The following is a 144,179-nucleotide window of genomic DNA, read 5'->3' as shown; positions in this document are numbered from 1 at the left end:
GCCAGAAGAGCCTGGTGGGCTACAGTCCTCGGAGTCACAAAGAGTTGGACATGACTGAGCTACTTTAACTTATAAAAATATAACCATCCAAGACTAATAAACATCAACTAATGGAACAGATTAGAATACTGACCTAAACACAAGTATAAATAAAAATTTAGCTAATGATAAAAGGTGGTATTTAGAGTCTGTGAGGCAGAAATGTTGCAGCAACAGGCTAGCCATTTGGCAAAAATAGCTGGATTCCTAATCCACTCCTCCCACCCAAATAACTGTCAAAGAGACCAAAAATGAAAATAATTGCAAATGGCACAAGGACTGTTTTGGGGGTGATGGAAATATTCTGAAATCAGATCATAGCAGATTATGACTGTGTAACTCTGAATTCACTAAATGTTACTGAATTGTACACTTCGGGCTTCCCTGGTGGCTCAGCTGGTAAAGAATCTGCCTGCAATGTGGGAGACCTGGGTTCGATCCCTGGGTTGGGAAGATCCCCTGGAGAAGGAAATGGTTACCCACTCCAGTATTCTGGTCTAGAGAATTCCATGGACTATATAGTCCATGGGGTCACAAAGAGTCAGACACAACTGAGCGACCTTCACTTCACTTCACTTCACTTCAGTGGGTGAACTTGGTAGTATGAAGGCAACACAAATTTCAAACTGTATGTGTGGATAAAGGCACTGGACAAAATCAAAAGAAAAAGGCAAACTATGAAAAAAATGTGAATATGTATGACACAGGGCTAATTTCTTTTGTGCAGTCAATAACAAAACCAACTCAGTAAAACAACAATACAAATAATTCTTGCATCCACCCTGTCTCCACCCATGATAAATTATCACTATATTATCACCAATTCATAACAAGTTTTACCAATCTGATAGCCCGCAAAATCTTTTTTTCTCCTAATACAGCATTGAACAAAAACAGCAAAATTACTATTCTAGGTTCAATTCCATGGTGTTTTTAGTCATCTCTGCAGTCAGTCTATAGCTGGGACAAACATAATTGACTTTCGGACTATTTCAAGTCCTGTGTGTGAGCAAAATGTACTTGACAAGTGAGTCATAGAAAAAGAGGAGGTCATATGACCAGAAAAGCACAAAAAAGGTTGACTGGTCAGATGCTTGTCCAAACAAAACGGACTTCTTTTGTGGATTCCTGTTTTGTCTCTAATCTATCCCCAAGGGGCCATTTCATGTATAACAGGTTGTATCACCCAGTTCTCCAGCAAAAGTTGGTATTAGATGACTCTGACTGTGCAGAGACAGCATGATCCCACGTGGTTTCCTCCCTCTGGGATTTTCACTTTCTGTACAATATCCTCTCAAATTTATAGACAGTGGCATAGCATCATTAAGTAATTCCAAAAGCACCAACTGAGGGCTTCCCACGTATAAATCAGTCACGTAAAAGGATCTGCAATGTTCTATTTCCATTGCCGAGAAATGGATTCCAAAAGTATTCCCAAATTATTTATAAGAAACCTTTGTCTCAGTAAATCTTGCTTTCATCATTGTCCACTGGCAGCTACTCATGCTGCACTAGCCTTGTTCAACTGGCAGCCACAAGTGTTGCAAAGGTGAAGAATAGAGAGGAAACATTTTTTAATTCTGTGTAACCGTCCAGCTGCACTTCCACACAGTTTGTTCAGAATGCTTCTGGGCGAAGTATAATAAATACACTGTTCTCTTATGTTTCCAGATATGCTCCCCAAAAGGATAGCTCTACAAATACCTTAGAACATCAGTGTGGGTCATGACACGTCAGCATTACCCAAGAGCATGCAAGAAATGCAGAATCTCAGGCCCTATCCCTGCTCTGCTCAACCAGAATCTGCATTTTAACAAGATCCCAGGTGACTCATATGTCCATTCACATTTCAGAAGCACTGCCTCAAAACATCCCATTCCTTTTCTCCTGGACAATTTCTGCTTCAAAGGCAAACTTCTCACCTAACACTGTTTGGGGTCTTCTAATTTAGATATACTGCCTTGAAATTAATCATTATATGTAGAAGGCCACCAGGAAAACATCACCTGGAAGATTTCTTTGAATAGACAAGCAAATGTGTGTTCCTCTCCATTGAGCTAACCCAAGAAATTTTGATGATAAAATAAATCTATTTCACAGGAACAATCTAGACTTTTGGAGTTTTTCTTAAAGTTCCAATCCTACCTACTTTACTATAACCATCAGTACTCTGAACAAACATTGGCAACATCAAATCATTACTAGACACAGTTGTTTCTGACCATGGAAAGATAATTTCTTAGCTAAGTTTAAAGACTCTATGGTCAGCACCAAAGAACTGATGCTTTGGAATTGTGGTGTTGGAGAAGACTGTTGAGAGTCCCTTGGACAGCAAGGAGATCAAATCAATCAATCCTAAAGGAAATCAACCCTCACTATTCATTGGAAGGACTGATGCTGAAGCTGAAACTGCAATACTTTGGCCACCTGATGCAAAGAGCCTACTCATGGGAAAAGACCCTGATGCTGGGAAAGACTGAGGGCCAGAGGAGAAAGGGATGACAGGATGAGATGGTCGGATGGCATCACCGATTCAATGGACATGAGTTTGCGCAAACCCCAGGAGATAGTGAAGGACAGGGAAGCCTGGCGTGCTGCAGTCCATGGGGTCACAAAGAGTCGGACACGACTCAGTAACTAAGCAACCACCACAACCTTATCAAAACCATCACCATTCATGCTTCAACACCTTCAAGTAAACAGTCAAGCTAAGCCCTAAGCATGGTGCAGACGTCTAAGGAAGATCCTCAGGAGCAGACTGTTGGAGCCGATTCTCCAAAAACCTTCCAGGTGATGTTTCCTCCAGGTGGCCAGGTTTCTCTCCACTCAACTCTCACTCCATGTACAATCGGTGTCATTTCTACCAAAATACTAAAAGGGCACTTTAGTCTGTATTCCCCTAGATTAAATCCTTCTCTACTTGAATTGCAGATTTGTAAAATTATTGTGTATGCTATCCTGTCATCAACCCTTCATTCAATTCCTTAAATAGTATTGTTTTTATTTAAAAACAAAAGGTAACACATTCAGAAAAACTAACTTTGTTGAAGTAGAAATCTGAAAGAAGAAAAATTACTGGGTTTTGCTTGCTTTGGACACCAGAATTTGGGCTCTGAAATACAGGTAGGCTATATTCAGTTCAGTGACTGAATAACAACAGTGTGTATAACACTACCTACATGGATTATCTGACTTGCTCTTCACAGAGCCAACAAAAGCTTACCTGGAACACCCTGAACCCATGGTTTCTAAAGGCTGATCCATAGAATAGTTCTGGGCTGGCTCATAAGAATCACCAGGGAAACATTTTCAAAGTATAGATCATAAGACCTGATCATCTGGATTCAGATTTCTTAGATTAAGGATAAGATTTGAAATGGGCATTTTTTTACAAACTTCCAGATGACCCTGATGCACTAGAGTTGAGTACATTTATAAGAATTCTGGATTCTGATATCCAATTTTCACTGTTCTACATTTATTACATGGTAATCCCTGCTTATTTAACTTATATGCAGAGTACATCATGAGAAACGCTGGGCTGGAAGAAGCACAAGCTGGAATCAAGATTGCTGGGAGAAATATCAATAACCTCAGATATGCAGATGACACCACCCTTATGGCAGAGAGTGAAGAGGAACTAAAAAGCCTCTTGATGAAAGTGAAAGAGGAGAGTGAAAAAGTTGACTTAAAGCTCAAGATTCAGAAAACTAAGATCACGGCATCTGGTCCCATCACTTCATGGCAAATAGATGGGGAAACAGTGGTAACAGTGTCAGACTTTATTTTTTTGGATTCCAAAATCACTGCAGATGGTGATTGCAGCCATGAAATTAAAAGATGCTTACTCCTTGGAAGCAAAGTTATGACCAACCTAGACAGCATATTAAAAAGCAGAGACATTACTTTGCCAACAAAGGTCCATCTAGTCAAGGCTATGGTTTTTCCAGTGGTCATGTATGGATGTGAGAGTTGGACTATAAAAAAAGCTGAGCACCGAAGAATTGATGCTTTTGAATTGTGGTGTTGGAGAAGACTCTTGAGAGTCCTTTGGACTGCAAGGAGATCCAACCAGTCCATCCTAAAGGAGATCAGTCCTGGGTGTTCATTGAAAGGACTGATGTTGAAGTTGAAACTCCAATACTTTGGCCACCTCATGCAAAGAGTTGACTCATTGGAAAAGACCCTGATGCTGGGAGGGATTGGGGGCAGGAGGAGAAAGGGGCGACAGAGGATGAGACGGCTGGATGGCATCACTGACTCGATGGACATGAATTTGAGTAAACTCTGGGAGTTGGTGATGGACAGGGAGGCCCGGCGTGCTGTGATTCCTCGGGTCGCAAAGAGTCAGACATGACTGAGCGACTGAAATGAACTGAACTGAACTGAATAACCACTACCATGGCATTTCCATAATGTATTCAACAGAACACGCTTTCTGTCAGATATAAACAATCAATATCTAAATAAGGCTTTATATTTAAAAAGTTTGAGAAACACTGGGTTTAAATAAAGTTAGACTGCTTTTTTACTTCACACAACTCTACAGTGTATTATACATCTCCACCTGGGAGGATATGATAGGAAGTATCTCCTAATTTATTTGATCATGGAATCCTCTTTTTGGTGTGTCCTATCTAAACAGAACTGGTACTCTGTAGCACACAGGAAACTACCTTAACCAGAGTGATGAGGAAATAGTATCTGGGATGCAGCCCCCTAGATCCTCTCCTATGAGCCCAGGTGTTCCTGTCCCTTCTCCCCTCTTTCTCTACAGCATTGCGCTGTCTCCTTTCCCCAGAGCCCCTTGTGTCTGACCACAGATAGCCCTCATTGTTGTTCCACGGACTTGTTCATGTTGAGGATTAAATCCACACCATTGATTAGCATGAAAGTCTCTCTCCCTTCTAGTCAGCTTTGCAGTACTGCTGTGGCCATGATGGTTAGAGCTCAAGGCACGTGTGTGTGTCTGTCTGTCTGTCTCTGTCCCTCTTTCTGTGTGTGTGTTTCTGTTTCTCTGTGTGTGTCTCTCTCTCACTGGAGGGCACATTCTTTCTTCAGGTATCAGCATTCTTGCTGAAAGAGTAGTTGGAAAGCTACTCCATTTGAGCTTCTCCATTACAATTCTTGCTCGACACCATTAACACCCTCAAACAACCACAGGATATTAGTTTCCCTTCTTCGTGGCAAATGTTGTATGGGTAAAGCTAAAACAGCACTACAAATGCAAGAACCTGTTCCCCATCAGCCACTCTGAAGTCCTAGGAGGATGCAAGGAGACTTTTTTAGAATATGGTATTCTTCACCATTACAATAGGACTCAGCCAATGTCCAAGTCAGAAATAAATTTCACATGGATTTTACAAGTTCTAGTCCTTTCCCAATTCTACTCCCTTCCTATCACCATGGCAATTCATGAGACAGAGAGAGATTAGAGAGGTTTCTGATCCTATCTTGATCAGAGGTCCTTATATTACTTTGATGATGAAAACAGGTGGACACTATACACGAAAAATGTATATTCCTTGCATTTCCTAATCCTAATACTCCACAAGTATCTAATGTAAAGAATCAGAAGAGAAGGAAAAAAAAAAATAAAGCAACACCCAGCAAAACCATCATGCAAGTATACAGTCACTCAAAACCAAGTTGCCCTGGGGAGGGAAGGTCAGATAATAAGAGAGAGAGGAAATTTGAGAGCTTTTTACCCCTCAATGCCATTTTAATATCAGACCTCGTTTTGATGATTATTAGTGCTCTATGTGATTGATTCATAATTACATATAAAGAGAGTACAAGCCTGGCCTAAAATCAAGGTCTGTAAAGTCTGGGTCACCTCAGAGTGACAGTGAATACTGACCCATGTGGCATCACCATGGTGACCACACTTCAAACTGTTCTTCCAAGGGTGACTTGACAAGGATAATAACAGTGCCATTAACAAAACTCCTCTGGGGCAAATGGAATTTATGACTTAGTTGTAACTGCTGAGGACAGATGAAACCCTAAGGAGAAGACAGGAATTGATCTTCTCCAGCCTTTACAAGTGCTTATTATCCCTAGGTCTTCACATTTCTCCAAAGTGGAACTCATTGCCAGGTAATAGTGATTAGCCATTGGAACTGGAGGTGCTTTTATGATTAAATATTTCTGAATTTCTGTTCCTTTGAATTCCTATATGTTGCAATATTTTGGAAGTGGGTGTGCCAGAGAACTTTAACAATAGTGAGGACTGTTCGCTAAAGTCCTATATATATTTCTCATTTTTTAAAATTGTTCTTTAATCCAACATTGGAATAACCAAAGACCAACCTGTCTGTTCCACGCGGTAAATGGTCATGAAGAAGTGAGATCCATGTTGTCTGGAACATTCAGTAAGCTGATGGCAAACACAAGTTAGGCCAAGAAGTTTGGTAGCATTATTGAATGAACTCAGTCAAATTCATGGAGGAACATATATGTCATTTAGCTACAAACAAATCGATAAAACTTTAAAAATATAGGCCCTGCCCCCAGCACTGTGTATAGATAACTACAGTATACTGGAGAGATGATGCACTTCTCGATTTCTGGGTGTGGATGCCATGTGAATGCACCAGTCAGCTCCCCTGTTGGCATGAGCACAGTGGATCAACAGCCCCAGCTGCACCCCTCCCCTCGGAATCCACCACCATGTCTGCACCAAGGTCATGCTTTCTTTCCCCTGGGCCCTCCCGAGTCTTGGTTGCACGTGGCAGAGGTCCTAGTGTAGGTCCATCTCGTAGGAAATGAAACTGCTCTGATGGGTGACAGGCTGGAGAACTCTTCATTGATTTGGTTGGCACACTCTTAGACACATAATGAACTCAGAGACTTTTCTGTCAAATTCTCCTCCTTTTCCCTGTCCTTCAAAAGTGTCTTAACTGCCTCACAGTCTGAAGAATTCCCCACCTACTCCAGCTTTCTCCCTTTTATCTTTAATATACATTTCCCCCCAAAAAAATCTCCTGCAAATCTGAACCCATTCTGGTGACTGCTTGTCAGAGAATTCAAAGTGTTGCAGAGAATTTACATGAACTAGTCAACATCTGAATAATTATTTTAACACCTTGAAAGTCTCTTTTTGCATATAATCTTTATTGGATCCATGGAACTATTTGTGAAGTTTTCTTGAGATCTTTCATGAATACAGAATTTCTTCTTCCTTAAATGAGTAATAATACTCTACCAGTGTCTGTGACCACACGCAGACATTAAGAATAAGCTGTTGGATTGTGAGCGACTATATAACAAGGATGTATCCTGCCTGAGGACAGTCTTTGGATTAAACCCTCTGGCTAATTCTGCTATCTTAAAACATAAATTATGGGAGAAGGTCTGATCTTTACAAGGATGTATCCTGCCTGAGGACAATCTTTGGATTAAACCTTCTGGCCAACTCTGTTATCTTAAAATGTAAATTATGGGAGTAGGTCTGGTGAGGTCTTTACAACCTCCAGATATAACTCCATTGCTAACACTAGCAAAGGGGTACTCTTTTGCCTCCTTCTGATGCCTGTGCCAGAAGCTTTCTCTATCTCCTTTATACTTTAATAAAACTTTATTACACACACACACACACACAAAAGAATAAGCTGTTGTTATTCAACAAATATTCATTTCAGTAAACACTGAGTCACTTCCATGCACCCACTGACACAGAGCCTGTGCTTGACCAAACTTTAGTTAGGCTTCCAAACACTTCTCGAAGCCTCATCTGTGTACTCCTTGTAAAATTCCATTTTAACAAGAACTCTACTAAGTCATTTTAACAAGAACACCCCACCCACCCAATATTTGACAAAGTTCCTCATCATCTACCAACCACCAGATGGTATCTGATCACCCCGGCCTATCTTCCATAAGACTCCTGTTATACAGGTGTAGCCAGAATTCCACCTTGCGCTTGATATTTTCCTTAGGGATTTTCATCCACTGACCTCCATCCTAAATTCCCACTTGCCCATGCTCTATTCAGAACTGAGACCAATCTCTGTTCCTACTGCAAAATTTTATCAATGTGGCCCCTATATTTGTCACAACAAAACTAAATAAAATCTGCCTTACCATCTTTAACAAAAGCCATGAATAATTTCTTTTCACTGTCTTTAACACCATCTCTGTGCTGGACTCTCTTGGCAATACAGCAGTGAGCAAGATGGAATTGGTACTTGCCCTAAAGGACTCACAGTAAATAAATAAATAAATAAATAAATGTTTATATGTATGTGTGTGTGTTTGTATATATATATATATGTGTATATATATATATTCTCAAATTTTAAAGTTCTAACTGGGATAAGAGATACTCATGAAAAGATTAAGGTGTTATGATATTAAAAAAAAAGTGTCATGGTATTAAAGAAGAGTCTAGGGAACCTACCTTTGAGAAATGACTTACAGAAGGCTTCTGTAAGACCTTACACTGAAGTTTGGTTCTGAAGGATAAGCGGACATCATCTGGCTAAGGGTAGTTGAGTTAGTATTGGGGGCAGAGTGGTGCCATTAAGTAGATAAGGAAGGAGGAAAAATCCTTAGGCAGGAAGCAACTGGAAGCATCCAGAGAACTAAAAAAGAACCAGTGAGCTTGGGAAGAAGAAAGTAAACAAAAGGAAAGTACCTGATAAGGGTGGAGAAAGGCAGATGCCGTGACAGTGCTTCTTAGCCAGAGGAGTTTCCAAGATTCACTTATATTTCCCTTCAAAATAATGATGAAAAACTACGTACCATTCACCAGGTGTTAATTCACACCTACGTTATTTCATTTTAAGTTTGCATGGTTGCTGTAATAGGGTAGTCAGGTGTGTGTGTGTGTATATATATATATAATATATATATATTATATATATATATGTATATAATTTTAGCAAGAAATTGAGGCCAGAATACCTCAAATACTGGAGAATGAAATGGCAACCCACTCCAGTATTCTTGCCTGGGAAATCCCATGGACAGAGGAGACTGGCAGGCTACAGTCCATGAGGAGGTCACAAGAATCAGGCATGACTTAGCAACTAAACCACCACCATCACACATCAAATATAGACTTCTTCATCTTCTATATCTCCACACAATGTATGTAATGAACTTTATCATTTAGAATAATGATGCAGAATTTCTACAAGATCTTAAATTATCAAACATTTCACCATATTCACTTAAAGTGAATATAAACTTCAATTGAGAATTTCAGTAAAGATTGTAATAAAACAGAGTTTCTGGATAAGAAAAATTTACATGGCTGCAAAGGATTTGATTTTTGATATGTTGTAAAGTTGACATTTTAAAATAATGGAGTAATTAATATATCAAAAATATATAAATACCAAAGCTATTAATACCCAAATACTATGGATTGAAATATATATATATATATGAACAAGTTGATCATTAACACTTGTTGATATTGTAGAAATGTTGTATCATTCTTTATTCTCCTTGAACTTGTGTTCCCATTCCAGCTTTCCCACAGAATATCTTCTGTAAAACATTTTCATTCTTGAAAATCTTTTCCTGATTCAGTTTCATCTTTCCAGAATATTTCCTCCTAGACTGAATCCTGATTATAATTATTACTAATATAGAGTTTAACAAAAGCAATATAATATAGATTTTAAACATAAAAGAAAGAATTTAGAAATTCTTTCATTAATGGAGTACATGAGAATTTTATCTCGATACATGTTTTAGTGGATGAATATTACTTATTGCTACAATGAGACTGGGTTCAGTAACAATTATAAAGTGTTTTTTGTGAGGTCTGAGAATCTTTGTTCACATGTATAAATAGATGGAATTAGAGCAAAATTTGTCATAGAAATGTCATTCATCTCTGAACATCTTTTACTTTATATTCCAAAACCACACAATGGCACATCTTCAAATATTACTTTTATGATCCACGAGTTAACAACTCAATTAGACATTCCTCAATTTTGTTGAAAGCAAAGAAACAGAAATCATCCTGAATTGTGAAGAGATTTGTTACCTATCATTAGAGACATCAGAAAGTTTTTTCTAAGACTGATCAAATAATTAACTATATCTCTTAAGCTTTCATTTAACATCATTTCCTATAGCCTAAGAACAAGTTGGGAAAACTACGACATTGTTAATTATATTCAATATTGTTAATATATATTGCTTTTGTTAAACTTTCAATAAATTGACTTAAGTCTTCAGCTTGCATATTTTTAAGAAAGGCATTAACAAAAGCATATCAAGAATACTCATCACATAACCTAATTATCAAAACTATTTCTCATTGTCAAACCAATAACCAATAAGCACCTGACTCTATTTTTCATTTCATAAAACTCTGCCTTCTGAATTTTAATTGTTGGTGTATAGGTAAACAAATCCTGCAGTTCTGCCTGAGTTTGTCATCTGGATATGAGAGGGGTATGGACAGCCTCTGCTCTAGGAGCAAGGCTAGATGTGAATCTTAATTTTTGAACAGGTATCATATTTATTGTACTATGTAAGTATAAAGACATTTACTGAGAACTTATAGAAATAGGCATTTACAATAAAATATTTACATTATTATTGACATGTTATATTCAACTAGGAATGCTTAATGATTAGGTTGATGGCATAGTTACAGAGTATGATCAAATAGAAAATCTTTTTAGATTCAATTCTTTAAAGTGGGAAAGGACAAAGGATGAAATGGATGAAATATTTATCATCTGCTACACGAAAAAGGCTGCAGTCGATTCCTGTGTGGTGATCAAGAACAGGGAGAATTTTTCATCACCTCAGTTCAATTTAATTCAGTCATAAAACATAGTTAGTTCTCACCCAGCACTGCACCAATATTGCATACAGAATAAGCTATGGTCCATGTCCTAGCAGAACTTACATTTTTACTGACTGGACAATATATATCCTTACCAATTTGAAATTTAAAAGCCAAAATAATGGTACAGAATACATGCTATCCTCCAAAAGACAAAAGGAGTAACTATGACCCTGTATAGTTAGGACAGGCTTCGGGGACCTTGATCTGTGCCTTGAATGTTCAATGGAAAGTCAGCATTCCAGGCAGAGGGGAATATTAAAAAAAAAAAAAAGACTTGGAGATAGTTCAATGATCAGTGAAGAAAGCAAATAGGCTGGTATGGTGGCTTTTGATTGGGAAACAATGTAAGTGGCTTACAAGGAGTCTGAAGTGAACCCATAAAGATGGGCTTGATTGTATAGGCAGTGGAGAGCCATAGGAGCTTGCTGTAGCGAGGAACACAAAATACCTTCTGTTCTGCAGATGAGGCTGTACAAGTGGAGAAATCAAAGACAGCTAAGAATGTACTGCAGTAAGTCAGGCCTCTGGAGGTGATAGCAATAGTTACGGGTGATGGATCCAAAGGGCACCGAATTGTAACAATTTCCAGTCCCAGCTCTGCAGAGCTGGCTTAACGATCTTGGACAAGACACTTAATCTCTGGACCTTTGTTTAATAAAGTATCTTTGAAGGTGACAGCAAGCCAAGAAAAATGGACCAAACAGATAGAGGTCTATGACCTTCCTGTCTACCCTTGCTTCAACCAAATCAGACTCAGCAGTAGCAACAGTGAGAGTGGTAATTTGGGGGCTTCTAGGTATCATTCACACAAAAGGTTCTGTTACTTAAATAAGTCTTGAAAAAACTGGACTACAGAAATTTTCTTCTAAGACATAAAAATCTGTGATTCTCTGAAGGATTTTTTTTATTTTTTTTATTTTTATTTTTTTTAAATATTATTTTATTAGTTGGAGGCCAATCACTTCACAACATTTTAGTGGGTTTTGTCATACATTGACATGAATCAGCCATAGAGTTACACGTATTCCCCATCCCGATCCCCCCTCCCACCTCCCTCTCCACCCGATTCCTCTGGGTCCTCCCAGTGCACCAGGCCCGAGCACTTGACTCATGCATCCCACCTGGGCTGGTGGTCTGTTTCACCATAGATAATATACATGCTGTTCTTTCAAAACATCCCACCCTCACGTTCTCCCCCAGAGTTCAAAAGTCTGTTCTGTACTTCTGTGTCTCTTTTTCTGTTTTGCATATAGGGTTATCGCTACCATCTATCTAAATTCCATATATATGTGTTAGTATACTGTAATGTTCTTTATCTTTCTGGCTTACTTCACTCTGTATAATGGGCTCCAGTTTCATCCATCTCATTAGAACTGATTCAAATGAATTCTTTTTAACGGCTGAGTAATATTCCATGGTGTATATGTACCACAGCTTCCTTATCCATTCATCTGCTGATGGGCATCTAGGTTGCTTCCATGTCCTGGCTATTATAAACAGTGCTGCGATGAACATTGGGGTGCACGTGTCTCTTTCAGATCTGGATTCCTCAGTGTGTATGCCCAGAAGTGGGATTGCTGGGTCATATGGCAGTTCTATTTCCAGTTTTTTAAGAAATCTCCACACTGTTTTCCATAGTGGCTGTACTAGTTTGCATTCCCACCAACAGTGTAAGAGGGTTCCCTTTTCTCCACACCCTCTCCAGCATTTATTGCTTGTAGACTTTTGGATAGCAGCCATCCTGACTGGCGTGTAATGGTACCTCATTGTGGTTTTGATTTGCATTTCTCTGATAATGAGTGATGTGGAGCATCTTTTCATGTGTTTGTTAGCCATCTGTATGTCTTCTTTGGAGAAATGTCTGTTTAGTTCTTTGGCCCATTTTTTGATTGGGTCGTTTATTTTTCTGGAATTGAGCTGCAGGAGTTGCTTGTATATTTTTGAGATTAATCCTTTGTCTGTTTCCTCATTTGCTATTATTTTCTCCCAATCTGAGGGCTGTCTTTTCACCTTACTTATAGTTTCCTTTGTTGTGCAAAAGCTTTTAATTTTCATTAGGTCCCATTTGTTTATTTTTGCTTTTATTTCCAATATTCTGGGAGGTGGGTCATAGAAGATCTTGCTGTGATTTATGTCAGAGAGTGTTTTGCCTATGTTCTCCTCTAGGAGTTTTATAGTTTCTGGTCTTACATTTAGATCTTTAATCCATTTTGAGTTTATTTTTGTGTATGGTGTTAGGAAGTGTTCTAGTTTCATTCTTTTACAAGTGGTTGACCAGTTTTCCCAGCACCACTTGTTAAAGAGATTGTCTTTTTTCCATTGTATATCCTTGCCTCCTTTGTCAAAGATAAGGTGTCCATAGGTTCGTGGATTTATCTCTGGGCTTTCTATTCTGTTCCATTGATCTATATTTCTGTCTTTGAGGATTTTCTTTTTAAAAGAGGAAACTTACAACTATATTTAATATCTTATAATAAACTATAATGGAAAAGAATCTGAAAAGAGCATATTTATAGTCATATACATATTAAATATATGAATCACTTTGCTCTACACCTGAAATTAACACAACACCGTAAATCAACTATACTTAAAATACAAAGAAGACGACTTGGTAGGACATGGTAACCAATTACATAGAGAAGGAAAGTATAAAAGATCTCAAAGAAGATCTAATAACTGGATGATATTAAGTAATAATGATCAAAAGGAGCAAGAGTAGATTCCTGGGAGAAAACATCAGTTTTGCCTAGAGCTTGAAGGAATAAACTAATATAAAAATAGGTGTTTTCCCTTCAAATATGTTACATCTCAAAGTAGACCTTTCTCTATAATATTCAACATTCAAAAAGAGAAAACTTATATTCTAAGCATACTTTAATATACTAGATATGATGCATTTTATTATTAATTAAAAATCAATACAATCTCCAATTAAAGATAAATTTTCTTTAATGTGTATTGAGGCAAAAAACTTTTGCTTCAGTAATATAGGTATTTGCAGTAAACCTTTCAGGCTTAAATTATTGGCTTGTTTCCCACATTTAAACAAACTCACAATCTCACAAAGTATTTTTCTCTCAAGATAATTCTGTTAACAAAAAAGGAATATTAATTTGACATATCTTTTTTGAAATGTTGCCTTTGCCCTGGGTTTTCATATTATATTCTAGAAGGTATAATATAGTCAAAAATGCTTTGAACAAGTGGAACTATAATCCTTCTATATGTAAAGTCAGCATATATTTTAATTTTCTTTCATAATCAACAGTATCACATGCAACTGGGAACAAAAGCTGCAGGGAACAAAGTGTAATGGGTCGTGATGACTGATTTAGAACAGCTTGAACCTCCTTACAGCCTACAAGAAGGCTATGTGAGCTGAATTCAGAAGTGCTGAAAATGGATTTTACTGCAAGCTACACAGGTTTGGGGGCAAATATGCTTTTTTTCAAATTTTTTTTATCACTTATAACTATAGAAAGATTCTCAAGCAAAAGGATCATATCATGCCAATGAAAAGATGTTTTACTCCCTCACATCCTTCCATCTTATGTATTTTTTTCTTAACAGAAAGCACACACATAATTGCACACAGAATGATTTCTAAACCAACATGTTTTGTTCCAATTGCTCACCATTAATGCAATAAATTGTGCATTTTCTGTCATTTTACTATGTGCTGTTGTTCTTGAGTCTTGTGAAGGGAATTATTACTGTTATAGCAAATAAATTAGATTTCAATGTTTTGAGGCAAAAGAGAGGTCAAAGAGTGATTTTGATTCATTGTCTCCCTCTTCTAAATGTATCATACTTATATTTGAAATAACTGTATTAAGCACAGAAAGGAGGAAAGAAGGAAAATGTACCACATTTCCATCCTATTCCAGCTTTCAATATCCTCAAGGGATACTGCCCTTGTCCTACATCCTGGGAAGTAATTCCCACTGAGTTCAGGGTCATTATGTTCAGATTAAACTCTTCAAGGTACACTCAGCTTCAGCTTAATGAACAGAAGCCTCCCACGTCCTGGGAAATCATGTCTTTTCGGTGAGACTGGATGACATCCTTCAACTCCCCACTGAGGGATTACACGAATATGTATATGGAGAAGACTAAGGACCAAGGAGATGTGACATTTGGTAATGCTGTTCTGCCACTAAGCTGATCCCTCCCCCAGCCTATATCGCCTGCCTAGGAACCTGGCATGCTCGAACGGAATCTTTCATCAGGAGAGAATGCCACTGTAAAAAGCTATTTGGTTGTTTGAGAATCACGACACACAGAGATTTTCACAAACATTTGTTCATTATTTTTTTCCTAGGAAAACAACAGAAAACTCTCTTAATTAATCTCATGTCTACCAATCCTGCCTTTCCAGGCAGAATCCTCATACTCCCATTTTTTTCCCGTGTCGTGACTCTCTAAACTATTTCTTATAGGAAGACTCAAGCAAACATTTAATGGTGCAGAACAAGCAAGGCAGCTCTCTCTGCAGTGTACCCATCACAATGAGAGTGTGCTCTCCATGACTCAGAATGAATCAGATGGAGAGGGAAAAATAACAGCACAAAACTGCAGCTTAAGAAATAAAGGGCAACCTGTGATCTTAAGAAAGAAGACTGCACTGCCGATCACAGTTACCCAAGAACTAGTTGCCCAGCTTTCGACATTCTTCAAAGAACAGGTAGAACGTACGGCAGGTTTCTCTTCCAGAGGAAATCAAAACTTCCTGTTGTTTAAACACACTCTGGAAAAATCAATCATTTATCTCTGTTCTCCCCAACGATGTTGTATCAAGAGCAGAGGTACATGTCAAAAACCTGTTCTTTACATTTGTATTTTTTATTGCCTCAATGTTCTGTCCTTTGTACTAGAAGTTTATTAGGTATACACAGACAGATACACACACTCAAACACAAAATGCATATGTGTGTTGTATATGTGTGTGTGTGTGTATTTGCATTTCAAAATATTGGAAATGGTAAGTTCTTCAGGTTTTACACCTACTTTCCTTTTCATTATTTCTAATCAAAACACAGGAAGTTCTTCACCAGGAACAGCCAGCAAATTTGCTTACATATAATAGCACCTAGTCTGCACTCATTCATACCTACTCTCTTTCTACTAGTTACTGGAATCTTCCTTCCTTCCATACTCTCTTAGGGGCTTTAATTTGCATTTCCTTCATGACTAAAGATGTGAAGCATCTTTTCATGCGCTTTCCTGCCATCCTTGTTGACGTAACTGTTCAAATCCCTTTCTCGTTTTCAAAAGTGAATTATTTGCTTTCTTCCTGTTGAGTTTAAACATTTTTAAATATATTCTGGATAGAAATAGCCAAGCAATTGAATAATTTTCAAGTAATTTTTCCATGCTATGACATAATTTTCATTCTCTTAACGGTGCCTTTCCAAAGAGCAAGTATTTTTAATTTTGATGAAGTCCAATACACTGATTTTTTTCTTTTATGGGCCATACTTTTTGTGTTATGTTTAAGAACTCTTTGCCTATGCTTAGATAATGAAGACTTTCTTCTGTATTTTCCTCCAAAAGTTTTATAACTTGACACTGAAATCTACAGTAAGTTTTGAGTTAATTTTTGTATGAGGTACACTACACTCCCTTTTCAGTTGCTCAGGCCAAAAATTTTGAAGCTACCTCTAACTTCTCTTTATCTCTTATACCGACTTCAAAACCATTAGTTAGTTCTACTATTCTCCCTCCTCACCAGTTCCACATCTACAACTCTGTCCCCACCCACTTTTACCTCATCTGGATTTCTACATACGCCTCTTAATTAATCTCTGTTTTCTGACCTTGTCTTGTACAGTTTATCCTCAATACAGCAGAAAAGTAACCTTGTAAAGCCTCTAGTACCTCCCATTTCTACACAATCTGTTCCTCCCTTTCCTTTTCTGACCACATACCTTAGGCCTTTACACTGCCCCCTGACAGGCTTCCTTGTGCTTTTTTGACCATGCCAAGCATCCTCTGGTCCCTTGACTGAAACATTCCTCCACCAGGTAGCTACATGGCTAATTCCCTCACCTCTTGTAAGACTGCTCATACATCATCTTTCCCATAAGACTTAAAATTTCCACCTGCTCCTTGTCACCTACCAGCATTCTCAATCACCCTCACCTTGCTCTATTTTTTATTTTCCATACCACTTATCATCTCCTGATGCATTTACTAAGACACCTATTGATTATATCTACTGTCTTACTGTTTGCCACCAGCCCTGCAAGAAAATAACCTCCATGAAAGCAGAGCTCCTTGTTTTGTCTACCAACACTTCCCATGCACACAGAAGTGCCTGGCAGTAACAAGGATTCAGTAAATCTTTTTTTGAATGATAGCATCTCAAATTAAATTAGTGATTCTCAAAGTATGATCTACCAGCTCTTAGAGATTCCCAGATCCTTTCAAGGGAACTACAAGGTCAAAACTATTTACATAATAATCCTAACCGGATATTTGCTGTTTTCACTGTATTGACATTTGCACTAACGATGCAAAAGCCATGAGGGTTAAGCTGCCCTTGCCTTAGCACCAATCAAGGCAGGGCACCGAACTGTTCTAGCAGTTGCTGTGTAATTTATTGCCATGCAGTCAGAGTTTAAAAAAGCTACCTTTACTTAAGAATGCCCTGGGAGGGGGGATCGGAATGGGGAATACGTGTAACTCTATGGCTGATTCATGTCAATGTATGACAAAACCCACTGAAATGTTGTGAAGTAATTAGCCTCCAACTAATTAAAAAAAAAAATTAAAAAAAGAAAAGAAAAAAAATAAAATAAAAATTTTAAAAAATTAAAAAAAGAATGCCCTGTGAAAAGCACTGAAGGTTGTTAGTTCTCAAGCCTAGAGTACATTTCTTTTTAATATTCTATGTTACAAAATGGAAAGTACTCATAAAGCACTTCTGTTGTATACCACAGTACAACAGTTGGCTAGAGGAAAAAAATACTTGTATGACTATTTAAGCTCCAAGTTGAACTACACACCTTTTTTTCAAGGAATTCCATATCATCTTGAAAAGACACTGACAAAGTATGGTTATTCATATTTGGGCACTGATGGACATTTTCACTTTGCCTTCTAGTCACTTTAAGGAAAACAACACAGCATTTGCTGCCAATCACAAACTCAGATCATAGGAAAAGCTAGAGAATTCCAGATAGACATCTATTTCTGCTTCATTGACTATGCTAAAGCCTTCGACTGTGTAGATCAAAACAAACTGTGGAAAATTCTTAAAGCGATGGGAATAGCAGACCACCTGACCTACCTTCTACAAAACCCATATGCAGGTCAAAAGCAACAGTTAGAACCAGACAAGGAACAACGGACTAGTTCCAAATTGGGAAAGGAGTACGTCAAGGCTTTATATTGTCACCCAGCTTATTTAACTTATATGCAGAGTACATCATGCGAAATGGATTGTGGGGAGAAATATCAACAACCTCAGATTTGCAGATGACACCACCCTTATGGCAGAAACCAAAGAGGAATTAAAGAGCCTCTTGATAAAGATGAAACAGAGAGTAAAAATACTGGCTTAAAACTCAACATTGAAAAAACGAAGATCATAGCATCTGGTCCCATCATTTCATGGCAAATAGATAGGGAAACAATGGAAACAGTGACAAATTTTATTTTCTTGGGTTCCAAAATCACTGCAGGTGATCACTGGAGCCATGAAATTAAAAGATGCTTGCTCGTTGGAAGAAAAGCTATGACAAACCTAGACAGCATATTAAAAAGTAGAGACATCATTTTGCTGACAAAGTTCCATATAGTCAAAGCTATGGTTTTTCCAGTTCTCATGTATGGATGTGAGAGCTGGACAATAAGAAAGGCTGAGTGATGAAGAACTGATACCTTCAAAATGTGGTGTTGGAGATGACACTTGAGAGTCCCTTGGACTGCAAGGAGATCAAACCAGTCCATCCTAAAGGAAATCAGTCCTAAATGTTCATTGGAAGGACTGATGCTGAAGCTGAAACTCCAATACTCTGGTCACATGATGCAAAGAATTTACTCACTGGAGAAGACCCTGATGTTAGGAAAGATTGAAGGCAGGAGGAAAAGTGGACGACAGAGGATGAGATGGTTGGATGGCATCACTGACTCAATGGACATGAGTCTGAGCAAACTAAGGGAGATGGTGAAGGACAGGGAAGCCTGGCACACTGCAGTCCATGGGTTTGCAAAGAATCGGACATGACTGAGCAACTGAATAACAACAATCTTTGAAAATAAATTAGAATATTGGAAACTCATATTCTGCACCATGAGCTTGTCAGGTTCCCAATACTTCGATTTTTTCTTATTTTACTTCTCAAATGGTAAATCTAAATATATGTAACACACATAAGCAAAAGCTCTTTGGTTTCTTCGATAATTTTTAAGAGGGTAGTTCAGTTCAGTTCATTGCTCAGTCGTGTCCGACTCTTTGCGACTCCATGAATCACAGCACGCCAGGCCTCCCTGTCCATCACCAACTCCCGGAATTTACCCAAACTCATGACCATCGAGTCGGTGATACCATCCAGCCATCTCATCCTCTGTCGCCCCCTTCTCCTCCTGCCCCCAATCCCTCCCAGAATCAGGGTCTTTTCCAGTGAGTCAACTCTTCGCATGAGGTGACCAAAGTACTGGAGTTTCAGCTTCAGAATCAGTCCTTCCAGTGAACAACCAAGACTGATCTCCTTTAGGATGGACTGGTTGGATCTCCTTGCAGTCCAAGGGACTCTCAAGAGTCTTCTCCAACACCACAGTTCAAAAGCATCAATTTTTCAGTGCTCAGCTTTCTTCACAGTCCAACTCTCACATCCATACATGACCACTGGAAAAACCATAGCCTTGACCAGACGGACCTTTGTTGGCAAAGTAATGTCTCTGCTTTTTAATATGCGATCTAGGTTGGTCATAACTTTCCTTCCAAGGAGTAAGCGTCTTTTAATTTCATGGCTGCAGTCACCATCCACAGTGATTTTGGGTCCTAAAAACAAGTTTGAGAATTGATAATTTGTCCCAATTATTGTGTTACCGTCCTTGTGCTATACAACTCTAACTACTCCCAAGAGTATGTGACACAACAGAATACACCCAACCCTTGCATTTTCACACTAGGACCCACTGGCACTCTAAATCATTCATTTTTTGTACAACTAAGGGTTGTTTTTAAGGTAGGGCCTCTATAACTGAGATCATTGCTCAGTGGGAGGGAGAGGGGCTGGTGATCAGGAGAGACCAGGGATTTGCTCTAAGAATCACCAACCCCAAATGAACTTTTGAGGTTTCTAAGGCCAGACATTATTTGATACCTCATGATTTTTGGACAAATTCCCAAGGGAATTTTAGCAAGCACCATTTGATTTACTGTATAGAGTAAATATTGCAGATCAACAAGTGCTTTTCACGCTTGAAATTCACTTCAGACCCTAATTCCCTAGCCTTGGAAGTAAAGCTGCACATACAAAATAAAATAATAAAAGAATATATATATATACACATGTGTGTGTATATTTATATATATTTATATATATTCATTCTCCAACATTTGAAAACTAATTTGGAATTGGAGGCTAGGAGACAAAAATATCTGAATATCTGTCACCACTGGGCCCACTGAGTTCCCCTGGAAAAATAAGATGGAATCTAGATAAAGTTTAACCTCTTCTTTTGTGCTTAGACTAGTTCCACATACCTCTAGGGAGTCATATGCAGAGGCCTTAAGAGTTTCCGGTACAGAACTGCCACACCAACACCCCAAGTCCACACACACTGCGCTGAGGAGCTGCTCCCCGCACCTCAATACAACATGGCCGCGACCAGCACCTCAGTCGGAAGTACTGAGAGCAAAGCGCCTGCGCCGCGGGGTGAGCGCCACAGCCCTCTCCCCTGCCGCCGCCACAAGAGCTCCTCAGAGCAGCCCTGCGGAGGGCTTGTGTGGAGAGGGTGTGCTCAAGAGCCAAGCTCCTGCCTCTCCAATGCTAAAACTTTTCGTCGTTTCTGAACCGGACTCCATCTTGTCCTACTGGAGTGAGCGACACTGGGCAGGAGGATTCTTGTTGGACTTCGACTCAAAACAGTCAGTGACACATCCAGGAGTAATTTTCTTTTCTGAGTGCTTAGTCGCTCAGTCGTGTCTGACTCTTTGTGACTCACTGGACTGAAGCCCACCAGGCTCCTCTGACCATGGGGTTTTTCAGGCAAGAATACTGGTGTGGGTTGCCATTTCATTTTCCACGGGATTTTTCCTTCCCAGGGATCGAACCTGCATACCCCGTGTCTCCTGCATTGCAGGTGGATTCTTTACCGGCTGAGCCATCCAGTGAGTTAGCATAAATATTAACCATCCTTTCCTCTCAGGGGTGTTGTAATGGAAGAGCCATTGAAAGTATTTGTTATAAAAAGATGCTCTGACAAAAAGCTTCCCACTACATGAGACATAATTTCTGCTTATCTGTACTTATCTGCTTATCTGTTCCCACAGTTGAACATCATCTTATAAAGACAATATGAAGTTTTTGTAAATCTGATGCAAAGAACTGACTCATTGGAAAAGACCCTAATGCTGAGAAAGATTAAAGGTAGGAGGAGAAGGGGACAACAGAGGATGAGATGGTTGGATGGCATCACCGACTCAATGGAAATGAGTTTGAGCAAGCTCTGGGGAGTTGGTGATGGACAGGGAAGCCTGGCGTGCTGCTGCCCATGGGGTCACCAAGAGTCGGACATGACTAAGCGACTGAACTGAACTGAGTGTTTGACTTACAATATTTTTCAGAATTATTACTCTATAATTTTTAAAGTTGTCTGATTTGAGGGAGTGGAGTAAACTCATACTAAACAATCAATTTCCTCTTGTTTATCCTATCCTATCTGACTATTCAAGAGATAAGAAATTCAAACTGGCAGTAAACCATTACAAAAATGGAGACAAGGTTGAGTTAGACAATTCACTGGATAACTTATGTGAGAAATAAACCACGGGTAAGTAGAATGTAAGGGTTTCCCAGGTGGCACTAGTGGTAAAGCACCGACCTACCAGTGCAGGAAATGTAAGAGATGAGGGTTCGATCCCTGGTTGGGAAAATCCCCTGGAGGAGGGAGTGGAAACCTACTCCAGTTTTCTCACCTGGAGAATCCTATGGACAGAGGAGCCTGGTGGGCTATAGTCCATGTGGTCACAATGAGTGGGACACAGCTGAAACGACTTAGCATGCACACACACAGGTTGAATGTGAACCCATTGAACAGCAATTAAGTTTTTTTCTCCAGAAACACTATAGACTAATGTTTCCAGATGTTAGTATAGTTAAAGTCATAATTGTCTCTTAATTTGGTGAAAGGATTTCAATCCAAACTGGAACCAGAGTATCTGAAGCGGAAAATCTCATGCATGGACCCTCAGGAAAATGAAACTTAATAACAGGAATAACGATTTCCCCTAGAAGCCTGATTTATAGAGGAATGGAAACTTATTTTCTGACCGATAAACATTCACCAAGAGTCTCTCATCATACTCAAACCAATGGACTTACTGCTTGGACTTTGGCTGGATGACCTACTCTTTATATACCTTTTCCATAAATACAGTCTGCCCCAAATCCTCAACAGACATGCCTAAAGCTAGCTACAATTTGCATATCCTGAATTACAATTCCTCTTTTATTCCAGAATAAACTCTATGTCTGGCCATTTAAACTTGCCTCAGCTTACCTCTTTATTTAGTTTGACAATTTGTTCTCAAATGCAAGTCTTCACATCATAGCATTCTCCTGTGATGGTCTCCAGCTGGAGTGGACACTGTTGGTGGCCCACCCACACCTTCTTACCAGCGTCACTTCAGTGCATACAACCTGTTAAATTGATTAAGCAAGGAGGCCATTAGACTAAGGCTTTAATGCCTTGGCGGCCAGCATAGGCAAACCAAAACCTAAGTCTGTAACCATCTCAAGGTTATGAAATAGAAACCTACAGATGACAGATCACAAACAGCCAAAAATACTTTAAGCCATAGCCAATCAATAATGTCCTTAGCTTGCTTCTCTGCCTTTCTCCATAAAAGTCCGTCCTCCAGCTCCAGCTGGAGTGGTTAGAAAACCACTTGCAGTGTCATTGCCATATCAATTCTTTGATCAAACTCTTACTTTTAACAGGGCTCAGTTTATCTTTTAACATGACTTACTTCCACCTTACCAGGACCCCCATTTCCGTCCCTAAGGGCCTTCTCCCGCCACTTATGCACACAGTGCCCCACGTGGGCAAGTAGAAAGTACAGAGATGCTAGCATTCCATCAACTTCATCAGTAATGCTGGAGATTGCGGGGCCTCTGCTGGCATGGGCTCAGCCGTGGACTGAAATTCAGCTGCCCAGGGCAGGGATGGGGAGGTTAACCACCTCAATAAACACAGACTCTTTTGACTACCTTCAGCTCCTTCTCTCAAGCCCATGTGGCCCTACCTTCACCTGCCAATTAAACTGCAGTCAATCCTCCTTCAATATGAGGGGATGGTTTTAGGACCTCTGCAGATTCCAAAATCCACAGATGCTCAAGTCCTTATATAAAATGGCATAGTAGTTGCATATAACCTATGCACACCCTCCTGAGTACTTTCATTCATCTTTAGACTACTTATAGTATCTAATACAATGTAGGGGCTTCCCTTGTGGCTCAGCTGGTAAAGAATCTGCCTGCAATGCGGGAGACCTGGGTTCGATCCCTGGGTCAGGAAGATCCCCTCCAGGGAACTTCTCCAGAAGGGAAAAGCTACCCACACCAGTATTCTGGCCTGGAGAATTCCATGAACTGTATAGTCCGTGGGGTCACAAAGAGTCAGACACAACTGAGCAACTTTCATACAAAAACTAAACAAACTTTGGGGGTTTCCCTGGTGGCTCAGACGGTAAAGCATCTGCCTGCAATGCAGGAGGCCTGGGTTTGATCCCTAGGTCGGGAAGATCTCCTGGAGAAGGAAATGGCAACCCACTCCAGTATCCTTGCCTGGAAAATCCCATGGACGGAGGAACCTGGTGGGCTACAGTCCACAGGGTCACAAAGAGTCAGACACGACTGAGTGACTAACACACAATACAATGTAAATGGTATGTAAGTCATTGTTGACCTGCAGCAGATTCAGTTTTGCTCTTGGGAAGTATCTGAAATTTTTTTCAAATATTTTCCATCGGAATCCATGGATACAGAGGACAGACTGTACTTTTATTGAGTCCTTAAATCTCAGGATCTGCTTCGAATACAAGAGACAAGCAGAAAAAAATAAAATGCCAAGTTTTGAGTGAGTCAACCAGGTTTTTCCTACACTTTTAAGTACACAGAACATCCCCCCACATCTTTATGAGGTATAGTTAAGAAACAAGTATATAAGGTGTGTAATGTGATGATTTAATGTTTGTACACGCTGCAAGTTGATTACCACAATCAAGTTATTTAACACATTCATCACCTCACACAGTTACCGTGTGTGTATGTGTGTGTGTGTGTGTGTGTGTGGTGAGAACATGTAAGATCTACAGGTTCATCAAATTTCAAGTTTATAATACAGTATTATTAACTATTAGGGGCTCCCCAGGTGGCATGATGGGAAAGAATCTACCTGCCAATGCAGGAGATACAAGAGATGCAGGTTTGATCCCTGAGTTGGGAAGATTCCCTGGAGAAGGAAATGGTAACCCACTCCAGTATTCTTGCCTGAAAAATTTCATAGACAGAAGAGCCTGGAGGGCTACAATCCAAGGGGGTGCAAAGAATCGGACACAACTGAGCAACTGAGCACACACACATTATTAACTATAGTCACCATGTCACCATACTGTACATTAGGTTCCCAGAATTTACTCATCTTGTAACTGCAAAATTTTAAAGTACAGTAATGTACCCTGTCTCCAGAAGCTAGGCTTTTGCTATGTTTAATTAACTGGGAGACCTATAGGAACAAAATTGAGAAAACCTGTGATTATTAGCCCTTGACTCCTGAATGAAAGCATTTAGAGTCTCCCTTGGGCCCCTCTTCAAAACCAAAATGTCAAAGAATGTAAACTGAAGCTAGTGAAGGGGTCACCAAGTCTATCAGGTTCCCTGAATCAACACTCAATCTTCCTGAGTTGAAATGGATAGGTTAGAAGCAAATGGGTGTGGGAGAGTGGAGGACAGGTGGAAAGAGGAGGCAGACTCGCCGTTGAGAGTAGGGCCCTACATTTCTATGTTGCTCCCTCCTCTGATCTCCTTGGTCTCTATGAATTTTAACAAATTTCAAGGACAACATCCCTGGATGAACTGATGTGCATGGTTATCACCTGTAGGACATGTAGATTATATTCTATATGTTCTACTAAGATGGCAGGAAATCTAATATTACATTTTTGATTGAAGTATAGATGACTTATAATATTATATTAGTTTCAGATGTACTGGGCTTCCCCGGTGGCTCAGATGATAAAGAATCCACCTGTAATGCGGGAGACCTGGGTTTGATCCCTGGGTTGGGAAGATCTCCTGGAAGAGGGCATGACAACCCACTCCAGTATTCTTGCCTGGGGAATCCCTACAGATAGAGGTGTCTGGTGGGCTACAGTTCATGGGGTCGCAAAGAGTCAGACAAGACTAAGCGACTGAGAACATCAAGTGTCCTACATAGTGATTCAATACTTTCATAGATTATACTCCATTTAAAGTTATTATAAAATATTGGCTATATTCTTTGTGCTATGCAGTATATCCCTCTAGCTTTTTAAATTTTATACATAGTAATTTGTACCTCTTAATTTCCTCCTGGATCTGATCCCTCTCCCCAAGTTTTAAGTTTAAGAAGAGTATTATATCACTTGTTAAAAGAAAAAGGGCAACCCTTGAAGACATAAGCTTGAGGTGTTCAGAAAACTTACTCTAACACATTCTTCCCCCCAAAGTCATAGAAGATATTTATATTGTGCTCTAAGATCATATTCCCTCCATTTTTTTTTCATTTCCTCTTCTCAATTAAATATTTTTAAGCAAGTCAGTAAAGCCCCTGTGTTTCACATATAATATTAATTTAAGTGATGTTTGGCAAGTACTATTCTAAATGAGCAGTTTTAAAACAGAAGGTATTTTACTCACAGTTGCTCATAGATAATCAGTATATACAAACAAAAGCCTACAAATATTGTACCCCCGTCACAAATAATCACAGACTTTAAAATACCAATTTACCTTAATTGTCCAAGCAACTCATGAAAATTCATTATCGGGGAGAAATGAAATGAGCCAAGAGAACAATGTGTTCTTTGTCTTTTACTTCAATTATCTTTATATAATTCCTAATTTTGTGATGAGGCATTTTAGAATCTTGATTGCTTTCTTAAAACTTTGCTGATTCACTCAGTACATGCCAGAAATTCAGCTGAGTATTTAAGTACGCAGGAAAGAGAGGTTCCAGTAAATTAATTATAAATCTTAACTTGGAAAGATGGCAGTCTTCTATATCTTAATTTTGATTGTAATTACAAATGCATTGTGTGTTCACTCTGTCATGTCTAACTTTGTGCAACTCTGTGGACTATGGCCTGTCCTCTGTCCATGGGATTCTTCAGGCAAGAATACTGGAGTGGGTTGCCATTTCCTTTTCCAGGAGATCTTCACAAGCCAGGGGTAGAACTGACGTCTCCTGCATCTCCTGCATTGGCAGGTGGATTCTTTACCACTGAGTCACCTGGCAATTACATAGGTGTATATATTGGTCAAGTCATCAACCCGCATACTTAAGATATGGTAATTTTATTATAAATTATATATTAATTTTTTATTTAAAGAAAGAGTATTATTGAAAATGGATGAACAATATCTTTTTTACCAAAAAAAACCTTTTTTAATCTCAATGTCAGTGATTCCATTCTCTGACTACCACTTCTGCCCATTCCCTCTGTGTATTACCTACGTATTGATGCCAGCAGGCCTTCCAGCTTTTCATTCTCCCTCACCTACCTGTGTCCTCCTGTTCTCCCTTTATAGCACTAAGAGTCCATTGTCTATCTTTAGAATCATTCTCTTGAATCCCTCACCATTTTTGCCCTGCACTTCAACAGGTTAAACAGTATCCCACACTAAATTATTCTACCTGCTCCAGACCCACACCTACTCAGCTGAACATGGTTGGAAAGAAACCACACAACTAGGATGACTGAATTCATTTTAAATTCATGACGCTATGGTGGCCCATGGTACTACCAAATGGCCTTGGTTTATCCTCTGCCTCACTTTCTTCAGCAGTTATTTCTTATCTTCTCATAAATAATCCCAAACCAAGGCTTTCCCATAATAAAGAGGGATTCCGTAACTAGAAGAGAAAGGGGGTACTGGTCAAAAAAAAGCAAGTCTTCTATTTTGCTTTACTAAAAGACTGGTACTTTGCTAAATTACCCTTTGATATCAAATTTCCTATTATGAACATTAAAATTCCTAATTCGGAACATTAAAATTATTCCCCCCTTATTTTCTTTTTTTCAGGTAAATTTCTATTTATTCAACTCCTCCCAAATCTACACTAAAACGTCAGAAAAGAACATTTTTAAAGGACTCAAAACCACAAGGACAAAGAAAAAAAGGAACAATTACAGCATAATTTTGAAAAAAAGGGACAATTGCAGCATAATTGCAGCATAATAGATAAATGGGAAAGAATCTAAAGAAAGCTCAATCCTAAACCAGTAGTGGAAGAAGCCAAGAAGAAACTGAATAGATTTGCAGAATCTGCAAAGATTCTGGAATTGGCAACATTAGGTCCTCTATTTCCTTCTTATTTATAAAAAGCATTTTACTTATAAATATTAAAATGACTTCTTGTTAACTCCGTTTTTGTTGCTTTATCTCATTTGTTGGATCTTTATCAGTTCCAGATTATAATATTATATTGCATTATATTATGATATTGCAGTTTTTCTTTTTTCCTTTCTTGGTTTCACATAAAACTTCCCCTGGACTTACAAAGCAATAAAGTTTTTACAACTTTTCCCAAAATTTATGCCTAGGAAAAAAATGAAAGTGTTAGTTGTTCAGTCATGTCCAACTTTTTGCAACCCCATAAACTGTAGCCCACCAGGCTCCTCTGTCCTTGCGATTTCCCAGGCAAAAATATAGGAGTGGGTTGCCATGCCCTCCTCCAGGGGATCTTCCTAACTCAGGGATCGAACCCATGTCTCTTACATCTCCTGCATTAGCAGAGAGGTTCTTTACCACTAGCACCACCTGGCAAACCCCAAGAAAAAAAGAGTATGTTCTATCATTCCTTGTTTCTATCAGGATTTTTTAAGTGACAAACAACAGGGTCCACTTTGGAAGGTTTAAATGGAAAAAAACTAATTAAAGGCTGTATGTATCACATGGGCTTCCCAGGTGCCGCTAGTGGTAAAGAACCACCTGCAATGCAGGAGTCATAATGAGACATGGATTCGGAAGATCTCCTGGAAGAAGGCATGGAAACCCACTCCAGTATTCTTGCCTGGAGAATCGCATGGACAGAGGAGCCTGGCAGGCTACAGTCCATTGGGTTGCAAAGAGTGGGACATGACTGAAACAACTTAGCACTCATGCATGTGAGCACAGGTAGCTCACAGCAGCATCAAGAGGGTTTGGGAACCAAGTCTGGATGCCGAGCAGACAGGACTGATGCCCAGTTACTCTGCAGTGGCCACTGCAGCTCAGACACCCCTGGTACCACTGGTTGGTGCCTCCGCCTTGACTTGCACAGATGTTTTCCAACTCATGCTGGTGATGCTCAGTAGATGCCAGAAACTCTGCAGCAATGCCCCTATAGAATAGAACTCAATACTACTGTTGCCATACTTGCCAGATGACAATTTCCACAAGCCTCCTTTCTCCATTGCTCGCTGCTGATCAAAGTCATGTGCAAGGGCATCTGATTGTTGGAATCCAGGCCATATACACCAGTGCCCTTACAACAAAGGAACCTGGCAAAGTTAGTTTTCTACTTCAACCTGGGCAAGTGGAACTCATAAGACAGAACTGCCGGGAGCCAGCACACGAGATCCCACCCGTGACAAGGTCATGAGGAGAAGACCTGACAAGCAAGGCAGATCAGGACCTCAGGGATTTCAAAAATCTGCCCCAGCGCTCACCTTAAAGATAATCTCTGTCTTTCTGATGCTTGCTATATTAGACTACTCTCTAATTTCTGTGACACAGGTAGACGGCCTTCCCCGATCTCTCTCCAAACAGTGTCAACTTAGAACTTTAATCAATATGTCCCCTGGACGGCGGTATCCTATAAGATTATCCAGGATGAAAGGAGTGTTTCAATTTAGACCCCTTTGCTGGCATTCTAGACTGCTTGGCAAATGCGTACTAATGCACATGACTGCTCACAACACCTTAATCATAAACAGCATAAAGAACCTGATCACACAAAAGGGCCCTAATAGGCACAGAGCCCTTCGGGGGTGAGGAAGCCCTATTAGAGAACACAAAAATATTATTCTAAAAGTGGTTATAGTTAAAGATTTAGAAAAATAAGAGTTCAGAATTGTTAATTTTAATCAGGAATGTTAAACAGGGGCTGCCTCACCGGAGCTGCAGAGTCTTTGTGTGGTAAACCTTTTAGATAAATTTAACTGATAACTTCTGCAAAAGGACTGACCTTTGTGTTCATTAAAGAATAGATTACAGGAAACAGCTTTGCATTCACCTAGGTCATAAGATGTCAATAGGCCCCACGGCCAGAAGATAATGTACAAGACCGTCAAAAACAAAGAAGTATGCAGAAAACACCCTGGTTTCCTGAAGAACAAGTTGATGTAATGTTAAACTATCTTCCCCTTAGAAATGTACTAACTTAGGGTATAAAAGCTACGGTAAAAAGTAAAGATTTGCCAGACTCTGCCAGACTCTGCACCCCCTATCTGGTCTCTCTCTCTCTCTCTCTCTCTCTCTGGTCTCTCTCTCTCTCTCTCTCTCTCTCTCCCCCCCCCCCCCGCAGACTTGGCCCTATCAGGGCTGGTCTCACGTGTCCTCTCTCTGTCGCCAACGCCGTTCATCCTGAGGGTATCCCCTGGATCCTGCTGAGGCTGGACCCCGGCACAGGATGTTTTCAAAACATCAGAAGAATGTTCATAAGATGATAGGTAATCAGAAACGCCTTAAATAACAAATGTCCACAATAAGACCTAAAGGAGAGATTTCTCTCTGTTGGTGTGGCTTCCTATATTTTATAGTTGCAACAAGTACTCAGAAAACCAACCAAAATGTAGACGTGATAATAACTTGCCAAGCATTGCAGAGTGTCCTACTTCATGAAGGAATATGGTAGATACCAGAATAATCCAATTATCCTTTATCCCACTATATCCCAAATTCAGAGGCACTTCAGTTATAATCCCAACTTTAAGACAATAATACATGCATGGAAAATATTTTGCAAAAATCATTCATTTTGCACCAGAACCCAACCATTTTATAACTTAAAAAAAAAAAAAACAACTACTCTTGACAATCAGATTTATCTCTTAATTTTTGATAGGTAGCATAGTCCTGACAACTTGAATCCCAAATAATTGTGCCTTTAACAGCTATTCTCGTATTTAAAAAATCAATAATGGCAATGAATTTCAATATGATCATTTCTATTCCCTTATGTAACACAAACATTTGCTCTTGTTCGCTAGGATACATATTTATTAATTCTCTGTGTACCTGTTGGCAGCACAAATAGCAAACTTCCTTTTTTCACTTTTCCCTGTCAGCAGCTATCATATAAATCACACAGATCTTGGAAGCCCTGATTAAAATATAGAAAGGCGAGCTCATTTATCCCTTGTGTGTTATATTATTCTCAAATGTTTTCTCTAAAATCACTGCATCGTTTTTCCTCATACATTAACCCTGATGGCCACGCAGCCGTGGGTCATACTGCCACCTGGCGTGACTGGGACAAACTTCCTTCCCTTTTGCAGAAGCTACCCGGCCGGGACAGCTTTGCTGAGTCATGTCGCAGACCGAACTTCCTTCTGGAATTTGTTTACAAGGAGAGAGGTTTACATCAGTAGGCAGCACAAATCCTTTTATAGAGGAGGGGGAAACCGTACATATTCAGCATTTTTAATTCAGCAAGTGTTTATTTAGGCAAGGTAAGGTATTTATGCAGGTAAGGTCTGCGCTTAATCCCACAGGGGACAGAGAACGGAGGAAGGCACAAACTCTCTTCCAGAGGATTTAGAAACACACGGCAGGATACAGTATGAGTTAGCCATGCAAGGTGCACAAGCGGGGAAGAAATCACAAGAAATGATACAGAAACAAAAATGGACTTCTTAGAGAAGTGGTGTTTGGAACAGGCATTGAAGGAAATTTGGGTGTTTATGGGCTGTGACAGGAAACTGAGGAGAAAGAGGAAAAATACCTAATCAAAGTAACAAAACGATCAATTAAAAGCCCTTTTTATGTATTCATTTTTAAAAAAAGACTCACTTTACTTTTATTTTGACATTCTATCATACACAAAGTATAGAAGAGAAAATTTATAGTTTTCACAGTCACTTGTGATTCGAATTTTATTATTAGAAGAGTGAGTTATTTAAATAGAAATACTGAAAGATTTTGCTTTCCCTGAAAAGTAATTCTTAAATGACAGTGTTGGATAACAATACTTCCATTAAGTTTTCTTCAAATCTCTTTTACATCCAAAAAAAAAAAGACAAAAAGCTTCCCATACAAATGTTGCATAATTTTAAGACAAGATTATTTAAATTTTTTAAAAATTTAAATTATATGTTTATCATATTTATCATATTATATATTCACTGACCATAAATGAATTAATAGTTATTTACTTTTAAAGCTTTTTAAAAAAACAGTGCTTGAGGAAATGACTTCCCTGGAGGCCCAGTGGTTAGAATTCAGTGTTTTCACTGCTGGGGTCCAGGCTCAATCTCTGGTCAGGGAGTTAAGATCCCACAAATCCAGCTGCTGTGGGGGGTTGTATTGGGTGGGGGTGGGGAGGCCTGGAAGATGCTTGAGTAGTCAATGTTATTTGACTTAGAAATTCAGCATAACCATTTCATTCCTTCATTTACTTACATGGTAAAATTAATACTTTTATACTTCACACATTTCTTTCCACAGCTTCAACTGAATTTCAATTATTTGAATTATAGACTAGGCAGATCTATCATGATATTTAGCAATCTCGAATTTAAAATTTGATTTTATAGAACAGCATGTTCTTAACATTCTCCTTTTAGAATTCTGAGGTGTTTACATAAATTTTATAACTGTTCAGTGTCATAAAAATAAAAAATGACTTGAATTTTTACTAGAATAGTCTCTAAATACATGTCCACTAATCTTGAAAAAACTAATGATTTATGTAAGTTGAATAATAACTGCTGCTACTAAGTCCCTTCAGTCGTGTCCAACTCTGTGTGATCCCATAGATAGCAGCCCACCAGACTCCTCTGTCCCTGGGATTCTCCAGGCAAGAACACTGGAGTGGCTTGCCATTTCCTTCTCCATGAATAATAACTAAAGCAAAATGATTTTAAATATAAAATTCTATCAACCATAACTTTTAATATTTTATTTTATTATTTATTTTATTTATTTATTATTTATTTGGCTGCACTGGGTCTTCATTGCTGCCAACGGGCTTTCTCTGGTTTTAGCCCCAAGCAGGGGCAACTCTTTGCACGCATGGGCCTCTCATTGCAGTGGCTTTTCTCATTGCAGAGCACGGCTCTAGGCAAAGGGGCTTCAGTGGTTGTAGCACATGGGCTTCAGTAGTTGTGGCTCATGAGCTTAGTTGCTCAGCAGCATGTAGAATCTTCCCAGACCAGGGATCAAACCTCTTTCCCCTGCCCTGGCAGGCAGATTTTTATTCACTGTACCATCAGGGAAGTTCCTCAACTCATTACTTTTAAAATGAACTTTCCATTTTTATATTAGCAAAATTATATATATATATATATAATATATATATTATATATATATATAACACACACACCCATAATTTAAGGTATATGATAGAGCATGCTTTATATAATATTAGGATTACATATCTTACATATCTTAAATGGATAAAAATGACACTTGAAGAATATTATAAAACCTCAATTTTTAATATCATTTCTCTTCTAGGAAATAAACAATCTTTAATTGACCTGGTTTTACTCATTTGCTTTTTTTCTTATTAATAAAAATTCTAAAATGCAAATAGCATTCTAAAAAATAATTCTATACTTTAGAGATAAATATACAATACAATTTTGTAATATGTAATAGTGGTTAATATGGTATCAACATTTCCCCATATATAATCAAACTAAATTTTTAGTTCTTCTCCCATGGCTTAATTATGCAGAATTTTGTAACAATTAATAGCAAAATATACGTTAAATGGTCCAGCAAATTGCTTGATACCTAACAATTACTCAAGTACTTTTGGGGTTGAATATTCCAAAATGTAAGAATCTGCCCTTACTGTTTGAGTGGAGATTACATCTGTCATTAATGTAACATTGTACCATTTTGTAGTAAGTAAGAAGCTCACCTCAAACCTAAATTATCTACCCAAGAGTCATCTATACGTGGGTAGGACTGGAGGTGCTATGAGGTACACTATCAGTAGTATCAGAGTTAAAACTTAGGTAGCAGTGATGTGCGCTCTAGCCAGGAATGAGTACTCTGTCTCTTTTGGTCCATAGAACCCTCACAAGAATCTTTGAAAGTAAGTAATGCTATTGCCCCATTTTGTGGTTCAGACAACCAAGATACACAAAGGTTGAGTAACTTGCCCAAGGTCACACAGCTAGTAAGGGGAAGAGCTGGGTTTAAATCCAGGCACCTTGTCCTGGAGTCTTTGAGCCAAACTACTATTCTACTGAAAGAGGAGAGTGAAAAAGTTGGCTTAAAGCTCAACGTTCAGAAAACTAAGATCATGGCATCCGGTCCCATCACTTCACGGGAAATAGATGGGGAAACAGTGGAAACAGTGTCAGACTTTATTTTTTGGGGCTCCAAAATCACTGCAGATGGTGATTGCAGCCATGAAATTAAAAGATGCTTACTCCTAGGAAGGAAACTTATGACCAACTTAGACAGGATATTAAAAAGCAGAGACATTACTTTGCCAACAAAGGTCCGTCTGGTCAAGGCTATGGTTTTTCCAGTGGTCATGTATGGATGTGAGAGTTGGACTGTGAAGAAAGCTGAGTGCTGAAAAATTGATGCTTTTGAACTGTGGTGTCAGAGAAGACTCTTGAGAGTCCCTTGGGCTGCAAGGAGATCCAACCAATCCATCCTGAAGGAGATAAGTCCTGGGTGTTCATTGGCAGGACTGATGTTGAAGCTGAAACTGCAATACTTTGGCCACCTCATGCGAAGAGTTGACTCATTGGAAAAGACCCTGATGCTGAGAGGGATTGAGGGCAGGAGGAGAAGGGGACGACAGAGGATGAGATGGCTGGATGGCATCACCGACTCGATGGTCATGAGTTTGGGTAAATTCCGGGAGTTGGTGATGGACATGGAGGCCTGGCGTGCTGCGATTCATGGGGTCACAAAGAGTCGGACACGACTGAGCGACTGAACTGAACTGAACTATTCTAGAATAACAGGAGTGTTTCTAGAAAGGTCTTTGAAGAAGTGCTAAGGGAGTCCAGGCACAGAAAGAATTGCCAAGGACAAAAGGCCAAAGTGAAAGGAGAAGTGAAATTTGGAGTGTTGCCCATGATGCATTCTGTGCAAAGTTATACGAGGGTTCTAGGAAACGAAGTCTCAAATAGAACAACTTCAGGGATTTGAAAATCAGTCTGGGTAATGGTAGCTGCTATACCGGTAAACATCAAATTTCAGTAACTTATCACAGCAGTAATGTATTTTTTAATTGTGGTAAACCATACATAGCATGCAATTTACCATTTTAAATGTTTTAAAGTGTACAGAAAATATTGGGTTAGCCAAAAAGTTTGTTTGGATTTTTCCGTAACATCTCATGGAAAACTAGTCTTCTTGCTTATAGAAGAGTCCGAGGCGGATGTCCTTTTCCTTCCATCCTATACTCTGACATTGCCTGAGGTCTTAGAGCCAGCCAGAGGGAAAAAAGAGAAAAGAGGCACCCCTACTTCTTAAACTCCTTGACCTGACAATGATGTACATCACCTTCCGTTCACATTGTGGGCAACCAGTTCCAGAACTCCACTGAATACAAAGGTGGAGCAGGGAGTTCAGAAAAATTTTAAGTGCCAATGCAGAGACTTCTTGGCACTAATACTACACAGTGGAATTCTGGGAGGCAGATAGCCATCTCTTCCAAAGGCTCCTTCACTGAATTCTCTCCAGTCACAGGGCAACATCAGGAAGTACTACCTGGGAATCCAGGTAAAAAGCATTGGGCGATAGATACAAAAGGATCCTTGCCACTTTATGGGGACTTCCCTGGTGGTCCATGGCTAAGACTCTGAGCTCCCAATGCATGGGGACCAGGTTTGATCCTTTGTCGGGAAACTAGATCCTACAGGCCTGCCACAACTAAGAGTTTGCATGCCGCAACTGAAAAAAATCCGAAAGGACTCAATGAAGATGGAAAATCCTGAGTGCTGCAGCTAAGACTCGGTGCAGCCGAATAAGCTAATTAATAAATAATATTAAGGCTCCTTTCCACGTTAGCAGAGAACCTATCGTCTTTATCACATGAAAGCCACCATCTTTTTCCGCATCAACAGGCGGGCCCCTAGCAACTCTGCCCGCAACAGGGCCAGTGCATTCAGCAGAGACATTGGCAATTTTGAACGGCGCTGTTTTGCCCCCGTGTTGCAGAATGGCCAGCAGTGCCTCGGCAGGGGTCTGAGAGAGCAGAGCCGCCGCGGGGACAGGTGGGTGTGGGGGTGACGGCATGCTGGGCGGCAGCAGTGTCTCTGGGAAATGTGAGGTCTCAGCAGCAGGTCATTTGAGGACAGGGATGGTGGAGGCAGGGGGAGAAATCCTGAATGAGAAAGGAAGAAAACGGCAAAACCCTGACAGTACCTGACGGGAGGCTCTTTGTGACTCAGAGAAACCAGCTGAGAGGAAGGCTTTGTCATCAGGTTGGTGGGGACCAAACAAAAGAAATATTGTGGAGATCCTGGCTTTACTCCAAGGCTGCTGTGGGCTTGAAACTACAGTTCTGAAAAGCCATTTCTCAGAGAAAGGTCAACATGTGAGTGATGAGACGTGGGAAGTATCTGAACTTATCTGGGAGCCAAAGCTGTAGAACTAGTCTCCCCAGAAGCCAGTTCACAGCTTCTATCATGGCAGCTCTGAGGCAAGGGACAGACGTCTGGCTAAAAGTTCTTGGAAGGAAAAGTGGTGACACGAGCTGGCTTTCAGGATCACATATCTATCACAAACGGGATGAATTAAGACCTGGTGCAACTTAGAAGAGGTGGCGAAAAGCTGTACTTCAGAAGAGTGGATTTGCTGGGGGTTGGACGTGCCACAGGCAACTGAAAAGAGCAGAGGAAACTGGGGTGAAGAGAGAATGGAACCTCCAAGATTCAGAACACCAGAGATCTCCTAGGTGGGCAGCTATCAGAACTGGGGCTCCACAGTCTTTAGTCTGGAAAGGTATCTTTGGGACTCGGGAAGAAAATGAACTTCAACCTACAGAGAATCAGATACAAAGCTTGGAGTGTCCAGGGCAGAGCCATAGAAGTGTCTGACTGACAGGTTGGGGAAGGCTGAGACTTGTATCCAGAGAGCATGCGGCTCCCAGAGGGGGCAGGATAGGGTAAAGTGTGGCCCCAGGCCCGCAGCATCACGTCACCTGCAAACTCTTTTGAAATGTGAATTCTTACCTCCCTGCTCCCCGCCCCTTAGCCCACTTAATCAGAAAATCTGAGAGTTAAAGCCCAGCAAACTGTGTTTTAGGAAACCATTCAAGTGATTTTGATGCAGGCTAGGCATCTCACATGCCAGTAAAGTAATGCTCAAAATTCTCCAAGCCAGGCTTCAGCAATACGTGAACTATGAACTTCCAGATGTTCAAGCTGGTTTTAGAAAAGGCAGAGGAACCAGAGATCAAATTGCCAACATCTGCTGGATCATCTTAAAAAGCAAGAGTTCCAGAAAAATATCTATTTCTTCTTTATTGACTATGCCAAAGCCTTTGACTGTGTGGATCACAATAAACTCTGGAAAATTCTTAAAGGGATCGGAATACCAGACCACCTTACCTGCCTCTTGAGAAATCTGTATGCAGGTCAGGAAGCAACAGTTAGAACTGGACATGGAGCAACAGACTGGGTCCAAATAGGAAAAGGAGTACATCAAGGCTGTATATTGTCACCCTGCTTATTTAACTTATATGCAGAATACCTCATGAGAAACGCTGGGCTGGAAGAAGCACAAGCTGGAATCAAGATTGCTGGGAGAAATAGCAATAACCTCAGATATGACACCACATTTATGGCAGAAAGTGAAGAAGAACTAAGGAGCCTCTTGATGAAAGTGAAAGAGGAGAGTGAAAAAGTTGGCTTAAAGCTCAACATTCAGAAAACTAAGATCATGGCATCCGGTCCCATCACTTCATGGCAAATAGATGGGGAAACAGTGGAAACAGTGACAGACTTTATTTTTGGGGGCTCCAAAATCACTGCAGATGGTGACTGCAGCCATGAAATTAAAAGACGCTTACTCCTTGGAAGGAAAGTTATGACTAATCTAGACAGCATATTAAAAAGCAGAGACATTACTTTGCCAACAAAGGTCCGTCTAGTCAAGGCTATGGTTTTTCATGTGAGAGCTGGAATATAAAGAAAGGTGAGCACTGAAGAATTGATGCTTTTGAACTATGGTGTTGGAGAAGACTCTTGAGAGTCCCTTGGACTGCAAGGAGATCCAACCAGTCCATCCTAAAGGAGATAAGTCCTGGGTGTTCATTGGAAGGACTGATGTTGAAGCTGAAACTCCAATACTTTGGACACCTCACACGAAGAGCCGACTCATTGGAAAAGACCCTGATGCTGGGGGGGATTGGGGGCAGGAGGAGAAGGGGACAACAGAGGATGAGATGACATCATTGGATGGCATCACTGACTCAATGGACATGGGTTTGGGTGGACTCCGGGAGTTGGTGATAGACAGGAAGGCCTGGTGTGCTGCGATTCATGGGGTCACAAAGAGCTGGACGTGACTGAGCGACGGAACTGAACTGAACTGAGGGGATCTGAAAAAGGTGGAAGGCAAGAGGGATATATAATGAAAATTATTATCAGACTTAAGATAGACTCCCAATAATAAGCAATAAATAGAGCCTGTAATCCAGGAATCCCCTTCTGCTTTTACTCATCCTCCCACAGATTCTGAAATAGAAGACACATTAAGACACACACACAGTCTGTACACAGTCAGACTAGTATTTCAACTCAGGAAGTATTTTGTATGAGACCGGCACTCACAGATGCTCACAAGGGCTAGGAGCAGGGAAGCTCCAGGTAATATCCTAGAGCAGAAAATATTGATCTGTTTCATGCTAATTTCACCATGTCTTCTCTCCTGCCATCCCCCCATCAATTCCCCAGGCCTTCAGCAACATTTTTGTGTGATCTTCTTCCAAAAAAGTGGATCCTTACACCCACCATATCACCCTTTTTCTTTCTCATCAGCATTCAAGATAAGAACACAATAAAATTTTTGTCATTCGGTGTTATTTCTCCTCTTTATTACATCTACTAGTATTGCAAAAGTGTTTTCTACTTTTTTTTTTTTTTTTGGCTTTTGAACATTTCAGCCCTATTATGGACTCAAAATGGAGTTGATCTTGAAGTTAAAAAACAGTTTCATTTTTTTTGGTAGAAAAATGCATTTGAACTACAAACAATAAATTTGCAGTTGAACTTTAGAACATGTGCATAAATAGAGGTGGACTGATTGGCATGAACCGTCACATACAAACTGGAACAACAAGAATCTATTCACATGGTACTATCAAGGAGATGAAACGAAGTCTGGCAACAGTGTTCAAATCTGCTTTGAAATACTGGCTCTAGCTTCTCTCCCCTTCCCTTCATTAAAATTAAAATAAAAAAAAAAAAAGAGGGACAGGAAAGAAGGAAGGCAGGAGAGAGGGACAGAAGGAGAGTCATAATTTAGAACTGCATAGATTTTCAGAAGATCTAAATAGACATTCCTCCAAAGAAGACATACAGAAATCCAAGAGGAACATGAAGAGATGCTCAACATCACTGATTATTACAGAAACGCAAGTCAAAACTGCGAGGTATCCCCTCACACCAGTCAAAATGGCCATTATCAAAAAGTCTACAGATAATAAATGCAGGAGAGGGTGTGGAGAAAAGGGAATCCTTCTACACTGTTGGTGTGAATGTAAATTGGTGCAGTCACTATGGAAAATAATATTGAGGTTACTTAACTACCAAAATAGAACTACCATATAATCCAGCAATCCCACTCCTGGGTACATATCAGCAAAAGATGAAGACTTTAATTTGAAAAGATATAGCGGCACTATTTACAATAGCCAAGGCATGGAAACAGCCTAAGTGACCATTGACAGATGAATGGATAAAAAAGGTGTGGTAGATATAGATTAAAATGGAGTATTACTTACCATAAAAAAGAATGAAATCATTCCATTTGTAGCAACGTGGATGAACCTAGAGATTATCACACCAAGTGAAGCAGTCAGAGAAACACAAATGCTACATATCACTTATATCTGGAATCTAAAAAATAGTATAAATGGACTTATTTACAAAACAGAAACAGACTCACAGACACAGAAAACAACAAGATTATCAAAGGTGTTGGGGAGTGGAAATTAGTATGGGATTAACAGGTACGCACTACTGTATATAAAATAGGTAAACAATAAGAACCTACTGTATAGCACAGGGAGCTACATTCAATAACTTATAATAACCTATAATGGAAAATAATTTTACAAAGAATATATGTGTATAACCTTATCATTTGGCTGTTTACCTAAAACTCGCACAGTACTGTAAATCACCTGAAGGTGAAAGTGAAAGTCACTCAGTTGTATCTGACTCTTTGTGACCCCATGGACCATACAGTCCATGGAATTCTCCAGGCCAGAATACTGCAGTGGGTAAGTCGTTTCCTTCTCCAGGGGATCTTCCCAACCCAGGGATTGAACCCAGGTCTCCTGCATTATGCTCTAATAAAAAAATTGTGGATAAAAAAAAAAATTGCACAGATTCCTATCACTGAGCTGAATTACTCTCATCTGCAATCTACCCTCAGAAGCCCTAATGACTCAAGAATACAGCATCTGTATAGTACTCAAAATACTAGTGGGACTCAGTAATAATGCGCTCTGAAAAACTAATTAATCTACCTCTCGCAGCTAGTCCTAGATTGTTTTATCAGGAGAAAGAAATGCTAAGGATAAAGAAGTTTTTATTTGACTAGTGGATGCTAACAGAGAGATTCAAGGGCATGTCTTCATAATTAGGAAGAACAGAAGGCAGATAATGAGGTCTAAGAAACAAATTCCCTTCTGCCATTAAAAGGCCAGGGAATTCTGTGTCACAAAATACAACTATGGATTCCAGGAAATAAAGATATTCTGAATAAGGTCTTCAGTTCAGTTCAGTTCAGTTGCTCAGTCATGTTTGACTCTTTGCAACCCCATGAATCGCAGCACGCCAGGCCTCCATGTCCATCACCAACTCCTGGAGTTTACTCAAACTCAAGTTCATCGAGTCGCTGATGCCATCCAGCCATCTCATCCTCTGTTGTTCCCTTCTCCTCCTGCCCCCAATCCCTCCCAGCATCAGGGTCTTTTCCAATGAGTCAGCTCTTCGTGTGAGGTGTCCAAAGTATTGGAGTTCCAGCTTCAACATCAGTCCTTCCAATGAACACCCAGGACTTATCTCCTTGAGGATGGACTGGTTGAACCTCCTTGCAGTCCAAGGGACTTCTCAAGAGTCTTCTCCAACACCACAGTTCAAAAGCATCAATTTTTCGGCGCTCAGCTTTCTTCATAGTCCAACTCTCACTTCCATACATGACCACTGAAAAATCCATAGCCTTGACTAGATGGACCCTTGTTGGCAAAGTAATGTCTCTGCTTTTTAATATGCTATCTAGGTTGGTCATAACTTTCCTTCCAAGGAGTAAGCGTCTTTTAATTTCATGGCTGCAGTCACCATCTGCAGTGATTTTGGAGCCCCAAAAAATAAAGTCTGTCACTGTTTCTGCTGTTTCCCCATCTATTTCCCGTGAAGTGATGGGACCAGATGCCATGATCTTCGTTTTCTGAATGTTGAGTTTTAAGCCAACTTTTCCCACTCTCCTCTTTCACTTTCATCAAGAGGTTTTTTAGTTCCTCTTCACTTTCTGCCATAAGGGTGGTGTCATTGGCATATCTGAGGTTATTGCTATTTCTCCCGGCAATCTTGATTCCAGCTTGTGCTTCTTCCAGCCCAGCATTTCTCATGATGTACTCTGCATATAGGTTAAATAAGCAGGGTGACAATATACAGCCTTGACGTACTCCTTTTCCTATTTGGAACCATCTGTTGTTCCATGTCCAGTTTTAACTGTTGCTTCCTGACCTGCATATAGGTGTCTCAAGAGGCAGGTCAAGTGGTCTGCTATTCCCATCTTATTGCACTACAAATCCCCGCCTTGCACAGCATTGCCGTGATGCCTCAGCGGCGCCCATGATGCCCACCACCTCCCTTCATCTTCGCTTATTGGTCGTCTTCCTCCGTCTTCTCTCCCTCAGTTAAATGTGTTCAATAAATCCATCTTTTTGGCTCTCAGTGTGCACAGGCATTCTAAACAGATTGTGTAGTCCGACTACAGAACCTCTGTGTGGGGACATGCATTGTGAGCCAACTGCCCAAAAATAATCTACCATGTTCTTTGCAAACCTTCCTGCTGAAACTCAGATTTCACCAAGTCACAGTGTTTTAGAGCACTGTTTCCAGAAGGCCAGTACTCATCGTTCATGAGGAATGGACCTCTCTGGAGATGCGTGCCTCTCTCATCTGTGGAGGTTAATTTCCTATGTCAGCCACTTATTTTTTTTCATTTATTTTTATTAGTTGGAGGCTAATTACTTTACAATATTGTAGTGGTTTTTGCCATACATTGACATGAATCAGCCATGGATTTACATGTGCTCCCCATCCCGATCCCTCCTCCCACCTCCCTCTCCATCCCATCCCTCTGGGTCTTCCCAGTGCACCAGCCCTGAGCACTTGTCTCATGCATCCAACCTGGGTGTCAGCCACTTATAACCTGGGGAAACAAAACCCAGCCTGAGAGGCTGTGACAAAGGCAGGTTCATCTGAATGGAGGAGTAGATGATGAAAAAGAAGGGAGGGAAAATCTGTGAGCCAGCAGTCTTGAAGAAACATCCACTGGGCTAGCTGTGATACATCAAGATCCTGGGGTGCACCATGGCAGTCTCACCCAGTATAACCCTTGCAAGGGTTCTAACTCTGAAATCTCTCCCATCTCCACCCCCTGTTCCTTTTCCCTGGACTTCTCTTTATTTGCCACTTTCTCCCTCTCTCCAGATTTGCAGCTCAAAGAAAGCAATTCTTTATATACTCATCCTTCAGGTCTCAGCCACAAGGTACTTTATCATACAGGCATTTCCTCCTGATTTTTCCTCACTTCAAACATAATTCATAATTATGAATTTGTGAGGGGGGGCGGTTGTTGTTGTTAACTCTGTTTTTTCCAGTTAGACTAAGTTCCATGACAGCAGAGTATGTCTGTTTTGCTTACCATTCTATTCCTAGTACCAACAGAATGCTTTGTACATGATGACTGTTAGATAAATATTTGTTGAATGAATAAATATACAGGGTTCAAGCTGGCAATTCAATTTTCATGGATTTCTGGGAGTGCTAGTCTCCTCTCTTTGGCTCCCCCTGTAGGAACCTTGGAAAAGAGTCTGTTCTAAACTAATAACATAGAGACAGGTTTGTTCTCTCTTTTAAATTCAGCTTCATGGAAGAGAGGTGATGGCTTACCCAACAATTTTCTATGAAAATCTTCCCCCAAAGAGATAGAGAAGAGAAACATGGAGCCAAGTACAGGAAGGCACAGGGATAATGAATCAGAAACAGTTACATTATAAGGGATCACCACATGGCAATTCAATTTAAAAACAGATTTTTGAACCAGTTGTGAATTTGTATCTATCAATAGGAATTTGTTCTTTATAATAAGCATGGAAAAGATGGGGGTGGGGGGTGACAAATATAGCTGTGCCAAAGAAACTGCTGGTGCTCTTCTTACTTCATTGTTTGCATAAATAGAATTCTGGCTCTACCCACAGGTAAGTAGGTGAGATCCAGGTTATGCCACTTCTATCTACAGAAAAAGAAACGGATACCTCATCCTCTAGGTACCACAGGGAGCCTGAAAATTCACCAGAATCTCATTACTTGCCCTTCGGATTGGAACATTCCCTTTGCCATGTGGATCCTAACGTACCTCTAGCTGTTATGCCAATACAAGCTGATAGACTAATTTTTTATGTGTGCGTGATAGGTATTTTAAATACAGTAAGTCATTTAATCCCCCTACAACCCTAAATGTGGATAGCATTATCCAAGGTGACAGTAAGTAGGTGATACAACCAGGATGTACTTAACGATGACTCTAAGGGCAACACTCGCTTCGCCAGAAGGGCTTGCCTTGCAACCTGACACGTTTGAAGTCATTAATATAACCTAGACCAGCAGTTTCGTAAAGAGAGGTCCGCAGACCCCTGCAATCATAATCACTGTTGGTCTCTGTTAAAAATTCAGTCTTGCTCAAGACCGAAGGAATCAGCAGGTGGCGGGGGTAGTGATTCTGTCGTGGGGCACCCGAGGAAGCAGACGATTCATATGCCTGAGGACCACACGCATAGACTACGGGCACTGTGGAAAAGACACCAGTATTCCGCCCTAGCTGACTTCCGGCCTGCTTGGCAGTCTAACCAAATCGGGTCTCAGGATTGTCCCGTACCCCGCAGGCCTGAACCGCACTGACCCCGGGCTTCTAAACGCGGGGCGGAGCTACCTAAGACTCCGCCCTCTCGGAACCAGCCACGGCCAGGCTGCGGCTCTCCCGAAGCAACTTCATTCCGGCTGCGCCCTTCCCCGGTGCGGGGCCCCGCCCCCGCCCCCGAGGCGCGGACCAATCAGACGGCAGGTTGCTGAAGCTCGCGGCCAATGCCCGGGGCCGTCTTTACTTCCTCTTTGCAGTTTGAAACTGTCAGGTTGCTGCTGGGGAAGCTGCTGGACTCGCTGTTGTTGCAGCGGCGACGAGGGGAGAAGACGCGGAGCGGGGAGTTGGGGTTTGCAGAGCGCCTGGGCGGTGGGTAAGCGGCGCCCCTGGCGGAGGCTCTGGAGTGGGGTTTAAATAGCCCCGGCCGAGGTTGCAGCCCCTGGGGATCGGACACGACAGGGTTGGGGGCGTCTTCGGGAAAGTAGGGCCCTTGAGCTGCTCTGCGGGACGGCGAGATCGAGAGGTTTCCCCTCCTTGGCGTCGGGGAAGAGGGCAGGAAGGAAAGTTACCTGAAGTGTAATAACGGTATTGCAGCTGTAGGTTCGGGTCATTTAAGTCGTATGGGGTAAAATGACCGTGTGTGACCCTTTGTTGTTTTTAAGTAACATTTTGATGTGACACGGGGTGAGAGAACTTGTAGCCCTGTGCTTGCTCGCAGCTGCTTCTTCCTCTGCTGTAGTCCGTGGCGTGGGGAGGGGCTGGCGCACCCCCTCTCCTTGCCTGCAGTTAGGACAGGTCAAGGGCGCAGGGACGTCACTCAGCTGCCAGCTCGCACGGGAATTCACTCTTCCAGTGCCTCTTGGGGGTTAATTTGAATTCCTGGACCCTGCTTCCCTTAACAGCCAGGTAATTACCAAGATCTAATTTGACTTCTTTGGCCATAGACAAGCGCTCAGAACTTTTTATCTCGTGATTTCTGAGATCTTGGGTTAGAGAATTCTGAAAATTTGATTATCTGATGTGCATCTGCTTTCCATCAAAGCAAGTTTCATTTTTCTCCTATGTCTCAGAACTAGAAACAATAAGGAAAATGCTACTGTTGTAGGGTTTTAGATAAATTGTCAGACTTTGATGTCGTCAAAGCAGGGCAGATGGAAGATTTATAGCATATTTTCTAAAAGTACAGTATTTGTTTTGTGTCTGCAGTATATATATTAAACTATTTTTGAGATGTGACCCCCAATCACAACCCCCGTATTACCAGTACCCCCAATCCCAGCCCCCCTTATTACCAATCTTCAAACACATCCTAAAGGAAGAACTGAATGGAAATAGAAAGAACAAAGTTACCACAATGGTGGATTTGAGTCCCTTAAAGCAGCCTTCCTTCTGCAGATGCATGCGCTTATTTTATCCTCCCTAATTGGCTTAACTAAAGTCACTCATGCTGAGATTTAGTTTACTTATCTTGTGTCTACACAGTAATGCTCACTGCATACAGTTAACATTTCCTTTCCATAGTCTGGCCTCAGTCTGTGTTTCCATTCTAATACTGCACTTCTACCTGGATCTGCCCTTTCTCCTTCAATTTCTTCATCTGGTAATTTTCAGCCTACTTGATTAAGACTTGTTCTACTTTCCCCTGAAATTGTCCAGGCAAATGCCCCAGAAACTTCTGATTGCCAAACTCAAGGGATTCTGTCAGATTCTCATCTCCCTTTGACGTCTGTCCCTGACCACTCCCTCCTGGAGGTTTTTGTGATGCTGTTCTCAGGGTTCTACTGTTCTGACTTCCTTTTCCATCATTTTTGGTTCCTCTTCACTTACCCTTTAAATATTAGCATTCTGATTTTAACTCTCCTCTTGTTACAGTGGTGGTGGTGTAATCACTAAGTCATGTCCCACTCTTGCGACCCCATGAACTGTAGCATGCCAGGCTCCTCTGTCCATGGAATTTTCCAGACAAGAATACTGGAGTGGGTTGCCATTTCCTTCTCCAGGCATCTTCCCAACCCAGGGATTGAACCCAGGTCTTCTGCATTTCAGGTGGATTCTTTACCGAGTGAACCACAAGGGAAGCCCATCCCAGCTACAGTAGTGGTCCTTAACTTTACTAAGGCTGTAGTACCCTCTGGACACATATTGGAAGATAAGGAGCCTCTTCCTAGAAAAATAGGCATGCGCTAAAAATGCTGCACACGGTTTGGGTCTAGGGACCTCAGAATAAGAACTCATGCTTCTTTTCCTAGGTGATCTTAACCTCTCCCTTTTATCAGCAGTTCCCATTATGCTGATTCCTCAAAATGAATTCCCAAACCTTTACCTCCAGTGCAGGGCTCCCACTTTGCTTAACCCCAAGAAGCACCTCTCACCTTGTAGCCATCGTGGACGGTAGTACTTGGACTTGTGCATCGAATAACTGGCGTGGTCAGATACTCCATGCTTGCAGCCTCAGTTCAGTACCTTAGAGTCACCTCACCCCAGGAAGTCTGATGATGAGACCATATTACCCTTCCCCCAATCTACTTATCTTCCTGTATTCCTTGCCTTGGGGAGTATCACCACCATCCATCATTGCCAGCCAGAAATCTGGACCAGAGCAGCAATTCTTCCCTTTAACCCCTTAACCGATTGTTGATCACAGTCTCAAATTTCCACAGCCACAGCGCAGCTTGCAGTCATACCTCTGACCCCATTTATCTCCTCCATTACTGCCAGAAGGAACATATGTCTCTTGGACTACTGCAGTTGGCTCTCAATTGCTCTCTCTTTCATATCCCACCTCTCAAATCCATCCTGAAAACTGCCAGAGTGATCTTTCTAAAAGACAAGCCTGATCATGTTATCACTTGTTTAATTAAGACTTTAATAACTTCTTTTAGAAAAAAGATGAAACTTTTTAACATGATGGAATTGTGATCTTCCATGATCTGGCAGCTCCTCACTTTGCCTGTTTCATCCTTAGCCAAACCCTGATCTGTGCCCTTTGCTCTAGCCTCACAAAATACTTGCAGTTCCTGGCATATGTGTCTACATCTCTTTGTCTTGCTTATACTGCACTGTTGCCTCACATATCCTGTATCTTTTATCTGTTTTTCAGGTCTCAACACCCCAGTTGGCTGTTTCCATTTCTTCACACCTTCCCCATCCTACCCCATGAAAAAGGCTACTCCAACCTTTCTACTTTGTGCCTCTGTTGTTTTAGGATCTAACAGCACTTTTTTCAAAAGTATTTACTACTGTATGCATGCAGAGAAGGCACTGGTGACCCACTCCAGTACTCTTGCCTGGAAGATCCCATGGATGGAGGAGCCTGGTAGGCTGCAGTCTATAGGGTCGCTAAGAGTCGAATACGACTCAGCGACTTCATTTTCACTTTTCACTTTCATGCATTGGAGAAGGAAATGGCAACCCACTCCAGTGTTCTTGCCTGGAGAATCCCAGGGACGGGGGAGCCTGGTAGGCTGCCGTCTGTGGGGTCGCACAGAGTCGGACACGACTGAAGCGACTTAGCAGCAGCAGCAGTATATGCATGTCTAGCCCTTCTTGTAGATTGCAGAGACCTTGAGGACAAGGACTTCTTCACCTTAACTTTCTCCCCAAGTCTTGCATATAACTGGTATTCAGATCATTTTGAATAGTCACTGTTTGCCTTTTAAGTAATTTATGTACTTGTCACTAAAGGTACTTATATTGTGACTTATTTTTTGGTTAAGATCTTAAACAGTGTTTCTTTGCATGGTATTAGAATTTGTTGTTCTGTATAATCTTGCTTTTCTTAAAAGAGTGTTCCCAAAAGGTCAGTTCCCCAAGCAGAGAATTTACACAAATTGTTCCTTCTCTCTCGGTTCAGTGTCTCGTAGGAGAAGACACAGCATCCAGGTGCTCAAACGTTGTTGAACGGCAGTCACTCTCTCATGCTCCACAGCCCACACTGTGTTTTTTTCTGAGGGGCTTCCACTTTCCTTTAGTCTTTCATGTATTTACCTCATCTCCTTGACCACATCATAAGCTCGCTACTTGGGAGCTGAGTATTTTTTTCTTACCCAGTGATTTTTGTCTGTGGGTGTTCAATATGTTGAATGATTTTAACATGTTGAATGATTATTGTTTCCAGGATAGGATGTTATTACACACAAATACACACACACTCATATTTAGAAAGCATTTTATTTTAGTTTAAATATTGCAAAAAAATAAACTAAAGTTAGCTTTTTCTGTTTTATAGAATTTATACAGAATGTCATCAGACGGGGAGATACGCCCGCCTCCAGTTTTGCAAAAAGACTCCGACCGAGACAGTTCTGTCTCCTCAGATCTTCAGGTAGGAAGACATGTCTAAATTTACTATAACTTACTTATTTCAAGTACATGACAGTATGAGGGAAAACTGGGAATACATTTCTCGTTCATTCATGCCATTTACATTTATAAGTATAATATGTTTATAATGTGTGTAAAATTATAATAATATCAAATGTTGGGAATTATTTTACACACTTGGAAAAATACCTTGCATTGTTTCAATTAACCTTTCAGAAAATAATCATGAACTCTTCTAGCATTCTCTGTACCAAAGCTCCAAGCAGTACAATGAGAGGAGAAGCTGAAAATCTGAAGAAACACTTTTCTGTTGAAATTTTCTCTTTGTAGCTCTCTCACGAATGTTGCTTTCACTTTAATGCAAATTAGTCAGATGTGGAAACTATCCAGAGTTCTGGGGCCCTAGACTCCCCAGTGTTCCACTCTTGGTTCTGGCCCCTGCTGCCGCACCACTGAGCTCCCGCTGGTGCCCAGGAGCTGGGCAGTGACAGGTGCCCCAACTATTCAAGGTGTGGCTCTTGTATGAAATGTTTTAAATCTCTTTCAATTCTAAATGTTGTATCATCAAAAATATGGATTAAGATTTCGAATGAGAGAATACTGACATGGTGTATCTTGGGTTTTCTCCCTCTAAAGAGGGGAAAAGCTGGATAGTATGTTTATGCCTAAGGAGAGTAAGTGGCTGTTGACACTGTAGTAGATGACAGAAGCTCTAGGGAAATATTTTATGAAACAAATGTGTTCCTTTAATTGATATTACAGGTTTAGGAATTGGGAAGCCATTGGAAAAGTATCCGTGAGTTTTTACTAGGGTAAAAGTGGCCTGGAAGTATGACATAGATATTTCATCCTTGCCTTCCCTTTGAATGGTACCTCTCCCATATCCTGCTTTCTTTTTAGTTCACAGTGCTTTACTGCATCCTTCATCTTTTCTGTATTCCAACTTCTTCAAAAGAGAACAGTTTAGGTATACCAGCAATACTGTGATTTATAATTAAAATATTTGGCCTTCATCCCATTTCTGGCACAGAGCTCCTAAAAATATTGGAATTTCCTAACTAGTGAGGAAGTGAAGGTATCTTTTGTTATGTTGATGATGTGACTTTTAGACTTCACCCAAGGATGAAGACTGGTTGCTAGGAGAAAGCCAACCATGTGATTAGCTGGTTGGAACTTTCAGTCACACACACTCCCCGACCTTGAGGGAGGGGAGAGGGCCTGGAAGTTGAATCAGTCGCCAGTGGTCATTGATTTAATCAATTGTGCCTATTTAATAAAGCCCCATAAAAACCCAAAAGGACTGGGTTTGGAGAACTTCCCGCGGGAGAACACGTGGAAGTGAGGGGTGACTGGCCTGTCGGGAGAGGGCATGGAAGCGCCATGCCCCTTCCCCAAACCTTGCCCTGTATATCCCTTCCCCCGGCTGTTCCTGGAGTCCAGCTTTTTATAATAAACTGGTGATCTAGTGAGTGTTATGTTTCTCTGAGTACTGTGAGCCCTCTAGCAAATTAGTCAAATCCACGGAGGGGGTCTTTGGAACCTCCGGTCCGTAGCTGGTTGGTCTGAGGCACAATTGATAACCTGGACTTGCGACTGGCATCTGAAGTGTGGGGTGGGGAGGGCAGTCATGGGGACTGACCCTCAGCCTGTGCAGTCTGACCCAAGTGGTGTCAGAATTGCTTACAAATCACGCTTTGTAATTGTTGGGTCCAGAACCCTTAATAAGACCTTATAAGATGAACACCTTGTAAGATCTCGTGTTGTCATTTTTGTCAAGAAACAAAGCTTTATGTCAAAGGAAACCTCTAGAGTAGAATTTTAAGAGATGGAGGGGGAAGAATCTTCTAGACATGCCAGAAATCATTCTGTGTTATTACCTGTGCTCAGAATGCCACCCTGAGATTCTGTTTTTAGTCACCCTCAACTTATGACCCTATTGGTCCTTGACAACAGTTGAAAGCCTGCCCATATTCCATTACTGGAAACATTAAAAAATATAAATCCTGAAAATAATGTGTAAGATAACATAAAGTAACTATATACTTTGACATACATGGTAAATATTTAACACCAGACACTTGGTACAAAAGCCCCTCATAAGTCAGTATTCCCCTTAAGGGCATTTTATTACTGTTTCCGACGTGTGAATTCTTCATAAAACCATTGATGGTGAATGCTGAAGGCTGGGCAGCATCCGTAGTACTGACTCTCTTACAGTCTCCTCTGATCACAACTCCAAAGTATCAGCCCGTCGCCCTGACCACACTTGGCATGTGTGGGTTCAGTTGTGTTTCGGGGTCACATCAGTCCAGCGACTGGGGGGGAGGCAGAATGACAAGTTTTGGTTATTACTTTAGGATTCTTTTTTACCTTAAGGCAGGTTATCTTTGACAGTTAAGAAGATATTACTGAGCTCAGCTCAGTGCTCTGTGATGACCTAGAGGGGTGGAATAGAGGGGTGGGGTGGGAGGGAGGCTTCCGAGGGAGGGGATATGTGTGCACCTATGCCGATGCGTGTTTCCGTACAGCAGAAATCTGTTCCAACACAGCATTGGGAATCAATTGTACTCCGATTTTAGACGCAGTCATAGAGAGCAGACTCACGGACATGGGGCTGGGGGAGGGAAGGAAGGAGAGGGTGGGTTGTATGAAGGAGTAACGTGGAAACATGTCACCACATGTAAAATAAATAGGCAAATGGGAGTTTGCTGTGTGGTCCAGGAGCTCACACTGGGGCTCTGTAACAACCTCGAGAGGTGGGGTGGGGAGGGAGGCGGGAAGGAGGTTTAAGGGTGAGGGGACATGGGGATACCTGGGTCTAATCCCTGTTGATGTTTAGCAGAAACCAACACAATACTGTAAAGAAATTAACCTTCAATTAAAAATAAATAAATTCTTAAAAATAAAAAAATTTATACTCCAATTTTTCTATAAGGTACGAAAAAGAAAGAGGATATTACTTATTTTTACCCTAAACTAAAAAATAACCCATTTGGCCTGTGTCTGCATATATGAAATGTAAATAATTGTTTAAATGACTAATTTTTCCATTTTTTTCCCTAAAGTAAGTTAAAATATATACGTATACTGAACACTATTAATGTATACCTATTTACATCCCCTTTAACTCAAACCGATTGTTGTGAGAACTTAGAAATATGTATTTGGATCTTTCTCCCTTTTCTGAGTTCAAACTAGGGAAGCCACGAGTTAAAGTCATTGACTGTCCCTTCCCTTTCATTCCTGGAGCACAGTTTATTCCAGAGCAGAGCTGATGTGGCTACCTCTAATTGTTATTGCCTCCAGAGGAAGTAGGTTCTAAAAAGGTAATTGATAGCAAAATACTTGGGTGTGTTTAGTTGAATATTCTTACTCACGGAAACCCATAGGGAAACAATATGGGTTGCTAATTTTCAAACACCTATACTGTATCATAATGTTCTTATTAAAGGTAGGGCTCTTTCTTTGATTTAGACAATTGCTGTTAATTCAATTTAGCACTTTTCAAGGAGGTAATTTGGAGCATCACTTAGCTCTTCATCCTGATGGTGAGTCAAATAATAAGACAGTTATGACTAATGAAATGATGATAATGGAATTTTCTGTATCTGAACTTTTTATGGAGAGAAATTAATATTAAATAACACTTCATATGCCTTTAAACCTTCCCCCAAATCTTAATGCAAAGACGTTCTCTAGGTCCATGCCATAAGACTCTTAGAGGGGCTTTAGCTAGCTGCATGCTGCAACTAAAATTCCTGTGTGCCACAACTAAGACCCAACACAGCCAAAATAAATTAATTAATTTAAAAAAAAGACTCTTAGAAGTCCTTAATAGGAATATATGTTGCCTCAGTGACCAGCCCCTTTTGAACAGAGACTAAGTTCCAGTACTGATAGAATTTTTTTGATTTGGCTAAATATCTATCTGTGTCAGGAAATTCCTTTTTTTTTTTTTAACCTTGAGGCATGTTCCTATAAGGCCTACACTTGGTGACCTGCCATGTTTTCATCCTCTTTTCTCATGTTGCCAGCAGGTAGAACTGAACAGGTTGGCATCCGTGTTCTCTTTTTCACTTTATTATTCTTTCTCTTCCAGCATTTCTCTTGCACTCTTTCCATGTTTGTATATGAAGAGACTCAGGGTGGTTGTAGAACTGGGTGGGGCAGGGGGCACCAAGAGCAAAAGCTACTTTTCATCCCTAGACCTCCCCACTGTCGAGTCTTTGGGAGCAGTATCGTGGAACTAAGTTCCAAACAGGCGGCGACAAGACTGGGTGTTTTTCTCACCTGTGAGCAGTTGTCAGTTGCGAGAAGGTTCTTCGGTGTCACAGATGCTGACGGGCTTCAGGAAAGTGCCCCAGGTAATCTTTGTGTCACTGTTTTAAATTGACCTGCTGAAGGAATAGGGGTACTAAAGCTTCATCACCAGAAGAAATTGGGGTAGGTCTATTTGTTGCATTTTCTTGCTTGTTTTTAAGAAATTTCACTTACTAATGAAAAACATAAATCCCAAGTACCCATTTCTTTCTGTTTGGGCATACTGTTTTGGAAACTGAAGTAGAGAACATCTTTGTGACCATTCCTTTACCAGAATGTCCATTGTGACAGGGATACACTGTGTTATTTTTTGTTGACTTTTCACAGGAAGAGTATGAAGAACTGCTTCGTTACGCTGTAGTGACTCCAAATACTGAAGCAGGTGCTTCACAGCCGTCTCATTCAAAGGGAGAAGCAGTGCCAGATGTTAAAATTCCTACTATAATTGATGATATTCTTCAAAATCCAGGTTATGTATATTTTTTGAGATGTCCCTTAATTTAATATGTTACTGAGCTTTTAAATTCAGTTGACTTATGATAGTGAAAACACTTCTCTAGTGCTTCTTCTCATCAGCAGTTTATATCTGTCATCTGGGGGAGAGTTTACATTTTAATATGTTTTTCTTGGCACTTATGACAGTTGAGTTTTTATTCGAACTTCATTTGACTATTTTATGAAAAATCATAAAATTAAAGCAAACGCTGTGGCAATTATATGTCTCTTAGTGAAATGTGTTGCATCTCTTTCAATACAATGGTTTTATGCTAAGAAACATTGGAAATGAAATGTCCAAGTTCCCAAATTAGAGAGAGTCTATAGATAGCCCTCAGAACCCCTTAAGTTCATAACCACGTGCTCAGACTTTATCAACAGTATTTATCTGGGCCTGGAGGGCTGTCTGGATTGTCACCATGAAGACGGACCCACCTGGGAACTGTGTTGCTGAAAGAACTGAGAACTAATACAAACCAGGATGTGTATTGATAGATGAGTGATTGAAAGGTGGAGAAAGGAGGATGAAGCTCCTTTTACTATCTGTTCCTTATTCAGTACAAGTTCCCAAACAGCTCACTCAAAATGAGTGTTCTTTCCAGGGGCACAGACCACCCTCCTGGATTGGCCCTGATAACGGGCAGTTATTAGCAGCAGGTAAACCTCAAAGACCTTCCTCCGAGCACACAGCGCAGCCAGCCCAGCCGCAGGCTCTTAGGCACCTCGGGGGCCACAGCCCTGGGTCTGTCATTCTCTCCCTCCATAGACGTGGAGTTTCATTGCTTCTAGCCTACAGCACCAGATCAACAAACAGGACCAGAACCTCAAAACATGTGTATTTCTTCTAACACTGAAACATACTAGCACTGAGCAGTTTCTGCCCAAATTTTGTTGATCTTCAAAAGATAAGACCTTTGGATTTATTCATTCCCTATGAGTGATCTTGGCATGTTTTAATTACATCCACTTTCTACTGAGCAAACCCAAACCCAAATACTCTCCTACAGCAATCACTTGGGGCTTTCCAGGCGGCTCAGTGGTAAAAGAATTCACCTGCCCATGCAGGAGACATGAGTTCAATCCCTGGGTCGGGAAATCCCCTAGAAGAGGGAATGACAACCCACTCCCATATTCTTGCTTGAAAAATCCCATAGACAGAGGAGCCTGGCAGGCTGCAGTCCTTGGGGTTGCAAAGAGTCGGACGTGACTTGAGTCCACACGCACCCATGCAGGCAGTCTTTAGGACCTAAGGATGCTGGTCTTTTCTAGCATGTACAGTATAATCAAGGCTGTGGTTTTTCCAGTAGTCACGATGGATGTAAGAGCTGGACCATAAAGAAAGCTGAATGCCAAAGAATTGATGCTTTTAAACTGTGGTGTTGGGGAGGACTCTTGAGAGTCCCTTGGACTTCCAAGGAGACCACACCAGTGAATCCTAAAAGAAATCAACCCTGAATATTCATTAGCAGGACTGATACTGAAACTGAAGCTCCAGTACTTTGGCCACCTGATGTGAAGAGCTGACTAATTAGAAAAGACCCTGATGCTGACAAAGATTGAAGGCAGGAGGAAAGGGGATGATAGACGATGAGATGGTTGGATGGCATCACTGACTCAATGAACATGAGTTTGAGCAAGCTCTGGGAGATGGTGAAGGACAGGGAAGCTGGTGTGCTGCAGTCCATGAGGTTGCAAAGAGCTGGACAGGACTGAGCAACTGAGCAACAATGATAGTATTTGCTTATGCTCTGCCCTTTCCAAAAAGTGTTTGAGATCGACATGCCTAACATTCAGTGAATTTAGACATTCTTATCCATACATAGACTTAGAGTGAACTTTGTAAATTTATCACCCCATTCTCTTTACTCTTGGTATTGCCATTGCTTGGTGTAAAGAAGGTTGTGTTGAAGCTGGCAAAGTATCTAAGCCTCTCACAAAGCCATCCTTGTGAGATTCTTTTCCAGTTTCCTTTTTGCCATGTATTGACTAAAGGTTTCTGAGGTAGAAGTAAAGAAGTCCCCATTTGGAGGGAACCAGTGTCATTTAAGTTTTAGTAGAGCTAGTGAAAAGTAGCAGGCCTTAGAAATGTCCAGTGTTGTAGGACATGACATTTATACTATATCAGTATGAACTGAATGCCACTAGTAAACTGAAGTCTTTTTCATCCATATTTGTTGGGTGAATTAAACTTATTAATGATGCAGTAAGACGTTTTCAAGTCTCACAGTTTTTCCTTCCTTCTTATTCTTTGTCTTAGTGTTCCTGTCCCTAGCCTACTGTATTTTCCTTGTTCTAAAATCTTACTTATGCACAGCTACCTTCTTCAATTAGGTATGTGTGATTAGGTATTTTATATAAGACTGATTAGGTTTAATTAAAAGAAAAACCTCTTTCTTTTCATCAGGAAATAGCCCTGCAGTGAGAAAAACAAGGATGGACGTTGGAAAAGAATGTGATTTAAATACTTCAGTTCATTCAAAGACAGATGGTATGACTTTTCCTTAGCTTGTTTTTGTTAATGTACAACATTTTGTGCTTTGGTGAATATTATCCAGGTAGTAAGGGGAATAATTTCAGCATATTACTTACTGCAAGGAGTTTTAAATGCAACTATGGGCAATTTGTTAAGCAGTACTTTTGAAAATAATTGTATAAGATGCTCAGTACCCTTAAAACAGATTTAATGTATTATAATGTGTGGCATTTTTTCTTAAAACTGCTGGATTAGAGCACAGATTAGATTACTCCAACTTTTCTTTTTTTCTAGGGTCATCACCAGCATCCCCAAGGAAGCTGCCTCACCCGGTCATGGATTTTTTCAGTTCAAATCTTTTAGTTGACTCTTCCTCACCAGGGTCTAATTCCAGTCCTATCGATGCCCGTGAAATAATTGTGACTGATTTTGTTGTTTCTGATGAAAACCTTCAAAAGATGGAAAATGTGCTTGATCTCTGGAGTTCAGGTCTTAAGGTATTACAGTTGTTTAATATGTAATGTAGCAGTTTTGCTCGAGTCCACTGTTTATTCTTCATTTCTTTGAATTAAAAAGTTAAAAAGAAAACAAACTGTAGTTGCCAAAGATCAGTCCAGTGTTGTAAATCTGGGCTTGTCGGTCGTTACTGCCCGTGTGAACCACCTGGGGATTCTGATAAACTGCAACTTCTTTGTCAGTCCTGGTTCAAGAAGGAGCACCGCTAACAAGCTCCCAGGTGACCGTTCAGAAGCCATACTTGGAATAGCACAGTTTTGGATAGCTGCTGGAACAGCTCTGCATACTCCACTGAGCTTCTCCACTGTTTTGAATGGCTCAGCCTGTGTGTGACTGCAAGAGACACTTGCTGAACCTTTCCCACATCATGCCTATGACTAGTGGAATTGTCTCGTTTTATATGAAGCGTAAGACCCAATCTTAGCAACATATATTCATTTTATAGCCACTTATAGCAACCACAGGGTATAACTGATAAATTGATAAGAATTTATTTATTTATTTTTTTGGTGATGTTAGTGATCCCTAAGTAAAACTAAGTATTCCAGAAATGGCAGTTTTTCTGCAGCTTAAAATATAGTGGAGAAAACAACAGTTTTTCTGAAACATAGCTTGAGAAAACTAAACTGAGTATTCACATACACGGAGAAATTATGGTCATCAGAGTTTTGTGGCATCTATATTTTCTCCAATATTTGAAACCTTAAATTCTAGAAGTAAGAAGTAATCTTTTAGTATCATTTTTCTCCATGGAACCGGTTTCATGCTTCTAACCATGGCGTAAGTCCACTGAGATAGTACACCACCAACCATTTAAAGACTGTCATATGTTCAGTTAACCCTACTGTTATCCCTGCTATTTTTGATAACATGATTGGTCTTTTTACTTATGCCCGTCAGTAGGGTAAAAATCAGTCTTAGCAATTCATTGTAAGGTGCCCATTGTGGTCAGTGATTTGGAGGAAGAAAGCATCAACTCTGATGGTTTCTACTGTTCATCTGTGTCTAAATACCAGTCCAGTCCAGTGGCTTGACCTTAGCCATGGTCCTGCATTTCCTTTTTCTGTCATCCACCTTAATATGGATATTTAAGTCCTTGACTTTATTTGTCCTATTTATTAATGAATGAGACCTAAAAAATTTTAATGACACTTCAGTTCAGTTCAGTTCAGTTGCTCAGTCGTATCCAACTCTCTGCAACCCCATGGACCACAGCACGCCAGGCCTCCCTGTCCATCACCAACTCCCAGAGTTTACCCAAACTCATGTCCATTGAGCCAGCGATGCCATTCAAGATTTCATAAATGTAACTTAAAATGGGAGAAAAAAGTATGTACTTAGTATGGCATGTGAACTAAGAAGAGCTGTGGCTTGCTGAACATACACACATTTTCATTGGTGGATGTTTCTTTTAATAGCTCTTATGTTGAATACTTGTTTTGAGTTTTTAAATTTTTTTCTTAATTTCCGTGTCATTTTATGAAGCAGCATTAAGGAGCAAACTACTTAATTGTCAGCCTATTTATTTTTCAGACAAACATCATATCTGAACTAAGTAAATGGAGACTGAATTTTATTGACTGGCACCGAATGGAAATGAAAAAAGAGAGAGAGAAACATGCAGCAGATTTAAAGCAACTGTGCAGCCAGATCAACAGCTTGAAGGAGCTGCAGAAAACCTATGAAGTCTCCATTGGGAGAAAGGATGAGGTCTTCTTTTTCGTATTGCTTTTTAAGTGAGAGTCAGTAAATGTCTTGTTAGGTAATAAATGCCAGGAACTGAGTGTTTAGATCGTACCAGATACAAAGGGAAGCTCACTTCCGAAACTAGTAGGAAAGTAGATGCATAGAAATAAGCTTTATTCTTCACATTAACTGTGCTAGGATCATGTCATTTTCTCTTGGCCACCACGTTCAGTGTGCTGTAAGAGTGCTATATTGAGTGTGGGAACACTCTTTTTTTTCTTTCCCATCTTTCCTTCCTAACTGCCCTAAAGAGAATGTCAGGGATCCAGCATTACCCACATTTTAAACCATCCTTTTGGAGGGGTATAGATATCCCACATTCTATCTGTGATATGTCTTTATCCATTCTGAAGTCCTTTCTTCATTATGTTGATAAGCACGAGAGCACTGTTTGCTTTGCTTTCTGTTAGCCTCTTAAGAACTTGAGGGTAGGTTCAAGTCTGTGCTAGTCTGGGGCCTCCCAGCAGCACCCTGAACAAAGCAGGTGGGCAGCAAACCCATAGCTCTCCCAGGAGGATGGTGGCTTTCAGAGAACAGAGACACCTCAGCTGCTTGTCTGCAGGTGCAGCCCTCACTATTTTAGTGAGCTAGAGAAGATTATGGTTATTTTTTAAATACACTTTTTGAGAGTGTCATAGGATGCAGTGTAAAATCAGTCATTTTACATAACTTGCTTTTTTGAAACAATGATACTAATTTCAGTCATTTTCCATATTACCCTCAAAACTCTGTCCTACAGTTTTAAAATATTAAGATTTTTTGGTTTCAAAGTGTATCACACAAAAAGAGTATACATGCATATCTAGTTTTTGAAAACAAAGTGAACAGCCACGTGCCACTACACAGCTTAATAGAATATTACTAGTATCTTAGAATTCCTGCCCTTTTCCACTTTTGGAAATTATTTAAAGAACCAGAATAAATATCTCTCAGCAAATATGCCTAATTTACTAAATCTCTCTTAATGGGCCCATTTTAGATATATGTTTCAATTATTCAGTTCTTTATAAGAGAGAATATTATCTCAGGATTTAAAATAAGCCTTCATAGATTTTTTTTTTTAAGAACAAGAATATCACTGAAAAAGTACATTAAAATGTAACTATTAATTATTTACTTTTATGAGTTTGTTCAATCCAGAAAATCATTAAACATTTATTGAGGAACTTCTAATCCAAGCTGTTAAAGGTACTTAAGGACTAGAAAGATATTTTAAAACTGGTCTCTGCCCTCACGTAGAGTGAATAAAAATATTTTGTATACGTAGCAAAACTCAAATGTATGATGGTTTTTCAAATGTATGATGGTTTTTCTTGAATTAAATGCCAGTGATCATATTAATTTTTATACATACATTTTATTGATTATTACCAGGATACACATAATGAAAATTTATTTCCTCTTTTGTTCCCTTTCATTCATTGATAAGTAGTGTATTCACATGGGGAAGCTTTTTGGTCTTTTTAAAGATAATGAGGTTACCTGGATGAATACAGTTTTGATCCATAAGTATTCTTTTTGATATATGAAAGAAACCATTTTACTCATTGCTGTTTACAGGTGATTTCTAGCTTGTCTCATGCCATAGGCAAGCAAAAGGAAAGGATAGAGTTGATGAGAACATTCTTCCACTGGCGAATCAACCACGTCAAATCGAGGCAGGATGTAAGTGTGAAAAACAAAAGCTGATTGATACTTAATAGACTTCTGAACTCAGAAGCATTTAGAATCACGTATTAGAACTCTTGCTCAAGTCAGAGAAAGACTTGTTTTTTAATAAGTCAAAATGAATTAATTTAATGTTACTCTTAATTTAGACTTGAGGTTGGTACGGTTTGGGGAAAAATACTTATATTTTGTAGACTTGTTGATATACATTTTCTACGCCATGGTAGGTTAAATACAGAGTGTACCTAAATTACAGATGTTCTGGTGATAGAACCCCTTTAACAAGTTTGACCTCAGATTTAATTACATGAATTTATCATCTTTAGCATATCGTATGCTCCCTCTATTGTTTCTACTTCTAAAATGCCTGACTATATCATCTTTAAAGAGGCAGTACTAAAAAAAATAAAAATAAAAAAAATAAAGAGGCAATACTATATTTATACATTATAAAGTTGCATAAATGTTTGTTGTGTAATTTGCCTCAATAAGAATTTTAAAAATCCATGTCCATAAAGCTCTGTAAAAATTGTTCTTAGTTTATATATAATTTAAACTTGAATATCTTTTAATTAAGTGAGCTGACTCACTATATCAGTGTAAATATAAATTGAGAATAGTAGATTATTGTATCAGAAGTAGAAAAGTATGAAAGTATATATGTATCCCATAAGAAGCCAAAGACTCAAGAAGGTATGGGATGGAGATCCATACGTATATATGCATTTTATTTATGATAATCATATGAGTCATGGAGTAATCTTTATGCACTTAGTTCCAAGAGAGTAATATTTAAGGAAAAGGTTGTTACTGTCATGGAGTACGATTTCTCCTTTAAGAGTACCTCTTAGTACTTTCCTTTATTAATCCCAGTAGATTAAATCTACATTAACCATATTTAAAAGGGCTATTTAAAATTGAGTCATATTTTGAAGGTTATTTATTGGATGACATAATGATAATATATTATGTTCAAATGTTAGTTGAAAGAGTTTAAGTTGCCATCACTTTTTGAATAGAAAATTTTTTTAAGAAAATTGGAAATGCTTCTTCAGGAGACTTTAAATTCTTTGATAGAAGAATAGCATGTGTTCCTACTAGGATCATTTTGCTATAAATTATGATGGCAGAGTGTGTAAAGTCACCTGCTTATGGTGGTGGCCGCCGAGCTGCAGAGAAAGGGCCGTCTTGGGCCACACCACCCTTGCTGCCATCCAGCTCCTAGTCCTGTTCTCAGCCAGGTGGTCAGATTCATAACCAAGATAGCATGGGCAAGTCACTCATTTTCTTCCATCCGGTGTTTTGTTTCTCCCCTGCCTTGATGAGTTGCATAAAGCCGTGATGTAATGGATAAGAGCTTAGGCTCTGGAATGAGGCAAGGCTGGCTTTTCGCTTTCTGCCTGTGTGACCTGGGCATGTCACTTACCCTTCTAAGCCTGTCCTCCCATCCGCACACGAGAAGAACTTGAGTACACGGTATGAAATGCTAACGCATGTACCCCGCTCACCCCACAGGGCGAGGTTTTGTATTACTGCCGGTATATTTACCAGTCCATTGTGTTTTGAGTTTGTGTATTACTTTCATTCAGGTTTATGAAAGTAAACTAGCTGACCAGTATTTTCAGAGAACTTTACTGAAGAAAGCCTGGAGAGGCTGGCGGGCCGTAGTACAGAAGCAGTGGAGGGAGGTGGTGGAACGAGCTTGTCAAGCCAGAGCTGAAGAAGTCTGTGTCCAGATTTCCAATGACTATGAAGCCAAAGTCGCTCTGGTAAACGTTTTTTGCTCTATTTTCTCCTTTTTAAATAAAAATTAAGAACTTGGGTAGCCATCACTCACTGGCGAAGGAACCTGTGTCTCCAGTTTCGTTCACTCTGGTGTGGGTTCAGGTAGACTGTTGGGAAGGAGCAGCACTGAGTCAGACTTGCAGACTCACTTATTCTTTTAGCTGGTTATAACTTTGACCTCCAGACCTGTGTACATCTCTTGTATGTACGTTTCTCTTGGAAGTGTAAATCACCCACAGATCATTACGTCTCTAAGAAAGCATACTTCCTTAGGCTTCTGCTGGCCTTTATTGAACTATAAATAAAAACAAAAATGTTTACACCCGTGGCTGATTCACACCCATGTATGGCAGGAACCACCACAATATTGTAAAGTAGAAAGTGAGGTCGCTTAGTCATGTCCGACTCTTTGCGACCCCATGGACTGTAGCCTGCTAAGCTCCTGCATCCATGCGATTCTCCAGGCAAGAATGCTGGAGTGGGTTGCCCTTTACTTCTCCAATTATAAAGTAATTAGCCTCCAATTAAGTAAGTTAATTTTTAAAAGAAAGTTTATCCTTATGTTATTTTAAATAAACTATGGTTTTATAAGTTTGATGTAAAGCAGTTGCATATAAATTGAAGTTATTTAGACTTATAACAATAATATAACATTTTTTCCATATGAAAACATTTGAAACCCAAAAGGAAAATAAACACCATTTTGAAGAATGTAGTAGGCCTCTTGAAATCAAATATTAAAAGGAAAATTTTTTTCATTATAATACTAAATTCTTAAAGTTTTATTATGCAAATAACTTTCTGTGATTGACAGTGACATGCAAAAAAACATAGTCCCTTTAGATTTGGTCTATGGCAAAGTGTTGTACCTAATGCCACGTTGCACTTTAAATTCTATAGATAACACTTATCTAAAAAAAAAGAAAAGAAATCAGTTACTATTGCTGGCAGGATATTTTACTATCCTACATAAAAGTATATGGTAAGAAATAATAGCCGTTTGTATAATTAGAGTATACCAGTCCTGATTGAAGCCAGTATGAAATTCCCTTTGTTTAAACCTTGACCTTATAGTTGGGAATGAAAATGTTGTGTTAATGGAGACACTGGAGGTAAAATGCATCTTTTAAAATAATTTAAGACTCAGTGGAAGAGGTATATGCTAAAGTGATTTTAGTATTTCATATGAAAATAACTTCACAGTATAATAAGTCTCTTTTTCAAAACAATAAATTATATTCTTCCTTGTAGCTCAGTTTTTTTTCTTCTTTTTAAAAATTCTCCTGATTTTAGTTATCTGGAGCTTTGGAAAATGCAAAAGCTGAGATCCAAAGGATGCAGCATGAAAAAGAGCACTTTGAAGATTCCATGAAGAAAGCTTTCATGAGGGGTGTGTGTGCGTTAAATCTTGAGGCCATGACTATATTTCAGAACAGAGGTGATACAGGTTAGTGTTTTATTTAAGATTCTCTGCCTACTTTCAAAAAGGATTTGAGATTTCAGTGATTGGTGTGGTCTGCAGTACTAATTTTCTTATCCAGTATCTTATCCAAACACTATTTTTAATATCATAATGTTATATCCAGTTTTAAATCTGCCATGAAAATTCTCTCAGTCATGGTTACTTACAGTATCTTATATCTGATCCAGTAAACTGTTAACTATTTAGGCTCAGTGTTATAATAATGCTTTGAATATAGAACATTATTTTAAAGCTCTCTTAACTATAATGGTAATGCCTTTAAGTATAAAATTTCTGTCTTTTTTTCTAAGTAGCCTAATGCCTTGGACTGTTTTGTTGATTAAATATTTTTTGTCTATTCATGGTTTCCCTTTTTTTTTTTTTTTGGTTTTTCATTTTTTTAAAAAATTGCTTGTCTTCCAGTGTAAGAGAGGCCTCAACTAAAACTCATTTCAACAAATATAAGTATAGGCTTATCTATAGAAGTCAACTAAAATAACTCTGTGTCAAGAAAAGTCCATGTATTGGCTCGGATCGGAATAGTTCTTATCATCCGCATGACATAGAACAGCTTTGCCACCGATTTACAATGAGGCCTATTTTGCTCACTGGGTTTTAGAAAACTAAAATTTCTTCTGTGAACAAAGAAGATAATATAAATCTTCATTACCTGCTTTATAGCAGGTTCTTGTGAAAATGCAATGAAATACAATTGCAAGCACTTTAAAAGACAAAAAACACTAATATGTAAAAGGATAGTAATGATATAATTGTTGCAGTCTTAAGTCAGCCTCATAAACTTAATGTATATAAATATGTGAACATTTTTACAGTATTTTTAAATCCTGTTTGAAAATCAGATTATTCATCAGTGACACGATTTTATTTTGTAACATCATTAATATGATTTCAGTCCTGTGAACAACTTGTCTGTGCTTGTTATGCCCTCATTTTCAAAGTATCAGCAAATATTTTTTATTTCAAATGCGTGTGCTGTGGATAGTGGTGAGTTCAGGCAAGTTGTTTTCTTTCTAAAGCAGTCGTGGCGTGTGGCCCCCAGGCAAGTTAGAGACTTAGACACATAGATAGACCCTTGAGACTGAATCTTATCTTGCTGATATCCGAATGAGTACTTGATTTCTCCAACAAGTGGTCTTTTAACTGAGTAGTAATGCTGAAAACAAATGTACCATCTCCAGCGATTGAAGAGTCTGCTTTCAGTTGTTAATTGTTAGCAAGTTGAATATATTAAATTGAAGAATTTAATTATCTACTTATAACAACAAGTACTGGGTTTCACAAGTGCAATGAGAACATATAATCATTAGAACTTGCTACGTTCGATTACAAGAAGTCTATTTAACATAACCTACACCTAAGGTTGTGAATTGACCTAGGATACAATGTTTTACCACCTTAATATATTTACCATCTTAAATTTTTAAATCCAAATACAGCAATGTCTCCTACGGGCAAATATCCGTAGCAGGATTTGGAGCAAATGTATTCTGATCATTATACAATGTGACTTATTTTGCTCCTGTTGCCTTTAAGTCTATTGTCATCTGTAGCTAATGCCAGATTCTGGAATCTGAGAGGTTTTGAGTGGCCTTGTGCTTTGTTTATTATAACAATGGAAGAAAAAGATGACAGAAATAGTAAGACACCCATCAGTAGCACACTCTAGTATTGATGAAGCTACCAAAGGCAGAGTTCATTGTAATCTAATACTAGACTTGCTCTGTGATACTTAAGTCTTGTGGCATTTTAATCACTGCTATTAAAAGAGAATTTTTTAAATTCTCAGGAGAAAAGAAAATTATTCCTGGTCCCCTGAAGATAATTGTTAGAAGTTTCTCTGAGGTAGACAAAATGTGACAATACAAATGGCCTTTAAAAGGATACCTGCCAATTTTTAAAGTAGTTTCGGGAACAGTAGAAAAATACTTTCCAGCTGAAAAATGTGTCCAGTTAAAGTTTGAATAATTACAATACTGGTTCCACACCTGATAAGTCTGCCACCCACCTAAAAGTAGACAATCAGAATCACTTTCTATGAAAAACATGTTAAAACTCAGTGTGCATGTGTGTTTTCAAAGCAAAAGCAGTATTTTTATATTGAATTAGTCTCTTCAAATTATTTCAAAGGACCCTAGGTATTATAATCCTCATTAAACTTTGTTAATGAAGTAACTATTGCTCAGTTTTATATGAAGATATTATTAAGACAGGAACTTACATAGTAGCCCAAATTTCTAGATGGAAAGAGGACAACATAGGAAACCATTTAAACATAGGGTTACATAATGCCCTCTATTCAAATATTCTGAGACATCTCAGTGACTGAATATTGAAATCCTAACCCTGATGTTTGAAATCAGGTATATATGGGCTTCCCTGGTGTCTTAGATGATAAAGAATCTGCCTGTGATGCAGGAGATCTGGGTTCATTTCCTGAGTCAGGAAGATCCCCTGGAGAAGAGAATGGCTACCCACTCCAGTATCCTTGCCTGGAGAATCCATGCACTGAGGAACCTGGCAACCTACAGTTCATGGGCTCACAAAGAGTCAGACATGAGTGAGCGGCTAAGCATGCACGCATATACCGTCTCAAATGGAAATTTTAACCAAATCCTCATACTGAGAGGGAAAAATCTAGAATAGGACCCTTCATCCTAGCTTCTGGAAGCTGACATTTTATATTTCTTTGATCTAAGATTAAGTTTCAGTTCTGAGAAAAGGTTACTATATATGTGTCACTAAAATCAGTTGTGTACAAATATGCTGTTAATTCATGACATATAATCTACCTGCAAGAATTCATTTCTTCTACAGTATCAAAAGTAAAGATTTTAGTGTTATAGACTGATTTACTACTGTTTGCTGATAAAATCAAGAATTAAAAATACATTGGTTTTTAAACCACAAGTTGTGAGTGACAGGGATGTGTCAGTGTAGGCTAATTGATTGTAACAAATGTATCACTATGGTGCATAATATCCATTGTAGGGGAGGTTGTGGGTGTGTGGGAACAGGGAGTATGTGGGAACTCTCTGTACTTTTCATTCGGTTTTGTTGTGACCCTAAAATGTCTCTAAAAATAGTTTATTAAAAACTCATTGGTCTTGTTAGAATAGGAGTGATAGGTGGTAAATGAAGAGGGTATGGTGATTATCAGAAAATTATTCTAAAGGTCTAAATACCAGGCCATTTATCGGGATAGTTGTATGAAATAATGGAAAGAACATAAATCCTTAGGCACACTGTGACCATATTATTGTAGTGGTTATAAGGTCCCAGGTGAGTACCTAGTTTGTTTTTTTCACGTAAAAGCAAATCACTCATTAACTCTCATGTGTTCAAGTGGTCTGAAGTCTTTAATGGTTAATGCTGACATTAACCAGTCAGCACTGACATACTGTATTCACGGAACCCTATTAACATATCCAGTGATGACACATTTCTGTGGGACCAAATTTTAGCAATGATGGATTTTCCTTGTTGGGAAGATAAAAGCAATCTTAACTTGGGAACATGTTAATGGAATTAATGTGTGCTTTCTGGGAACAGATTTCACGACCACTAAAAGGGAAGAGTACGGCCCTGGTGTTCAAGGAAAAGAGCCTCCTTCTGCTCACGTGGACGCTGCAGCCCCTGCGGCGCCCTCGGCGGGCGCAGTGCCGCCGTCCCCGCCGGCAGCGGCCCTCGGAGCCACCTGCGCGGCCGCGCTTCCCTCGGCGGCTTCCGTCACCTCTGCCGGCGCCACTTCCGCTTCCTCAGTCCACCTCCCCGTGTCTGCTCCGCATGGCGCTGGGCTGATGGCTACAGCTTCTGCACAGGAGGAGACGGTCAGTACGGTGAATGCAGGTGCCTGTGCTGGGAAGAGCGTTCCAAACTTGTTTGTGTAGTGGGTATTTTGCACTCTGAACGTATTTTCCCATGGAGAAAAAAGGTCCAGATGGTCTTTAGGCCAATCCACAGAAAATATTTAATATACAATTAACTAAAACATTAATTTATAGTGAAAATAATCCCTGACAATTCTATTACAGTAGTGATAATTAAAAATGAAGAACGTTTTAATTTTAAAGGAAAGAATGTTACAAGGGTTTAGGAGGCTAATGACTCATCTGTATATTTTCTGTTCAACTGTTTGTCTGTGTTAGTCACTGAGTTCAGTGACTCACTGAGTGTTCGACTCTGCGATTCCCATGGACTGTAGCCCGCCAGACTCCTCTGTCCATGGGATTCTCCAGGCAAGAATACTGGAGTGGGTGGCCATGCCCTCCTCCAGGGAATGTTCCAGACCCAGGGATCAAACCTGGGTCTCCCACATTGCAGGCAGATTCTTTACTGCCTGAGCCGCCAGGGGGGCCTTCCCTCTTCGTGGATGCAGATACTAATGCTACTCTGTAGTGACTCCACCTTAATTTGATTAGGTTTTCAGTTTTCATTTATAATTGGAATGAAGATAGCAATTGTTTTTCCTAAAGTCACTAGCTGCTAATAGAGGGGTCCATAGAGGGGGAAGAGTACTGAAGGAGGATGGGGTATTTGTGGGAGAATTTACCTGAAGTTCAGTTAATCAAACTATTTATCTGCATATCATGGTTCTGACTTTCTGGGCTCCTGTTGTTAAACCTGTATTCAGTGTCTCTCAAAGGGCATAAGGATACTGGCCAAGTTTATCAGACTCAACTCTGCGGGGCTTTAAAAAAAAAAACCATATGCCATTCTTCCCTGCTCTGGCTTGGATCTTGCACAAAGGCTCTATAAAGGTTCTATAAAGGCTCTATAAAGGTTCTATAAAGGTACTGGAATGATTCTGATTTGCTTGCCTCCCTCTCCTCCCTGGCCCTAACCACTTACATGAACGGAAGAAAGATGGCCGAGTAGGTTTTAGGTTTTAAAAGAGTTGGATTGGAGGTGCCTTAGTGCTAGGCAGCTCTCTGTAGCTAAGGGAACATGTTGAGTCGACTGGACAATTAGTCATCTGAAGTATTCCTGCTGACTTGAATTTCTGCCTTTTGTAAGCTACTAACTTTAGGCGGAAATTTTTAAAATCTATTTTTGCAAATCTCAACATATTTTTGCTCCTCATTCAAAGAGGCTTAAAAAAAATATGACTTAAGAGAAATTTGAATGTGTTGGGGAGTTTTGATTTAGAAAGACACTGAAATTCTACTGGCATGGGTTCAGCTGTGTTTATTTTTCATGATTACACATTTTGAAGTGAGATCCTATACTAATGATCTTATTTAAATAAACATGGTGATTTGTCATTCATATGCATATCCAGATAACACACAAAGCTAGATTTTTCAAAATTCCCTTCTAACATATGACTACAGGTACATTTGTACATCTGGGTGTATCTGAATCTGAATGTGTGTAGGAAGAACCCAATGAATGAGTCTATTTGCCACCCTTTTTTGTTACTTTTTGAAACAATTTGGTTACCTGAGGTAATTTTTAAGTCTTTGAATCCTAAAAAAACGCAATATTAGGTAGGCCTTTTTCTTCCCCCATCCCTCCAACTACTTTCTGCTCCTTCAGAACAGTCACGCATTCCATTTCATTGACGTAAGTACAGCCTTTAGAGAGAAAGGAGAATGACAAACTAATCTGTAAGTATCATCATAGTTTTCTTCCTTTTCTGTTTAATTAAATACTCAGTTCAGTTCAGTCTCTTAATCGTGTCTGACTCTTTGCAACCCAATGGACTGCAGCACGCCAGGCTTCCCTGCCCATCACCAACTCCTGAAGCTTACTCAAACTCATGTCCATCGAGTCAGTGATGCCATCCAACCATCTCATCCTCTGAATTAAATACTCAGATTTACCTCAAATATGTCTTCTTGCTTTTGGAAAGAAGCGTAGTGACAAAAGCAGGAACAAATACATTACTTGGATTACTTACCGTACGTGAAACCACTGGTGCTGGACACAGGAAAAGAAGAGAGATTTGTGATCCAGGACTGGCTGTCTTTCTCTTCATTTGAATCACAGAAACTTCCTTTCCTTCCAAAACTTTTTCCAGTCTTCCTCAGTATTTCCAGGAGCTAAAAGGGAGGTGTGTGTAGAAAGTAAACTGCAGAGTATCGGGAGACAAATAACTGAAGAAGGGAGGAGTACCATTCTAGTGAAAGAATGTCTTCATCTGTAAAATTATTTCATTTCTGCAGACATCATCAGTGTGTTAAAATATCAGAATTTCATGGTGAAAATAATTTTCAAAAAATATATGTGCTCACTTTGACAGCATGTATACTGAACATGTGCTGTTTAGCAAATGTACTATTGTAGTTCACGAAGTTGAACAATAGATGGCACTTTACTTTTTATAACTCCAGTTGAAATAATTGGAAGAGTTTTAATTGGATTTTTCAGCTGTTTAGTAAGGTTTCTCTTCATTCTTATCTGAACGGAAAGTGAAAGACTTGCCTTAGTCTGCTGGGGCTGCCCTCCCTGTTTCATAAATGAGGAAATTGAGGGCTAGGGAGAATAATTGGCCAGTGGACACAGTTACTAATGCAGTTTGAATTCAGAGTTTGAAAGTCTGGCTTCAGAGACCTGTACTCTTGAGCAATAATCCACATCGTTTCCATGTCAGATATTAAAATACAAATATTAGAGTTTTCTAAATATGCCATTTCCCTTCTTTCTTACAACTTTTGATTTTTGCCCAGCTGATGGGATTAGTTGATCATGAAAAAAGAATGAGTACATGTATGTGTTACTCCTGGTGTAAATGTAACCTTTCTGGAGTATTGTCCAACTGTAAGCAACAAAAGCTGTAAAACCTGGCATTACCTTTTGATATGATCATCACATTTTTTGCAATACACTGCAGATAACTCTCAAAGGAAAAGGAAGGCCCAGTGGTTAGGATTCCGTGCTTTCACTGCTGAGGGACTGGGTTCCATCCTTGGTCGGGTAACTAAGATCCCACAAGTCACAGAGTACCACCCCCGCCCCCGGCCAGAAAAAAACACCCTATTTGTGAAGAAAAATTGTATTAACAGTACCATAAGGAAAAGGGGAAGACACAAAAGCATATGTGTAATGGTAATTTATCCATAAGGGTCAGTTCATTAAACAGATTAGTGGTTCTGAAGAATAGGGATTGTTTGGGAAGGGAGATGAGTTTGACTCTAAAGAAAGGACAGTGTGAGGGAGAGCCTTGTGATGATGAACAGTTGTGTATCTTGATCACAGTGATAGTTACAGAAGTCCACACGTGATAAAGTGACATAGAACTATATCCAGACATCTATGCCAGTATCAATTCCTCGTTTTGCTACTGTAACTATACAGTAATTATCTAAGGTGTAATCATTGCAGGAAACTAGATGAAGAACACATAGGACCTCTGTGCTGTCTTTGCCACTTCCCATGAATCTATAATTATTTCAAAATAAAGTTTTAGAAGTTCCTAAAATCCTATAAAAGAGTTGGTATACCAAGGTTAAAGGGGTATTTGGAATGGTTGGTTTTGTTTTGCTTTTTGTCTTATTGTTTAAAAAAATTTTCCCCATGTTAGAGTTGGTTGTATATACAATTACTTTAAGTGCCTGTGTATTTTTAAGTTACAGAAGCAAAAGTACCATAGATTTTGCCATAGATTTTCTGCCAACCAGATATTTCTTTTATAGTATGGGCCCAGGGCTGTGACATCAGCGCAACAGAAAGCTGGGAGAACAATCACAGCCCGGATCACAGGGAGATGTGATTTTGCGTCAAAAAACAGAATCAGTAGCAGTTTGGCTATAATGGGAGTTTCTCCTCCCATGAGCTCGGTTGTTGTGGAAAAACATCATCCGGTCACAGTGGTGAGTCTGCCTTTGATAATTTTTTGTCACAAAACCTTTTTCCTGAGAGTTGATAGACTAATAAGCACTGAAATGCCATGTTGAGGAGAAGATCAAAATCCATGGTGCCTGGTATTTGTTCTGCCTTTACTATTACAGTCTTTATATGCTTACAGTTGTTACATCTGCTTTATGTATACACCTTTCCTATTTTAAGAGATTAATTTCAGAAGCGTTGTTTCTTGTATGCTGTGTGTGAGCCTCTCAGTCCTGTCCGACTCTTTGCAGTTCCATGGACTGTAGCCCTCCAGATTCCTCTGTCCATGCAGTTTTCCAGGCAAGGAGACTGGAGTGGGTTGCCTTTCCTTCTCCAGGTTATCTTTTGAACCCAGGTCTCCTGCGTTGCGGGCAGATGGTTTACCATCTGAGTCAGTAGGGAGTGAGGGTGGGGGCTCAGCCGGGATAGTAGCAAAGTTATCAAATACAAAAAGTAATCTGGTGTGTTGATGGCCAACAGGGTAAATACATAAATGATTTCTCAATACTTTTTTTAAAAAGTCAAAAACTGTTTACTCATTAACTGCTCTCCGTATAGCATTTTTTTTTTACCCTAAGAAAAACTTACCTACTTTTATGGTGTTTGATTTTTGCTCCTTTTTTTTTTTTGGAAGTCTTCTTCCTATTTTTTCAAATACAATTGTCAACATATTTCTAACTTGGGGAAAAAAATCAGGTTGCAGTAAATTCATGTGATGTAAAGAAAAGTACATGGAATTTAAGCAAAAATAAACAAGAAGACCTGAGTTAATGCCTTAGTTTTGCTACTTACTGCCTTTGTGATCATATACAAATCAAAAAATATTTGAGCCTCCGTTTTTTGCATGTGTAAAACAGTAGCAATAAGAGCACTTAGCTCCTAGAGTTAACTGTCAGGATTCAGGATTAAATGAGGTAATGTGAAAATTAAATAAGATGTGTAAAGGCACTTTGTGAACCATAAAGCCATAAGCAAATTTAACTTAATAAAAATTACTAGAGAAGGACACATGGGAGATCTTCTGTTATTTCTTACAATCATACGTGAGTCAACGATTATCTCAAAAAGTTTAATTTCTAAAAGTTATGAGAACACATCCCTAGAGAGAAACAAGGGTTGATTTTATTATAAAAGAGAATGCCCTCTATATAAATTTTCAGTCTTAACATTCCTGTCTACTTAATATGTCAAAAAGATGTAAGGAATGATTGTAAATCCTTTTCTTTGTGAGTACTAGATTGCTAGATGATTAAGTCAAAAGAAGCTGGATTGATTGTTTAAATTTAACCTCAGGTATAGTGTGATAGTGAAGCTACAGACTGAGATGGAAGTACCGAGTCCAGACTGAACACATGGAGGGTGGAGAATCATATCAGCCTCTATAGGTCTGACAGACTTTGAAAGGCCTTAGATGACTTCTCTACATATTTTTGAAAATGTGAGCTTAGTTATCAAAGATGAGAGGAAATGAACTCATTTCTGTTTTTATCAGCACAGTACTCTTGCCTGGAAAATCCCATGGATGGAGAAGCCTGGTAGGCTGCAGTCCATGGGGTCGCTAAGAGTCAGACACAACTGAGCGACTTCACTTTCACTTTTCACTTTCATGCACTTGGAGAAGGAAATGGCAACCCACTCCAGTGTTCTTGCCTGGAGCATCCCAGGGACGGGGGAGCCTGGTGGGCTACCGTCTTTGGGGTCGCACAGAGTCAGACACAACTGAAGCGACTTAGCAGCAGCAGTTGCAAGATGTTTATAAAGAAATGGGGGAGAGAGACTGTCCATTTGTAAGAAAAGATGTAAAGAGAGCACATGTGTTTATTTTTAATTCCGACAAACTGTGGTTTTGTACTGATTGGGTTGATACTTTACAGAAAAAGAACCAAGAAACTAAAGACAAAAACCCCAGTTTGATATTAACTGCCTTTTGTTTATTTAGTATGTCCAATGACTCTTCAGTAATTGGCCATGAATTAAATAGCCATAAAATGCTTCCATTATTACCTGCTTTGGATTGTGTAACAGGCACAGTGGCTGTCCTCTGTACAATTTTTCATTTTATTCTGGGATCCCAGGAACTAGGACTGTCAGAAACAGATACTTACTAATAAACCATTCTCCAGACTTGGAACGCTGGAGCTCCATCTGCTGGGTGATTGCTTGCCCCTGAGGCTACTTGCTTCCGTGCTGTATTTTGTAGACACGATGCCAGCAGTGCCACAGTCTGCTTCTGCAGTTCTCTTGCCCATCATCCCTTAGGAGAAATGGCTCTTTGGTTATGGTCAGATCAGGTGGTTAGCAACTAGAATTTCATACCATTTGCAAGAATCTTCCATTTGTAGTGGTTATCCAGTTATTTATGTACAAAGAAACATTTATATAAAAGACTTTAAGAAAGGAGGTTATTTTTTCTTTAAAGAGGAAATCTAATTAAATGGAATCTGACATGAGGATCTTTGTTTCAAGAGGTTTTGTACATTTCCTAAGCAAAAGCTGTATCATAGAGCTTTTGAAATGCACAGTGAATGTTTTGATATGATATGTATAATTTTACGTCAAGTATTTTAAAGATGACTTTTCTAAAAGGAAGACCCTAATAGGAATCTACATGTACTAGTGTTTGTTGGGTTAAACTGTAGATAATGAAATAATATTGAAATAATATGTAGTAATATAATTTTATCGACTTGTTTAAAGTATATTTTTGCTTTTTCAGCAAACCATTCCTCAAGCTGCTGCAGCAAAATACCCGCGGACCATTCACCCTGAAGGTGGTACCTCGGCTTCCAGGTCTCTTGGAACCAGAACAGCTCACACCCAGTCTCTCTCAAGCATTCCGTCCATAAAAGTGGTTGACTAAAATGAATATGTTCACATAGAGGTCTTCTAATTCTTCTGGCTTTACCAAGAATTAGAAGTCTTTAATTTTTAAAATTTCATATTCTTAGAACATTATGGATATATCATGTTCATTTTTTCAAAGTTACGAGACTTTTTCAAGCTGTACCATCCTTTGTAACTATATGTAAAATTATTTTAATGTTATTTTTTATTTAAGCAATTAAGTAAAACTTTTTTAAATTAAAAGAGAAACTGGACTTAATTTTTTTTAATAGGTTCAACGTGTCACTGATTATATCAAAGTATATAAATCCTGTTTTTGTAAAAGTCTAAATCATTTCCAGTGTTACGAAGTAAACTTTGAAAGAGAACTCTATTTAAAAAAATTATTTATACTAATAGAGACTAAGGTATTATTTGAAAATTTAAAAGATAAAAGCCAAGAGTAATAATACCACAAAGTTTTTTTGTGACTTTAGTATATTAGTCCTCATTTTTCTAGGATTCTAACAATTAAAAATAGGGGGAACTAGCAATACCTATGAATAAAATTTTTAATGTTGAAAGAGGAAAAACATTTTACTAGCACAAAAACAGAGTCACAGAAACATCAGAAAGAAGTTTCCTTGTAGAATGATCCTATTTCTAATGTTCTTTCCCACCTTGTTGAAACTCTACCTCTGAACCATTTTTTGCTCTGAACATGCAAACATTTTCCTGTGATGGCATAGCCCTGGACAATTCAGCAGACCTTCCAGGCCTGGCAGAGACTTGTCCATGGCTGGATGAAAGGAAGAAACCATCTGGACAAACAGATTTAGAACAGAGACCAGGCTTCTGACGGTTTTATTGCTGGCTGACTGGGTTATCTTGAGCCAGACACTTAATGGCAGGATCCTCATCTGTGAAATAAGAAGATCTCCCTACCCCACCTCTTTCCCAGAGTACTTAGGCTTACATAAAAATGAGCGGATTCAGAAGAACTTGTGTAGAGCCTAGGTTTCTCTATCTTTCCTACAAGTCTGTGATTTCAGCCTCTTTCCGTCTGAACATGACCTAGCTCTGTACTCTAACTTTACCACTGGAAATACAGTTTTTCTTACTGCCTCATGTCATAATAGGACTAGAGAGTACATGTGAGGTCAGTAAGTATCCCATGTTCTAAAGGGCACACCAAGGCTTTTTTGAACTATAAAAGCATCTGACTGTGTCTTAAAAAAGAGTATTCACCAGGGAGACCCAAAAGAGTATTAGATCCTTCTTATGCAATAGTATATGATCCTCCTCATACTTACTGTGGGTTCTGGCCAACTACAACCAGCTTCTGCTGTGGCAAGCGGCTCTTGGTTTTCAATAAGCACAAATCCACAACACCTCATCTTCTGCTGCCTGCACCACAGGCCTGTTCCTCCCAGGCCTTCACTGCCCGCCCAGAGAGTTGAGACACCTGAAGTCTCCGCTCACCTGCAGCATGGAATCAGCACCCCATTGGGGTAAACATCTGTTCTTAACAAACCCTGTATAAACTGTCCATCCTTGAGGTCAGTCAGTAAGTTGTACTTGATACCAGGTGTTGGCCAGTTAGATAAATCACGCTGGTCTCAGCTCTCCCTCCCTCCTTCCCCATCTCACTTCCTTTTTCCTTCACTCCTGCTTCCTTGGATTTGTGCTCCTGAGAAAAGCAGCGGCTCATTACTTTGGTCTTGGGCTCTGCTTTTTAAGGAACTTAAATGACAGCTAGGGATGGTCTTCAGTATCAGAGCCACAACCACATAGACTAACGTCAATATTATGAATATTGTAAGCATCTTTTAAAGCTTTAAACTCTAGAAATTATATATTGTCTTCAGCACCAAGTAATTAGTATTAGCCCAATTCAACAAATTCAACAATTAAAACACTTAAACAGTAAAAATATGTATTCATCTTTGTTTATTATTGCATTAAGAGGTTACCCAGATTTTGAAGCATGGTCTGTGGAAACCGCGGTCTCAGGTGGCAACAATGCCTTAAACTTTTTAGCATCATGTGAACATAGTACCTGTTTAAAACCTATTTTAAAATTTAAATGTACCATTTACAATCAGCATGAGATGAAACATAGAACTATAAATTCATGATATAATAACTGGACTGAAATTGCTCATGATTTTATTTCTGGCCTTACAGACTTAGAGTCAGAATTTGATAATGGAGAGCCTTAAGTTATAATGAATAGGTACACATAAGCTGATAGAAATTGATACTTGATTTCATATTTCAGAACTTACTCAGATTATAAAAATAATGCATGGTCAATATGAAAAAAAATGGAAAGTACTGAATCACCTGTAACTACATCATCAAGAGATTAAAAAACATTGGTGCATATACCTCTGGTTTTAAGTAAAATGTTATATTACATATAGGTGGTATTTAAAGGCAACAACTACTAAATTTCCAAAGCAAGTTTCTCTTGTGGACTAGAAATAATAGTTCATTTCAGTACTATAGATATGAGGTTAGGCATTTCACAGGCATCTTTCATCATCACTTAACTTTACAGAAGAGATAGCCCTTGCCCCCAACCTATGGAGAAGGAAATTAAAGATCTGATAACTTGAATATTAGTCCAAAGGCTCACAGCTAATAAATTGCAAAACCATGTCTGTCTGTTCTAAAACCCTTGGGTTTTTTTCATATACCATAATGTTCCCACCATCATAATTTTTAAAACATGATATACAAAATCTTAGATTATTCTATCACTAAATAAGCTATCAGGTGTTGCATCAAATGACAGAAATGGGAAAATCATATACAACTTTCTTTAAGCAAAACCAACATTTTTTTTACTTCAGTGGTTGGAAAGTATAATACCATTTCTTCATCTGTTAGAGAATCCTGTCACTGCCATCTTCATAGTTGAAAGGAAAATCAATACTACTACTGGAAGAACCTGATGACATTTAAAGAACTGAATTTAAGAGGACTGCACACTGAATGGAAAATCACTTTAGTTTAATTTCTTTAGGCATTTATGAAAGTGCACATTTCTTGGGCCTTGAGTCAACTTCACTTAAATTGACGAATCTTTTCTGGAAAAAATCAGATAACGTGATTAATAGCTGACCTTTATTAAGCACGTGCTACAAGTCAGGCACTATCACTCAATCCCACAATGGGCCTTTGACACAGACGCTTTTCTAGTTAACAGTTGAGAACACTGGTGAATTGAGTTCTCTAGAGAACTTGCTCAAAATCACACAGCCTGTTATCTGTCGGAGTTGAGCTGTAAGCTCACAGTCTCACCTGGAGTGCATGCCCTCACCCACTGCAGTGGGCTGCCTCAGAGTTCTTGCAGACACTCTTTCATAGAAACAAAATCCAAGTCGTAGGGAACAACCCAGAGCTAGGAGGATCAGACCATGGAAGGCAGACGTCGCCCATGCACTATCCTTTGTACCTACCACTGCTTGAAACCACACTGGATTCGCAACCTGCTGTGCTTTCATGGTCTCAGTTTCAGAAAACTGCACCAGCGAAAATAATGGCAGATTATTTATTATATCTATATTTTGCTTGAATGGTTATTACATGAATGATAAATAACACCCCTAATATGCTGATAAGGTTTCAAACCATCTTCCCTGACAGTACGGTCCCTGGTAGAGTGCTTTTTAGCAGTAATCCCAGCTGGCAAAATAATAGCCCATCAGCTCTCTCCTCTCAACGCAGAGAGAACTTCTTCAAACACATGAACCTGCTGAGTTCCCAAGCGGAAGAGGCGTTCCGTGCAAGACCATTCTCAGCTGTGGGGCACTGTTCCGTCCCCCTATGAGACGGCGCAGCTCTCTCGCCCACCTCCCATCCCACATCCACCATGCCCCCCACACAAAAGTTCCCCTCCACTTCCCAAATGCCCAGCTGGGGAATGACCCTGAACCGCCAGGCCGACAATGGGACCAGAATGACTAAGTCACCAAAGGGGAAGCTGCGTGTTCGGACGCCCTGCTGGGACTGCCGCGGCTCAGGGGAGCACGTCTGCCAACTGTCCTTGACTGTTTTAAGCAAGCAGCAGTTTCCACCTGTTTGTTGAAAAGTCTAACTCACCAGCTGCTTCTGGAAAGTCCGTGCGCACCGAAAGCTCCTCGTACAGGTGCTTGACCGGCGTGGCCTGTGTCGCCAGGGCCCGTGCAGCCAAATAAGCAGAGCCCTGTGGCCCTGTTCGCAGAAGCTCTCCTTTCCTGAGCCAAGCTCAAAGGGCAGATTCTGACGCCTGCTTCCAGGGAACTCAGTTCTAACTCGATTTCCACATAGCTGTGGTTGCAGGTTCATTCCCCCTCTGGCAGCTGTGAGATAGGAAGCCCAGGGCATGAAAGCCCTTCCTTCACTGGTTCTTCTAGGGGGCACCAGAGTTTGGAGTTCTTGTCACGCACCTACTGTGCTTAACACGGATCAAAGCTGAGGAGGAGAGGGGAGGGAAAATCTTAAAGCGATGTGGAGCTTTTTCCTCAACGTTCAGGTGGCACTGGGATAGGCCAGCGCTTCTGGTTCAGCCAGTCTGGAGTGAGGATCTGCAGGTCAGTAAGCTCCCAGGTCCTGCCGCTGCTGCCCGTTGACCACACCCTGGTGCAGCCAGCATGCACCCACCTGCCAGTTCAGCTTCCAGAAAGCTCCTCAGGTGGAAGCCTGCAGCTCCTGGCCAGGCAGAACTCTCCACTGGGCACATCTCAGTAGACATTCTACCCCTAAGAGGTGTTGGGGGAAGTACTGGGTGTGGAGATGAGAAGCCATGGGCACTTCTGCCTACAGGTCACAGTTACAAAGCCCTGCCAGATGCTGAGGAATGGGGGGCCCGAGCTCTGGGGAGGAAGTCTGCCGCATTGACTGTGAGACGGACAGGCATTTCAGGGGGAGCAAGCTGTTCCCATGAAGAAGGTACCCCTAGGTGGATCCAGTGCCCCTCCTTGTCCTGCTGCCGCCAGACTGATTTCTCTTAAAGACCATCATCAACATGTCATTCCTTTGCTCAAAAGCCCACCAATTCCTGGGCTTCCCTAGTGGCTCAGTAAAGAATCCACCTGCAATGCAGGAGGTCAAGGTTCAATTTCTGGGTCAGGAAGGTCTCCTGGAGAAGGAAATGGCAACCCACTCCAGTATTCTTGCCTGGGAAATCCCACGGACAGAGGAGCCTTGCTGGCTACAGTCCGTGGGATCACAAGAGTCAGACACGACTAAACGACTAAGCCGACGCCACCATCACCAGTTCCTTCATGCCAGCTACAACATAACTGGATCGTGACTGTTACTATTGATACTATCATGCCAACCCGATCATCAGCTGCATCAAACATGCACCACAACTTACAGAGCTGACGTATGGATCCCCTCACAGCACTAAACACATCCTAGGCACCCTGTTATGTGTGAATGCAATACATCAAAACCCTTATCCTGACAGCAAGTACTCCAAAGGCATAATGTATTTCCAAATCAATTTTTTAGGTCAAGTGAAATTTCCAGAAGGCAATTACATTTTTCTGAAGATTGCAGAACACTATATGCCTAATTAGCAACAAGGAGAAATCTTAACAATACAAAAGAAAGCGTTTTAGAAACTGTAGTCAATATTCAACATTTTCAATGCATTATCTTCCTTTTTTTTCCACATGAAAATGTATCCATAGAATTAGCAATAAAATGCCATAATGTACTTGTGTGTGGTGTAAGTGAACTGACTGCTTCTTGCCCACATCATCTGGGCCATGCTGACCTGACAACTGCTCCTTGACAGCTCGAATCTGGGCGTGCGTAAAGTTCTGCGAACGGGCCAGCCTCTGCCGCTCGTTGGCCTTCAGCTGACAGTAAACCAGGTGCCGGAGCAGACGGCAAAAGTACCTGGTCTCCAGGCTGTGATCCTGCCTGAACGTCAGAGTAGAGCGGATTGATGTGTCCCTTGATGTTCTCACTCTGCTCCTAGATTGAAAGGAACCCTATTGGATGATTTCGGATGTTTTCTGCTGATTGCCTCATTTCAGAGTATATATGAATTTATTTTTATCAGGTGGAATCCGTAAGGTGGTAACCAGGACTATGCTTTCAACATTAACTATAACTGGATTAAATTTTTTTGCCATCCAAGATAGAGACAAACGTCTGAAACAACAAGTTGGAGTCTGTCTGACTCAGGAAGCGTGAGGCCTTTTGCCACGCTGTGTCCCATGCCTCTACCCCAGCCTGCTCACCACTTCTAAGGAAACAGACGGGGGTGCCTTGGCTATGGGAATGTCACCACAACAAATGCATCGTTAAATGCCTTACTTCCAACCAATATCACTTTTTCTTCTTTGGGGTGTTTAATTTTCTCCTGTCAATATTTCTGAGGGGCCCAGATTGGAAATATTCTTTAGGAGACCCCATAGTCGATGCCTCTGCCCCTCCTGCTCTCTGATGGCCGTGAGGAGAGTGGACAGGCACCCCAACTCTCAGGGCTGCAGAAGGCAGGGCTCCTCCATGTGGTGTGCAATACAACTGTACTCGAGGTGCTACAGTCATGCTGTGTGCAATGCAACTGCACTCAAGGTGCTACAGTCACGCTCTGTGTGTAACGCAACTGCACTCGAGGTGCTACAGTCACGCTGTGTGTAACACAACTGCACTCCAGGTGCTACAGTCACGCTGTGTGCAATACAACTGCACTCTAGGTGCTACAGTCATGCTCTGTGTGTAATGCAACTGCACTCGAGGTGCTACAGTCACGCTCTGTGTGTAACGCAACTGCACTCGAGGTGCTACAGTCACGCTGTGTGTAACACAACTGCACTCCAGGTGCTACAGTCACGCTGTGTGCAATACAACTGCACTCTAGGTGCTACAGTCATGCTCTGTGTGTAATGCAACTGCACTCGAGGTGCTACAGTCACGCTCTGTGTGTAACGCAACTGCACTCGAGGTGCTACAGTCACGCTGTGTGTAACGCAACTGCACTCCAGGTGCTACAGTCACGCTGTGTGTAACACAACTGCACTCCAGGTGCTACAGTCACGCTGTGTGTAACACAACTGCACTCCAGGTGCTACAGTCACGCTGTGTGTAACACAACTGCACTCCAGGTGCTACAGTCACGCTGTGTGCAATACAACTGCACTCTAGGTGCTACAGTCATGCTCTGTGTGTAATGCAACTGCACTCGAGGTGCTACAGTCACGCTCTGTGTGTAACGCAACTGCACTCGAGGTGCTACAGTCACGCTGTGTGTAACGCAACTGCACTCCAGGTGCTACAGTCACGCTGTGTGTAACACAACTGCACTCCAGGTGCTACAGTCACGCTGTGTGTAACACAACTGCACTCCAGGTGCTACAGTCACGCTGTGTGTAACACAACTGCACTCCAGGTGCTACAGTCACGCTGTGTGCAATACAACTGCACTCTAGGTGCTACAGTCATGCTCTGTGTGTAACGCAACTGCACTCGAGGTGCTACAGTCATGCTGTGTGTAACACAACTGCACTCGAGGTGCTACAGTCACGCTCTGTGTGTAACGCAACTGCACTCGAGGTGCTACAGTCACGCTGTGTGTAACGCAACTGCACTCCAGGTGCTACAGTCACGCTGTGTGTAACACAACTGCACTCCAGGTGCTACAGTCACGCTGTGTGTAACACAACTGCACTCCAGGTGCTACAGTCACGCTGTGTGTAACACAACTGCACTCCAGGTGCTACAGTCACGCTGTGTGCAATACAACTGCACTCTAGGTGCTACAGTCATGCTCTGTGTGTAATGCAACTGCACTCGAGGTGCTACAGTCACGCTCTGTGTGTAACGCAACTGCACTCGAGGTGCTACAGTCACGCTGTGTGTAACGCAACTGCACTCCAGGTGCTACAGTCACGCTGTGTGTAACACAACTGCACTCCAGGTGCTACAGTCACGCTGTGTGTAACACAACTGCACTCCAGGTGCTACAGTCACGCTGTGTGTAACACAACTGCACTCCAGGTGCTACAGTCACGCTGTGTGCAATACAACTGCACTCTAGGTGCTACAGTCATGCTCTGTGTGTAACGCAACTGCACTCGAGGTGCTACAGTCATGCTGTGTGTAACACAACTGCACTCCAGGTGCTACAGTCACGCTGTGTGCAATACAACTGCACTCTAGGTGCTACAGTCATGCTCTGTGTGTAATGCAACTGCACTCGAGGTGCTACAGTCACGCTCTGTGTGTAACGCAACTGCACTCGAGGTGCTACAGTCACGCTGTGTGTAACGCAACTGCACTCCAGGTGCTACAGTCACGCTGTGTGTAACACAACTGCACTCCAGGTGCTACAGTCACGCTGTGTGTAACACAACTGCACTCCAGGTGCTACAGTCACGCTGTGTTTAATGCAACTGCACTCAAGGTGCTACAGTCACGCTGTGTGTAACACAACTGCACTCCAGGTGCTACAGTCACGCTGTGTGCAATACAACTGCACTCTAGGTGCTACAGTCACGCTGTGTGTAATACAACTGCACTCGAGGTGATACAGTCACGCTGTGTGTAACACAACTGCACTCCAGGTGCTACAGTCACGCTGTGTTTAATGCAACTGCACTCAAGGTGCTACAGTCACGCTGTGTGTAACACAACTGCACTCCAGGTGCTACAGTCACGCTGTGTGTAACACAACTGCACTCCAGGTGCTACAGTCACGCTGTGTTTAATGCAACTGCACTCAAGGTGCTACAGTCACGCTGTGTGTAATACAACTGCACTCCAGGTGCTACAGTCACGCTGTGTGTAACACAACTGCACTCAAGGTGCTACAGTCACGCTGTGTGCAATACAACTGCACTCTAGGTGCTACAGTCATGTTGTGTGTAATACAACTGCACTCGAGGTGCTACAGTCACGCTGTGTGTAACACAACTGCACTCCAGGTGCTACAGTCACGCTGTGTTTAATGCAACTGCACTCAAGGTGCTAAAGTCACGCTGTGTGTAATACAACTGCACTCGAGGTGCTACAGTCACGCTGTGTGTAATACAACTGCACTCCAGGTGCTACAGTCACGCTGTGTTTAATGCAACTGCACTCTAGGTGATACAATCACGTGTATAATACAACTGCACTCTAGGTACTACAGTCACGCTGCGTGTAATACAACTGCACTCTAGGTGATACAATCAGGTTGCGTGTAATGCAACTGCACTCTAGGTGATACAATCACATTGTGTGTAATGCATCGTGTATTACAGCACTGCAGCCAGGCTCAGTCCAACAGCACCATGACTGGATTGATGCTTGTTTTCTGACTTGTCAATGTTCCCTTTGTCCCTTTTAAGAATACACACACACACACACACAGACACAGACACACACACACACACACACAGAAGAAGATCCACCAGAGTCCTACGGAATCCAGCCAAAACAGCTGGAGGACATCACCAGGTAAAGCAGAGGTCACGGCTCCCTATGACTGCACCTGTCATGCAGGTGCCATCGGGGCTCCAGACAAGTGCCCCCCGGAGGGAGGGAATCGGGGACACCAGGACTCACAGCCCACCAAGAGGTCTCCTTCCACTTTTACGTATAGTGACTTCTACTTTTGTCTTTCTTTTTAATAAAAGTGAATCTTAGTGCAAGATACTCTGAACAGCAGTCTGGAAGTCAATGCTGGGGCGGGAAGTTGACTAAAGGGGTATGGGAACCTGGTTTTCGAGACCTACGAGAAGAAAGTGGGGGGGCTTGTGCCCCAGCCTCCAGCACGGGCCAGCCTGCACCCTCACAGCATCAGTACCCTCCTCCGGAAGGTCCACAAAAACTCCCGGGAAACTTGGCGGAGGGGCACGGCAAGACCTTTCTCTAGCATCTGGACTTTGTGAACAGAAGCTGGGATAGGAATGGTAGGAATGACTGGCTCATAATTGTTTAAGGTTTTAGAACGCAGGGTCTTTTGCACCCCAGCCTTTCTCTACCTAGAAGAGGTAAGGGTGGGGGTGGCGGACTCCAACAAACAGGAGGAGTGCTGGTTGCCCTGTTCCTTTTCTCCTCATCCCATCTCCTGAAAATGTGAAATCGAAGAAGATGAAAACCCCAAACAACACCAGTTAAAGGGAAGGCTACAAAATGCCTCTGCTCTCAGCTCTGCACTATAGCACTTTCATTTCTCTGGAAGCATGCCTGTGTGTGCATTCCAGGATTGGGCTGGGCCTTTCTTCAGGCTGCCACAGAAAGGGCCAGGGATTTGGGAAGCCCAGGTCTTTTTCAACAGGCAATGGAGGCATTAATAGCTCATCCGTAAAGCACTGACCTATTTGCAGGAATAACAGAAGCCAGAACTGGTGGAAATTAAAATAGCATAGGCCAGATGTTAGGAAGCTCCCATTTGAACCACTGAATTTAATGATGGATGATTAGGTGGTTAGGTAGATGAGTAAATGGATATGAGAGAGAGGGGTAATTTCAACGGTTTCTCTAATCTTCTCATTAGGAACCATTTCATATTAGACCAGGATATAAGCTTCTTTAATAACAGAGTTTTAAATAATAAAATAGCAATAAATAAATTTGGTTAAAAAAATGTTAAGGATATATATTTAAAAAAAAAACAAGACTTCCTCCCACTCCAGACTTCAGGATCCCAGTTGTCACCAGGGGTTAACAATTCTTAGCATTTTCTGTGGGTCTACATCACCAGCTATAGGCATGCATTATTTATGATTTTCAAAGTTCATCTAACTCTCCCATCTTAAAGACTGGCAAGGAAAGAGGCCTTATTCATCTGGTAGAAAAATGATTTATTCTCATCTAGGAAAAAGAATCTAAAAATGCTAACAGGAATTAAAAATAGAACCAGTGAATATGCCTATTTTTAAAGAAAATGTGAAAACAACCATTTAAAAAACAAGCAAAAAGATGGGAAAGTCATCCTCAATAAAACATAGTGATGATCTAAGAAAGTGAGAGTGAGGCTAGACAAAGAGGAAGAGGAAAAAGAAGATGGAATAGAAATCAGAGGGTAAAGGAGAGCAATTAAACAGAATTCTAATTGTCAGACGTTGTCAACTTTGTCAAGTTTGTTTTGTCTTAGAGGCAAATAAGAAAAGTCTGGGGAGGACAGAGTGGACTCTGAAATAATCCCCATGTACCAGGATTATTGAGCCAATTAAACAGTACTGTGAGCAAAGAGGCAAATCAGTGCATTTTGCCTTGAAAGGCCTTAAGGGGACATTTCTCAGCACTGGCAAATTAGACTTCAATCCGGGCATGAGGTTCCCTCAGGGGAAGAGGGACTAGGACCTAAATTCTGGCTCCAGCCTTTTGGACCAGGGATTCAGTCTAGGACAGTAGAGAGTGGTTGTCTAGTAATGAAATTCCTGCCCAAAGGAATTGAATCTTGGTGGGGTGGGGGGTGGGAATTCTATTGAGATGCTGCATGAGTGGCAGCTATCAGAGGGAATACTGATGCAAGAAGGCAGAGGAATGTCCTGGAGACCACTTTTTGTATTCTCGAGATGAATAAGGTTTGGATGGCCATTGCAGAATACCTGAGTACAGAACAGCCAGCACAGTGGTATGTTGCAAACTGCAAAACTCTGAATAGGAATAATATCTAATAAAAATATAAAGCAAAATATTTGATTTTAACATCTTTGAATTTGGGATTCCTAAGGTATCTGAATAATCACTGGCTGCTATTTCAGCTCTTCTATCCCCACCTAGCAAAAGCTTCACCATTTCTGTGCAGCACACAAAAATGTCAAATGTTTGAGATGTAGATAGGACTAACCTTTAGTCATTTTCATTATTGGTTTCTTACTAGAATACATATATCCTCAGTAGTATAGTTCATCAGTGCTAGAGTAAATACTTGTGTGAAAGTGTTTTAACTGTTTTCTAAAAAGTAACTTACACAAACCTACCTGCTTTGCCATCTTTGGGTATTTATATTTTGTGGGCTTATAGTTAAAAAGAGGAAGAAAAACTGTGTCCGAATAACGTAGTACTTAAACTTTATATCATAAAGCCACATTGAGAATTGCTGTTGCTTTAATGCTTTCTGAAATTTAAATAATGCAGCCAAATAAAAGACAAAGATACAAAAACTAAATATGAACTTCCCTACCAGGACTGATGGCTCAGATGGTAAAGAGTCCACTTGCAGTGGAGGAGACATGGGTTCAATCCCTGGGTCAGGAAGACCTTCTGGAGAAGGGAATGGCAACCCACACCAATGTTCTTGCCTGGAGAATCCCAAGCACAGAGGAACCTGGCAGGCCATAGTCCATGGGGTCACAAAGAGTAAGACATGACTGAGTGACTAACCCATCCGAATGACATCTGACCACTTAGTAGAATGGGAGTCTGGGAACTTCCAGAAGGAACCATATATAGCCAGAGACTGTGACAGCAGGCACAGCCAGCAGTGTAGGCTGGCCTGCTTGGCCCCACTGAGCCCTACTCTTCTGCTCCCACCACTGCGACTAACACAGGATGGAGAGGAGGAGACGCAGCTGTTCACACCACGGATGGAACAGCACAGGACGAGAGGCGTGAAACCACACTCACAGGGCCCTGGCCACTAGGGAGAGAAAAAGAATCACACAGACCGCCCCTCTCGTCCCGTCAGAAGAGGGGGTTGTAGGAGAGGCCTCTGCTGAGCTGACCTGAGCCTTCCTTACCTCTCTCTAGGCATAATGCCTCTCAGCTTTGATGAGCACGTCCATGCAGAGGCTGCAGCTGCTCCTTGCGGCCACAGCCAGGGCAATCTTCCCTTGCTAAAAGCCAGAAATCAAAGTGTCAGACAATGTGGAGTACTGGTGAGGAGCTCTAGCTTTGGAACAAGGGGCCCTGGATTCAAATCCTGACCCTACTGGGGAAATTACGAGACGCTTGCTCCTTGGAAAAAAGCTATGACCAACCTAGACAGCATATTAAAAAGCAGAGATATTAGTTTGCTAACAAAAGTCCATCTAGTCAAAGCTATGGTTTTTCCACTAGTCATGTACAGATGTGAGAGCTGGACTATAAAGAAAGCTGAGCGCCGAAGAATTGATGCTTTTGAACTGTGGTGTTGGTGAAGACTCTTAAGAGTCCCTTGGACTGCAAGGAGATCCAACCAGTCCATCCTAAAGGACATCAGTCCTGAATATTCATTGGAAGGACTGATGCTGAAGCTGAAACTCCAATACTTTGGCCACCTCATGGGAAGAACTGACTCATTGGAAAAGACCCTGATGCTGGGAAAGATTGAAGGCGGGAGGAGAAGGGGATGACAGAGGATGAGATGGTTGGATGGCATTACTGACTCAATGGACATGAGTTTAAGTAGGCTCCGGAAGTTGGTGATGGACAGGGAGGCCTGGCATGCTGCACTCCACGGGGTCACAAAGAGTCAGACATGACTGAGCGACTGAACTGAACTGAACTGAACTGTGGCAATCCACTCCAGTATTCTTGCCTGGAAAATCCTATGGATGAATAGCCTGGCGGGCTACATCCATGGGGTCACAAGAGTTGGACACAACTTAGCAACTATACCACCAACATTGCTTCCTTTTGGGGAAAATGTGGGCCAGTGCTCAGTTTCCCCAGGTCTCAGTAACTTCCCCTCTGTGTAGTGGTGAGGGGCAAGTGTGATAACACATATTGCACACTTAGAACTGCTTGTGGCACATGGTAATGGTCTAAGAGATGCTAGATGTTGATAGTGTCAAGAGCTGTGTCAGTGGGGCAAGGGAAAGGATTGTGGCTTAGGGACCCACCATCAACAGGCGATTTTTTTATACACACACTATCAATGAGAACCCAAGCATTTCTCTAAGATTGGCAGGGGTCACTCTGGCTCACTGCATTGGGAAGTCCTCAGCAAATAAATAATATGATCACACACACTTCTCCTCCAAAAGCTAACTCCACCTGTGGCACAAACGTTAGCTAATAACCCATGCCCGCTTCCCCCACCAAACTGCTTTCCCTCCTTTCTTCTAAAAGAGATCTTCTGATTTTAGCTGGGCATTTGGCCACTGGAGTATTTCCCTAGCCTCTCTTACCCTTGGGTATGTGAACTAAGTACTGGCCAATGGCATATAAACGAAGCAGCACATGCAACTTCTGGGAAGCATCCTTATAGAGAAGAGGAATGTCACTCCCCTTCCTTCTCTCCTCCTCCCCAAGTGGAATGCTGTCGTGATGGCAGGAGCCCAAAGAGTCACATTAGATCAGCAAGTGAAGGCCACCTACTGAGGAGGGTGGAGAAATAAAACAGCAAAGGGATGAATTTTATTCAGAATAAATATCAATCATGGTAACACTAATATAGAACTCAACTTCCTGGACTCCTATCCAGAGATTTTTCTATTATATCATACCACCTCTAAACAAAGATGAGGGGTTAGAATCTTAACCAAATCATTCATGCATGCTCAGTTGCTGAGTCATGTTGGATTCTCTGAGACCCTATGGACTATAGCCTTCCAGTCTCCTCTGTCCATGGAATTTTCCAGGCAAGAATATTGGAGTGGGTTGCCATGCCCTCCTCCAGGGGATCTTCCTGACCCAGGGATCAAACCCCCACCTCCTGCATCTCCTGCATTGGCATGTAGATTCTTCACTACAGCGCCACCTGGGAAGCCCTTGGAATGACCAATAAAGGCTGTTCTAGACCTAATTTGGGGGTATAAATGTCCTTGGAGCCCATATAGCACCTCACAAATTACAAATGGCATACCTTTGTCAAGGTGGGTATAGTTCACAGTTCCCCTAGATTTTGAGCAGTGCCCAAGCCACACATCTATACTGTTTCCCCAAGCAAAAGATGCTGGTTCTCATTTGCTTTCCAAAGGACCCATGGAAAATCTGCTCAGGGATCCTGAAGATAATTAAAATGAATGGTCAGAAAAAATCTCAGAAGGGACTTCCCTGGATGTCCTGAGGCTAAGACTCCCCGTCCCCAATGCAGATGGCCTAGGTTTGATCCCTGGTCAGAGAACTAGATCCCACATGCCACAACAAAGACCCGGAACAGCCAAATAAACAAATATTTTTTATTAAAAAAAAAAAAGAAGAAAGAAAAGAAATAACCTCATAAAGAAGTTCCAACCTCAGAAACCCATGTTTCTATGCTCAGAGATCCAGAAACTTATCCTGATAAGTCTCTTACATGGCTGAGTATTTGTGAAATGCAACTCCCACCAATTCAAATGATTTGTCTGCTAGTCCAGACACTGAGACCCAGGTGAACCTAAAAATTAGAGCTGAAAGTAATCAGCCTCTAATCAAAAGAGACAGTAATGAAATTAAGAAGAACTTCATTCTGCAGGCATTTAGCAAGCATCTAATTGTATGCTATCTAAATTCTGGCTTGTAAAGCCGTCTGAATCACCATAATTAGCCTATTTTGGGAAGGCAGCATTCTGAGAGCCAGAGGTTTCAAGCTCATAGGAAAACCTTTGCAGGGAGCATGGCTGGAGTAGAAATGCAGATACTTGTGCTATTGAGGGTACATGGCCCTCTGGGAGCTTTGTGACCCTGAAGGCTGAGAGAACAGGGAAAGTCAGCTTTACCCCCAAACTTGGCTCCTTCTTTCCCATCCAGTGTGTGTGTGTTAGTCACTCAGTCGTGTCCGACTCTTTGTGACCCCACGGACTGTAGCCTTCCAGGCTTCTCTGTCCACAGGATAGACCAGGCAAGAACACTGGAATGGATAGCCATTCTTCCTGACCCAAGGATCGAACCCAGGTCTCCTGCATTGCAGGCAGATTCTTTACCATCTGAGCTACTAGGGAAGCCAGACAAGACCTTCATTCAGTCTTAGAAACAGTCACTTATCTTTGGTAAAAATCATGGGAACAGGGAGAAAAGAGAGTTTTTCTTCATCAATTACATATGTCCTGGATGCCAGCTAGGCACCAGACCCGATGAGAAAAGAGGGAGGAGGAGAAAGCAAATCTGGAAAACAGATCATGAGGCCCAGGAAACTGTGGCTTTGTTTTGAAAAGAGAATCGAGCTGTAGCAGAGACATGTTCACTGGAATATTCAATCCACTTGATTAGGGGCCCAACATAAGTTCCCTGCCCAATGCTATGGATTCTCTACTAACCAGACTGCCCTGGAGGTGTTGTTGATGAAAAAATAGAATAAAAGACAAAAGAAAGCATGAGAAGCTACTAATGCTAAATGTTAACATTGGGCTGGATGAAAGTTCCTTTGGGTTTTTCTGTAAGATACAGTGACAGAAAAACCTAATTGAACTTTTTGGACAAACCAACACTAGCACTAAATGTTAATGGAGTTAATGAGCCACCACTGGTGGAATTTCACCTAAGGGATGGAAATACGGCTGGTTTTGTTTTCCTCCCCTGTGCTTTTCTACGTTTTCCAAACTGTATACTTTATGTTCAGAAAAAGAAAGCTGACGTACAGAGACAAGTAAAATAACATTCCACCACTTCAGAGTCCACAAACATGAAATGTGTGGTCCTGAAATGGACTAGGGAGGATGCAGGCTTGCAATGGGAATCAGGGATGCCCTGAGCTCACGACCAGTGAGGGTAAAGACCTGGAAGGAAAAACTGCAACTTCTAGAAGTGCTGGGGAGCCAAGCAGCCAATAGCTTTGGCTTTGATGCTCAGCCTTGCCTCTTACAATGGCCCTGATATCATCAAAAACCTCCCATGTCTTCTCTTAAAAACAGGGATAATTTCATCCACCTCGCAGAAGAGATGCAAGAATTGAACTAAGATGTGATTGTGGCTGAGTGTGAGTACCTAGCAGAGCTGCCGCACAATGTCTTCTTTTATATCTTTTCAGGAAAGCTGGGACCCAACAAATGGTCACCCAAACCCCTCCATGGTTGAGCCTGTAGAATTGCATCACATGCAAGAAATAAAGCTGTCCATCTTTAAAAACAAATATACAATACAGCTTAATGGTGCAAGCAACCCAAATGTCCACTCACGAATGAGCAAAAGGTGGCATGTTTACAAGGGAATATTATTCAAACTTAAAAAGGAAGGAAATTCTGATACATGTTGCAACTTGGTTGAGCCTTGAGTACACAGTCACAAAAGGGAAAACATCATATGATTCCACCTAGATGAGGTACCCAGAGAAGACAAATTCAGAGACAGGAGGTAGAATGGGGCTAGGAGAGGAAGGAAGGAATGGTATGGTTTATAGAGTTTCAGTTTTATAAGATGAAAATGTTCTGGAGGTTGGACATATAACAAAGTGAATGTTCTTAACATTACAGAACTGGACATTTAAAAATGGTTAATGGAGACCTCCCTGGTGGTCTGGTGGTTAAGATTTCACACTACCAATGCAGGGAGCGTGGGTTCGATCCCTGTTCAGGGAACTAAGATCCGACATGCTGCACAGTGAGGCCAACAAATAGCTAAATAAATTTTTTTAAATAAAATTAAAAAATTTAAATTGTTAAGATGTACATTGAATATATTTTACAATTAAAATATTTAAATAAATTTAAAAAGCAAGTTTAGACACATATAAATCTACTCATTGTAGTTCTGTTTATAATAGCAAAGGGTTAAGAACAACCTGAGCTCCCAGGTGATGCTAGTGGTAAAGCACCCGCATGCCAGTGCAGGAGGCATAGGATGTATGGGTTCGGTCCCTGGGCGGGGAGATGCCATTAGGAGGGCTTGGCAACCCACTCCGGGATTCTTGCCTCGAGCATTCTGTGGACAGAGGAGCCTGGCGGGCTATGGACCATAGGGTTGCATAGAGTTGGACACAACTGAAGCGACTTACCATGAGCATACAAGGATGATTTAAGTGCCCATGAGTTGGAAACTAAACAAATGATGCTATGTTCCTACCACAGTCCATTATGCAACTGAAACAAGAGAAGAAACTCTCTCCAAGCATACTGCTTTATACTGGCAAGGGGAAAACACTAACGTAGGACAGCATGTGGTCCTTCAGTCCCTCAGTCAGGTCTGACTCTTGGCAACCCATGGACTGCAGCACGCCAGGCTTCCCTGTCCTTAGCTATCTTCCGGAGCTTGCACAAACCCATGCCCACTGTGTCAGTGATGCCATCCAACCACCTCATCCTCTGTCACCCCCTTCTCCTCCTGCCTTCAATCTTCTCCAGCACCAGGATCTTTTCCAATGACTCGGCTCCTTGCATCAGGTGGCTAAAGTATTAGAGCTTCAGCCTCAGCATCAGTCCTTCCAAGTAAAATTCAGGTTGATTTCCTTTAGGATGGACTGGTTAGCTCTCCTCACAGTCCAAGGGACCCTCAAGAGCCTTCTCCAACACCACAGTTCAAAAGGATCAATTCTTGGGTGCTCAGCCTTCTTTACAGTCCAAATTTCACATCCATATATGACTATTGGAAAAATCATAGCTTTGACTAGATGGACCTTTATAGGCAAAGTAATGTCTCTGCTTTTTAATATGCTGTCTAGGTTGGTCATAGCTTTTCTTCCAAGGAGCAAGCGTCTTTTAATTTCATGGCTGCAGTCACCATCTGCAATGATTTTAGAGCCCCCCAAAAAGAAAGTCTCTCACTGTTTCCACTGTTTCCCCATCTATTTGCCATGAAATGATGGGACCAGACGCCATGATCTTCATTTTTTGAACATTGAGCTTTAAGCCAACGTTTTCACTCTCCTCTTTCACTTTCATCAAGAGGCTCTTTAGTTCCTCTCTGCTGTCTGCCATAAGGGTGGTATCATCTGCATATCTGAGTTTATTGATAATTCTCCCGGCAATCTTGATTCCAGTTTGTGCTTCATCCAACCCAACATTTCATATGATGTACTCTGCATGTAAGTTAAATAAATAGGGTGAAAATATACAGCCTTGATGTATTCCTTTCCCAATTTTGAACCAGTCCATTCATTGTTTCATGTCCGATTGTAACTGTTGCTTCTTGACCTGCATACAGATTTCTCAGGTGGCAGGTAAGGTGGTCGGTATTCCCATCTCTTAAAGAATTTTCCACAGTTTGTTGTGATCCACACAGTCAAAGACTTTGGCATAGTCAATAAAGCAGAAGTAGATGCTCTACTGGAATTCTCTTACATTTTCTATGATCCAACGGATGTTGGCAATTTAATCTCTGGTTCCTCTGCCTTTTCTAAATCCAGCTTGAACATCTGGAAGTTCTCAATTCACATGCTGTTGAAGCCTAGCTTGGAGAATTTTGAGCATTTCTTTCCTAGCATGTGAGATGAGTGCAATTGTATAGTAATTTGAACATTCTTTGGCATTGTCATTCTTTGAGACTGAAATGAAAACTGATGTTTTCCAGTCCTGTGGCAACTGTTGAGTTTTCCAAATTTGCTGGCATATTGAGTGCAGCACTCAATATAAGACAATATAAGTATATACTATTGTATAAAAAGGATGGAGGAATGGACTAAGGGTATAATATATTTATGTTTCTGTTTATACATAAAGAAACTCTGGAAAGAAGAGAAGAAATTTATGATAATGGGTATGTATGGCAAGGATAGCATGAGAGCCAGACAATAGAGGGTAGGGGTGGATGGGAAATGTTTACTAGAAAATCTTTACTAATTTGTAAATTCTTGGACCTTGTGAATTTATCATCTTTTCAAAAAAAATAAATAATTTGTGTTTTAAAATATATATTTTATTGTTGAGGATAAAAATTATTAACAACTTATCTCAATTAAAACTGGGATGTTAATATCAAGATACAAGGTTTCTAGTGCTCGCTTTGGCAGCACATATACTCAAGATACAAGGTTTCTCCAATTTAGGTCCATTTCACAAAAGATAGATTACACAGAAGAACTATACAAAAATGATCTTCACGACCCAGATAATCACAATGGTGTGATCACTCACCTAGAGCCAGCCATCCTGGAATGCAAAGTCAAGTGGGCCTTAGGAAGCATCACTATGAACAAAACTAGTGGAGGTGATGGAATTCCAGTTGAGCTATTTCAAAGCCTAAAAGATGCTGCCGTGACAGTGCTGCACTCAATATGCCAGCAAATTTGGAAAACTCAGCAGTGACCACAGGACTGGAAAAGGTCAGCTTTCATTCCAACCCCAAAGAAAGGCAATGCCAAAGAATGCGCAAACTACCACACAATTGCACTCAACTCACATGCTAGGAAAGAAATGCTCAAAATTCTCCAAGCTAGGCTTCAACAGCATGTGAATTGAGAACTTCCAGATGTTCAAGCTGGATTTAGAAAAGGCAGAGGAACCAGAGATTAAATTGCCAACATCCGTTGGATCATAGAAAATGTAAGAGAATTCCAGTAGAGCATCTACTTCTGCTTTATTGACTATGCCAAAGTCTTTGACTGTGTGGATCACAACAAACTGTGGAAAATTCTTTAAGAGATGGGAATACCGACCACCTTACCTGCCACCTGAGAAATCTGTATGCAGGTCAAGAAGCAACAGTTACAATCGGACATGAAACAATGAATGGACTGGTTCAAAATTGGGAAAGGAATACATCAAGGCTGTATATTTTCACCCTATTTATTTAACTTACATGCAGAGTACATCATATGAAATGTTGGGTTGGATGAAGCACAAACTGGAATCAAGATTGCCGGGAGAAATATCAATAACCTCAGATATGCAGATGATACCACCCTTATGGCAGACAGCAGAGAGGAACTAAAGAGCCTCTTGATGAAAGTGAAAGAGGAGAGTGAAAACGTTGGCTTAAAGCTCAATGTTCAAAAAATGAAGATCACAGCATCTGGTCCCATCACTTCATGGCAAATAGATGGGGAAACAGTGGAAACAGTGAGAGACTTTCTTTTTGGGGGGCTCCAAAATCATTGCAGATGGTGACTGCAGCCATGAAAAGCTATGACCAACCTAGACAGCATATTAAAAAGCAGAGACATTACTTTGCCAACAAAGGTCTGTCTAGTCAAAGCTATGGTTTTTCCAGTAGTCATGTGATGTGAGAATTGGACTATAAAGAAAATTGAGCGCCGAAGAATTGATGCTTTTGAACTGTGGTGTTGGAGAAGACTCTGAGAGTCCCTTGGACTGCAAGGAGATCCAACCAGTCCATCCTAGAGGAAATCAGTCCTGAATATTCATTGAAAGCACTGATGTTGAAGCTGAAACTCCAATACTTTGGCCACCTGATGCCAAGAACTGACTCACTGGAAAAGACCCCCGATGCTGGGGAAGATTGAGGGCAGGAGGAGAAGGGGATGACAGAGGATGAGATGGTTGGATGGCATTCACCAACTCAATGGACATGAGTTTGGGTAAACTCTGGGAGTTGGTGATGGACAAGGGAGGCCTGGCATGCTGTACTCCATGGGGTCACAGAGTCAGACACGACTGAGTGACTAAACTGAACTGATTCTAATCCTGTCTCTCGAGGCTCACAGCCAACAGGGAGGACTCAGCAAGCAGCTCAGTTAAACAGAGTGAAGTTCATGGACTGACCTTGTCAACAATCTTCAAGTTACAGCCAGCCTTCAGCAGGGTTTCCACAAGTTCCACATTTCCAAGATCAGCAACTACATGCAAAGGAGTCTACAGCCTGTGCCATGAAAAATTTCAAAAATATAATTCAGCATGTTAAAGAGAGAAGAAAGTTGCATAATAAAAAGACAAAGGGAAAGCAAAGGTGTCCTCCACAGGCATAAGGGAAAACAGATAAGCTAACTTATTTTTAAACAGGAACAAGAGATATTCATTGCTGTTATTTATAACAATGAAAGATTGAAAGGAAGTTACATGCTTAATAAGGAGACTCATGAGATAAATTATGGTATATGCACATATGAGAAAAGTAGGCAACCATCACAAATAACTTTTTAAAATAATTTCAATAAGGGGCACCTACAGTAGTAAGTTCATAGAGATATAGTGAAATGGCGTGTCGAGGAGGCAGGAATAAGGAATTACTGTTCAATGAGTATGAGTTTCAGTTTAGAAAGATAAAACTCTGGAGACAGTGTGAGAGTTATGCACATGGTCAATATGCTTAGTGCCACCGAACTGTACACTTAGAAATGGTTACAATAGTTAAGTTTTATGCTACATCTATTTTGCCACAATAAAAAATAATTTCAGAGATTTGTAAAAATGGGAAAGTGCTTGTAACATTTAAAACCTTAGGGAAAAATACTCTCTGGCTGAGCTCAATTTATATATAAAAATAGAGGAAGAGGAAAAAATTGCATTGGTGATGTTAAGAATGATAACATCAAAATGCAGGGATTAGAGGTTATTTTTATTGCCTTCTTGATGCTTTTCTCTATTTTGCAAATTCCCTACATTATAGTGTATAAAAGGAGTGTCAGCTTTTAATTCCTTTCTGAAATAACCATTTTCCTACAAAAAGGACAAGAGGGTCTCAGAGAAATAGATGAAATCACAAGAAAATCACCCGTCTTACACCTCCCACCAAAAGAAACTCTGATGTGAAGGCATTTCTAAAATATTAACACGGACTGGAACACTGGTTGTGATCTAGCCCCACTCCTACACCAGAGGGGGGAAGCGACTCTCCCAGTGTCACACAGCTGGGCAGAAGCGTCTAGTCCAGGACTCTTCCTCCCAGAGCACAGGGCCAACCTGCTTGGCAAGTTAACAGAATTAATATCAAAAAGCATTCACTAAAGACCCACTTTTAGGTGGCAATGCACCCCTCTGGAGGCTCATTATCTAAGATATGGAACAAACACTGATAGACTGATTGAAAGTCTGTACCAACATGGAACAGAGACAAGTGTCACACACCAAATACTCATAAAACCTCCCAATGGCAAAACTGCTAGAAGTCCAGACGGCTGGAAATGCAACCTAAATATTAAGAGAGCTCTCTTTCTTTGGGGGGATTAGAACCAAATTGTAAGTTTTTTTTAGCTTATTTATGTCTCCTTACTTTTATACACTGTGTGTATTCCTAGTCTAACAAAAACCATCAGTGATGAAGAGTTTGACACCCTGGGTGGTGGTCTAGCAAGCCTCATTTGCTGGAGTGGAGGTAGTTAATTCTGGTGAAACTAAAACCACTTGTGAGTTCTGTCCTTGCGGAGAGAAAGATGCTGCCCATAAGAAAAGATCTGGGGCATCAACATATCTGAACACACATGTATGTTTAATAACAAGGGGGATTTTTCTTCCCTCACACTTTTGGGATAGTAGAAGACCAGGGAGGAGAATGGTCCCTGGGGAAGGAAGGGACAGACAGGGAGTTGAGTCCCCATTCAGCTCAGGGCACCAGCGACCTCACAGGTTGGAGCTGGAGCAGAGATGGGAATCAGTGCTCTGGCTTCACAGATGAGGAAACAGAGGACTACCCAGTGGGTAAGTTCAGGCATCCCCACCAATCATGGCCACTCCTCACCTTGGAAGGGGCAGCCAGGAAGGAGGGAGAGGTCCCGAGGCTCATGGGTTAAGACCCCTCTCTCTGAGAGTTTTCCTTCCCACCTCTGGCCTCTGGAAGAGGGCAGCCCATCCCACAGCAGGGTCCAGTGCAGACAGCACCCACCCCCATCCTCTTAATTCTTCCACCTCAACATTTCTATTTCTAGCCAGTGATGGATGCCTTCTATGGAACATTTGATTCTGCTCCAATGGACTGAATTCATGGTGATTTAAAAAAAAAAAAAAATTCAAGAGGTCTCTTTTGCCTTTGGGCAAACAGAAAATACATTTACGGTCTGTCATACAAAGCTTCCTTCTGGGTGAAAAGGGTTCTCTGCCAACTACAACATTTCACACTGGGGGAGTAGCTTTTGATTTAAAGAGGCTCTGGCAATTTACCTCCGAGCTACTGTTTATCTATCCAAAGCACTGGGCCTGTTAAATGTGAACAGTTTAATAATGCACTGACTGAATCCCAGTTGTGCATTTGAAAAAGACAAAATATGTGTGTGCAAGTGGGAGTGAGGGTGAGAGGAAAAAAAGGATAAAAAATGAAGGTGCCTGTTCCTCCCAGGAACCTCGAACTTGATCAAAACTACCCCTAAACACACACTGAGTGAAACAGGAAAATTGACTCTCCAGGTTCTGACTTGCTGGCTTACCTGATTTAAGATATCAGCGTCATGCCGTGCACTTAATAAGCTGTTCACCACTGTGACATGGTTGTTGAGAACAGCTAAATGAAGAGGGGACACCTTCGGCTGCAGAAACAAATGACAATTTCAAATTCAAAAAATTCTGGCTTCAACATTCAGATAAAAAAGTGACCCATTTCAGCAGATAACCCCCTGAACACTGACACGGCCCAGCATGGTGGCGAGTCCTTCAGTAAGTCTTCAGCAATCATTTGCCTGCCGAGGTCGCACAGCTAACATGCTCACCAGCAACCCCCCTCCCGCATCATTTATTCTAGAACTTGATTCTGAGCACCTACTATAAGCCAGGCTCTCTTCAGGATGCCAGGGGTTCAGTCAGAGCCTATGAATGAATGAAATCTATGGTTTTTCCAGTAGTCCTGTATGGATGTGAGAGTTGGACCATAAAGAAGGCTGAGCACTGAAGAATTGATGCTTTCTAACTGGGGTGCTGGAGAAGGCTCTTGAGAGTCCCTTAGACAGCAAGATCAAATCCTAAAGGAAATCAGACCTGAATTTTCACTGGAGGGACTGATGCTGAAGCTGAAGCTCCAATACTTTGGTCACCTGATATGAAGAGCTGACTCACTGGAAAAGACATGATGCTGGGAAAGATTGGAGACAGGAGGAAAAGGGGATGACAGAAGACGAGACAGTTGGATGGCATCACTGACTCAATGGACATGAGTTTGAGCCAACTCTGGGAGATAGTGAAGGACAGGGAAGCCTGGCGTGCTGCAGGCAATGGGACCACAAAGAGTCGGACACGACCGAGCGACTGAACAAGAACAAGGTGTTCAGTGGTGAACATAGCCCAGCCTCAGGAATTTTTCATCGAGTAGGGAAAGCGACATTGATTTTTTTTAAAGTCACAAAATAAATATACGGTTGCTAATTGTGTTAAGTACCTTGGAGGAAAACTGCAGAGTAGTAAGATAGCATATGTGCGGGTGGGCCGAGGGCCAAACTTGCCAGTGGTCAGGAAAAAAACTTTCCTGAAGAATTGACATCTGAGCTCAAATATGAAGACTAAGAAACTACTGAATAGCTTAACTGCGGGACTTCTCAGAGCCTTCAAAGAGCTAAAGTGCAGTGGGAATAACCACAGTAGCAGTCATATTCCATATTTCCTAACTTGCCTTGAACTAGGGCTTTCTCTCCCTAGAGCGGGTTGGGGGACTAACACCCCCTCACCGAGGGTACAGTCCATGCTCAGCCCTCCCGCCTGTGTAGTCTGACCACCGCGTATTCGCCAAGCCCCTACAGTCTGCTTTCCTCCCGCTTTGTGGCTAAAACGCCTGTCTTCCAGCCGCGCGCTCAGTCACCTGCAGCGCAGGCTTCTCACCAGCTCTGCCAGCCTCAGTGCCCCCCTGTACACTCACACAGACAGCCTCTGGCTGCCTCACTCCTACCCAGCTGCCCCTGGCCCCAGGGGCTCCAGAGAAAACACCTCCCTGGGGGTAGAAAAGGCAGGATGAAAAAAGGCGAGGAGGACACAGTTAAGGTGTGAGAGTCAGGTGAGGGCATCTAGTGGGGAGGGGTGGGGTTGGGGCGCAGGGAGCGGATGCAGTGAAACCGTGTGGACCACAGAAGCTGAGCTGAGAGGCAGAGAGAGTGGAGAGAAGGGGTGCAGATGCCTCGAGGGTGGGTGCAGAGGACGGGGCACGGTGCTGCTCAAGCAGAGATGATGACGTTAGTCAGCATCAGGTACGCACATACAACGCATCCTCCTAAGGGTACTGCTACACACTCACATCCCCAGTAGTTGAGTTCAGTTCAGTCGCTCAATCGTGTCCGATTCTTTGTGACCCCACGGACTGCAGCACGCCAGGCCTCCCTCCATCACCAACTCCTAGAGCTTGCTCAAACCCATGTCCATTGAGTCGGTGATGCCATCCAACCATCTCATCCTCTGTCATCCCCTGCCCCTCCCACCTTCAATCTTTCCCAGCATCAGGGTCTTTTCCAATGAGTCATTTCTTCTCGTCGGGTGGCCAAAGTATTGGAGCTTTAGCTTCAGCATCAGTCCTTCCAATGAATATTCAGGACTCATTTCCTTTAGGATGGACTGGTTGGATCTCCTTGCAGTCCAAGGGACTCTCAAGAGTCTTCTCCAACACCACAGTTCAAAAGCATCAATTCTTTAGCACTCAGCTTTCTTTATAGTCCAACTCTCACATCCATACAGTTAATATTCTCATATCCCCAGCAGTTAATACTGTTTAAAACACTAGGCTGACAGCTTTTCATTCACAACCACCCCAGCAGTTAGGTCTTCTATTCCACACTTTACATACTGAGAGAGTCAATTCTTAGGCAGGTCGATAAGAAGTCCGGGTCCCTGAGGAGGAGAAAAGGGTCTGGGGCTCTCACAGAGGAGACAGCGGTCTGGGATTCTCAAGGAGGAGGAAATGACAGTCTTTTTTTTTTCTCTACATTCCGTAGTCTTAGTCACATAAAACGTTTTTTGCTTTAAGCCCAGAACTGATGATTACACAACAAACAACTCAGTTTAAACTCTGTACTAAGGATTATATAACAAGAATGTATCCTGCTGTGAGGACAGTTTCTCCTTCCTGAAAACCTTCTGGCTAATCCTGTTATCTTAAAATGTAAATTGTGGGGGTGGGTCTAGTAAGATCTTTACCACCTTAGACATTCTTTTGATTCACTGTAATAAGTAATTAAAAAGTATCTAACTCCCTTGCTAACACCAGCAAGGGGGGGCACTCTCCATCCCCTTCAGATGTCCATGTCAGAAGCTTTCTCTGCCCCTTTTTATACTTTAATAAAACTCTGCTACACAAAAGCTCTTGAGTGATCAAGCCTGGTGCCTGGTCCAGAAGCTAAATCTTCTTCTTTGGAGATCCTGAATCACCTAAGCTATCAATTCGAGACACAGAGGTTAAATCACCTCCTGAGGCATCTGAGCTAGGATGTGGCAGAGACAGGATTCGAACCCAGATCTTCCTGACTCCAACATCAACACCAGCCTCCTTCCCACAGGGGTAGATGGATGGAAGAAAGATACAGTGATTGAGCAAAGAACCCAGCAGTACTCAGAGGAGGAGGAAAGGAGGGGCAGATGGGACCTAAAGCTGTGTACATCAGACTGTCCAAGGGTGAGCATGGGAGGATGGGGTGGAGGGGCAGTCTTTCCATATAGACCTCTTCTGCTCTGGGAGGACCTGGTCTCCATGACACCAAGCATGAAAAAAGAGAACAGATCCCTAATCCCAGGGACATAGGGAGGGCCCTTCCTGCTGGGACTACCAGCCTTGGTGTGACCCCAAAACCTCCTGAGAAACAGGAGGCATCCTTGAATAGACCAGGCAAATTCAGAGCTTCTCATGCCATTCTCCAGAAACTACCAATCCTGGTTTAAATCACATCCTTTCTCTCCAGTTAATACAATAAATAGTAAAGGCTTAAGCAAGATCAGAGGAAAGAATATTCTCCCAGGAGAAATGAAAGTAGAGTGAAAAATAGCATCTAATTCCAGCACAGATGGCCTTTGTTAATTTTGCTAGGGCCAACTTCAGAAAACCTAAATCAGTACAAATGACTGACTTCCAAAAGAAAAACAAAATCGGTCAGCAAAGGGGGAAAAATAATCCTTCTCCTGCCTATTAACAGCAGCTTCATCATTTTCCCAGACTGATAAATTTAATACAAGAATGGCCATCTCCAGACACATGAGAAAGTTTAACTGCGGCAAATATAAATACTTAAAACACAAAGATTTCGTTTTGTTTAGGAACTGCAACAACTTTCTAAAATTCAGCCCTCGGATTCTATTTCTCATGATTAAAAGTCAGTCTGCAAAAGGAGTTGGCCAGCCCTCCCAGAAAGAATTCCTCCTTTGTGATCACCGTCCCTCCCCTTCCTCTCCCCAGTGTATCTGCAAGCAGCATCTTACAGCAAAGCCAAGCCTCAGAACTGGGATCCAAGTCCGTGGTACCTTAGACTCACTTCCATCTTCTGGTGCAGATCAACGTTCTCACTGAGAAGAAAGCTGACAAGTGATGCACGGCCGTTCAGGGTTGCACTGACATTGATCTGTAAGAGCCAGGTGGAGAGAGAAGGCAGGGAGGGATTCCCATTAGAATCCAGCATGCTTTCTGGTGTTCTTCTCATGGTTATCAATGAATACAATGAAACAGTATGACTCTTTTTTTTTTTTTTTCCAGTATGACTCTTTTAAAGAGAAAATTCAATGTGCTTCTGATTATTGGGCTTGGGGGTGGTGCTCTTTGTTGCTTCTAGGTGAAAAGTCAGGTCCTAGGCATGCCTCAGGCAAATATGAGCTAAAGCCAGGAAGTACGAAGTGAACTGGGGCCAAGTCTTCTCTCTATATACCAAGCTAACCCTCTCCTTGAGCCCGAAGAGATGAACTTGGTATTGGTCCCAGAAATGCCTCAACCCTCTCATTCTGACTGTTGACTAGCAACTGTCCCCTGCAGGCACCACCTCAAAACAGCATGAAAGTGTTAGTGGCTCAGCTGCATCCAACTCTTTTGCGACCCCCACAGACTGTGGTCCACCAGGTTCCTCTGTCCATGGAATTCTCCAGGCAAGAATACTGGAGTGGGTTGCCATTTCCTCCTCCAGGGGATCTTCCTGACCCGGGGTCAAGCCCACATCTTCTGCGTTTCCTGCATTGCAGGGGGATTCTTTACCACTGGGCCACTTGGGAAGCCCCTGATTATCCTGTCCTCCTGCAAAAGTCCTTGCAAGAAGAAAAGCTTAAAGATAATAGCGTATGGTTCTAAGCCACTGTGCTCTGAGTTGGTTGGTTATAAAGTGATAGGCAAGTGGAACAAATACTCGCAGGATTGATACACACTCTGACCAATGGGAATCTAGCTTGAGCTAAATGCCTAAATGACTTTGAATAAATGGTCTCTCAAGGATGGGCCTCTATGTCTTCCTCTGTGACAATAACAGAACCACCTATATTATTAGTTCTCCATTGCTGCGAATAACAAATCACCACAAATGTGAGTGCCTTAAACAATACAGATGTATTATCTTACAGTTCTAGAGGTCAGAAGTCTGAAATGAGTCTCACTGAGTGAAAAGAAAGTCCTATAGGAAGGCCTTCGGGAGAATCCATTTCTTTGCCTTTTTCAGTCTGTAGAAGCCACACACACCCCTTGGCTCTCAGCCCCCCTCCTTTACCTTAAAGTCAGCAATGGGGTGCTCAGTCTTTCTCATGTTACATCCCCCTGACCTCCTTGCTGGCCTCATCCTTCTGCTTGAAAGGACCCTTGTGATTACATTAGGCTCACCTGGATAATCTCATTGTAGGGTCAGATGATGATCAACCTTAATTCCCCTTTGCCCTGTAACTTCACAAACTCACAGGTTCCCAGGATCCTAATGTGGACCTCTTTGAGGGCTGTTATTCTGCCAACCACACCATCCTACCTCTTTTTCTCAAATCATCACAATACTTAGGAAATACATGAGCTAGTAAAGGTGTATAACGATCTTAACTATCATCTCAATTAAGCCACAAAAATTTATTGAGCACTTATTATGTGTCAGACCCTATGTTAGATAGTGGGGGTGTGGACATGATTAGACTGACAATATCTCTGATGTTACATTCCAGTAGGGGTGGACAATCAATTAATATATAGATCAGTAGACTGGTAGATCAGTAAATCAACAGATTTAGAATAAATCCATCTATTAGAATCTAGATATTATTAGAAGAATAACATCAGCTAGTGGCAATGAGCATGCTACAGTGAGAAATGAAATAGTGTGACTGGATGATTATTCTCCAGTGAGTGATCAAGAAAACTTTCTTGGATAGGGTAACATCTAGACTGAGATCAGAATGGTAGGAATTGTCCCCTAATGGAAGGATCTGATACAGAAACAGGTTTGTAAAGAGCCCAAAGCCAGGAACCCAAAGAGCTGTAGGGGCCTGTGGCATTTCATCCATAAGACACAATGGGCACAGAGTGTACGACCTTCAGACTTTTTAAGCACCAAAGAAATATTTGAAATCTTAAAAAAAAAAAAAAGCTGGTTCCAAAATACCAAAAGATAACCACAAAATTGAGTTGAATAAATATTTAATCAACATAGTCATACTTCATTGATTGTTAAATGCAATATTCATAAAGTATTCATTACACTGTAAACAATTTGTAGGTTAAATTTTTTCACTTCCCTCAAATTTTCAAGTATGGGCAGAGTTCTAAGAAATCAATCATAAATTAGGGTGGTCTAAAGGCGCTACATTCAATATGTCAACAAACTTGAAAAACTCAGCAGTGGCCAGAGGACTGGAAAAAGTCAGTTTTCATTCCAATCCCAAAGAAGGGCAATGCCAAAGAATATTCAAACTGCCATATAACTGTGTTCATTTCACATGCTATCAAGGTTATACTCAAAATCCTTCAAGCTAGGCTTCAACAGTACATAAACTGAGAACTTCCAGATGTACAAGCTGGATTTAGAAAAGGTAGAGGTCAAATTGCCAACATCCACTGGATCATGGAGAAAGAAAGGAAATTCCAGAAAAATAGCTACTTCTGCTTCATTGACTATGCTAAAGTCTTTGACTGTGTGGATCACAACAAACCGTGGAAAAATTTTTAAGAGATGGAAATACCAGACCACTTACCTGTCTTCTGAGAAACTTGTATGCAGGTCAAGAAACTGTTGCTAGAACCGGACATGGAACAATGAACTGGTTCCAAATTGGGGAAGGAGTACATCAAAACTGTATATTGTTACCCTGCTTATTTAACTTATGTGTAGAGTACATTATGCAAAATACTGGGCTGCATGAAATACAAGATTCCCAGGAGAAATAACAACCAAAAAAAAAAAAAAATCAACAACCTCAGATACGCAGATGATACCACTCTAATAACATACAGTGAAGAGGAACTAAAGAGCCTTTTGATAAAAGTGAAAGAAGAGAGCGATAAAGCTGGCTTAAAACTCATGGTCCAAAAGACTAAGATCATAGCATCTGGTTCCATCACTTCATGGCAAATAGAAGGGGAAAAAGTGGAAGCAATAACATTTTTTTTTCTTGGACTCCAAAATCACTGTGGATGGTGACTATAGTCATAAATTAAAAGATGGTTGTGTGAAATGTGAAACCCCCTCCCGAGGAGAGAAAACATGGCACCGCCAATTTTGAGTAAAACCCCCTCCCGAGGAGAGAAAACGAAACTTTTAGACAAAGAAACTCAACCAGGGGAGGACAGGAAGTCCGTCACCCCCCCTTACTCTAACCCACCAATCAGTAGCTAACAGGACATCCTTAGTTGAAGATTTAACCAATCCCTTTAAGCTTCCCTTCCTGCGTCCCCTGCTATACAGTATAAAAAAGATTCACTGCTTGCACTCGGGGCTCCTTCGCCATTGTGTGAAGAGAGTACCTGCTCGAACTTGTAATAAAGTTCCTCACTGTTTTTGCATCGATCCGCGGCTCCTGTGGTGTTTGGTGGGATTCTGCGATCCGGGTACAATAGTTGCTCCTTGGAAGGAAAGGTATGACAAACCTAGACAGCATATTAAAAACTAATCTCTGGGAAAAAAAAGTAACCTCTGCCACTCTGCCAACAAAGGTCCGTATAGTCAAAGCCATGTTATTTCCAGTAGTCATGTACAGATGTGAGAGTTGGGCCATAAAGAAGGCTGAGTGCCAAAGAATTGATGCTTTTGAACTGTGGTGTTGGAGGAGATTCTAGAGCGTCCCTTGGACTGCAAGGAGATCAGTCCTGGGTGTTCATTGGACGGACTGATGCTGAAGCTGAAACTCCAATACTTTGGCCACCTGATGCAAAAAGCTGACTCACTGGGAAAGACCCTGATGGTGGGAAAGACTGAAGGCAAAAAGAGAAGGGGACAGGAGAGGATGAGATGGTTAGGTAGCATCACTGATTCAACAGACCTGAATCTGAGCAACCCCAGGAGCTAGTGGAGGACAGAGGATCCTGGCGTGCTCTGGTCCATGAGGTGGCAAAGTCGGACATGACTTAGCAACGAAACATAAAAAACAATCATATCCAAAGGATTGTAACAAATAAAAAAGCCTTTAAAAATAACTTGCAAAAAAAAAATAAAAATAACTTGCAACAAAAGAAAAGATGTATTTGATGTGGCATATGGGAGCCTTTAAAGTTATTTGATAAGATGTGAGGAGTCAGTCAGTCGTGTCTGACTCTTTGCGACCCCATGGACTGTGGCCCACCACACTCCCCTGTCCATGGGATTCTCCAGGCAAGAACACTGGAGTGGGTAGCCTTTCCCTTCTCCAGGGGATCTTCCCAACCCAAGGATCAAACCCAGGTCTCCTGTACTGCAGGCAGCTTCTTTACCGTCTGAGCCACCAGCGAAGCTCTCCTGAAACGTGTAGTTCTTAGGGTCTACAGAAGTCTTCACTGGATCCTGGGGTGATAGGCAGCCTCGCCACACAGCTCAAGTGGAGACAGCCTCCATGGGCAGCTAAATCCATAATCTTTCTCCAATTGCCTCCTCAGAAATGACTCAACTTTTACGCCCGCCCCTTAGTCGGGGTGGGGCTCAAAGCAACCCCCTGGAGACCAAAACTAACCAGTGTCAGCGACTGAAGCTTCTCCAAGATCAAACAGTAATCACCGACAGACGGGAAAGCAAGATGCGTCTAAGAGGACCCGGTGTGTGTCCATGCAGCGGGCTTCCCCCTTCACGCCGCTTGCGTCCCCGGGGTCTTTATGGGCTGGGCAGACACAGGTGTGAACAGCGGTGGGGGTGAGGCTGTTGATCCAAGAAGCGTGCAAATGAACTTGGGGAGGTGGGGGGGCGGGGGGGTGTACTCAAGATAATGTAAAAGGCGAAAACGGGCTTCGGACGATTTCCAGGCTCTCTGGATGAGGTATAATGATATGGACACCGTGGAGCCTGCAGTCCTGGCAAGGCGGGGCGAACACGGAGCATGTGAAAGGCATTAGGGAGCAAAACTCTTCGGAGGGCCAAATAACGCAGTACAGGAGGGAGGCGGTGAGCAACGGAACAGACCAGGGGAGAGAGCCGGGGAGGGGCGCGCTGATGCGGGAGGCCTTTCCGGGGCCCTTCTCAGACCGGCTGCAGACTGGGGACACAGGGGCACCTGGGCAGGACAGGAAAATGTGCTAAAAATATTCTGAATTCAGAGTACGGACTATTTCCCAGCCCCGTGAATCCTTAACTTTACGCTCCTTTACTGCATAAATAACCTTGTGACATCACTGGGAATTACCTCACTCTGCACTTTCCACTCTCGCAATCTTGTCCAAGTATATGTAAATTAGGTACAATGAGGGACTTCCCTGGCGGCCCAGTGGTTAGGGCTTGGGGCTTTCACTGCCATGGACCAAGCTTTGATCCCCGGTCAGGGAACCAAGATCCTACAAGCTGAGGGGAGTGACAGGAAAAAAACATCATACAGTTAAAATCATAGCTAAAACATACTGTTTTTTTCTATTAGTGTTCTATCATGAACATTTTTCTGTATTGTAATAGGCTTAGTATTTATCATTAATATTTCTTAATGGTTATATAATTTTCCAAGAAATAGGTGTACCAAAATTTTATTCAGCCTTCTCCTACCATTTGTTGCCTTTACCAACTGTATCAAGTTATTGGTTATCGGAGGTAATTTTAACATCTTTTTAAATCTTTTTAAATTTGTGTACAGTTCTTAAAGGTTACTTTCCATTTAGTTATTACAAAACATAGGCTAAACTCTCTGTGTTGTGTCTAAGACACCCTTGAGCTTAGCTCACATCCAATAGTTTGAACCTCCTACTCCCTACCCCTATATTGCCCCCACCCCACCACTGGTAACCACTAGTTACCTTAACATCTATCTTAATGCATGTGGCTTTCCCCTCCTTGTCTTTTAACATAATTTTCCAAACATGGGTGAATGGAAAGTGACAAACTGCTTTTCAAAAGAATTAAACAAAAGTATGCTCCTGCCAACAGAAAACAAGAATATATAAAACATTACCAGTTTGGGACTTTATTCTCAATTCTGGTGTTCAACACCAGAAAAACTTCATTTCAGTTCAGTTCAGTTCAGTCGCTCAGTCGTGTCCGACTCTTTGCAACCCCATGAATCACAGCACGCCAGGCCTCCCTATCCATCACCAACTCCCAGAGTTTACTCAAACTCATGCCCATCGAGTCGGTGATGCCATCCAGCCATCTCATCCTCTATCCTCCCCTTCTCCTCCTGCCCCCAATCCCTCCCAGCATCAGGGTCTTTTCCAGTGAGTCAACTCTTCTCATGAGGTGGCCAAAGTATTGGAGTTTCAGCTTCAGCATCAGTCCTTCCAATGAACACCCAGGACTGATCTTCAGGATGGACTGGTTGGATCTCCTTGCAGTCCAAGGGACTCTCAAGAGTCTTCTCCGACACCACAGTTCAAAAGCGTCAATTTTTCGGTGCTCAGCTTTCTTCACAGTCCAACTCTCACATCCATACATGACTACTGGAAAAACCATAGCCTTGACTAGACAGACCTTTGTTGGCAAAGTAATGTCTCTGCTTTTTAATATGCTATCTAGGTTGGTCATAACTTTCCTTCCAAGGAGTAAGCGTCTTTTAATTTCATGGCTGCAGTCATCATCCACAGTGATTTTGGAGCCCAAAAAAATGAAGTCTGACACTGTTTCCACTGTCTCCCCATCTATTTCCCATGAGGTGATAGGACCAGATGCCATGATCTTAGTTTTCTGAATGTTAAGCTTTAAGCCAACTTTTTCACTCTCCTCTTTCACTTTCATCAAGATGCTCTTTAGTTCCTCTTCACTCTCTCCCATAAGGGTGGTGTCATCTGCATATCTGAAGTTATTAATATTTCTCCTGACTATCTTGATTCCAGCTTGTGCTTCTTCCAGCCCAGCGTTTCTCATGATGTACTCTGCAGAAAAACTTAGTACCAGTTAAAGTTAACATTTAAACTTTTGAAAATGAATTGCTTATACAGTGTGATATGGAGACGTCTCCAAGGTATGTATACACTGACAGTTTAAAAAAACGACGTGTAGCTTTGCGCAGTGGCAGTATCGTAGCCAATGAGGTTTATCTGAGGTGTGATTATTGCTAATTGGAAAAAAAAAAAAAAAAGGATGTGCAGAGCAGTATATACATACACACAAGTAGGCACATATGTATATATATGTATACATATATGTTTATATATATACATACACACTTACAGAGAGCGAGCAAGCTACTATTTATGTGGTGTCAGTATGTGATCATTTTTCAAAAGAATGCATGGAAAATTCCTGCAAGATTAAATAAATCATTATTACTATTACTTCTAGAAAGGTAAAATTGAGATGGGAAGTTGGAATAAGATAGTTTTCATCATATACCCTTTGGTGCTTTTCATATTTTTTGTTAGTTTCATTACAGATTAAATTAATTAGAAAAATAGAAAAAGAAAGTAAAACCCTTTGAAGACAAGACTAGGGCAGTGGCTAGTAGCTTAAGCCCTGAGCTCTAATCCTTGTGCTGTCACTGAATAGCTGTATGATCCTGGATAAGATCCTTAACTTTCCTAAATTCTAATTTCCTCATCTAAAAAAAGGAAGATTGGGGGATTCCTTGGTGGTCCAGTGGTTAGGACTTAAGTGTTCTCATTGCAAGGGGCCTGAGTTCAATCCTAGTCAGGGAACTAAGATCCCACAAGCCACTCAACATGGCCAAACATTTTTAACTTTTGAAAACAATGAAGATCAGTATTAAAGGATCTCCACATCAAAGAATTTTGTATTTAAAATAAGGCATCATCCTGTCTTCTTTAGGTTCCAGAATAACCATTTGGCTTTTTACACTATTTTTTTTCCAGCATTGACTGTGTATAAGCCAGGTACTCAGTTCAGTTCAGTTCAGTTCCTCAGTCATGTCCAGTTGTTTGTGACCCATGGACTGCAGCATGCAAGACCTCCCTGTCCATCCCCAACTCCCAGAGTTTACTCAAACTCATGTACATTGAGTCACCGACACCATTTGGATGGTATCATCCATCTCATCCTCTGTCGTCCCCTTCTCCTCCTGCTTTCAGTCCTTTCCAGCATCAGGGTCTCTTCCACTGTGTTCTTAGCATCAGGTGGCCAAAGTATTGGAGTATCAGCTTCAGCATCAGTCATTCCAATGAACACCCAGGATATGGAGACGTCTCCAAGGTATGTATACACTGACAGTTTAAAGGTTGGATCTCCTTGCAGTCCAAGGGACTCTCAAGAGTCTTCTCCAACACCACAGTTCAAAAACATCAATTCTTTGGCGCTCAACTTTCTTATACTCCAACTCTCACATCCATACATGAATACTGGAAAAACCATAGCCTTGACTAGATGGACCTTTGTTGGCCAAGTAATGTCTCTGCTTTTCAATATGCTGTCTAGTTGGTCATAGCTTTTCTTCCAAGGAGTAAGCGTCTTTTATTTCATGGCTGCAGTCATCATCTGCAGTGGTTTTGCAGCCCCCCAAAAATAAAGTCTGTCACTGTTTCCACTATTGCCCCATCTATTTGCCATGAAGTGATGGAACCAGATGCCATGATCTTCATATTCTGAATGTTGAGTTTTAAGTCAACTTTTTCACTCTCCTCTTTCACTTTCATCAAGAGGCTCTTTAGTTCCTCTTGACTTTCTGCCATAAGGGTGGTGTCTTCTGCATATCTGAGGTTATTGATATTTCTCCCGGCAATCTTGATTCCAACTTGTGCTTCATCCAGCCCAGCGTTTCTCATGATGTACTCTACATACAAGTTAAATAAGCAGGGTGACAATATACAGCCTTGATGTCCTCCTTTTCCTATTTGGAAACAGTCTGTTGTTCCATGCCCAGTTCTAACTGTTGCTTCCTGACCTGCATACAGATTTCTCAGGAGGCAGGTCAGGTGGTCCGGTATTCCCATCTCTTTCAGAATTTTCCACAGTATGTTGTGATCCACATAGTCAAAGACTTTGGCATAGTCAATAAAGCAGAAGTAGATGTTTTTCTGGAACTCTCTTGCTTTTTTGATAATGCAACAGATGTTGGCAGTTTAATCTCTGGTTCCTCTGCCTTTTCTAAATCCAGCTTGAACATCTGAAAGTTCACAGTTCACATACTGTTGAAGCCTGACTTGGGGAATTTTGAGCATTGCTTTACTAGCATGTGAGATGAGTGCAGTTGTGCGGTAGTTTGAGCATTCTTTGAAATTGCCTTTCTTTGGGATTGGAATGAAAACTGACCTTTTCTAGTCTTGTGGCCACTGCTGAGTTTTCCAAATTTGCTTGCATATTGGGTGTGGCAGTTTCACAGCATCATCTTTTAGGATCTGAAATAACTCAACTGGAATTCCATCACCTCCACTAGCTTTGTTCATAGTGATGCTTCCTAAAGCCCACTTGACTTTGCATTCAAGAATGTCTGGCTCTAGGTGAGTGATCATACCATCATGATTACCTGGGTCATGAAGATATTTTTTGTATAGTTCTTCTGTGTATTCTTGCCACCTCTTCTTAATATCTTCTTCTATGTTAGGTCCATACCGTTTCTGTCCTTTCTTGAGCCCATCTTTGCATGAAATGTTCCCTTGGTATCTCTAATTTTCTTGAGATCTCTAGACTTTCCCATTCTATTGTTTTCCTCTATTTCTTTGCACTGATCACTCAGGAAGGCTTTCTTATCTCTCCTTGCTATTCTTTGGAACTCTGCATTCAAATGGGAAAATCTTTCCTTTTCTCCTTTCCTTTTTGCTTCTCTTCTTTTTACAGCTATTTGTAAGCCCTCCTCAGACAACCATTTTCCTTTTCTGCATTTCTTTTCCTTGGGGGTGGTCTTAATCCTATCTCCTGTATAATGTCATGAACATCCATCCATAGTTCTTCAGGCTCTCTGTCTATCAGATCTAATCCCTTGAATCTATTTCTCACTTCCACTGTATATTCCTAAGGGATTTGATTTAGGTCATACCTGAATGGTCTAGTGGTTTGTCCTACTCTCTTCAATTTCAGTCTGAATTTGGCAATAAGGAGTTCATGATCTGAGCCACAGTCAGCTCCCGGTCTTGTTTTTACTGACTGTATAGAGCTTCTCCATCTTTGGCTGCAAAGAATATAATCAATCTGATTTCAGTGTTGACCATCTGGTGATGTCCATGTGTAGAGTCTTCTCTTGTGTTGTTGTTGGAAGAGGGTGATTGCTATGACCAGTGCTTTCTCTTGGCAAAACTCTATTAGCCTTTGCCCCGCTTCAAATTTGCCTGTTACTCCAGGTGTTTCTTGACTTCCTACTTTTGCATTCCAGTCCTCTATAATGAAAAGGACATCATTTTTGGGTGTTAGTTCTAGAAGGTCTTGTAGGTCTTCAGAGAATCGTTCAGCTTCTTCAGCATTACTGGTCAGGGCATAGACTTGGATTACCGTGATGTTGAATGGTTAGCCTTGGAAAGGAACAGAGATCATTTTGTGGTTTTTGAGATTGCATTTAATTACTGTATTTCAGACTCTTTTGTTGACTATGATGGCTACTCCATTTCTTCTAAGGGAAGAAGTATATCTACTACTGTCTACAGTAGTAGATATAATGGTCATCTCAGTTAAATTCACTCATTTCAGTGCATTTTGTTCACTGATTCCTAAAATGTCGATGTTCACTCTTAGCATCTCCTGATTGACCACTTCCAATTTGCCTTGATTCATGGACCTAACATTCCAGGTCCCTATGCAATATTGCTCTTTGCAGCATTGTATTTTGCTTCCATCACCAGTCACATCCAGAATTGGGTGTTATTTTTGCTTCAGCTCCATCCCTTCATTCTTTCTGGAGTTAGATCTCCACTGATCTCCAGTAGCATATTGAGCACCTACCAACCTGGAAAGTTCATCTTTCAGTGTCCTATCTTTTTGCCTTTTCATACTGTTCATGGGGTTCTCAAGGCAAGAATACTGAAGTGGCTTGCCATTCCCTACTCCAGTGGACCATGTTATGTCAGAACTCTCCACCATGACCCATCCATCTTGGCTGACCCTATATGGCATGGCTCTTAGTTTCATTGAGTTAGACAAGGCTGTGGTCCAGGTGATCAGATTGGTTAGTTTTCTGTTTGTGGCTTTCAGTATGTTTCAGTCTGTGTGCCCTCTGCTGGAGAAGGATAAGAGGCTTATGGAAGCTTCCTGATGGGAGAGACTGACTGTGGGGAAAACTGTTCTGATGGGTGGGGCCATGCTCAGTAAATCTTTAATCCAATTTTTTGTAAATGGGTGGAGCTGTGTTCCCTCCCTGTTATTTACCTGGGGCCAAACTATGGTGATGGTAATGAAGATAATGGTGACCTCCTTCAAAAGATCCCAGCTCGTACTGCTACACTCACTGCCCCCAGCCCTGCAGCAGGCCACCACCGACCCACACCTCTGCTAGAGACTCCTGGACACTCCTGGGTCATTCTTGACAGCCTTACTTTCATAATAAAGAAAAACTGAACAAAACCTAAATGGCCAGGAGCTAAAGAAGGGTTAAAGGCATTTTGGGCAGACACTAAAAATATGCACGCATAGGAACACAAAGAAAACTGGAAGGAAAACATATTAGATTTTTTTAAGACAATCCTTTCAGTGTAGAGAAAATATGTTTTTGTTTATTTTTATCTCAGTCTTTAAAATTTATATTTCTGGCATATGTTTTATAATATATTTGTTGTAGTCAAGCGTTTCGGGAAATAAACTCACTCAGAAGGACAATGCAGATAGTGCAGTGCAGTTTATGACACTGGCAGGCCCAAGGCAGAGTCTCCTCTTAGCCAAGGACCCCGACCAGTTTTTGTGAAAATCTTATATACCCTAAGTGTACTTGCTCAAACCCACCTCCCCAAATTCCTTGAAACTAGTCTGGACAAGGTAAAAGAGAGATATGATCAAAGTTAACCCATAATTCATGTGTCATAAGACTAGATAAACAGTGGACATTTATCAATAGGCCTGTGGTCATATCCCGATAAACATAATGGAATTTACCACTTTGTTCTGTTACAGAGATGATTAGCATATTCTTTTAGGCAAGGAGAGTCCAAGTACAAGTCCTGTGGCTCCTTTATGGGGGGGGGGGGGAGGTCTGATTTCCCATTGGTCTGCCACTTCTATAGACACTGGCACAAAGTTCAGAGTCCATTGGGAGGGTGACCATGCGTGTAGCCTGATGTTCGCAGCCTGGCCTAAGACGGAGTCCAACTCTGTTTCCTCCTTCATATTGATTTAATGATAAATGCACCTGTGATAAGGTGCATGCTCACATTTTCTTTCCTGATATGAGTTTGCTACCCGGAATGTTTGGAGAGCACCACACTCAAGCCTAGTCCTATGAGTCACTCCGTGCTCTGGCAAGAGCCTGTGTCAGCAAACAGAGGCAGCCGGAGGCTGTTTGTACATTATGGGCTTCATCAAAGGGTTAATAGTATCACTACACACTTTGTGCAAATGAAATCTACCACAGTGTACAATTACAGTTTGTTAGACTTAAAGACTTTTTTTCAATGTGCCCTGACTCAAAAACAGCTAAAAGGTGGATTACATCCAGGAACACACATTCCAGTGGTAAAGTATTAGAATAGAAAAGGGCCGGCATGACTAAGACTTTAAATCCTATGACTATAGGGCTGGATCTCTATATTTGTGAAGGCCAATCAAGGCTGATTTATGCTAGGTGACTCAAGTTCTTGAGTTTCTCACACATCATCCATAACTTTTATTCAAGAAGATCAAATTCCTAGGATCTTCATAAAGTTAAACCAGTTCAGTCTGATCACCACTTACTATGAAGTCCAACAGGACTCCACTCACCTGGGTCTCCAAACAGCCAGCTCCCAGGCATGGACCCGGAGGTTAAAAAGTGACCTCCCAGAGCAGATGACTCACGAGTCTGCCTCCACAGCCGCAGCCTCTGCACTGAACTCCAGACGTGGCTCCTACCTGCCCACCGCCCCTCACCTGATAAACCCCTCCCGCAGGTGTCTCAGGGAGAACCCGCCCACTCCCTCCTGACTGAGGCGCTCAGGCTCCTCTCCTCCTCTCACCCTCCACAGCTCAGGGATGGGCACCCCACCATCCTGGGAGTCCAAGCAGAGAGCTGGCGGGGCAGAAAGTCTCCCCTCTCCCTAGCCCCTGCTCACAAACCCTGTGACCTCCACCTCCTCCTCCCGCAGCATCCTGTTTGCTGCCCCTGGGAGCCTGGGTGAGAGGTTCCCAATAGCCCTGGCTCCAGGCACTTCCTGTCACCTGAAGGGACTCCCCACCTCCAGCTTTCCGGGTACCAGTCCCCCTTCAAAGCGCAGTGTCAGTGTCCTGCGTCCGCCCAGGATGGGTCCCACGGCTGTGTGCTGCTTGAAGCCCTCCCGGGACCCTGCCGCCAGCAGGTCAGAGCCAGCTTTGCTCCTGGGAAGCGCGGCCTCTCATTGCTCCACCCCACCCCTCTTCGATTTCGGAGCTTCATTCCCAGCACTCACCACGCCTTTTCAGGCCTCAGCTCCCTTACACGGGCTCTGTCCCAAAGCCTACCCTGGTGTCCGCCTCCGGCCTCCTGGTACCATGTTCATTAGCATGCCCAGACCCACGTGATGTGTGGCCTCTTCTGGGACTTCTGGTATTTCTGAAACAGATTTTCTTTTGTGTTTCCACAGCACACTGCATGTACATCTGTTAGTGTATTTAACCCAATATATTAATTGTTTGCCCTTCTTACCCAGTAGGCTTCCAGAATAAGAAAACACTCTACCTAGCAGGGTTCAATCAGGGTTCAGTCACTAAGTCATGCCTGACTCTTGGGGACCCCAAGCACTGTAGCCCGCCAGGCGCCTCTGTCCTCCAGCGTCTCCCAGAGCTTACTCAGATTCAGGTCCATCGAGTTAGTGATGCTCTGTCTCATACTCTGACCGTCATCCAGAGTACACATTAAATATGTTTTGGTGAATAAGTGAATGGATTAACAAATGAACTGCTGTGAGTTACTTTAAAGAAAAAGGGAGGAATCTTTCTGCATCACCTTTTATACCCTCTAGGCTTCCCTTGTGGCTCAGCTGGTAAAGAATCTGCCTACAATGCGGGAGACCTGGGTTCAGTCCCTGGGTTGGGAAGATCCCCTGGAGAAGGCAAAGGCCACCCACTCCAGTATTCTGGCCTGGAGAACGGAGGTCACTAAGAGTCGGACACGACTGAGCGACTTTCACTTCACGTCGCACCCTGTGGCACAAACACTTTTGTTTGCCTCTTATTCCTTTCTCGAGAGCTGTTCTTCTCACTCTTCCACTTCTGCACCCCGTGCTCAACTGTAAGGAGCCCCTGCACAGACCTCACTGACCTCATCTGGTGACTGGGTGAGCAGCACTGGACCCAGGGTTGTGCCCACACTTTGCTTCGAGGTGCAGGGCTGGGCTCCCCTCCTGCACAGAGACCCCCCTCAGAAAGCCTCCCAGGAAGACGCCCGCCCACGGGCAGGGCTGCAGAGCAGCTTCCCCAGCAGGGGCCACATTGGATAAAGCTGTGGCTCAAGTACTGGCCACGTTTTCCAGTTTTAGGTGAAATTCATATTTTTTAAATTTTAAATTGAAAATACATAGCTGTTTGTATGAGAAGGGAACAAACCATCCTTTTTTTTGGTTTGTTTTTACCTTTGCTGCTAATTGGCTGGTAAAAAGTGGAATAATACAAGTAATTGTATATAACTTTTGGGAAGGCAAACTGTTGCAAGATTTCTGAGAGGTAGTTTTAGCAATATCATATGGAAAGAGTTTACAATGTGCAGAACTCTCTGACCCATACTTTCACATCTAGAAATTTCTCCTAAAAAAAAAAAAGCATCAAAGACATGCAGAAGGACATGCATGTCCACTCGGTGTTTCCTTCCCTGGTCAGGTGGGCTGGAGTCCCCAGCAGATCTCAGGGGAAGAACAGAGCAACTGGAGCTGACAGTAGAAAATTACACGTAGTGCTTTGATTTCAGACATTTATGGAGCAAAATTGGTTACTCGGACAGTCCACTGAAAGAGGGGGTTGATTTCATTGGGATATCCCATGATCTTTCCGACTGTAGTAACAAGTGAAGAACTCAAATGCTCACCAAAATGCCATTGCCAAATCTATACCTCAACTGTCACTTCCCTTTCTCTAGTCCTTGGTGAAAAAATAAAATTCCATCTTACCTTGTCCTTTTCTGTAGTATGCAGATTAAGGAAGATAAGTTTTTCTATCATTTTGATGTGGCCCCTCTCTGCTGCCAAAAGAAATGGTTTTCTTCCCTTCTGAAAATTAGTCACAAACTCCAATATTATTACACACTTATTGAACACACAAGACAACTGGCAAAGTGGGGAGCATTTTGAGGAGGGCAAGGAGGCCAAGGAGGCCAAGGCGGTGATTCTGGTCATGGCATTCTGGGCTCTTCTTAGGGGAAGGTTGTCACAACCTCTCTCACTTCAAACCAGATCCAGTTCTGAGTTTTTGTGCCAAACTCCAACAGCACAGAATCATTTTCATGGGGGCAGGGAGGTATGTTTAGACATGGCCCTTCCAAAGCATCTGGGGAGGCCCCACCTCACAGCCAGACAAGATTCCTTTTAAAAAGAACATTTTTACCAACTTTCTGCATTTATGGAACAGGTCTTTCACTCAACCATTTATTGAGAAGCTGATTTTGTGCCAGACCTCATCTGAGTCACTAGTATATCACTCAGTAAGCCTTGCCTTACTGATAAAAATGCTTGAAGGAGAAATTCTCCAGGGTTTAATATTTACATGACTCATTGAGACACGACATTGTATCAGCTGCTTCTTTCCAGGCCCTCCCTGGTTGGTAATGCGGCTTCCCTGGTGGCTCAGACGCTTGCTCATATACTTATCTCTGACATTCACCAAGGATCAACAGGAAAACTCTTGAGAACAGGTCTGTATGATGTGGGATGGAGAAATTAGGAATTATCCAGAGAATACAGATTAAGAGAGATGTTTAGGTGTGATTTGTTAGGGAGGAAATTTCAAGGGTAGAATCTTCTGATTATGGTAATTTCTCCAACTTTTCACATTGCAAAGGGAGACTGCATTTTTGAGAGCCAAAATGTCATTTGGCTATCAAAAGAATGGTGAAACACCTATAAAAAAAACTCAATTTTCTAACCTGAGATATTTAAAAGCAGGAAAAGAAGTTGGGGTGGCCAACTTGGTAGGCAGTAGAAGTATTTTTGTCAACTAAAGAAAACATTCACAAATTGGCCTGGTATGTTGTTAACCAAAAGCTTAGCAAGATGTTTGAAATATTAAAAGCAAGACGCAAGACTCTTTATAAGAAGTTTCCAGAATCTGAGATTTGTTATCTGATCTCCTGCTAATGTAAGATAATAAAAAGATAATGGTCTCTGTTTGCTTGAGATAATAGCTTATGATTCTCCAACAACTTAAAGAAAAAGGAAGGAGAAGTGCTAAAATAATAAATGGCTTCCAAAAAAGTATGTATGGATCAGTCCTATGGGGCTCTATACATGCTGGGGTAACAACAGATCACCTTATTTATATTTTTGAGCCAGATGTGTTGCCAGTTAGACCTATATCTCTAGCCCTTCAAAGTCTGAAACCCTGTCCTCATTGAATCACCAAGAAAGGACAAAGAGAAAAGACAGAGACTGCTTGGGACCCTCTCTTGCCACTTGTGAAATTAGATCCCTATTTGGAGATAAAGGTCTAGTCTTGAGCCTCAAACTGCTGTTTAGTCACTAAGTCATGGCAAGCTCTGTTTGAGCCCATGGACTGTAGCCCACCAGGCTCCTCTATCCATGGGATTTCCCAGGCAATTATTGGAAAAGGTTGCCATTTCCTTCTCCAGGGGATCTTCCCCACCCAGGGATCATCTCCTTCATCTCCTACTTGGCAGGTGGATTCTTTACCACTGAGCCACCTGGGAAGCCCCAGGAGCCATCAACAGCTTTTGGGAAATGACAGAATGAGCGTGTCCAGCTTATACAAATATCTGCAAACAGTGCCAACAAGGGTCCATATAAACCAGTCACAAAAAGAAAGATGAGAAATGCTGATTATATGCTAGATGAAAACATTTAGTCACACATTCTTACAAATCAGTCACTCATTTATTCAACAACTATTAACAATTATTAAACATTTATACACACACACACACACACACGCACACACACATATATATGTCAGATATTGTGCTAAGCAGAAGTGGCCAAGATAAAAAATATAACACCCTATCCTCAGGAAGCTCATAGTCCATTACGGGAGATGAGCACATATGCAAGTGATTGTAATGAAATGCAATAACCAAATTGGTGATATGTGGGGGTATATAGCTCAGTTTGAGTTTGTGCCTGTGGTTGGGGAGGCAGGTGATAAGAAACGGTGGCTAATGCCCTGGAACAGAAGAAAAGAAGTCACTCCACTCAGAGATGCCCAAAGGATGGCTTCTCCTCTGGCATTCACAATTCATCTGCAGTTCCTCCAAGTCCAGATGCAGCTTACCAATCAGGAGTCACTTTTATCATAAGCAATGCTGCTTAGTAATAGTTAATATTGTGCTTTTGTCTTGTCTGTAGTGACACAGAGCCAGAAAGTTAACTAAGGTTTAAATTCTCACACAGAAAGGAAAGGCGTTTTGTTAGTCCTTTACGCACAAAGGGCATGAATAACACATGATAGTGTTCTGTCTGCAAGTGGACATTTGCTGCTTGTGTCTTTGCTTTTCCTTGGGAGAACCGCTCCCCTGCCCCTCTCCCGGCCAACACACACAAACACACACACCCATTAATTTAGTCCACTTAATGCTATCAATGGCCAGGCTTTACCTGCCACGATCATATAACCCATGGTCACAGGAACTGGTTCAGTGTTGGGCACATGTTTCAGGCAGGGCCAAACAGAATTGTTCCTGTGATTTCTATATGAACATTTGATGAGGGAGAAATTTTCTTTCTTATGAATCAAAACCATAACAATATTCATAAGAATTTAAACTTGAGGTTGCTAGTAGCCATCCTTCCCACTATGTGGAGAGTATACTTATCAATAATGCCAACAGAGGGACTTCCCTCGTGGCCCAGTGGCTAAGACTCCACGCTCCCAGTGCAGGGGGCCTGGGTTCCATCCCTGGTCAGGAAACTAGATCCCACATACAGCAACTAAGAGTTTACATGCTGCAAGTAAAGATCTCACATACTGCAAATAAGACCCGGCACAGCCAAATAAACAAATAATTTTTTAAAAATGCCAACAGAGACAGCCAAGAGTTGGAGGGGGAGCTGAATCTAGCCATGCCTGCAGCCAGTGAGGTACACCCTCAAACTCTTTAATTAGGAGTTCATAAACTACCCTTTAATGTTTATTCCAGATTAAACTGGATTTTTGTCACTCAGAAAGAATTCTTACTAATACATATTTAGCAATCTGGGGACAAACACTGCTGGAAATAGTAGGAGCCTGTTCAACCTTAAAATGGCCTTACTCTTTTAACCCTGGTTGCTACAAAGTCTTGCATTTCTGCATGGTTAAACAAAGTGACAGAGGACCCACCCACAGAGAAAGTCTAGACCGATAAGAAGCGGGAGGTTATCAAAGATAAAACATTTTTCCTCCCTAACAAAACAGCCATTGCTTTGAACTTTGGATGCTCTTTAAAAAATGTTATCATCAGGGAAAAAAAAAGTGAAAGCCAAATTACACAAAATAAGGACATTTAAAGTAGTCTGTATCTTATAAACATATCAAAAGGTAGCATAAAGAAAGACCAGGCAGCAGTAAAATGATACACAAACCTTTTCTCCCATCTCTCGTACATATTCTAAGCAAAATAACAAGAAGTTTAAAAACGTGAGTTGCTTTTTAATATATTTTATTATGTCTACTTCATTTTTTAACCACCCAACCCTTTTAAATTATGTTCAAGTGGGCCTCTATCCAGTGCAGCAATCTCCAAGGATGGAGACTGCCCTCATTGTAAGGCAGGGAGATTTTCCAGCCTGGAGGACTGTGGAGTCTGGTGTCAGCGTCTCAGGCTTCAGATCCCAGACAACCACAACTCAGAATCCTGAATCCCTTTCTTAATTAGCAAAAATAAGAAAGGTTCAGAATTTCTGTTCCTTCTTTTTTTCCTGTATTAGCTTAATGTGTACTTAACTAATATGTCTTAATTCAATGCATTTAAATTGTTTGCACACAAATAAGTGTGAGGAGTTGGAGTTATTCATTAGAAATTATTTTTCATTTTTAAGTTTGCTGCAGGGTTATTTGACAAGTTACCAAGTTGAGTAAAAGTTTCACAAACAGCCATTAAATGGGCACCCAAAGTCCAACCTGATCATCCTTTCCCACACAGATCCCAGAGAGGGTGTCCTGAGGGCCTCCGGGAGAGGAGGCCGGTGGAGGCCAGCACGAGGTACCTCGGTGCCTCCTGGGCATATCTTCAGCATGAAATTCCCCTTCACCCTGCTATGAGGGATTCACGGCTGAATTCAGCAAAGGGGAAAAAAAGTGGGTCCCTACATAACTGGATATTTGAGACAGAAAAAGAACACTCAGCAAAAAGTGCTAGAAGAGCAGTGCGTTGCTTCTGAAGTCATGGAACTGCTGTGAATGGGCGCTGCTGAGTCAGTTCTCCCCAGGTAAGAGGCAACAGGTTTGATGAAATCTAAGTCTGTGAGGTGTGGACCACTGGCCCACAGAAGAAACTGTCTTCTCAAATCCTCATGCTCATTATCTCCAGTCTTCTGAACAAGGATGGGTTTTTTTGCATTTGGACCTCTAGAGATTTCCTGTAAATGTTCCTTTAAACCAATGGAAGTTCCTCTATTTACACAGCTGAAACCAACCTAAGGTTGTACCACCAGACTTTGTAAATATCCAAAGAAACATGAGTGGCCTCTGAGGCCATTCCCTTTAGTGTCCCTACCTCTCCAAACATTTTGATCTGAGTACTTATTTTTGATCACTAGGTGGAAGTTACACATTGAGTCAAAACATCTAGACTACTTAACCTGTAACTTCTCCTGGCTGCTCTAATCTTTCTCCGCTGGAGGGACAACATATTTTTTAGAGCTACGGAGTTGGGAGAAACCTCAAAATATTTCCCAGTGCCCTCCATCTCTGCCCTCCTACCCAATCTCTTCTGGGCCTACTTAAATCCATTTGATTAATAAAAACCTCCTCCCTGTTTGGCTTTCCTTGTAAGCTTCTGGAGTTCCCTCCAAGGCTAATGAGAAGGATTACTAACTCTGGGCAGGTATACAGGCTCTCAGTCACCTTCTGTGGATAAGAAACTGGGCAAGAAGGCCGGCTGTGAAGGTGGAGCAGTCTTTTCCAGTCAATGCATTTCATGAGCGCCACAATACCTTTAAGCAAATACAGATGCGATACCCGACAATGAATAAACGTGCCCTGTGCTCTGGATCCCGGCTCCTACTGGCTTTGGCTGATATCCTTGACCCCACTCACAGATTGCAGAAAAAGGACTGACTCTGTCTCTCCATGGATGAATCCAGGTTTCTTTAGGAATGGGACTCAGAGGCTCTTCTCTTCCTAGATGACCCAGGGGACACATGATTTGCTCATTCTGCACATGGTTCTCAATGCAGCTTCATTTTAGGATCTCTCAGCTAACACCTGGCTCTGCATTGTCAGGGTTTCTCAGTCTTTTCCCCAACAAATACTCAGCGTTGGGGGGAGAGGAGTGGGACAGGGCGAACTCAGTGCCAGCTGAAGAGATAACAGACAGGAAGGCCAGCAGAAGCTGCAGAAGTGGGAAGGCTCCCTGTAAACCTGCTTGGGTCATTGAGCCTCCTCAGCCTGTCTGATCCTCCCTACTCACAACTGTCTCCCATGAAAGCATCCAGAGCCCACTGAAGAGGAAGACAGTCCTGTGTCTCATATAAAACCAGCTGTGAACACACATCTGCTGACTTGAATTGAATGGAATTCAATCATAGGCCACACTCCTAGTTAGCATGGATCAAACTGGGATGTCTGACTTCTTCATCCTGACATTAAATGCTGTTTGATGATGGTTATCAGTTTGAGAAACCAGACAGTGTTTTACCCTATAATAACTGTTATAATAACTCCCATTTAGTGAGCACTTACCATCTGCCAGGCTCTTTGCTAGGTGCTCTGTAGTCATTAACTCATTTAAGCATCCCGGCAATGGCTGCTTTGATGCTGCTACATGGGAATGGCTTAGGGTTGGTGTCTGATTGGAAAGGGGTGGTAGAATGGCTTGCCATTTTGCTCACAGACAGAGGTATCTGTACAGAAGATTGAGGAAGTATGAAAATCATTTACATCAAAGAATGGAGAAATTGCTGATTAAAAGAGACAGGGAGGTCAAGACATCCTTCAAAATCATGTCTTGGTGCTACCATGAAATAGGTTTTATTATTCCCATTGCACAGAGGCAAACACTGAGGACTTCAGCAGTTGGAAGACTTGCTAAACCCACATATTTGTTATATGGCCAGAACTCAGCCCAAGTCTGTCTGCCTCCAAGCTATAAAATGTATAGTTGCTCAGTCGTACTTAGAAGAAGTAAAAGAAATTTATAGACGTCATTTGACAAAAGTGTTTGTTATTATTTTTGAGATAAAAAAAAAATGTGTTCCTAAAAAAAAAAGTGTTCCTAAAAGAGATGAAATAAAATGAATATTACTGATTAACTTCTAGACAGTCTTCAATGGAGAATGAAGTTCAACAGGCACAGTGAAGAGGAAGTCCCATTTGAAATCCAAATGCCAACCCCACAGAGGATACTGCCTTATGAAAAGAGCCTAGAAAGGGCTATTCCCAAGTGCATGGGCAATGCCCATGGTCCTCTGCGAGGGAAGACAGTACCGCGCGGTGACTGGAGTCACCAGATCTGAATTCAAACCTGGCTCTGTCACCTTCCAGTTTGGGCACCTGAGACCAGGTACTCAGTCTCTCTGAGCCTCGACTTCCTCAAATATAAATAAAAATATTTCTTCATTATAGGATTACTATGGGGATTAACAGTATAAAGTATTCATTCAGCAATGATTTGTTAAGCATCCATATGTGCCAAGCTGTAGACCTCTCACTGAAATGTGTGGACACAGCTTCCCTTTGGGCCAAGCACACCAATAAATATTCAATAGGTGGTGCATAGTTGCTTCAGTCCTGCCCAACTCTGCGACCCCATGGACTGTACGTAGCCCTCCAGGCTCCTCTGTCCATGGGATTCTCCAGGCAAGAATACTGGAGTGGGTTGCCATGCCCTCCTCCAGGGGATCTTCCCCACCCAGGGATCAAACCCCCGCATCTCTTATGTCTCCTGCGTTGTGGGCAGGTTCTTTACCACTAGAGCCACTGTAGCTGTTATTATTATTTCCATGCTTCTCATGAAAAGACAAAAATAGAGACAAACATGGTGCAATTGCAGTATACTCCATGTCTCACTGCAGCACAGCTGTGGGCCGAGTACATTCCCAAAAGGCCAGGCATCACAGAGTAAGACGCAGACAGCCACACAGCATGGGTCCTGTCCGCCCCGTGGCCAGGATGAGTGAGTAGAGACCGCTTCTTCATTACTTCCTGCCTTCCCCACATGCAGGGGCCAAGGCCGCCACCAGCACCGATAACTGCGCGCTGCTCTGTGGTCTGCCAGAGTGAGGGAGGAGTCAGCCACAGGGCCGGGTCCGTCTGTGCCGGCTGCTCTGGTAGTTCCAGCAGGGACAGGAAGACAGTGGAATTTAGCGCGGTTTATTTGAGACCCATAGCTAACACACCTCGTCAGGCTGGTCCAGGTCTTCCAGGTACAGATCTTGAGGTGGTCCACAATGCGCATGTTATTGCTCTGAGTTACAGAGTAAAGGGCATGCACTCCCTCCTAAAGAGAGCCAGGGGAGGGAAGGTAATTACTCCGTAACCTCCCCCTCCTGCACGGTGAGCGAGGGCTTATGTCTGGTGTGATCCACATGCCTACCTGCCTCTCGGCTCTCTGGTCCGCTCCAGCTCTAACCAACATGAGCACCTCTCGAGACTTCCAGACCAGGCTGCAAGGTGAAGAAGTGTCAAGCCATGCTTCCTCTAGAAAACAGAAGAAAGGAACCCATCACTTGAGTGAGCCACCACACTCTCTCAGCCAACAAAAGCCAGGTTAATGCCTAACCGCTGAAGATCAAGAGATGAGAGTTCAGTATTCAGCAAAAGTGATATATATCATACAGACAAAGAAAGCACACAAACAATAAACATATTAGGAGAAAATTTAGATTATGATGTATAGTGTTTTGATTCAAAAGTTATAAAAAGGAACAAGTTGATAAACAAATGATAGATTTTTAGAATGTAACTTAATACAGATAAATGGTTACTTTCTATAATATATGAAGTATCCTTACAAATCAACAAGGACCACAAAAGGTACTCTCTTAAGGTGCTAGTACAAATGAAACCATTTCAGTTTAAACAATTTGGCAATATCTATTAAAATTTTAAATACAATCAGTAATCCCACTCCTGGGACTCTATCCCGTGAAAATAAATTTCTAGACCTAATGTTATATAAACAAGGTTATTAATTGCAACCATTAAAACTGACAGCAAGGTAAATGTCCATCAACATGGGAACACTGAACAAATCAGGGAACAGTCACACCACATCATGTAGGCACTAAAAATAATTAACTAGGGCTATAACAATTGGAGAGATTTCCATTAGGTAGCTATTAAATGCAGAAAACAAGATGCAGAGAAAATATAATACAATCCCATTTTTTATAAAACAAGCAATGACCAAAAAAACTCATATGTGTTTATGTATGTATTTATGTCTATTGTAAGTGGGTAAGTAGGTGGATAGATAGCAATGTGGATATGATTATATGAGCAAGAGGAAAAGTATAGAAATAAACACACAGATCCTACATTACTAACTGTAGTTACTGGAGAAGAGGAAGCTATGCAGAAAAAGAAAAACCAGAGAAGACTGAACTTATAAAAAGAATTCTACTTATATATAAATTATTTAAAATACACTCTCTGTATAAAATCATGTAAGTGTGTGTATACACATACGTGTGCATTAGAGAGGCGGAGACTGCTCAAGACCTACTGACCTGCAGTGATGCTGGGGGACTCAGACTTGTACACCAAATGAGCAGACAGATAAGTGTGAAAGGAAATAGCTAGCAGTTAACACTGGCTATCTCAGGGAGGAGGGAATGAAGGGCAATGACTTGGGGAAAGTTGCGACCTGAGCCCTAGGCCCCAAGTTAAAGAAGTCTACAGAGCAGACATTGTGAGCACGATCTGTAGACTCAAACAAACTGACCTCAAACTCTGTCTCCACCGCTTCCAAACGCTGCAGTCTTGCTCAGCTTAGTTAACCCTAAACCTCAGGATCCTTATCTGTAAGTTCATGTGTCTAGTTTTCTATTTCCTTTTATCCCTGTCAAAAAAATCTATGAATAAGGTCTAAGGATCTAATGTATAATGTGGTGACTCTAGTTGATAAGACTTTTATACAAGTGAAATTTGCTAAGTGCATAGAATTTACATGTTCTCACCAAAAAAAGAAATGAGATGACGAGTGTGTTAATTAACTAGATGGAAGGAATCTTTTCACAATGTATACAAACACTGAATCGTCACTATGTACATTTTAAATGTATCACAATTTTATTTGTCAACTATACCTCAACAAAGCTGAAAAAAATTTTAAAATAAATCTCTTTTAAAATGAAGGCAAACAACAACAAAAACAAGAAAACCTACAGGGTTAATAGGGGAAATGAGACAGGTACCCATCACTCAAAAACTCTGTCACTGATACATTTTCATTTTTTAAAAATATAGGACCCTGCTCTGGACTGAATGTTTGTGTCCCTCAAAAACTCATATGTTAAGTCTAATCCCCAGTGTGATGGATTTGAAAGTCATGCCTTTGGGAGCTAATTAGGTCAGGAGAGTGGAACCCTGATGAATGGGATTACTGTCCTTATAAACAGACATGGATCTTGGCTCCTCACTCTGCTCTCCACTGAGAGTGAATAAAACCAGAAGTGGCTGTCACAAGACACTGGAAGTGCCACCATCTTGATCTTGGAGTCTCCAGTTTCCAGGTCTGTGAGAAATAAATGTTTGTTGTGGAAACCACCCAGCCTATGGTATATTTCTTACATCAGCCCAAACTAAAACAGACCCTAATCAGGGGTTTCAAAGAGTTGGACACGACTGAGCGACTGAACTGAACTGAACTGAACTGAATAAAAACAGCAGTACAATTGTACATTAAATGGTTAAGTATTTAATCCAATAAACATGGTACTACATATAAAAAAAATCATCTATAACTTCTGTAAATGTAAATGTGCCTTCCAAAAAGTAAGCCTTCTCAGAACATCTTATTTGCCTCTTGTAATCAATTATATTTGTAAACCTGGAGGACAGTTTGATAAACGTGTAACATACAAATCAATAAACAAGGAATGAGGTTCTGTGGGGGGCCTTCCGTTTTGAAGTGTATAAGCCTTTTAGCAGTTTGGGCTGCCACCGAAACTGCATTAATGTCTTCTCTTATTCTCAGTAAAGTCCAGGTACGGAGAAGAAAAAAGAAAAAAAAAAAAACAAGCCCCGGATTACTGAGCTATATACTGGGAAATAAGCAGGGTGACAATATACAGCCCTGACGGACTCCTTTTCCTACTTGGAACCAGTCTGTCGTTCTATGTCTAGTTATAACTGTTGCTTCCTGACCTGCATACAGATTTCTCAAGCGGTCTGGTATTCCCATCTGTTTGACAATTTCCCACAGTTTGTGGTAATCCACACAGTCAAAGGCTTTGGCCTAGTCAATAAAGCAGAAATAGCTCTTTCTGTGCCTAGCGCAGCCATGGCTCGGGGTCCCAAGAAGCACCTGAAACGCGTAGCGGCTCCAAAACATTGGATGCTGGATAAACTGACTGGTGTGTTTGCCCCTCGTCCATCTACCGGCCCCCACAAGCTAAGGGAATGTCTCCCCCTAATCATTTTCCTAAGGAATAGACTTAAGTATGCCCTAACTGGAGATGAAGTAAAGAAGATCTGCATGCAGCGTTTCGTTAAGATCCGTGGCAAAGTCCGCACAGATATAACCTACCCTGCTGGTTTTACGGATGTCATCAACATTGATAAGACTGGAGAGAATTTTCGTTTGATCTATGACACCAAGGGTCGCTTTGCTATTCATCGTATTACACCTGAGGAGGCCAAGTATAAACTTTGCAAAGTAAGAAAGATATTTGTGGGGACAAAAGGAATCCCTCATCTGGTAACCCATGATGCTCATACCATCCGTTACCCTGATCCCCTCATCAAGGTGAATGACACCATTCAGATTGACTTGGAGACTGGCAAGATTACTGATTTCATCAAATTTGACGCTGGTAACCTGTGCATGGTGACTGGAGGTGCTAACCTGGGAAGAATTGGTGTGATTACAAACCGGGAGAGACATCCAGGTTCATGTGAAAGATGCGAACGGCAACAGCTTTGCCACACGGCTCTCAAACATTTTCGTTATTGGCAAAGGCAAACCGTGGATCTCTCTTCCCTGTGGAAAGGGTATTCGCCTTACCATTGCTGAGGAGAGAGATAAGAGGCTGGCAGCCGGGGGCATCAGTCAGTCGTGACGTCACTGCCGGCTGGACGCCATCTTGCTGGTTTGCGGCCGGTGTTGGATGTGGCGGCAGTGGTTGTGAGGGCGTGGGGAAGGGTGGGGTGAGGGCGTGGGGAAGGGTGGGGTGAGGGGGTGAGGCCGCGGCGGGGGCGGCGAAAGTCTCCTCCGCTCAGCCCCACCGTGTGGGACGGCGCGAACGCGGTGTCGGAGGGATGTCCGCTTTCTCTGAGGCGGCGCTGGAGAAGAAGCTGTCGGAGTTGAGCAACTCGCAGCAGAGCGTGCAGACCTTGTCCCTGTGGCTCATCCACCATCGCAAGCACTCGCGGCCCATCGTCACCGTGTGGGAGCGGGAGCTGCGGAAAGCCAAACCGAACAGGAAGCTTACTTTTCTCTACCTAGCTAATTATGTCATTCAGAACAGCAAAAGGAAGGGGCCAGAGTTTACAAAAGATTTTGCACCAGTTATAGTGGAGGCCTTTAAGCATGTTTCCAGTGAAACTGATGAAAGTTGTAAGAAGCACCTTGGAAGAGTGCTATTTGGGAAGAAAGGTCGGTTTATGAAAATGATGTGTTAGAACAACTTAAGCAACCTCTTTATGGTGACAAGAAGCCTAGGAAGCGAACGTATGAGCAGATAAAGGTGGATGAGAATGAAAACTGTTCCTCTCTAGGATCTCCAAGTGAACCACCACAGGAGGGACAGATAGAATTTTAAAGGAGAAAATGAAGACATAGCCATACTCTTAAAACAAGACTCTAGATCTCGTTAGAGCATTGCAAGATCTAGAAAATGCAGCTTCTGGTGATGCAGCAGTTCATCAAAGGATAGCTTCTTTGCCTGTTGAAGTTCAAGAAATAACAGATAAAGAGTCTGGAGAAAGACTTTCTAAAATGGTAGAGGATGCTTGTATGTTGCTGGCAGACTACAACGGCAGGCTGAAATAGATGATAGGAAGCAGCTCACTCGAATGTTAGCAGATTTTCTTCGTTGTCAAAAGGAAACCCTTGCAGAGAAAGAACATAAATTGGAAGAATACAAGCGCAAGTTAGCCAGAGTTTCCCTGGTGCGCAAAGAACTCAGGTCCCGGATCCAGAGCCTGCCGGACTTATCTCGATTGCCCAATGTCACTGGCAGCCACATGCACCTGCCCTTTGCGGGGGACATCTGCAGTGAAGATTGATGACCAGTCTCTTTCCAGGGCCCAGGACTTTGCAAGAGATGGAGACAGGTTAGGTGGATAGTGCTGTAGTGTTATTTTTGTATATTGTTGAGAGAGTGACATTAACAAAAAGAAATGACAAGTAATTTATAAAATTGTTTAAAGTGTTGGTTTGTTTACTATTTTATTGGTAAGTTAACATGACTTAGTTTAAAAGTGAATCTCTATGTGTATTAAGCTCACAAGTAGTGATTATTTTCAAAAGATCTTTTTGTAAATTTTTTTGATCCAGGGCCTTGTGAGAAATTCCATGTTTCTATTTCTTCATGTATTTTCAAATGTTTTTCTTTATTTTCTTCAGTATCTAATCAGTGTATAGTATGTGATTCCTAAAGGGTAAGAACTAATCAGGTTGGTTGAGACTTTATTATGGTATTGTTAGGACTTGATTGTAGAAGGGACTAGGTGTTGCAACTTGATTTTCACCCTTCTCCTCAACCAAAACATCAGTTCTGTGCCTCTCAACACCTTAGATTCCTTATTCCCCAGGGGTTGGTCATTTAATACTAAACATGGATGTTGTTTTGAGGGTCAGATCAGAATCTAGAGAACTTTCCTACAACAGGGGTTCCGTCCCAACAGCCACAGTGTAGGATAAAAGGAATGTTATATAGGGACCCCTTGATTAAAAGCTGTTTAGAGTTATTTAGGTAGATAGCTATGAAAATGCTTTTGGAAATGTTAAAAAAAATTTGACACTGTACCGAGAGAACAACTCTGATTCTGGAATCTCTGTTTGTCAAATCAAGCTGCTGTTAACATAATTGATCCCTTTAACATAAAAAGCCATCTGTGGGATTAAAAGAAGAGTAGAATAATGGTACCTTAATATTCTCTTAGCCATTTAACTTTAAAATACAGTAGTATTTTTAGCTCTAATATCTCATGAACTCAATATTCATTAATGTTCAGTAAAGTAGCCTGGGACATTTTTAATGTTTCCTTAAGGTTTTTGAATTATATATATTTGGGAATTAAGCAGTTCTACACTACAGGGTAGATATGGTAAATATTATATTTGTATATTTAGAATTACCAAAACAAATGTACTTTTACCTTTTATTTCTAACCCTGTGTTAGAGCAATTGCATGCTCTCCTGTTTTCTCTTTAAATCACACTGTTAGGCTGTGGATTTTGTACTCAGTGATTACTTAGGATAAACATTTTTTTTTTCGTTCATTACATATTAGACATTTTTCTTTTTGATGTAAGAAGATTCATCTTAGTCAATAAAACAGCTTTTTAAATCCCCCCCCCCAAAAAAAAAAGAGAGAGACTGGCAGCCAAACAGAGCAGTGGACAAAATGATCTCTATGTGATGTGATTGGAAAAGTCTTTGTACTTAATTAAAGATAATACCAAGTGATTAATAACAACAACAAAAAAATAAAGCAGAAATAGATTTTTTCTGGAACTTTCTTGCTTTTTCGATGATCCAACGGATGTTGGCAATTTGATCTCTGGCTCCTCTGCCTTTTCTAAATCCACCTTGAACATCTAGAAGTTCATGGTTCACGTATTGTTGAAGCCTGGCTTGGAGAATTTTGATCATTACTTTACTAGCGTGTGAGATGAGTGCAATCGTGTGGTAGTTTAAGCACAAGCTGGACTCAACATTGATGGGAGAAATATCAATAACCTCAGATATGCAGATGACACCACCCTTATGGCAGAAAGCAAAGAAGAACTAAAGAGCCTCTTGATGAAAGTGAATGAAGAGAGTGAAAAAGTTAGCTTAAAACTCAACATTCAGAAAACTAAGATCATGACATCCAGTCCCATCACTTCATGGGAAATAGACGTAGAAACAGTGGTAACAGTGGCTGACTTTCTTTTTGGGGCTCCAAAATCACTGCAGATGGTAACTGCAGCCACGAAATTAAAAGACACTTACTCCTTGGAAGAAAAGTTATGACCAACCTAGAGAGCATATTAAGAAGCAGACATTACTTTGCCAACAAAGGTCCATCTAGTTAAGGCTATGGTTTTTCCAGTAGTCATGTATGGATGTGAGCGTTGGACTATAAAGAAAGCTAAGTGCCGAAGACTTGATGCTTTTGAACTGTGGTGTTGGAGAAGACTCTTGAGAGTCCCTTGGACTGCAAGGAGATCCAACCAGTCCATCCTAAAGGAAATCAGTTCTGAATATTCACTGGAAGGACTGATCTTGAGGCTGAAGCTCCAATACTTTGGCCACCTGATGCAAAGAACTGACTCACTGGAAAAAATCCTAATGTTGGGAAAGATTGAAGGTGGGAGGAGAAGGGGATGACAGAGGAAGAGATGGTTGGATGGCATCACTGACTTGATGGGCATGAGTTTGAGTAAGCTCCAGGGTTGGTGATGGACAGGGAGGCCTTGTGTGCTGCAGTTCACGGGGTCACAAAGAATCAGATACAGCTGAGCATCTGAACTGAACTGAAAGCAGCTTTGAGAGCAGATGTTTGTATTATCCTCTGAGCACCACCTGCCCTCCACCTGGAAGCCTTTGTCCACATCTGGAGTAAGAACTTCCATTTACCTCATCGGCCTCTTCCCCAGACTTGGAGGTGCTACCCACACTGAACCAGAGTCCTCACCTCTGGGTTATGCAACTGATCCTCTGGGCAACCATTTTATCCTTACAAATGCATGACATAAGGTCAACATGGGAAATAAGCAAAAGTCTAAGTCCTACTGGTAATGAAAAACAGTTTTGTCACCAAATACAAAGAGCACAAGACATGCATATTCTTTTTTTTTTTTTTTTTTGACATGCATATTCTTTAAAGAGATCTTTCCAAAATGAATACTGTCAATGGAAACAGTTTGGGTGTATGTGGAGAAAAGATAACCCAAGTGACCAGATTTCCCCCTTACAATAATTATGCTCTAATCTGCTGCTGCTGCTGCTGCTGCTAAGTCACTTCAGTTGTGTCCAACTCTGTGCAACCCCATAGACGGCAGCCCACCAGGCTCCCCCATCCCTGGGATTCTCCAGGCAAGAACACTGGAGTGGGTCGCCATTGCCTTCTCCAGCGCATGAAAGTGAAAAGTGAAAATGAAGTTGCTCAGTCATGTCCGACTCTTAGCTACCTCGTGGTCTGCAGCCCACCAGGCTCCTCCGTCCATGGGATTTTCCAGGCAAGAGTACTGGAGTGGGGTGCGATTGCCTTCTCTGCTCTGAGTGCCAAGGAATTGATGCTTTTGAACTATGGTGTTGGAGGAGACTCTTGAGAGTCCCTTGGACTGCAAGGAGATCCAACCAGTCCAACCTAAAGGAAATCAATCCTGAATATCCATTGGAAGGACTGATGCTGAAGCTGAAACTCCAATACTTTGGCCACCTGATGTGAAGAATTGACTCATTGGAAAAGACCCTGATGGTGGGAAAGATTGAAGGCAGGAGGAGAAGGGGATGACAGAGGATGAGATTGGCTGGATGGCATCACCGACTCGATGGACAGGAGTTTGAGTAAACTCTGGGAGTTGTTGATGGAGAGGGAGGCCTGGCGTGCTGCAGTCCATGGGGCAGCAAAGAGTTGGACATGACCGAGTGACTTATCTGAACTGAACTGAATCCATTCTACCAAATGATGGGCTTACCTTATCAGCAGTATCCACCCTGACCTTGTGATTAAGCAAGAAACCCACAGCAGATAAAGGATTTGTCTCCACTGCAAAATGCAAGACCTTGTGGTTCATCTGACGAAACATAATTTGTGTCTTCAGTCATCTGATTGCTATTTCGAGTTTTTAAGATTCCTGATTCTTGAATGGCCATAATTTTTTTTTTTTAACCAGGTGTTTGTGTTTTGGTTATCTACTCTTTGCCTTGTCTTTAAAAGCAGTGAGAACTGTATCCAGCATAGTCTTACATTTCTCTATTAGATAACATCAGAGAATTTAGCAACCAACTGGAGTGTGTACATCAAGCTGAAATCCACTGCATAACCTATGACTGATTATAACAATATAATAGATTTCAACTAGAGTGTAAAAGCTGTATTTTTCCTGTATGCAACCATTAATAATGGTAGGATATATTGATAATGCATAACAAAAAATTTTCCTAGTTCAGTCCATATGTGGCTCTTTCCCCTGTAGTTTTCTGGACTTTAAATTGTATTGAATCAAACAAATGAAGAAAGAAAGAGACAAAAAGAAAGAAGGGAGGGAGAGAAGGAAGGAAAGAAACACACAGATAAAAAAGCATGACTGTCTTTTGCTTCAAAGAAAAGCCAGCTTGGGGCTCCCAGTCTGTCTGGAGACACTCTGAGGTGCTTCAGACAAAGGATGCTTTGCTTGTAAGTAAAACACATGTCATATTTCCCACATTCTGGACATTTATTTTGCTTCCAAAGAATTTACTATCCTTTGCTTTTCATTAATAAGTTATTGCAAAAATATGAGACCTGCTTAAACATCTGATTTCCTTAGTAGCTAAATCAGTGATAAACTAAGTTTGACAAAACATGAGTTACCCTTGCTATTGTTTGCAGCCTAGAGCTATATTCTAGTATGCCCAATTTGGGCTTGTAAACTCCCCTTTAACTTTATTTGTGAATAAGGATGCAAACCAAAATAGCATCCAAGGTAAGTCAATAAAACCACTTCCATTTTTTTTTTCATCTTTGTCATCACTGATTTTAAAGAACTTTACAAGCAACCATGTGAGCAATTTGCTGTAAACAGGACTAAAAAAGATGTCATTAGAAACTATAATATAATTCATCAGGAGTTTATAATAACTTGCTACATTGACTGTTAGTTTTAGTGTATGAAGTACTTTTATATAAAAGTATGGTTTAAAATATTAGAAAGTTATATGGAAAAATTTTCAAATGGTTATTGAAAGGTACATTGGAGGATCTATTTCCTGCTGTTTAGAAAAATGATTATTGCTTTACTTATTCAACAGTTAATCTAATCTATGTATTACCTCCAAAGAACCTTGCTTATTTCTTTTACTCCCTTCCTTTCTTGTTTCCTTTCCTCTTTTTTGTTCCTAAAATTGTTCTGCTGCAAAAACTTGCCATTTTTCTACTCTTTCTAGGATGTGTAAGTGTAATGAATAGGATATCCACACATAACATATCAGACATGCACACAATATACACATACAGACAAATCCCCTCACATCCACACAGGCACAACTGCTAAACATCCTTCCACTGCACACCTCAGTTTCTATGACTCACTGCCTGGAACAGATCCAGGTTTTGTAGAAGGTGAAGTTTACACTTTTCAGGAGCCCTCTTTAAAGCCAGAGTCAGAAAGCTTAACTGATGGCAGTTTAAATTTCTTTCTTTTTCAGATTTTACAAAACCATATAACAATGGAACACACCGCTAGAGCCCTCCACGTTCCTTGGAAGGAGTCTGTATAAGTAGGTCTCTTAAAGTTGACGCTTCATTTAGCATCAAACCCACCTCTGCCATCCCCACCTTGAAGCACTCCACATCGTCCTAAACAGACACAACCCCGGTCTGTTCAGTGATGAACCATGCCTTGTGGGGCTGTCAGGAAATCTCCACAAGGCCAAGCAGTAGGCAATCCGTTTTTCTGGCAGTGGGACTTCTCCCCTAAACCCAGGCACAGAAGAACAAGTGAGTGCCGGGTCTCAGGAGAGGCCTCTCTGCCCCACAGGCAGATGTACTATATTCCGCAAGCAGTAAAAAGCAAAGCCGTACTTGCCTTTGGATTTTAAATTTGGAAGGCTCCAACCACAAAGCGCATCACTGATGAGAAAACAGTGATGAACTGTGTAGCAAAAGACATTCTGCCTTTCCAGAATGTGTGAGGCCAAAGTGATCCATAGGCCATGACCCAGGACCAAGTCCAGGCCCATAACCTTGACACCTGGCTACGCTGCCCACCCAAAGGCTTAGCACAGCTGCACATAAAGACCCCGGGCACGTCCCCTCAGATTAGAGCGATTAAAGCACCCAGAGCCTCCTCTACAGCTTGATTCCACTATTAGCTTAAACATTCTGGAACTGCCAACAAAAGAGCTCCCCCTCATCTCATTTAGCAGAATCGATTTTATTTTTATTTCAGTTGTACTGTGTAAACCCACACTGCTGTCACTTGTCACATCTGTGATTTCCACTCACATTGTTCACAGCATTAATATTAACCTTCTTTTCAAACAGCTTCTCCGCAAGATACAAATTATTGCTTTTAGCAGCATGCTGGAAGCTCCTCTCATTTGGCAGCTCTGAAAGCAAGCAAGCAAGCATGACTGTGGGAATCGAAGAGAGTTGAAGAGAAAGCAAACGTCACGTGGCAAACCCTGGGACTAAAAACCTGGAACCACAGCCTTGAGCCTTTCACAGTCTGCTATTTTGGATGTGGGGACTTTGCTTCAATATTTTATAAAGCTGTATTATCAAGATTCCACATTCACCTCACACTGCAACTGTTTTCTCAGCCTTAAACATCTTCCTATCCCAAACAAAACATTATTCTCAAGGACCACCCTGAAGTCAGCAATGCAGTATATAGCTCTAGGAGGCTGGAGGGTGGCCACTGACTTCTCAAGGGGCGTTGTTTATAAAATGTTTGTACAAGATTAGGCAGGGAGGAGCCCAAATAATCTGTACAAGCTTACAGAAATAAAACTGTTGTCTGCAGAACCCTGTGGGATGCCAGGCCTGCAGAAACAAAACCACGAAAGGCAGCACATCATATCGTCAAGAATGAAGGTTAAAAGGGACGAACATGTTTGATTTTCATTTACATGAAAGGAGATAAAAGAAGATTTTCACTTTTACTAGAAACATTAATATTACTATACACTACAAACAGAAAGTTCCCTGGTGGCTCAGACGTGGCTCAGACGGTAAAGCGTCTGTCTACAATGCGGGAGACCTGGGTTCAATCCCTGGGTTGGGAAGATTCCCTGGAGAAGGAAATGGCAACCTACTCCAGTATTCTTGCCTAGAAAATCCCATGAATGTAGAAGCCTGGTGTCCATGGGGTCGCAAAGAGTCGGGCATGACTGAGTGACTTCACGTTCACAAACATTACAGGTCACATACATAATACATATTTAGATGGCAGGTTTTATTAAATAGTTTAGAGAAGCTTCCAGGATTTACTGAGTTGTTTGCTGTTATTTTGGAATATAAAGGGGCTGAAAAGGGGTTTCCCTGGCAGTCCAGTGGTTAAGGCTTCCTGTTCCCAGGGGCCCCTCCCTGGTCAGGGAACTAGATCCCACATGCTACAGTGAAGATCAAAGATCCTGCTTGCTACAACTGGAGAGCTGGCGAAGCCAAAGAAATAAGTTGGTTTTTTTTAATTATAAAATTTTAGAAGGAAACACAGGACAAAAGCTTCCTAAACTGGGGTTATGCAAGGAGTTCTGTTTTGCACATGACTCCAACTGCATGACTCTAAACGAAAACAATAGTAAATTGGACCTTAGAAAAACTTCAAACTTTGCTCTGTGAAAAATACTGTTAAGAGAATAAAAAAGACAACCTATAGATTGGGGGAACATATTTGCAAATCACACATCTGACAAATGACTCAACAGTAAGAAAACGAAATCCAATTTAAAAATAGGGAAAAGACTTCAATGGAACAAAGAGGAACCAAAGAGGATCTATAGATGGCAATAAGCACAAGAGAAGATGTTCAGCATCATTACCTCTGAGGGAAATACAACTTAAAACCACAAGGAGATACCAATACGCAGCTGTTAGAATGGCTAAAATTTTATTTTATTTATTTTTTCATAGCAATATTTTCTTTTTTTTTTTTCATTTATTTTTATTAGTTGGAGGCTAATTACTTTACAATATTGTAGTGGTTTTTGCCATACATTGACATGAATCAGCCAAGTATTTACATGTGTTCCCCATCCTGAACCCCCCTCCCACCTCCCTCTCCATCCCATCCCTCTGGGTCTTCCCAGTGCACCAGCCCTGAGCACTTGTTTCTTGCATCCAACCTGGGCTGGTGATCTGTTTCACCATAGATAATATACATGTTTTGATCCTGTTCTCTCAAAACATCCCACCCTCGTCTTCTCCCATAGAGTTCAAAATTCTGTTCTGTACATCTGTGTCTCTTTTTCTGTCTTGCATATAGGGTTATCATTACCATCTTTCTAAATTCCATATATATGCGTTAGTATACTGGATCGGTGTTTATCTTTCTGGCTTACTTCACTCTGTATAATGGGCTCCAGTTTCATCCATCTCATTAGAACTGATTCAAATGTATTCTTTTTTTTTTTTTTTATAACAACTGATTATCGATTTAGTAAAAAGATTGATTTAGGCATCGGCAATAGTGACTTCCACCTCGACTCCTGGCTCAATACTGATGGAAGTGATCTGCTTGACAATTTCAGAAGAGCTGTGCAGGTCAATGAGTCGCTTGTGGATCCTCATTTGGAACCGATCCCAAGTCTTAGAACCTTCACCACAAGGAATTTTCCTTGTAGTTATTCTCAGAGTCTTGGTAGGCATCCGAACTGGTCCTTTCACTTTGAGATTCTTTTCCTTCGCACCTCTGATCAAGTCAGCACACACCTTCTCCAGAGACTTCACGTTGCGGCTGGTGAGGGTGATCCTAATCCGGTGAATGGCCACCTCTGGCTCCACGGGAGTCTTGCCGGTGTCTTTAAAGGCCATGGCTGCGGTGCAGCTTCCTGACCGACTTGTTCCTCGGCGAGAGCGAACAGCGGTGAGTCAGGAACAAGAGCGAGCGGCACCGAGCTCCGCTGCAGCTGCGACCGCGTCTTCCTCAAAGAGCTCAAATGAATCATTTTTAACGGCTGAGTAATATTCCATGGTGTATATGTACCACAGCTTCCTTATCCATTCGTCTGCTGATGGGCATCTAGGTTGCTTCTATGTCCTGGCTATTGTAAACAGTGCTGCGATGAACATTGGGGTGCATGTGTCTCTTTCAGATCTGGTTTCCTCAGTGTGTATGCCCAGAAGTGGGATTTCTGGGTCATATGGCAGTTCTATTTCCAGGTTTTTAAGGAATCTCCACACTGTTCTCCATAGGGGCTGTACTAGTTTGCATTCCCACCAACAGTGTAAGAGGGTTCCCTTTTCGCCACACTCTCTCCAGCATTTATTGCTTGTATACCTTTGGATAGCAGAGAATGGCTAAAAAATTTTTTAGTTTTATTTATCTTGAAGAAGGAATTCATAGGGCCTGGACTCCATCTCAGGCCTGTCCGTGCTGATCGTGCTCAGCTGCCTCTCCAGTGGACTCTGAACTCTCTGCTTAGTGCCTGTGGGAACGACAATGGAAGGATAAGACCCCCTCCGGACAGGGGAACCTTGAAGATCATATCCAGGTTACTCATCGCCTAAGAGAAAAGAGACACTAATCACCCCTGCCTCCGGACACTATCTATCAGAATGTAAGCACAGGCTTATCGGTTATTAACTGTTTGGAATATAACTGCGGGCTGATTGATTATTGACTGTTTGAACACATAACACGGGAATGATGGGGTTATTGTAGTTGTATTTACCCTGCCTTTGTTTATGTAAGTCTCAAGGGAATTGAGGTGGTGGGTTTGGACACGTACACATGGGGTAGGTGGTGGGTTTGGACATGTACACATGGGGTATAAAAGATTTTCACAAATGCTGGACGGGGTCCTTGGCTAAGAGGTGACTCTGCCTTGGGCCCGCCGGTGTAATAAACTGCACTCCACTATCTGCATTGTCCTTCTGAGTGAGTCTGTTTCCCGGAAAGCGTGGCTATAACATTTGGTGCATTGGCCGGGAAACTCCTCGCTTTGAGGAGACAGGTCTCATTTGAGGCCACCCCGAGGCTTTGTAGCTTGAATCTCCTAGAGGGGGCAAGGAGCCTCGCCCCTCTGGAAGGATTCTGCTTTTCAACGCCCAGACCTTTCACGTAAGCAGGTAGTGGACGGCAGCAGGGGAACTGAGCGCTCAGGTGAGGAGGAGCCCACCCAGCAGGGTGGAAGAGGGGGCCTGATCACCCCCCTGGGAGGGACTAGAAGGAGCGGGGACCCACAGGAGCCTGGAATAGGCAGGTGGCGATTGCTTGGTACACAGGTCGACGAGCGTGCTAGGGTTTAAGAAGGAAATTTGTGAAGGACATTTAGGAGGTGTGTCCACGCCGTCTCGGGGAAAATTATTACCAAGTGATCGCCAGGGGATTCTTAGGATAAGAAACTGGTCCGTGTATGCTCGTATTCTGCCCTCCCCCAGGAGGTGTCCCGTCTGCTGTGAAATTCTTGACCCCCTCGGAATTGTTAGGCTAGAAGGAGGGGGATACAGAAGTGAGTATGAATTGGCTTTTCCGGAGATGGCCTGGGACATGAGATATTTAACCCATCTGTGTTTTCATCCGCACCTGATCAAGCCCACCAAGGCAGAATGGACTTTAAGGGAGAAACAGTCTCGGACCATGTGATGTTCTGGTTCAGCTGTGCTGACCGGCAGGTGAAGACACGCCAAACCCCCTTCTCCCTCTGGGATCTGGCAGGTAAGGCTCTTCTCTCCCCAATTAGAAAGGAGGCAGAATGGCAATTTAAGTGTCACTGAGTGGAAATATGAGAAGTACATAGGGTACTGAGAACTTCGTAGACAGAACGAAAAGGAAAAGTAGAAGAAGGTCCGAGAAGGTAAGCAAGATGGGGGAAAGTGAATCTAAGGCAACTGTGTTGGAGTGCATGATTAAAAATTTAAAGAAGGGATTAGGAGGAGACTATGGGGTGAAGATGAAGCCTAACTGCCTCCACATACTCTGTGAGGTCGAATGGACCCCTATGGGAGCAGGATGGCCACCCGAGAACACCGTGAACTTAAAAATAATGGAAGCAGTCTACACAGTAGTCACAGGCGAGCCAGGACACCTGGATCAATATCCATCTATTGACTCATGGCTAGGGTTAGCTAAAGACCCTCCTACTTGGACAAGGTTCTGTATCCAGAAGGGAAAGGGAAAAATATTAATGGCACAAAAATTGACTGATGATAAAAAAGGAAATTCTACAGGATTTGGACGGGGATGACCTGACCCCTCCCCCATGCTGGATAATGACACGCCTGCCTCCCAGTGCTTCACCAGGACCGGAGGCTGCCTTAATGCCCGATCCAGGGCCAGGTGAAGTTTCTGCAACAGCCACTGCTCCTCCGCCAGCTTTCCCGGAGTTCGTAGAGCCGCCGTTTGGGCAGGCTCCGATCCCGGTGACAGAAGCCTCTGGCCAACACTGCCAGGATCCGGCTCCAACCGAACCGCCCAAGCTATACCTGCCTCTCCCGGTGAGTACTGACAAGAGGGGGAGGGAGACGTTGGAATTAAGCAGAGACTGCGCTCTGCCAGAGAGCCGGAGGGAATAAAAGAGAACAGACAAGAGACTTACAGTGCTAGCTGCTGCTCTGGGAAAGTCTATCTTGGGCCCTCCAGAAAACCTCATCTGCCCCAGGGACAGGACAGTCCTTCAACGGTCCCAAGGGAGGCCCCGGTCCCCGTTACAGCCAAACCAGTGTGCCCGGTGCATGCTTTTGGCCACTGGAAGAATGAATGCCCTAAGGCAAGGAGGGAAGAGGAAGCTCCCGCAGTTGTGGGGCTTGCTGACTTGGAAATTAACTAGGGCTGCCAGGGCTCAGAGATATCAGGTCCCTGAGAGCCCATGGTAACCGTAAAAGTGGGGGACCAAAACATTGACTTCATGGTGGATACAGGAACAGAACTGTCGGTAGTAACAAAACCTGTGGCACCACTGTCCAAAAAGACTACCGCTGTAACTGGGGTGTCGGGAGAAGAGATGATTAAATCGTTTTGCCAGCCCAGAAAATGTCAGATGGAGGGGGGACACCAAGTGACATTCCTGAGTGCCCAGTACCCCTGTTGGGAGGAGAGCTCTCCAAACTAGGAGCACAGGTGACTTTCTCCCCTGAGAAGAGGCCCACCTTCTGGACGGACTCTATGACTTATTTGCCCTCTCTCTCAGTGCCAACCCAAGATGAGTGGAGGTTGCATGAGCCCCTGAAGGCAGAGCCGGGTGGGCCGGAAGAGCATGAGAGAGCTAACTCAATTGTTCCCTGAGGTCTGGGTGGAAGACAACCCCCCCTCCCCCCAGGCTGGCTGAACATCACGCCCCAGTGATAATGGAACTCAATCCAGGTACCATCCCAGTTAGAGGGCACCGGTACCCGCTATGGATGGAGCCTGAGCTGGCATATTGCCCTACATCAATAGATTGAAACAAGCAGGCCTTCTAGTAGAGTGCCAGTCGGCTTGGAATACGCCAATCCTGCCAGTCAAAAGGGAAGGAGGACAGGACTATAGGCCTGTACAAGACCTCAGGCTAGTCAACCAGGCTACTGTGACTTTACACCCCACTGTTCCAAACCCCTATACCTTGCTTAGCCTCCTTCCGCCGAGGACTAAAGTTTACACTTGCCTAGATCTCAAGGATGCCTTCTTCTGCGTACACCTCGCCCCAGCATCACAGCCCATAATTGCCTTTGAATGGGAAGATCCAGTCGGGAGCACCAGATAACAAAGGCTAACTCCACAGCCATCTTTGGGGAAGCCTTGGCTTCTGATCTGAACTCATTCCATCCGGAAGAGTATGGATGTCAGCTCCTACAATATGGAGATGACCTGCTGCTGGCTGCCTGAGACCAAGGAAAAATGCTAGAAAGGGACAAATGCACTGCTCCAGCTGTTGATGAAAGCAGATTACCGGGTGTTGAAAAAGAAGGCACAATCTACAAAGAGGAGGTAAGGTATCTGGGGTTTGTTTTAAAAAAGGGCTCAAGGTTCGAGACCCTAATTGGGTCTTATATACTGATGGCACTCGCATGATAAAACAAAGACAACAGCTGTTGGGTTAGCCAGAGCAGAAGGGGCCATCAAGACTGAAAAGAGATGGTGGGAATTGTCAAGTGACAAATTATTGGTACCAGAGGAGCTGGCACACACTCTGGTAAGCCAAACACACCAAGCGACCCACCTAGGCCATGCTGTCTGCTCACAGGTTAATGCTGCCTCTCGGGTATTCAGACAAAATCCTCTGGGTATTCACCTGAAAGGCATGCTGCCCCTTGAACACCTGGGAGTGGACTTCACTAAAATGAAACCTCACCGACACTACCATTATCTGCTGGTCATGGTATGTGCATTCTTGAGATAGGTAAAAACTTTTCCTACCTGGATTGAAAGAGCATCAGAAGTAGCCTGGTGGCTGCTTAGGAAAATGGTTCCCAGATTTGGATTTCCTACCAGCATTGGATCAGGCAGTGGCCCGGCTTTTGCAGCTGATTTAGTACAAGTAAGCAAAACTTTAAACATCAAATGGAAACTGCACACTGCATATAGGCCCAGAGTTCTGAGATAGTGGAATGAACCAACCAGACACTTAAAGAGACTGACTGCTCCTGAGTGGACTTGCTTCTGACGGCTCTGCTCAGACTCAGGATGACCCCACAGTCCCAAGGCTATTCTCCATACGAAATTGTGTATGGGAGGCCTCCTCCCATAATAAAACAGGTGTCAACAAATTTGCCTCAGGTAAGGGGGGATAAGATTTCACAGCAGATGGAACTGGGTAAGGTAATAAATTGGGTAACTAAGTTTGTACAAGAAAGGGTGCCGTTCCCCCTTGGGGAACAGATTCATGAGTTTACACTTGGTGACCAAGCATGGGTCAAAGATTGGGAACATGATTTGCTAGCCCTTTGGTAAAAGGGCCCTTATGTTATTCTAACTACCCCTACTGCAGTTAAAGTTGCAGGTATTGTCCCTTGATCCATCACACCAGAGCAAAGAAGGCATACCACGCTGACCCGGAGGACGCCAAGTGTACCACCCAGAAGGACCCCACCGACCCACGGGAAACCAAGATCATTCTGAGGAGAAAGAAGAAAACGAGGTCCCGGACGAGCCCTCTACAGGATGGAGCTGGGTAAACGACTCCTGCTGCTCGGCCTCATCAACGCAATTCTGAACCTGACCACTGCTCCTGCACAGGACAACGTCTTCATCTCGTGGGCCACAACTCTGCCAACTGTTGGGTGTGTGGGGCTATGCCCCTGTCAGTAATGGACAGACTCCCCTGGTGGGTATCGCCACTCTGTTCCTCTCTCCAACCATAACCTGTCTTTGCTCTCCTGGTGTAAAAAGAAGCCATCAATGGGCCAGGGACATAGGGTTACATTTAACATGAGCACCAGCCTTACAGAAGTAACAAAGGCTTATACCTCATATGTGAAAAATAAAAAGGAGAAGTGTTCTTTACAAAAGGGGGACAGGCCTCCCGGTACCTTGAGCAATACTACTAGGTCTGGGATGAACATTTCTGGATGACTCCTGAGAAAGGACAGTTGATTACCCCTGCTACTATTTGCTGGGAACAAAAAAAAAAGAAAGTTAGATTTGGAGACCACCCCCTAGACCCAAAAGAATTAAAATATATGGGTTATTTACCCCCTGAACAATGTAAACAAATCTTGGAAGTTACCTATCACCCCAATCAATCTGTTCAGTGACCTGTTTCCGACTGGAAATATAATCCTGGAATGTGCTGGGTAGCCCCCAATGGGACCCAGTGGCTCTGTGGGCTTAACTTATGGCCATGGTTACCAGTTGGCTGGGTGTGGCGTTGCACATTAAGATTTGCTTTCGCCCATGGCAGAATTAAGGATAGCCTGCACCAGCCTCCAGTAAACCTGCCTTATCTGCATGCAAAATGGACACGATCTGTGTTCCAATGGTATGACTATCTTGCTGCCTTGTTTGTACCCTCTGTAGGGACAACGGATATCATGGTTAAAGTAGAGGCCTTAACTAATTTCACTAAACAGGCCCTCTTAGACAGTACAAAAGCCATTCAAGCTTTGAATGAGAAACAAATTCAGATGAGGAAGGCAGTAATTCAAAATAGGATGGCATTAGACATACTCACAGCAGCCCAAGGAGGGACTTGCACCGT

General features: G+C 41.8%; 3 protein-coding genes, 1 long non-coding RNA gene, 1 other non-coding gene and 2 pseudogenes across 9 annotated transcripts; 5 read left to right on the top strand and 2 right to left on the bottom strand.

Annotated features, from left to right (window-relative positions):
* Window positions 1-44,122: 44,122 nt before the first annotated feature.
* On the top strand, window positions 44,123-73,708 carry POC5 (POC5 centriolar protein). Of its 5 annotated transcripts, none has more exons than XM_065941150.1 (13): window positions 44,123-44,233; window positions 48,089-48,184; window positions 52,518-52,547; window positions 52,831-52,972; window positions 55,403-55,486; window positions 55,766-55,968; window positions 57,521-57,697; window positions 59,294-59,398; window positions 60,991-61,170; window positions 62,480-62,633; window positions 66,219-66,496; window positions 70,304-70,480; window positions 73,213-73,708. In XM_065941150.1, exons 2-13 carry the CDS (start codon window positions 48,101-48,103, stop codon window positions 73,354-73,356), a joined length of 1,758 nt encoding a protein of 585 aa, XP_065797222.1. In that variant the 5' UTR covers window positions 44,123-44,233; window positions 48,089-48,100; the 3' UTR covers window positions 73,357-73,708. The 5 variants fall into 5 exon arrangements, with proteins under 5 accessions (XP_065797222.1, XP_065797224.1, XP_065797223.1 ...); XM_065941151.1 differs by having other exon boundaries at window positions 44,146-44,229; XM_065941152.1 differs by lacking the exon at window positions 52,518-52,547.
* Window positions 73,709-77,045: 3,337 nt separating this feature from the next.
* ANKDD1B (ankyrin repeat and death domain containing 1B) lies at window positions 77,046-135,474 on the bottom strand. Its single transcript, XM_065941282.1, is given in 19 exon segments — window positions 77,046-77,377; window positions 77,430-77,507; window positions 77,510-77,563; window positions 79,093-79,295; window positions 83,102-83,204; window positions 85,641-85,896; window positions 85,997-86,092; window positions 94,751-94,840; window positions 97,333-97,443; window positions 101,350-101,436; window positions 114,666-114,772; window positions 115,754-115,808; window positions 116,568-116,666; window positions 124,161-124,201; window positions 124,204-124,261; window positions 124,358-124,407; window positions 124,410-124,455; window positions 132,839-132,937; window positions 135,349-135,474. Coding segments are annotated over 19 exon segments (2,091 nt in total).
* On the top strand, window positions 108,425-108,568 carry LOC136172827 (U4 spliceosomal RNA). The gene has a single exon (XR_010664148.1). It is a non-coding gene; the product is annotated as a U4 spliceosomal RNA (small nuclear RNA).
* Window positions 127,248-128,045, top strand: LOC136172040 (small ribosomal subunit protein eS4, X isoform-like; annotated as a pseudogene).
* LOC136171841 (regulation of nuclear pre-mRNA domain-containing protein 1A-like) lies at window positions 128,175-130,305 on the top strand (annotated as a pseudogene).
* Window positions 135,475-137,463: 1,989 nt separating the features above from the next.
* On the bottom strand, window positions 137,464-137,992 carry LOC136171822 (small ribosomal subunit protein uS10-like). The gene has a single exon (XM_065940833.1). It carries the CDS (start codon window positions 137,875-137,877, stop codon window positions 137,518-137,520), a length of 360 nt encoding a protein of 119 aa, XP_065796905.1. The 5' UTR covers window positions 137,878-137,992; the 3' UTR covers window positions 137,464-137,517.
* A 2,060-nt stretch (window positions 137,993-140,052) lies between these two features.
* On the top strand, window positions 140,053-143,870 carry LOC136172335 (uncharacterized). Its single transcript, XR_010664007.1, has 3 exons — window positions 140,053-140,502; window positions 141,652-141,970; window positions 142,971-143,870. It is a non-coding gene; the product is annotated as an uncharacterized lncRNA (long non-coding RNA).
* The last annotated feature ends 309 nt before the right edge of the window (window positions 143,871-144,179 follow it).

Source organism: Muntiacus reevesi, chromosome 7, assembly GCF_963930625.1.
Source record: "Muntiacus reevesi chromosome 7, mMunRee1.1, whole genome shotgun sequence".
Lineage (NCBI taxonomy): Eukaryota > Metazoa > Chordata > Mammalia > Artiodactyla > Cervidae > Muntiacus > Muntiacus reevesi.
Note: the sequence above shows the minus strand (reverse complement) of the source record. Positions and strands in the feature narration are given on the sequence as shown.

Excerpts from the sequence above, each read along its gene's own strand:
- POC5 (XM_065941150.1), top strand. The coding sequence starts at position 48,101 with ATGTCATCAGACGGGGAGATACGCCCGCCTCCAGTTTTGCAAAAAGAC. Across the intron at positions 55,969-57,520 it reads TCTGGAGTTCAGGTCTTAAG|ACAAACATCATATCTGAACT; the intron begins GTATTACAGTTG and ends TTTATTTTTCAG. Across the intron at positions 57,698-59,293 it reads CCATTGGGAGAAAGGATGAG|GTGATTTCTAGCTTGTCTCA; the intron begins GTCTTCTTTTTC and ends TGCTGTTTACAG.
- LOC136171822 (XM_065940833.1), bottom strand. The coding sequence starts at position 137,877 with ATGGCCTTTAAAGACACCGGCAAGACTCCCGTGGAGCCAGAGGTGGCC.